We start from the raw sequence: 139,816 nt of genomic DNA, 5'->3' as shown, positions 1-139,816 counted from the left end.
AGATGAGTTTTAAACATGTTTGGTATCCACTGACAATTTAAACCAGTAGCATGATAAAGACCTCTTGGGAACCTCACAATTGCTCTCTGTTGTTTTAGGCCCCAAGTCCCAGAAAAAGTTCAAGAGGCTGATGATGCACAGAATCAAATGGGTGGAACACAACTCAAAAAGAGATGGTAAGAGGCTTGACTCAGGTGTTTTGTGAGGCTCATCAGGGCTTTGCACCTATTTTGGGAATACTTGACTAACTCACTGTTGATTTTCCTTCAGATCCAGATGGTGATGATGATACCAAAAGGAACAACAAGTGCTGGTTGATTTGGGACGTAAGTGTCTGCGTGCCTCGCATTAAATGAAGCATTCATTATCTTGTTGTTATTCAAGGCTGACTCTTATTTTCCTGTTTGTTCAGGGCACAGCTAAAGAGCGTAGTTTTGGGGAGATGAAGTTTAAGCAGTGCCCCACTGAGAACATGGCCAGAGAACACTTCAAGAAGCACGGAACAGAACACTACTGGGATCTGGCACTCAGCCAGAGTGTGTTGGAGACTTCAGATGACTGAAACCGGGCTGGAGAGTGCTTAGTTTGAGTGACCGCCCGCTCCCAGAATCCCCAGACCCTCCTCACAGCCAGCTGACCTACGACGCCGACTCGCTGCCTGCAAACGGGGACGCGCAGATTTAAATAAGAGACTTGAACGCGGGAAAAGGAGGAACAATAAACCGTTTTCAGAAAGAGGGACTGATAAGCTTGTATGTAGAGGAGTGTGTGCATGTGGGTGCCCCCCATCAGCGTTCCTCTCCTTGTTGGGAGAGAGTGTCAGGTGTATTGTGTCTGTTATTGAATACTCAAATCTGACAGATTACACGGTGTGATGAATGTCACTATATGTAGGTTTTATATGATGGGAAATTATGAAACGATGTCGGATTATGGCTTAAATTCTGTCCCTGAACTCCCCCATGTACACTGATAATCCATGCTTAAATCAACACTTCTCTGTATTAAAACCCTAAGTGGCTGAGTCTCCGCTAGCAACCGTTACACACATTGTCAGTTAACCAGGTGGCGAGACGGGAGTGACAGGATTGTTGTAAACTTTTTCTTGCATCCATCACGTTCACAGATTTGATAGTTGAATCTTATGTGAACGGCTTTTTCTTTTGAGAATTTTTCAATTCAACAATAGCAGTGTTTATCTGTCACCTGTCTATAATAAATAGATCACGATTTAACTGAGTTTTGTTTTGAATTTGTGAATTTTTGTGCAATCAGCAGTGAGGCTCTATTAATTGCTTACTTTCTAATGTTGTTTTCGTGTTTCGCTGACTCTATTTATAAAGTCAGTCAGGGGGCGTGGCTTCCTCTGACGCGCGCGCTCGTCACATTAGCATGTTCGTCGCTAGCAAGCAAGCAAACCGCCAGACAACTGCGAGTAGCAGAGAGCGAGCTGGAAAGATGGCGGCTGCTTCTGGCGCTGCAAGCGGCCATGGGGCCCGCAGCTCCTCCGCAGCTTTGGAAGCGTCTCTGGACCGCCGGTTTCAAGGAGTATCCAACACTATGGAGTCGATACAAGGACTTTCCGCCTGGTGCATTGAGAACAAGAAGCACCACGGCCTCGTCGTTCGGCACTGGATGAAGTGGCTCAAGAAATGTGAGTCGCTCGCAGCAGATGCTAAACCGTTAGCTCGCTAATGCATATCAGCCTTGTCCTTATCCACAAAAAACGCCATGCTGAGTTACTTGACTTAAGTGTGAGGGAACATAGTTAACACCGCAATAATGTCGATTCATACCTTAAATGATTTCTTAGTCATAACCGGCAGCTTCTATGCATGTTAACGCCGAGGTTGATATTTGGTGTTAGCCGCTAATGCTTACGCCGCTTGCAACTACGTACACTCGTAGTTTGACACTTGACGGTTTAAATCGGGCCTCTGTGTCCGTGATGCAGACCGATTAAACTGGTTCAGGGTTAATCTATCTATAGTAGTGATCTAGGCCGGTAATCTGACGGAATTGGTTAAAGTTGTTTAAAACGGGCTTTTGTTTGAGGTTGTTAACTTTAACTTGGGTTCATATGTTAACCGGTGTAGTGGTCTGATATGAATTGTTGTTGTTTTTTGCATATAAAAAAGAAGTATTAGCTTCACAATGATATGAATTGAAATTGATGCGGAAAAAACTGGGCCCCGAGCCAATGCCAATCATTGTGGATTAATCGATTATTGATGCTTATCGATACATGTCCAGACGTGATCTTACACCGAGGTTCACGCTAAGGTTTCTATCTGCTTGCAGTGTTGAAAACGTCTGATTCATTACTGCTTTGACTGAGTTTTGCATATACAAGTAATTTGGTTTAGTGGCTCATCGCCAGGAGGCAGGTGACCTCTGACCCCGAGCTGCCTCGTTCCGATTTAACTGAACGAGCAAATGTGTCCAGGCCACTGATCTACTAACGCATATTCCAGCTGGTATAAACTGAGATACCAGCCATCACGCCATCTTTAACAGGGCACAAGTGTATTAAGCCTGTGAGACATGAAGAGTAGGAGTGTTGTGATGATGGGGAAGACTTGAATAACACATCACATGGCATCTAAACATCCATTAGATAAGAAGAAAACATGACCCAGTCCAGACTAATTAATTTTATAGATTCTTCTGTTTTGTGTTGGAACACGAGAGAGCTTTGGCACTGATGTCACTAATGTTCTCCCTCTCAGTCTTATTCAGAGTATAGGACAGTTGAGAACAACACAGTAGGCCTTTGTGATGTAATGAACTATATTTGTTATATATCATGTTGTTTGGTTATTTTCACATGTGCCCATGAGCACGATGATAGTGGTAAGTGTGTGTGCATTATTCATTTATTGTATGCGTAGTTTAGGTTGATTAGTACCCATGTGAGTTATTGGCTCAGTACGTCTGAGTGGCATGGCCAGGATGAGACGGGCTTGTTGTGTGTAGCAGGTGGTTCAAAAGCTGTCATTCTGCAAGAGTTTGATTCAAAGTGGTTAATCTGACATACCTAGTGATATTGATTAACAATGACCACAGTTGCATGCAATCTATGTACTGCACGTGCTGCCCTTAGAGGTGGGGGTATAGATGTGTTGTGCTTCCAGATGTGGTAGCTGCCTTCTTTGTGTGTACGTAACAAAAGGCCTTGGTTTGGTCTGAATCTGTTAAACCCCAACCATCTCCATTTCACAGTGTATGCCTTTATCTCAGATACTATGTCTAATCTTTCTTGCTGCATCAGTCTCATGTGCCATCCACACTAAAATTGATAAATTTCTTTGCAAAACCTTGAAAATAGACCATCTGCACTAAAACGGCTTTTAGGAAGCGCTGACGTCACCCCGCCACAGGAAACAAGCTCTGGCTGTCACACTATGGTGGAGGATGATTGTGTCTGTGCTTCTCTTTACTCTTTATATTGATCACTTATTTGGTGTTAAATGTAGCTTTATGTAACACACGAGCACAAAAGACAAAATGCTTCACCATCACAGCTGCTGTGGTGTGGATTGTGACAAGCTCAGTGGCACACAGAGCGATGAGTTTAGACGTCAGTGTGGACGGCCCAGTGCCCATCAGTAGCCGACTGCGTGTGAGACAGGAGATGGAGAGGCAAATGATGTGTTTTCAGGGTCGCGTGGGCAGGCGGCTCCTTTTTAATATGCTGTTTAAACAAGACTGCTGGGAGATCATTTACACACCTAAACAGTAGTTATTTGATATTCCACAGACACTTGTTAAAGGTGGTAGTTGCTTTAACATCAGCAAGTCTTGATTCGTAACTTCTCTTGCACCTGCATGAGTGTCAGGTAGGCCTCAACAATAGTTTGAAGTTTTCTGCCGTATTTTAGTTTCAATTGAAAAAACACATCCCTGCACCCACTGTAGAAACATGCTGTTGTTGACCTCACAATGACATTTTGTTAATAAGTTATTAGGCACTTATGAATGAGATTATAATTTGCAGTGTTTTGATGTTCTTGTGCCAAGTACAACATTTGAGTGTGTGAGGTGAACAGACCATTTTCAGCACTGTGAAACCCCCTTGTGTCGGGTTACACCTCTCCCTCCTTGTACCTCTTGGCTTAATGAATCTCCTGCAAATTGTAATGGAACCTACTTGACCTTTTAGTAACCTGATTTATCCCCACTTTGGGCAGTAATCGGGTGTCTAAAATGCCATGGAAACCCGGTTTCAGTAGCCGGGTTTGGACTGTATATGTCATCAGACATTGGAGCACTTTATTGACATTGAGGTCTGTGATATTTCACCAAAACCTGAGTTCACAATAGGCTTTGAGTCGATATACAAAGTTTTTGTGTTGTATGTTTAAAATCCACACAAACCCCAGTGGCTGTTTGAGTTGACTGAGACTCATGATAAACATCTGTACAGCAAGGACACTTTAAGTTAAACTACACATGGTTGTTAAATACTTGAGAAGAAATATTAAAATTAAGTGTTTGAGTTAATAATGTTAAAGCCACTGATCTACTAAGCCATATTCCAGCTGGTGGTTCTGTGTTATACATCAGCACATCTGTTGTTTTGGTCCCTGCCTTCTGATCTCACATGTGAACTGTATTTCTGAAGTTGGTTCTCTGTATTTAAAACGATTTTTATCCATATTATTACAAAACTACAGGTGAACACGCATTAGGCCGTTTGTAACCCCTCAGAATGACTAATTGGTCGCAGTCTGTCTTGGTTGAGTGGCGGTAAAATGCCATCAGCTGCAAGCAAATGTGTTTGTGAGGATTATTTGCCAGTAAGCATTCACACTGACAGAGGAGTCAGTCACATGCTTATCTTAGCTGCTTCTTATCTTCTGTCTGCTCAGTTAGTCTGTGCAGGGTGGTTAACTTATTTTGTAACGTGCCTTTTTTTTTTAAATACAAGTTAATGTGTGACACAGAGGTTTGTGGATTTAATAGCTTAACTCAACTATATGTCACAAATTAAAATGGATAAAGTGACATTTTTCTCTGCTTGAAAAAAAGATTTAGACATCCTTCTTAGATTTCATCATAAAGACAATATACCAATAAGCAAAGTTGGCAAATTGATAAATCGTTGAAGCTGGAGGACCTTGATCGTTCCTGGATGGAGGTCTGAGGAACTGAAATATGTGCTGCTGCTGTTAACCTTCTTTTTATTCCTATCATAGCTCTTTGTTGTTTTTGAGGCACCTCATCCTCTGTTATGTGCCAGCAAAGTCACATTTTCCTCTCCTGGCTGCATCACCATCTACAGAGAGACACGTGATGAGCGCTCATGTTGACAGAGCAGCGCTGTGTGTGGAACAACCTGCCACCTAACCTCAACATACCAAATATTTTCTTGATTTTTGCACAAGGACTTTATGTGTGAAGATAAGTCATAAAATGTACCGATACTATCTGTAGCCTCAGTATCAGAATTTGACATATTAACTTGGAAAATTTCATGAATACATGAATATTACATAAAGAAGCTGAGGAAGAATGTAGAATGGAGCTTACTGAGCTAAAGCCTTTAACAAGAACGCTGTGTAGACAATCACTGTTTACACACACCCTAAAGTGCTAAGAATGGTGTTGGTTATTGGCATTGTCATTTTACTGAAGCAAGCTTCTTGATGATGCAGTACCTGCTGTTTTACTTTTAATATAAGTTACATCACAGATGTTTACCTCTATCCCGCTATCATGTATTGATCTGAGATGTGGGAGTATTACTTGGTCAAGTATGTTTCCATTATGGTTTACATCACCACCAACAATGCTGCACAGACATTGTCCATAAAAAGCTTGAGTTCAGCCTTTTGCAAATGGGTTTGATAATCTTTATAGTGTTGATTAAAGCAGCTCAGTGTAAATCTTAGGATGTTTGCAGGATGGTGAGTTGTAATTTGTTGTCTTTCTTAAATAGTTGGTTGTTAATTTACTTAATACAGAATCAATAGTAGATACCCACTGTGGTGAACATTTGAATCGTTGGTGAGAGCTGTGTGTTGTTGGTGTGTGACCTCAGGCTGTGCAAACAACTTGTCACTCTGTTTTATTCTAAGCCTGCTATGATTCCCCTCTGCTGTCACACTTACCTCAGAGAGAGAGAGAGAGAGAGAGAGAGAAACTGCATTTGTCTGGAATAGGTTGTTATTTGTATCTGTCCATATTCAGGCTGCAAAGATTTTATTTATATTTATTTATGAAACAATATCAAATATATTTTACAATAAACTCTCTCACACACACACACAGTGGAATTAGTTGACTAGATCATCAGGTCATTAGTACTGTTTCTAAAGCACATCTTGTTTTCTTTTTTGTACATTTGCTTGAATCTAATTAATTCTTCTTTTAGGTTATCATATTATATTATCCTATGGTTTGATACTGAGTATTTAAGTCAAACCAAAAATGCGGGGAGCAGAATATTACAAACACCTTTCAATATAATGTATTCTTACATATGATACAATATCAACACAAACTGGACATTAGCATCTTCACAAAGGTAGTATTGATAGCACTGGTGGTCCATTGGCGTGTATAAGTGTATCTAATGCCTTCAGGTGTGATGTATCTAATAGGGCTGGTGTTAATACTGCGCTGGCTGATAAGTACAGCTACAGTCTGCTGAGAAAACCTGTTGATCAAGTAAAAGATAATAATCAGGAAGACTCTGTATCACAGTGTTCTGCTGGGCAGGAGGAGCCGTCTGCAAAGAATGAAATGTTATTTGTGAAGTTGCTTCCATCATCATAACCAAAGCTTCTGTAGGGATTTCTGTTTGGCCCAGCATGACTTTTGACTCTTGATCTTATTGTTCTTCTCTTCTTATTTTGCTTCATTTCAGCTGATAACGCTCACCGCTTGAACCTGTTCTACCTTGCCAATGATGTCATACAAAACTGCAAAAGAAAAAATGCCATTGTCTATCGGGCTAGCTTTGCAGAGGTCCTCCCCAACGCTGCCCTGCTGATCAAGTAAGTGCTCACTGTTTGGATCCACCTGTGTTATTAGGCACCATAAAGCCAGTGTGAGGCTTTTTATAAACATTTTGATGTATCAAGTATCCAAATTAAAAGCAAAAATCTAGATCTACTTTGTCTTCATGCTGTGTTAAATATATGGTGTGTCTTTTCATTGTGTGTGATCAGAGATGCAAAGGTCCGTCGGTCAGTGGAGAGGATCTTTACCATCTGGGAGGAGAGGAGTGTGTACTCCGAGGAGCTCATTACCCAATTCAAAGCCGGCCTGAACAAAAAGGACAAGGACCGAGAGAGACAGAAGGAAAAAGAGAAGGAGAAGGAGAGGGAGAAAGAGAGGGAGAAAGAGAAGGAAAAAGAAAAGGAGACTCCACCTGTAGCAGGTTAGTTAATGTTCAGACGGCTTCTCAATCAAATCCTAGAGTACAAAAGCTTTACTTCTTTTCCATATATGTGTGATCTCTGATATTAAGTTGCCGATTGTTTTCTAGCCCCGTCTAAGACCAAAGCTGCTCTCAAGTCCAAGATCGTGGCCGAGTTCACAGTAAGTTTTGCTTATTGGTGTCTGCCCACTTGCAATGATTTCACATCTTTATTTTTACTCACGCTTGCTAATTTCTCCCTCCACTCCAAGCCCCATTCACTGATCGAACAGCTGTCGGCACATAAGCGAGCGGTTGCAGAAGAGGAGCTCAGGGAGAAGCAGCTGGCGGCTCTTCGGGTGGACGTCTGCAGCACAGAGGCCCTGAAGAGGCTGAAAGGTCAGATGTCACGGAGCACATTACACATAGTCGTTGTCTTATCTCAACCTACCACATACACGTGCCGTTTCGATGGCCATGTCAGTCCATGTTTATAAAGACTTATCTACTATCTGGACTCTGTTTGTCAGGGGTGCAAATTTTGATGCCCACACATCTTAGGCTTCATTTCATCAACCTTGCAGAAAGATTGTTCTTATCTGAGGGCTTCTCTGGTCTTTTCATCCTATTCCAGACAAGGCCGGGGGGAACAAATTTGCCAAGGACTTCGAGGACGGCAGTCTGAAGCTGCAGGAGTTCGTAGGCTTCCTGGAGAAAGAGTTGAAAACGGGGCCTCCTCTGCTGGAAGCTTTAGGAAATGCAGATATTTTCTACGAGATGCAGTACAAGGAGGTCAAGATTGTGGCCAATGTGAGTTTTCCTCTCCTGATCATGCGTTTAAATATATTAATTTGTTGACAATTGGTACATTTTTGTTTCTAGATCATCAAAAAATGTTCAATTTCAATATTTAAAAGCATATTCAAAAATGATAGCAATAACCAGACTGTTCCCATGTGGCTTTGTAAACAGTGAATTGGTGAATTGATAAAGGGGAATAAATGGACAAGCAGTAGATGTCTCACTATAATCTTGTCTTTCTTCTCCTCAATCTCTCCAGGCATACAGTGCTTTCGCCAACCGCGTGGCCGGTCTGAAAAGGAAATTGGATTCCCTCAAGTCATCTCTTCCTGGACCTGATGACTCGCCCATCCCATCGCCCTCTGAAGACGCGCCTTCCCCCACCGGCTCTGAGTCGCCCTTCCTTGACCTGGGGGCTAGCAGGGCCCAGGTTGACCCAGAGCTGGACGGAAAGGCCATGGATGAGGGCGACATAGTTAGTGATAACAAAGACCCAGAAGACATGGACATGTCTGATGAGGAGGCCGATGCCGGCAAAGTTGTGGGTAAGTGGCGTGTATTTGAGATGAGCTGAAGCCAAGATTGCGTTGCAGTGAAAAATGTTCCAGCTGTCATGTTGTGAATACGTTACATTTTATGAGCTTGTGTTCATTTCCAGACAGTAAGAAAGACAAGGCCACCCCTGCTGTTTCCAAGTCTGCAAAGTTGGGTGCCGGGTCAAAGCTGACCCTTCCAACCACACCTTCCAGATCATCTAAGACCAATCCCACTGCGGCTGCCACGGCCCCCCCACTTACTCCCATCTCCTCTGCAGCTCAAAGCACTTCCACCCCTCTGGGAGTCAATCTGGCTAAGGTGGACCTAGGAAAGATCAGCTCCATTCTCAGCTCACTCACATCTGCCATGAAGAATACAGGTATTTACAGGAACGGGAGGAGTTTTTGAAGGAGAATATTGTGAAACAAGGAAACCTCTGCCAAGGCCAAACGCGTCTCTCTGACTTGCCTTTACACCCAAAACGGACATGTCTGTGTACATTTACTTTATATTTAGACTGAGAAATAGAACTGTTTGTGAGATGATGGTGGGAGATTCACATTTGTGTTCCAACAAGGCAGCTGGATTGGCCTGGATGAATCTTGTTCCTGTCTGAGGATGCTTTTCTGACCACAAGATCCAGATTGTTATCCAGATCCAAACCCGATGTCATCAATAGATATTCTATCATGGGACACACACGTCTGAGTAATGATGATGTCTTGTTTAATATACAAAATACAATGGCATTAAGTATTGTGGTTTGCAGACATCTTTAGTCTCTGCTACTACATAGTGGTAAACTAGTGTTAACACATGACAAACAGTGTGAATGGTTGTGTATAGACTAAAAATGTAACTTTTTAATGCAAGGTCCAGATCCACCTCAAATGATGATGTCCCTTGGCCTCTGACCTACTGTTCCACAAACTTCTACCAAAATCATTTGATTATTTATCCTATCAAAACACATGAGCACACATTTAGTCGTCAGTCAGTTTCTACTGACGTGTGTTGTTTATATAACAGACATTAAATACACGGGTACATTATTTTATATGAGACAGAATTGTTTACGAGCAGATAAATGTAATAGACATTGTTATTGGGCTTGGAGCGATTGAGATGAGGGCTCTGGATGAAAAAAGGTTTGATTCATGGTAATGGAAAATGATATCAAGCAGCTGAATCTAATGGTAGTGGGAGGTGAGTTCTGATTAATGCACAAATCACGTGTAACGACATGCTTCCTCTCATTTCTGTGCTTTGGCTTTGATCTCTCCGATCTCTCTGTGCTTGGTCTCCCTCTCAGCAGCTAGCCCGACTCATCGGCCATCTCCAGGAACACCCACCACCCCCTCTGGCCAAGCAGCAGCCCCCAAAGGGACCCCTCCAAGCCCGGCCCTGGCCAGCATCCTGTCTCGGGTGGACATCACACCTGAAGGCATACTTAATGCTCTCTCTAAAACAAACACACCCGGTGAGACGCACAGACACATCTTGGCTGATGTTATGAAAATGGATTTGAATAAATTACACATCAGTGTTAGAAGTGTTTCTTATGTCATCATTACCATTATTTTTCGCTTTCCCTAGGTTTGTCCTCACTCCTGCAAAGTGTGACAAACACCTCCTCTGCTCCTCTGACTCGAGCGTCCGCAGAGTCGTCTGCAGTTAAAGCCCCGCTCACACCGACTACCCCCAAAATAAAACTCAATCTGGGCAACAGCCTTAAACGAGACACGCCTTCCAAAACCAGAGATTGGGAGAAAGAGAGAGAGCGTTCCCCTCCTCCTCCCCCACCTCCCCGTCCTTCAGTCTCTCTGCCCAGTCTAGAATCCAAGATCAACAGTTTCTTGCAGGGTAATCCAGGTTTTAGTCTAGCTTTAGATGATTCTAGTCCCATTGCGGGAGACGGGGTGGATGGGACGCCAGTGAGAGATGAAGCTGCCTCCACCCCCACCCAGGATGAGATCATGGACACACCCGGGAGTGTGCCAGACTCACTAGGGTCATCTGGAGGTCATAACCTGTCCCCCACAGCCTACCGTAGCGAACCCTGGGATGCTGTGATCACCCCAACGGGAAGCAACAACGACTCCTCCCGCTATGGATCGGGCAAAAAGAACGGTGCGAAACTGAAAGATAACGAAACGATGAACATGAGAAAGCTGGGCCCTGTCACCTCCTCCCAGAGCACTGAGATGATGAAGGGTAAGAAAGACTGTCTCCACAGCCAGCTGATGTCCATGGGAAACAACAGGGCGGTGGGAGAAAGGAGACACTCTGCAGGCACCCGTAAGGCCAGCACAGGCTCAGATGAGGGCAAAAGAGAGGACAGAGGGAAAGGTCACGAGTTGGAGTCCTTGTTTGGGGACAGGAAGGAGGGACAGTACCATCGTATTGAGACACTAGTGTCCCCGTGCACTGAGGGAGCACCCATCCAAACCTTAGGCTACTCCAACAGGCCACTTGGCGAGCGCATTCAGACAGTAGAGAGCATCCGGGTGATTGGCCGTGGCTCCCGCAGAGGCGGAGGGCCGAGCAGCCGGCCGGGGGGCGCGATGTGGTACGAAGAGGAGGAATACATGGAGCCGCCGCCTCCCTCCCCCCACGACCGCCCCCCACCTCTTAACAACGAGGAAATGACTCCCCCGATGTCGCTGCCCCCTCCTCCTCCGCCACACCTTATGCTCCCACACCTTCACCCTCCTCCCTCCCACCCTCATTCACATCCTCCCCCTCCCCACTCTCCCTACCAGATTCCCTACCACCCTGAGAACATGCATGGCCACGGCCCGCCACCGCCGCACCTCCACCAACACCCTCCTCCTTCCAATTTCTTCAACGCTCCTCCGCCGATCCCTCGACCCCCTCCCCCTCCCATGCCCCAGCGCCTCTCCCCTCCCGCTAACCTCTCCAGCATGCCCTCTGCGGTCATGGTGGGGGGCGTATTGATCCCCATCGACCATCCCCTGGCACATCCTCACCCGGGCAGACCCGATGGTGGTGAACGAGGGGGACATGGAATGGGTCCCAGAGGAAACAAAGGGCCCCCTCCTCCCCTCATGTCATCGCTGCTCGGTGATTCCCCACGTTCTGGCCCTGTTAAAGATCCTTTCATCCCCCGCCACGCACCCCCGCTGCACCGCCCCGGTACCCCCGGTGTTCCCCCACCCTTACTAGGCAGAGTGAAGGAACCTCTGAGCCTCTCTCTCCCACCACCGCCGCCGTCTCCCACCCCCTCATCCTCTGCAGCCTCTCCCTCCACTCCCAATTCCCCCGCTGTTGATGGCCCCCCTCCCCGCCTGCCTGCTCACTCGCCTGCCCCTCCTCACCAAAACCCCCCGGCCAGTCCTCCAGCTCAGCCCCACAACCAAAACCCTCACCCTCACGGGCCCGTTCCCCTCCTCAACCTGCCTACGAGTCGGCCCCCTATGCTCTCCGCCCCCATCCCGCAGAGACCCATGCTGCGAGGCCTAAACCACAATCCGCACCATAACCAAGACCACAGAAAAGGAGGGTTTCGCGGGGGCAAGCGCCCTGGTCCTCCATTCAGAGGGGGTCCCTTCCACGCGCCCAAGAGACCCTTCCTACCCCCACGCTACTGAAGTGGTCATCTATGACATGCTGAATAAGAAGCGCAAGCCGACACGTCTTGCTAAACCCAGCGATCAGTGTGTTAGCCCTGCTGGTATGAGCCTAGATATCTTCACTATGTTAATCGTGCTTGAATTAAACCTACCTTGAGTTAATTTAGTTGTGTAAATAAGTAGCTGGTTAAACCTTCATGCTTCAGCTAGGTAGCCAGCCAGTGATCGTACACTGTTCAGTGGAGCAACTGGTCGTGGTTTAAATAGTGCAGAGTGAGCTGTAACCTTGATCTACCACTTTCTTCATCCCTCCAGACAAAGGGGATAAAGGTTTCACTGGCATAAACCTAAGAGGAAAACAATTAGAAACAAGTAGTTGACATTCAGTTTTCCTCCCTGTGTGAGTGATTTTTGTGACACATTTCCTAAAAGAGAGAGAGAGAGAGAGAGAGGAGGCGGGTGGGCGGGCGGGCGGGCGGGCGGGCGGGCAGGGGGAGACAGTATGGGTCAGATGGGATACAGGTGGAAGAATTGTGAACATGTGATGAAAGTGATCTAGTTACAAACTAATCTCTTCTTCCTTGAGTGTCTGAGTGTGTGTGCTGTGTCTCAATATGGTGTTTCCAGATTTTTTAATGCGTTTTCTGTTGCAGCAGAGCTCAAGGTTTAACCCCCCCGACTATCTCCTGACTCTTATTGTAAATATTATCCCTCCCCCTCCTAATTTTCCTCCCTCCCCTCCCTCCCTCCCTCCCTCCCTCCCTCCCTCCCTCCCTCCCGCTGTACATTTCTACGCTTGTACATGTAAAGACTGAAGGAGTTGATAAATCTATTTCTCTTCAAGCTTTTTGTTTCTGTAAAACTGAGGACAATGATCATCGCACACTCACCTTGTCTTTACTCGTCATTGAGGCCTTGGATAAGCTTTAGTCCCCCCTACCCCTTCCCCCTCAGAAGGATCTCTGCAGTATCTATCGCACCGCTCTGTCGTCCTCTTGAAACACAAGACAGAAGAGGAGAGAGAGTGAAGATATTTATGTTTTGTCGTCTTCAACACAAATGTCTGCCATGTGCGCGCTACACGTTAGACTGAGTGACGAAGATGCTCAGTAGAGGAGGGCGGGGGGGGGGTCTGGGGGGCGGTCTGGGGGGCGGGGGGGTCGGGAGCATTTCAGCTTGAACCACAGGTTTCAACATGTACTGACTTGAATAAAATCAAGAGTGTCAATTCTACTTGGGGGGAGGTATTTTATTTGGTCACGACCACCCGTTGACTTGCGCTGGTCAGTTTATTTGCGCTGCTCAGTTTTGTTTTTAGTTCTTAAGAAGTTGTTTGCTTCTGCCATTTTCATTCATTTTAAATATATTTTTGTTGCGCTGTATATGCCTGATAGGGGACCTTTTCCATATGCAGTGCCGCCCACAGACGCTATCCGAAGGATGAGGACATGGGAGCAAATTAGTCTTGTTTTGAAAATGGCTCCTTTTTATTTTTTTCTCCAGTTGTTTTTGGCCCTTTCCCTTTCCTTTTTTTGTACATTATGCCTTTGCTCATTTCACGCTTTTGCCCCAGAGCCATGTGCTCACATACCGTTGTCCAGAACCACTTTCAACCCTCGTATATTATGAAGAAAAAGCAATAGGCGCAATGGCAATACTCCATCCCACTTCTCATTGCTTTATTGCCTCTGTGTCCCCAAGCAGTGGTGAGAGGTGCAGGCTGGGTGTTGCTGGTCAAAAGCCTTCTATTTGTCTGTCTCATGTCTGATCAAGTGTGTTGTCTTCTGTGACTATCCGGTATTGACAATTACAGTTGAAAAATACAATTGAAGACATACTGAGTATCTGGTAACATTCCTATAAAAGTCTGTACAGATGCTTAGTTTGTGTAAAGTCAACAAAGCCGTTTTAAGCACAGCATCATAGTTTTTTTCTGAATGTTATACAAGTCTGCTACCACCTTCTGTAAACATCTGTATCCTAACAACGGTGCAGCTAATGATCATCAGTTTACTGTGTTTATTTTGCAGAGCGTCATCTGCAGTAAGTGTAGTAGTGGTTAGACTTCTCCATGCACGTGTATCAGCTTACCCAGTCACAGATTTGAGGTGTCACTGTAAAATCTCCCGTTTTCACTTTCACATTGAGCACAAGGTAACTTTGTTTTGAAAATGTCAGAAAGCAAATGGTGTGTGTGTGTGTGTGTAAATTTCCTAGAATTCCCTGCTGTTATTGTCATGAATGATGCTATATTACTGGTCTTTGAGTGTCCAATCCTTTCAAGTGTGATGAGCATGCACACATTCAGCAACGATGATGGTGAATACATACGTCAAGGGCGGATGCATCAGTGATTAGGAAGCCTTCACCATGATATCTCTTTTGTTTACATGAAGCATATGTCACAGTATCGCAAGAAAGACTAAAACCCTTTTTAGCTCCAGTGCCTTCATGCTTCCATGACATCATATGTCCACACATTTATATGGCTGATTATTGTGACATCATGTTTGTGGCTGCACCATTGTAAGCAGTTGGTGCTCTCGCTCTGAATTCAATCAAGAAGGTAATCAGTTTTCTATTGCATCTAGAAAGTAGGTAGTTAACCTTTTTAGGAAATAGAAAGACCCCGACTCATCTTTGTTCCTTGTATTACACACTGTTCTCTGGATATCACAATAGAGATGTAACTTAACATTTAGCACTACTGATTTTGTTTTCACATATTGGGGTATTTTGCAGAGTTCACGTTACACACCAACATATGCTTATTTAATTGACACAGTAGCACTGGAACAGTTTGAATAATGTTTAGAAAGCAGTGTACAGTTAATGCTTTATTCTTAATTTTACGTAATTCATATTTTAATTGCTGAATGACAGGAGGAAAATATTTCACTGGATTTATTTATTTGTCTCCAGTGTCTTTCAGCTACACTTGACACTCATTGATTCATTATTGTCCTTGTCAGCATTCTACAGTAAACTGTGAAAAGCCATGTTAGGCAGCTAAGGTCTTTAAAGCTAAATAGACACACTGTCATACTATGCTGACCTTACACTGAGTTGGCACGCATCTTTATTTGAAGAGGACAGCACAACCTCTCACTCACAAAGGTGCACGTTCTCTATCGACCAGCCTTTACACCAGTAAATGCCAGCTATGTGTTCTCCATGACATTTCACTTTGACTTAAGCAAAGTTTGGAGAGGCATGTGAACCGATAGACAGTTCCATTTTTTAAAATGTGTATATAGAATGACATTTAGCCAGGTGACACTTCAAGGCTTGGAAGAGTGAGATGATTTGATGAGAGCAATATCACAGCGTGACCACAGAAGTGAAGACATCTTCAAGTGTATGTGCTATTACAGGCTTAAATGTATTTAAAATTTGACCGCCTCTTGTTTTACTGTGGCGACGGGCCCTGCTGTATCTGAAAGTACTGCAGTGACCCCAAGTGGTCATTCAGTGGTACTTCAGCTCTTAAACTAGCATCCTTTGGAACAGGCACTTCAATCAACACGCTTACTGCTTTTCAGGCTCCTGTACGGGTGAAAGATGATCAACCAGGCTCTTAGTTGTAAATAATTGGGTTTCTATTGGGGTTTTGACTCGAGCAACCTACTCTATTTTTATTACTAATATGTCAATTCAGTGTTAATAGTATTCGGTAGTGACTTCAGTCAGGTGTTGAAGTTGAACTTTACGCAACGTGTCTTTGTTTCTTTCATGGGAGAAATTTATATTTCCTAATTGCCTAACATTAGTTACTTGGTTTGAAGTTATAGTTGAAGTCGTCTTTTTTAGTGCATACTCAAGAGTTGAGTCAGACATTTGATCTCTGATATTAATACATGTTCTGTGGCATTAAAGCAGTAGTCGGGGAGCTATAGTTGTATTAGTTGGCTGTTGCCGTAATGGCGCACACCGCCTCTGTATTCTGCTGCTGAGCCTCGGTGCGTGTGGTGGTGCTGCAGGTTGGTTGCTGTGTCTAAATCGTTTGTGCTGCTAGGACGCAGTTTCTGTGATTTGTGTTTGTGAATGCGCGTGGTTTGTGTTTTAGCTCGGAAACCTAGAAGCAGTTGAGGTTAAAAATTCAGGAATTATTTGGACTCATTTTGAAGTGTCCGGCTTGTTTGTTATATGGAGGTTTTTACTTTGAAAGCTGCCGTCGATGTTTGTCTATGCCCGCTTACGCGTCTCCACTGTGGCGCGGACTCTAGTGGAGCCGCTCGGGAGTGCGCACGCCGTTTCGTAGCTGCGTCACACGTTTCCTTCTCCGGCTCCTCCTCTCTTCCCTTTTTCGCCAACCGACGTCACCCTCCGTAGCTTCCGGTGTTGTTCGCCCTCACGCGCAGAGGGCTAGTAGCGGGTAGCGCCGGTCACGATGGAGGCGTGTGTGTGCGTGTGAGCGGCTGAGTGTTTGGAGAATGGCGGTCACGTTGCTGTTTCGCCTGCTCTCCCGTCGGTCCGCTGCTCGCGTGACACACGGCTCGCGCGGATGCTACAGCAAGGTGCGCGAGCGTGTTGTTACCTTACAGCTAACTGCTAGCCACCAGCTGCTACCAATGTTTTTGGCTGCAGCAGCTTTCAGCTAGTGAAGGTTCTTGACGTGTAATGTGTTCTTCTCCAGCTCTTCTAATTAAACCACCTTCTCTGGGTTTACTGTCCGTATTCCCCTTTCATACTTAATATGTGCTCTTTGTTTGGGGTACTGTGTGTGTGTGTGTGTAGTGTCTTAATATGTCTTAAATTGACCCAATCCAGATCCTCTCATTAGGTCATAAAACATCAGGAAATTCTAATTGGGCTTCGAGCTACGGATGGATTTGGATATCTTAATGCTTTACAAAACAGAGCTCAGTGTTAACAATGTTGCTGCATAATGAATGTGACCACTGTTGCCTCATACACGGATTCATGTAACATAGGATAGGGTGATGCCAGGTAAAGTGGGTATGATGACCAAAGTGGTGGATTTATTGCTCATTTCACTCAACTAGAACATTGAAACATTATCACTTTACTGTAATACGGCCTGTATTACTTGAACTAGAATCCTTAAAGACACATGATCTTAGTCTTTTACAACATTTAATTGAATATGTAAGCTGCACAATAGTTATTTAAAAAAGAGTGTGTCCACCACATGCTCTTCAAGTGGATTGCCTGCTGCTAATGTGCCCTTCTCTCTCTCTTTTCTCTCATCTCTCCTCTTCATCCCTTACCTACATGTTTCCTATCCAGCTGCAGGCATCTCCCGTTCTGTCTGAGCGGTTGCGGGTGTTCGAGTCTCTGAGGGAGAGACGAGGCCAGAGGAGGGCGGCTGAAGCTCCAGGAAAGCCCCTCAGCGTCCGGCTGGCTGATGGCAGGACGGTACAGGGAACGGCTGGGGTCACAACGCCGCTTTCTATCGTTCAGAGTTCACGGTAAATCCATCACACACACACACTGAACGTGATCCTTAATTCTTCCTAACTTTAGTGATATAACTCTGTTAATGCATCTGTCACTGCAGCATGAAAGGAGCGTTGGTGGGTAAGGTGAACGACGAGCTGTGGGAGCTGAGACGGCCTCTGGAGGCAGATTGTGAACTCGAGCTGCTGGGATTTGATACTGTTGAGGGAAAACAGGTAGTTATCCTCTTCTGTCAACTTCTTTGGGTTCCCTCAGGTCGTCTGAAAGGTACCATGGCAACAAAGAATGACAGGCAGACTCCAGTGATACCATGATATTTATTGTTTGGCTTTGTTTCTTAGACTAAAGTAAGGACTCAAACACCTTTCCTCCACATTCACAAAACCTGTCCAGCTCTTATCATGACTGCCACTTGAACACTTATGGGTCCCTTAAACTCATTAAACATTAAACCTGGTACTGCTCCTTTTCATAGGCAGCATGGAGAACGGGCGCGTGTGTCCTGGGTGCTGTACTGGAGGGGGCCTTTGGTGCCGAGGCGTGCAGAGAAGGAGCATCCGACTTCGGGCTTTACTGTGACCATCTCCTGGAGAACAGGTGAGACATTTCAGTTTTGGTAATGGAGCCTGACTTAATGCGTTTCTGTTCTTTCTCTCGTTTCATCCCCCAGTCCCAATCTTCCCCATCACAAGGCTTGTACGTCATTGTTTAAGCCCTGCAACGCAGCGGCACACATACATGCGTACATACGACCGACCGACCGGCATTTAAAAGCAACAATAATGCAAGTTACAAGGTGTTCATAAGTTTCTTTTATATGGTATTTGCTCTTGCTGTATAGACGCACTTCCCCCTGCGGTGATCAGAGTTTCAGCAAACATAATTACAGGGCTCCTGAACTCCTGTTCCTGCCTCGTAATCACCTTAAACTTGGCAGCGACGTCGTCTCCCCCGGGCTCTGTTCCTCACATTGAACACCTTGGATGAGATAATGAGATGAGACGATTAATGTAAATGTGTCCCGGCCTGCAGTACTCTGTCTCTGAGCGACGTGGAGGAGAGATGCAAGGAGGCCGCAGCCCTCAGACTTCCTCTGTCCAGACTGGAGCTGAACACAGAAGAGGTCCGGGAGCTTTTCCAGGTCAGTGACGAAGACTGTTACAGCGACAACGTGGACGGTTTCGATCAATCTTGTTTTGTTTTTTACCGTTTTGGAATTTCTTGATTTATTTTCTTGCATCTACTCCAAAATATGTAAGAAGCAGGACAAAAGTCGCTTCTTCAATATTCCTTTTGGTTTGCTGCCAAAGTTGAGTAGATGTGGCCCATCCTACTCACAGGTGTTGCATCTCAGAAATGAATTGCTCTCACTCCTCTTGCAACCTGATGGTGGTGCTATAACATCACTTAACTTTTTCCAATAGTCTCTGACCCGCAGCAATACACTCTGTAGCACTCGAGACGTGGTTAAAGCATTAATCCTTGTGTTCTTCACCCCTCTGCTGCCGCTCCAGTCTGTACGTTTGATCTTTACACATCTAACCCTTCCTTTAAGCACCTCCCCGTGCTATTGTCATTTTTGAGAATTTAATATAACGTCTAAAGAGTGTGTCGGTGTTCTGGTGAAGCTCGCCGTATGATTACAGGCTGTTGTGAGGCCTGTTTGCTTGCACTCTACCTGTAGCGGCTTGTGTAATTGAGTGTTTATGTATGTTAGATAATGTGACGGTACAGATGTTACTCACTGCGTAGGAATGCTTCCTGTTAAAGGTGTGCCAACGCCCCTGTGTTTGCTTATTAAGGTCAGCCGCCCCACCCTGCCCTCCGCTGTTGTGCTGTTGCCCATATTGAACTGTGATCTGTATGAGTTTTCTGTGTTTTTACAGAACAGTAAGCTGAGGCTGCAGCTCGTTGAAGAACAGATGAATGGACCTACTGTCACAGTGTACAGGCATGAATAAATACACTACACCACACACACACACACACACAAACACACACAATGTTGATCAAACTCCCACTAATGGACTGAACCTGTTCCATCCTTTGTGTAACTCAGGTGTGGGGACAGCGTAGGGGTTTGTAACGGCCCCCTCCTACCACACACTGGCCTGCTCAAGGTCTTCAGGATGCTCCAGGTGTGTATGTGTGTCTGTGTGTGTGTGTAATTGTCCCCTTTGCGTCCCTCTTTGTGGTTGTAAGTATTGTTTGCGTTCCCTCCTCATGCTGCTTTCAGTTTTCGTTGCACAGCTGCTCCTAAATGACATTAATCTGCCAAGCTGGAGCTGCAGCCGTCTTATTAACATGCAGATGATGGATCGTCTGCTGCTCCCTTGAAAGCCAGACACCGCTTAATATATACTTTGGATCTATTTTTTTCTATTATTCAGCAAAAATTAGTTTGAGGCACAACAATTAAGAATTAATGTCAGATCGTCCATACATCAAAGTGTACAGTGGGATATTAAAGCCTGTTTGCCCTCAGAGCTCTTTGTCACAGTCTCTGCTAATGGACGTGATGCCGGGTAAATGGAATTTTCCCCCATCCTGATTGATCCAGGGAGACAGGAGCGGTTTCCATACTGGACTGTGTCGTTGGGTGGCCTGGGGTTTTATGGCAGCCAGGCTGGAAATGTGGGCTGCAGGATGTTGTGTCAGAGCTCAGTTTCCTGTTTTAGGCTCTTAGAAACACACTGCCATCCGTCAGGCACAATGTCACTGTCGTCCTTCCTCTTTTGTCCGGTGTTCACTCCTTTCTCTTTTTTTGCCTCCTCCTTTGTTCACTCTTTTGCCGCGTCCCTCCCCTCACTCTGACCTCTTCCTCTCCTCCTGACTCCCTCTCCGTCCGGCCTTTCCCGTCCCAGGTGTCTCCTGTCACACTGGCCGGTCAGCCCGAGTCGTCGGGTGTGATGCGTTTGTTCGGCGTGGCCTTTCCGGGAGAGCGGGACAAGGATGAGTGGGAGAGGGAGCAGGAGGAGGCACGGAAGAGAGACCACAGGCGCATCGGTAAGGTAAGATCAAGTCAAAGTCAGACCAGTCACTTACAAGGATCACGTACAAGAGGAGAAGTGAGGAAAAGAGTCTTTGTTTCGCTCTTCCACAGGACCAGGAGCTCTTCTTCTTCAATGACGTCAGTCCAGGCAGCTGCTTCTTCCTGCCGAAAGGAGCCCACATCTACAACACACTCACCGACTTCATCAAGGTGAACACACTGATGAGCAAAGAAGATGGAGTCATGTAAAGCTGAAGGACTATGGTACTCAGAAAATCCTGGTTGGAGGGCAAATTCCTGTTTAGACTCACACACACACACACACACACACACACACACACACACACACACACACATTGACATGAGGTTCACTGTACCGTGCTGAGTCAGGATATTACTCCCATTAGCTTTCAATTATAACTGTGTTGTGACAGTCTGACCTTCATCCCTGCACTCGGTGTCACACACGCTCCATAATCTTTCCTTCCTCGTCCTTTCTTAGAGTGAATACCGAAGGCGAGGCTTCACCGAGGTCGTGACCCCGACTTTGTATAGCACTGCGTTATGGGAGCGCTCGGGCCACTGGGAGCACTACAGCGACAACATGTTCACTGTGACATCGGAGGGCTCGCAGACTTACGCACTCAAACCCATGAACTGCCCCGCACACTGGTGAGCACACACACACACACACACACACGCACGTACTGTAGCGTCCGCATGCTTACAGGTCGACGTGTGTCCGACCCTCCTGTCCTGTGTTCAGTCTCATGTTTGAGCAGCGCGTGCGGTCTTGGCGGGAGCTTCCTCTGCGGTGGGCCGACTTCGGCGCGCTGCATCGCAACGAGCTCTCCGGCGCTCTGGGGGGGCTCACGCGCGTCCGCAGGTTCTGCCAGGACGACGCCCACATCTTCTGCACACCCGAGCAGGTACACACACAAAAAAAAACCCACTGCAAACACACCGCGTCAGATTATCTGGAGCAGGCGGCACGCTTCTCAAAGTGTGGTGAAGTTAAAATGTAACACACATGGAGCCACACTGGACCGATTAGACGGGGCTGCACCAATGAGAGAGACATTCCGTGAGGCCTCAGGCTCCACTCAATGAAGGTCTTTGTGCTGATCTAACGTTACACCTCCGTACGTGTGTGTGTGTGTGTCAGTGTGTGTGTGTGTAATCCTGGACCTCTTCATACTGCCCTGGAAAGTCCCCATGATAAGAAGTGTGTGCTCCTCCATCCTTTTCATTTAGCCTCTTGTTGATCCAAAGAGCTTCCTCATGTTTTGCACGTCGCCATCTTTCCCCCTGAAAATCCTAATAACATTTCTGCTGCTCACAGGAATGTGCAGACGGGCTTCATTGTTTTGTTTCACTCACTTAAGCAGGAATTTACTCTCCACTCTTGAATTTCACTCTCCCTGCCGCTCTCCCTTTGTGTAATTACGTCCTCTTGTTGTCGCCCTCGTCGTGAATTCTTTTTCCTTTTTTGTTCTTTTCCTTCCAGCTGGAGAAAGAGATTGTGGCTTGTTTGGACTTTGTGAGGTGTGTGTATCAGGTGTTTGGCTTCTCCTTCCACTGCCTCCTCTCCACCCGGCCTGCACAGTACCTGGGCGAGCCTGAGCAGTGGGACAGCGCCGAGCAGGTAAACACAGGGACTCACACACACACACACACAGTTGGGTATGTGGAATATTCCCCAACAGGACAATAGCTTACATGTTTACTCAGTGCTTCCAGTTTACAAACCTGAGCCTGGAGATCACACAGAGAGAGTCTGCTCTAAATATAATGACACGGCGTAATAAAACCAAGGCACTTATGCAATCACTCACATGTGTGTTTATACCCTAAGAGTGATCTGCTTTGTGTAGCTGCTGCTTTAATGCAGATCTCTAAACCCCTGAGGCCTCTGCTCAGATAAGCACAGCAGCAATAGAACCTGATTGAAGTGAGTGGAATTGAGCATTATGGTTGCAAACACGCGCACACACACGGAGGATGATTTAAAGTGATTGTCATAATGTTAAACCATTTACTTTCTTTCCCACTCACTCACTCACTGTATCTGTCTTGTGTGTGTGTGTTTGTGTGTCTTTGTTTGTTTCTCTGTGTGAGTAGCAGTTGGAGAGGAGTCTGCAGCAGTTTGGTGAACGTTGGGAGCTGAACGCAGGAGACGGAGCTTTCTACGGACCAAAGGTCAGCAGGGAGGGGCGATCGAAATCTGTCCTCACACACACACACACACACACACACACACACACACACAGACACAGACACACACACACTGAATATATTTGACCCAAGAATCGGGGCCAAGGACACAAACTGTCTTGAGTATTGTTCAGCTGTGCTCAGTTTATTCCACTTTGTCACTTCTGAAACATTTAATATTGAGACCAGCTGCCGCCCTGCAGCCTGTTCCTCATGCTGAAAGCTGGTTCGGTGGTCGACGCATGCACTTAAACTCTTCCTTCTGATCCTATCTAACTGGTTATTGTAGGATGTGTAAATTGCTTTTACATCACAGGTCACAGGTTGAAACTAACATCTTTGTTTGGTTTGCTTCTGGCTGTGGAGGGGAGTCGTGTCGTTAGCTGCCACAGTCTGCAGGGAAGCGGGAATAAAAAGCTGAAATTTGGCGGTTGTGACATTTCCAGGCAGAACATTCCAAGCGGTGTAACATGGGACTCGTATCGGTTTGCTTTGAGTCAACTTTCACGTGGACTCGCGAAGCAAACAAACACTCCTCACAGCTGTGCCGCTCGGGTACATTGGCTGTAATTAGCCACATCAATTTCTCTCAGAAAACCGTCTGTAACCATTTCTGTCCCACGGTTTTGCACTTTGTCTTCAGCGGCGTCTCGGGCCTCGGCGCTCTTTTACGTGTGAACTCGGGACGTCCGTGTGAATTCTAACCCTAACACACTTCTGCATGTTGTGTTAGATTGACATCCAGATCAAAGACGCCATTGGAAGACAACACCAGTGTGCCACAATCCAGTTGGACTTCCAGCTGCCAATCAGATTTGATCTTCAGTATGTCGGGTGAGTCGGTCAGAATCACTCTGGATGTCTTTATTATCTTTATAGTGATTTAAACACACGCCGACACTGCAGAATGAACGCTGCCGGTTGACTTGTTTTGAGTTGTGTGTGATGCTTGTTGACTGCACAGGGAATTACTTGAAATGGCACAAATCCAACTAAGTATTGGCTTCATTTAATTGTGAGAGATTAGTCTGTTATTGAATCGATGCGCTCAGGTCAGTGCGCTCCTTGTTTCTGTCTTAAGCCTCTTGTTGCCTCTGGCTGCTCTGCCCTTCTCCCCTGCCAACAACGTCATTGATAAAGAAACTTTTCTGACCTTTGACTCAGGCCAGACGGACGAGCTCGCCGGCCAGTGATGATCCACAGAGCCGTGCTGGGATCGCTGGAGAGGATGATCGCTATACTGGCTGAGAACTTTGGAGGGAAATGGTGAGAAGGCAGATGGGTGATAAACATGAATATGAGTCGGATGCGTTTTGTGAGGTTGTAATTGTCCCTCTCTACTTCAACCAGGCCTCTGTGGTTGTCACCGGCGCAGGTCATGGTGATTCCTCTGGGGGGCGACAGTGAGGCGTATGCCAAGCAGGTCAGTCTGGAATGGAATGGAAGGAGCGTTCTTGTGTGCATTAGCAGACGGAGAGAAGTTTTCCTCCCCGTCTTTCTGACATGATTAATGGACCCGGCACATCACAGATACCATCTGAAGTCAAATGCCTCTCTTGTTTTCATAAGGTGGTCCAGCAGTTCCGCGAAGCTGCTTTCCTGGTTGATTTAAACGAAGACCAGGGAGCAACCTTAAATAAGAAGATCCGCTCTGCTCAGCTGGCTCAGTACAACTACATATTTGGTAAAAACTGAAGAAAAGCACGACCTCACATTAAAGCCAATCACCAACGTATCAATCAGTTACACCAAACTGTGTGTGCATGTGTGTGTGTGTGTGTGTCTGTCTGTCTGTCTGTCTGTCTGTGTCTCTCTCTCTCTCTCTCGTCCAGTCGTGGGGGAGAAGGAGCGTGTGAGCGGTACAGTGAACGTGAGGAGCAGAGGGGGAAAGCAGCTGGGCGGGCGGCCCACAGACGAGGTCCTGTCGTCCCTCACGCTGCTGCGAGACACCAGGAGCAACCGGGACCAGTTTTGAGGAAAAGTCCTGGAAACGAGTCGCTGAGTAAATATTTGTTGTACGTGTTTAGGCTCTCTGGTGCTTTGGCTTTGTTGACTGCATCTGAAGAATGTGGAGCTAATATTTATAATAAAAGAACGTAAGGAATGACGGCTGTCTTCAATCACTGGGTCCTTTCATATTCCACTGTGTGCTGGCAAATGGGTGAATTTATCCTTTAATGGCATTTACTGTTGATTCTGTCCTAAAAAGTACAGAAAAGGGATTTATGCCTATTTTCAGATGGTTATCAGTCTTGTATCAGCATTGCTCCTTACTGTTAGTTTAACTCTAAACCGCCTCAATGTATCAGGATATGAGAATAGAAAAGGAGGAATACTCTTTATAAAGACTGGAAGAGAAGGCGGATGTGGAGGCAGATTTGACCAAAATAGGAGAGAGAGCAGCAGTGTCAGGGTTGTGTGTGTTTTTGTGTGTGTAGTGGAAACAGCCGTGTCAAGGTAAAGGTCAAAGAGATTGGAAGGTTTCCTCTTTAATTGAGAGAGAGGGGCAACAGGACGGAAAAGACATCAGTCAAACGCCTGACACAGAAGGCAAGAAAGGGAGAGAGGGAGGCGTCGGCTCCAGGAGAGTCGACAAGAATGGACAAAAGCGCCGCTTCAACAAAGCCGGGTGTCAAAACGTGGAGTGGACTGTGTGTTTAGCTCAAGCGGAACTTTCCTACTTGCCTACCAGGCAGGAAGAGTCAAGCTGGTTCACTGTGTGACCTGCACACACACAAGGTGAAGTACCATCGCTGGTGTGTTTCAACCCCTCAGGTCTGACCAATACAAAGAGAGATGTAGTAGACAGAGTGTGCTTAGCGTGTTCTGGATTGGTACGTGGAATAGATAAGCAGGTACTGTACTCCACTGACATGTTTAAGATAAGATAACATTCTATTCCTCATTAAGGAAGTTGTTTTGGCATGAAGTGCAGATGCAAGAGAGAAGAAATATGCATCCAGCCATTATACTCTCACTACAAGCTAATGCACAAAAGGTAATTGCATTGATCTGCATATATATTTACCTTTAAGTCCATGTTCTCCCTACAGAAAGGGGATGAGTTATACAAGGCGCCCCTTCAAAGTCTCCGTGTGAAGCCGAGGGCGAGTCTGGGAGCGACACCATCTCCTGGCCCTCCTCTCCTGCCTGCCTGTGCCGAGCCTGTGCGCTCATCCTGCTGCCGTTTCCCACACCAGCTGGCCAGGCAGCATTGCACAGTAGTTGCGTAGCGATGACATAGCCCATTAGCTCCAGCAAACACTTGGAAGATAACAATATCAGGCTCCCTTCACCCTGCTCACATCCCCATTAGCTCCACATCTACCCCGACTTCCCTATCTGCTCTGCTCTGCATACACACACCCTCACAAAGCAATCCTTCATCCCGCTGCTGGAGTCGCACAGAGTTCATAGGGAATTATTTTTAGCCGAAGGGCCAAAAAAGAAATGCCACTAAGGGAGAGGTGGGGGGGCTGGCAGAAAAAAAAGTGTTTTACGATAGAGTGAGTCAACAACAAAGAGGATTTCAGGGAGGCAGAGATTCATATCTGTGAGTGTAATATAAGAACAAGGACAAATTCCTGGTGGGAAAAACCACAAAGGCCTGTTCTTCTTTTGAAAGTTATGCGTGTGCTGCAGCAACAAAGGCTACATAAAGGAAAGAGCAGAGGATCTGTCAGGGAAAGTATTTAATAATGGGGAAAAGTCTTTGAGAGCTGCTGAGCGTTTATGAAGAGACTGATTTTGAGATCCCTGCTGCCTTGGAAGTCCCGTTTTCCTGGAGGCAGCGGGGTGACGCTGACCCAGGCAGGGAGGCAGAAGCCAGCAGGCCGGCCAGAGGAAGATAAACACACGGCGCTGTATTGTTCTCCTGCTATCACTGCAAACCTGTCAAGCCTGACTGATTGAAGGCTGCACCTCCTAAAATAGGCCGGGCCGCCTTCCCCTTCCACCCTGTTATATATACCCACCCTGTGTGGTTGTGTGTGTGTGTGTGTGTGCGTGCGCCAGCTCGGGGGTAAAAGAGAAAGAATGTGATTGAAAGAGAATGCAATCACGCCCTTAGAAAGCTCAAACGACTGAAAACAATAACGGGAGGTGTGTGTCTGTGTGTGTTAGTGTGTGAAGGACTGAGGGCCCAAACAGTGACGGTGACCCAGCAGTGAAGACCCTCCACTGACCTCAGCACACACACACACAGTTTGATGCTTTGAAACACTTGCAGTAACAGGACTCTGTCTCTCCCTCTGTCTGAGCTGTGTGATTCAACACTGTGGAGTGTGTGCGAGTGTGCGCGCGGCGTGTTTAATTCACATCAGACATGTTTGGATAGTGGCTTGTAAATGACCACCTGAGGGAATATCACCGGATCATTTAGACTGTTTGCTTTATACAGCAGGTGTGCCTGGAGTAAATGTTTTTCATGCAAATATATGTAGGCCGCGCAGCACGTGCACACACGCACACACACACACGCAGGCGCACACACTGGTTTCGTCTGCTGCTCAACAATCACACAAAAAACATTCTTATTCCAAATGTAGGAAAGTTGTCTTAGAGCTCTCAGCATCGAATGGATCCCCCAAAACCTCAGCCCACCCGCACTGCCGGGAACTAGAAGGCTCCGCTCTCATTCCCCCCTCGCCAACTCCCACTCATTTTGACTCTCTCTCTCTCTTTCTCTCTTCTGGGTCCAGAAACTGCTCGAGCTCCCTCAGTTCAGTCCCAACTCTCAGCTTGTACAAAACGTTTTTTTCTGCCCACACGGCGTCTGATTCAATCTGGCTGCTCTCTGGCCCAGTCAGACAGACTCCACACTAATCCGCGGGCGTGCATCTCACACCTTTGATACCAATTTAAAAGTACTAGATGCCCCTGTGCGCACAGACATAGGTGATGATTGTGCCGTCCCTGGGGAAAGTGCACACTCGCGAAAAGGCCTCATAACTCATAACTCAACACTCACAGTGCTGTACAGTCTCAGGCTGGCCTCGCTTCGCTCCCAAGTATGTCTGCTATGCTCAACACGTCGGTGACCTTATTTCCCATCCTACTCTCATCTCAGCAGAGTAGGAACATCCAGGGAGAGGGGGAGAGAGAGGGAGGGGGAGAGAGAGGGAGAGAGGGGGGGAGAGAGAGGGAGAGAGCAGATGGCAGAGAAAGAAAGAAGGTCTCCATTCAAGAGCCTCTGTGTAAAAAAAAAAGGCATTTGGTTTATTGTTCGAGCCAACCTGCTGAAACGTGCTGGGGAGGGAGGAGTTTGAGGGTTCAGAGGAAGGTCATAGGTCATGTTTGCTCTTAGGCCAGTTTAGGAGGCAAGAAGAATAAACTTGCCCTCAATCAGTCCATAAATATTTACTTTTGCTTCTCTCCTCCCCCGGCAACGCACTGTAAATTCCTCCATTTTTAAGAGGAACGAGTGAAAACGGAGAGAGAAGCTCAGGCGAAAAAAGAGGAGCATCAGTTTTGAATTTGCTTGCGTGACTTCGTGCCAACGCATGTGGAAGACGCCCGAGCAACTGACATTCAATATAGCTCCAATCTTTTAAGTATTCCAGAGAAATAAAGCAGACAAATGGAGGGAGAGGAAGGAAACCTGACAGAACAGCTGAGGGTCAGACACAAATCTCACGCTGACCAGAGGCCACGTTGCAAAACCAACAGGCCAAAGGATTGCGCAAGATCATCCGAGTGAAATATGTCTTGATGGGAGGAAATGAAAATAATTAAGGTATTAAAACACTCATCTGTCATTGCACAAGTAATAAATAATTTACAAACCCATCAAAGCTCTGACAACAGATTTGTACCAACATTAGGAAATACAGAATATCACCGATCTGCTGTGTGTGTGATCTGCTGTGTGTGTGATCTGCTGTGTGTGTGTGTGGGTGTGGGTGCATGTTGAATAAACTCTCGGCTTGCAGGAATCGGTGAAGCCTAAGGGGAGTAAGAGGAGGAGATGCTGACCTCAGAATCTGACCTCAGCTTGTTGAAGGATTCCTGCTTTGTGGAGAGCTAAAGACCTAAACCAGGCAGAGAGGGAGAGAGAGAGAGAGAGAGGAGGGGGGCGAGATAGAGAGAGATGGACCGGTTCATACCAGAGGCGAGGAAGCTGCAGGGAGCCAGCGGGCCAAATCCTTAATGACGTCGTGGCTTAGGACAGCGGTGATGTACGGCAGTGTTTCATTACAAACTGTTTCTGCTGTTTAATGGAGGAACAATCATTTATCCTTCATCATCCGTCCATAAATTTGCCCTCTGCTGTCTCTCTGGAGCACTAAATGCTTTCAGATTTCTTGGTGGCTGCAGAGCGACGTATTGACCCGGTCGATCGTTAGATTACACCTCAGCTACCACTGCATACACAGCATGGGATGTGAGGGGGAGAGTTGGTTTGCAAACTGCTGTAAGAGAAAGAGCTCCGAGTCAAGCTGTGGTTTCCTTTTAAAGCTGCTCAACATGAAGCTCTGTGCCACCATCAATCACACCAGCCGACACGTTTCATTCACTTCAATCCAACCTGAAGAAAACAAACTGCCTGCATGAATATTTTTTATTTTTGTACTGCTTATAGGATCTATCTACTAAATTATGATTGGTTTTAAATTGTTTATTTTTATCAGCGTATTATTAGTGTAGCCCCTTATTGATGTATGTTATCATATAGTGTTTGCTCATTTGTCAGCTTCTATTTAATATACTTTTGTGTCATAAGTTGCAATGTTTCGTCTTTCAGGTTTCTTCTTAAACATCTGGCAGGTGCAGAGGCTAAATCTGACGCTTTCACACACATTGTTGTCAATGTTGATTAGTGTCTCGCTCTCGCTCTCTCTCTCTAAAATTCCCTGAGTATTGAAGAAATGTCTGCATACACACACAAAAAAAATCCCTAAATTGTCCAGTTTCCCTCATCCACAGCCTGCAGTCCAAAGCCCTGTAGTGCTCAGATCTTAGATAACAACACTCAGGGAAAGCCGGTTGTATCAAGGTCGGATTACCATCCAAGCAAAACGGATCACCGCCCCAGATCCCGGCGTCTGCGGGGGCCCGGTCGGCCCCGGCTTCACCTTGTAACGCTTTGCTTTGTGGTCATTTGGTTAGATGCAAATTTGTGTGTAGACTTGCCACATTCAAGCACAATATCCACTGAAATAACAGAGGCCTCACGAGGGGCCCAGCACTTTTTCTCTTCTTCTGTAGCCCTAAAGCTCTGCTGTGTGCTGATCTGGGCCCCTGCACACAACAGTCGGTATGAGTCGGTTGCATATTTTTAGTCTGTGTGTGCCTCAGTGGGTTATTATAGCAAAGGTAGATACAAAGAAAAGACTTTGAGTCCTAGAAAAGCTGAAATTCACTGAGAAAAGTGTTTCAACCAATCAAAACCCTGATATTTGTTATATATCAGTGGTTGTGGTAATAGTTCTGTATTCTGGTTCTGAGTTTAGCAGTGATATTGTGCTTCAAATGTAAGATCTTTCCCAACATGGCTGCGTTTGATTGATCAATTCCATTTTCATTGCGATTGTTAATCGAAAGCACTTTTGTTAATAGTAACCTGCAGTGGTGGTGCTTGTGTGGCGCTGCACACGATCTGAATGAACACAGACTCCACAGCAGAAGTACATGTGTGACAACATAATAGTCCGTAACCACTCCAGCACAAACACACCAAAGCTCTGACGCAGATGTGTGTGGGTCGTGTCAAACCATACCATACAATCCCGGTCTCACACACACACACACACACACACACACACACACACACACACACACACACACACACACACACACACACACACACACACACACACACACACACTTAAATCCTGTTTGTTGTTGTGTGTGTGCGTGCAGTATAAGGTTCACTGGCCTCTGAACACTGAATCACTCTTTGTGGGAATAATTAGAACAAGGTCCATTCAGCAGCTTTGTCAGCCAATTAGGATCCATCTGAGCCGCTGACCCCTCGCTCTGGTCCCTGTCTAGCCGGCGACCACAGCGACCCCTCATTAAGAAGGCTCCTCCCCCTTTTCTTCCTCTTATCTCCTCTTTGACCCTCCGTGAACCTTCAGCTCTCCTGCCTTCCTCGTTCTTCGCCACAGAAATCTTCCCATGTGACGTTCATCAATAGCTCGTGTTTGTCTCCAAACATGCAACGTGTTCAGAGGCTCATTTCAAAGAACGCTTCTAGGCGCAAAAGACACACGGGCGCCATTCTCTGTCCCTCTGAGTCACCATCCAACCAGGCTGCAATGAAGTCAGCTGCTCTCTGCTCCGGATTTCTGTGGCGTTTCTCAGAACACACACACACACACACACACACACACACACACACTCCTCGCTTTGATCCAAACCCAGCCATAAGATTTAGAGGAATGGAGCAAATATTGACTCCATCTGAGCCGGACGAATCACTCTCCCCCCTCTGCCTTCGTTCTCTTGTGCTCTTCTTTGCTCAGTTGCCTTCAGTTGCCTTCAAATGCGCCATTACCTCTTTCTCTCACGTTCCCTTTCATCCCATTTTCTGCCGCTGCCATTCCTTTGTGTCCCTGTCAGCTCTCCCTCTCTCTCTCTCTCTCTCTCTCTCTCTCTCTCTCTCTTTTCTTGGCCTCTCAGGCTGTGAGACGTCTGCAGGGTGTGAGGGTCAAGTCTCTCATTCTCTTCTCGGGCTGATTGAGGCTTTATGTAAGATGTAAATGCCTTCATAGGGTTGAACGGGGGATTTTGCACTGTCTGGAAAAGTTTAAACTTTACATGCAAACTGCACTTGTGAGACTATAAACATGTTCTGGTGAGTGTTGGAGTTTGATACACTGTAGATTTAGCTCTATTATACTCCCTCGTCTCTGCCGAGTCCTTTTTGTTTACGTTTGTCTTTGTTACGCCGTGCTTCGGCCTCATCCGTCTGTGTGTGTGTGTGCCGGGGTGAAGCGGCTCTGCTGTCATCATTACTGGAACCGTGTTACATGAACAGGGATTACTGGGGCCTAGTGTATCCCTGTGGTATGAAAATGGGCCGGTGATAAGCATCAGAGAGGTCTTCATACTGGCCGCCTCTGTTTGACCTATTTAAGCCGCTCTGCCTGCTTCACGGGGAGGCAGGACCCGGCTAGAGGCACGGACCTTCTGCTGCTCTGGAGAAGCCTGGAGGCCTCATTAACTTTAACAGTGGTAGGGTCCAGGGCCTGCTGTGTCCAGGCCAGGGTGTGTGTGTGTGTGTGTGTGTGTGTGTGTGTGTGTGTGTTGTGTGTGTGTGTGTGTGTGTGTGTGTGTGTGTGTGTGTGTGTGTGTGTGTGTGTGTGTGTGTGTGTGTCCCCTCCAGATTGTACATGTGCGCAAGAAGTTTTTCAAGTGATTTATCTCTCCCACAGGGCCCAGTTTCTCTGATCTGCGGCGCTATTACTCAGATCGGCCATCCGTGACAAATAACAGATCGGCTGCTCTGTGCCGACCTCCGCTGACACGCAAACACAAACACACCGTGAGTCTGAGCCTCGTGGTGACTCGTCGATGCAGACATTGTGCTAATCAGAGTTGTGCGCTCGGCGGTGCGTGTCCACTGCCCCCGACACGTAAGTTATTGCTCGTCGGGGGATCCAGAGTGTGTGGAGGAAGGGAGAGGGAGCGCTGGGCTACAACTGGTCACGGACCACCGGTGGCCATGGCAATGACCTCTAGCTAATTGTAGGTACTGATAGACACGCTGCTTAGAAGTACAGATAGACATTCCTCTAATCATACATAGCGTTTGAACTCACACACACACACACTGAGCTATAGTGCATGTGTGTGTGTGTGTGTGCATTTAGCCTCTGGAATCTCCCCTCATCACTGTCGCTATGCCGATAACGTTTCTTTCTATTTTGGTAGATTAAATCATAATCCCGCTCCATAAATTGGTTAAATATTCAATGGTCCGTCTTTGAAGTGGTCAAATCTCCGTCACCGTCCTCTGCGTCCACATTGTAAGAAGCCCGTCCAAGAAAAGCAGCCCTGTGCTGGGACGTCTCAAAGCCCCCGGGGTGTGTTAATATGTGTTAAACCGTCAATCGCCCACAGACACACCCCTCCTACTCCCCTCATCCGTCTTCTCTCTCTCTCTCTCTCTCTCTCTCTCTCTCTCTCTCTCTCTCTCTCTCTCTCTCTCTCTCTTTCTCACTGTTTCCAGCAGTGGCAGCAGGGCGGTGCAGTGAATAATGAGGCGTGACCTGCCGGGTTCACCAATGGGGTCTGGGAGGGATTCATCTTACTGAAGTGTCCTTGAGCAAGACGCCCAGTCCCCTAAGCTGAACCATGCAGTCTCGGTTCATGTATGGAGTCTCGCAACTCTTCCTCTTCATTCTCTCTCTTTCTGGTCAAGACACATTGCCTTCTGCCTCTTCAAGTCTTTCACCTTCATCTTCCTCATTTTCGTTGCTACTGTTAACTTTCCTTATTGATTATGTCTGTTTCACTTTCCAAATTCTGATAGACATGATGGAAGTCTCTTCATCCTGTGGCCTCTGTTTGTCTCGTCTTCCTCTCCTGTCACTTTATCCCTCAACCACAACCACATCAATATCAAAACAACACAAACAAGATGGCATCGGGCAGTTGTCCCACATCTGCTTCAGAGTTAAACCACGGTTCCCCCTCACACACACAAACACACATATACACACGTACAGTCTCAGAAGTGGTGTGTGTCTCCCGGGTGCACTTATTGCCTCTCCAAATTGGTTGAGCGTGTCTGGTTTCTTGCGATTAAACAGTTATGAGAAAACACAGCAATGTTTATATCCCACCCATCGTTTAGTCACTAGCAGTGACACACTTCCTCCTCGCCATGGTTACATATGTGTGTTGGAGCGATGATACGCCTCGTGCTGTTTTATGGAGGTTTTGGTGGATCCACTGCTGCAGATGAGCCCAACAACCAAACAACACACCAACACGGGTCACTTTCCAGTAATAAGCAGATAGATCACTGATCAGTGTAAACAAGTACAAAGGAGCAGCCTTATGTTGGATTGTGCAACACAGCTCAGTGAGTTATTACAGCTCAACCAGGGCCTATAGCGTGTGTGTGTGTGTGTGTGTGTGCGTGTGTGTGTGTGTGCGTGCGCGCGCGCTCACGCGTCAGTTGGACTATAGAGAGAGAGAGTTGTGTAATCTGTCTGTAATTTTGTGTCTCCCCTTCTCTCTCTCTCACACACACACCTCCTGGCTGAGTCAGACTAGATTATGAGAGAGAGAGAGAGAGAGAGAGAGAGAGAGAGAGAGAGAGAGACTCACACTCACTCCCAACTTCCCACTCTCCAATATCACGGGGAGTGACTGTGACAGGAGGAGAGTGTGTGTGTGTGTGAGAGAGAGAGAGAGAGAGAGAGAGCGCAGGGAAAGTTCTCTCAGGGTTTTTCATCATATTTGTTTGGAGGACTGCACGGAGCGGAACGGAGCGGACTTGCTCACCAATCACTAAACTGGACGGCAATCAATCAATACCGACGAGCGACAGCGGAGACCTGCTGAATCCCGTGTAGGAGCATGAGACTCAGTTTAATAATCAGGTAAAAGAAAACACAACAACCTGCTGCTTCCCTCCTGAATGACTCTACATCCTCTTCACTCTTTATCATATGGGAGTAAAAAGTTGTTCTGTGGCGAAGTTTGGCTCTTTTTACGCGCGGCAGCTTGACTTGTTGCCTTGCGGGACATATGATCGGAATTCGGCCGAAGGCATCTGGTTCTCACACAGAACCCTCCATGTCTCTGCTCGGGGCGGCTTTTTGTCCCTTTTACCCCCAGTTTCTCTCTCTCTCTCTCTCTCTCTCTCTCTCTCTCTCTCTCTCTCTCTCTCTCTCTCTCTCTCTCTCCCCCCCTCCTCTCCCTCTCCCTCTCTCCCGTCTGTATGTCTGTCCTGGTTGATCTTGCAGTAATGTGCCACAGTAGCGGCCCAGGGAAACGTGCTGGAGCCGGGTAGGGGGTCGTTACTTCGGCCTGAGCGGCTCTGTTGTGTCGGACTGTGCGGGACCTCAGTCTCTGTGTGTGTGTGTGTGTGTGTGTGTGTGTGTGTGTGTGTGTGTTTGTGTGTGTGTGTGTGTGTGTTTTGGGGGGGGTAATTGTGTAGTCTGGTGTGTGGGGTTGAAGCTTCCAGAGACCACGGCGGTGCACCACAGTGGGAAGAGGGGACCAATTACACGGACTGCATGTGGGCTGCGGGCTGGTGGCTGCGGTGATGGTTTGGTACTCGTGGTGAGCGAAGGATTGACCATCTAAGAAACTCACTCAGGCTCAGATTTAAGATGTTTTCCTGGCAGACGTAATATTCCACTTGTTTCTAATCCACTTGTCCCGCAGATGTTGTTGTGATCATCTACAAGTTGATGAAACATGTGTGTGTTGTGTGACGTGATTCCATTTCTCACATCTGCAAGGGAAAGTTAGATTTGAAGCCTTGGTATCACTTTATTAATAAATGAAAAGGTTTGTTGAGATGGATGGATGGATGGATGGATGGATGGCGGGTCAACATGACTGTTTCCTCCCATGTCAGATTGAAGTGCACACACTCATAATTAAAGGGGAACTTCAACACCATCCAAGGCCTTAAACCACATCTTCCTTCAAATCAAAATAGGACCTTTAGATGATTTTGGATGTTGTGAGTGATTGCGAGTGCGGTTGTTGTTGTGTGTGTGTGTTAAAACCACATCCTCAGGGTGTGTGCAGGCCCAGAGAGGCATGCCGGGAGGGAAAACACTCTTGCCTTTTGAGCCTATTAGTTTGTTAACGCCTCCCCAGGCTTCCCCCAGATTGATTGAGATGTTTGCCTGTGGATTCCGGAGGAGAAAGAAGCTGTTGTTCAGAGTTTAAGCCCACACGCCACCTTGAGTAGTAAAGGAAAGTGTTATAATGGTTTGCTTAAATGCGGTTAGGTCACTGGAACATTTGATAGTGTTCAGCCCGGATTGTTTTGATAGAAAATGTACATCAGGGAAAAGGTTTGAGTGTGACTCTGTGTGAGTTCACACACCGTAAACTTATTTCACGTTGAGGTCATGGAACCGCTGGAACCTTCTCGTGAGAACATAAGCAACATAAACGCTGCAGTGTCTCACTCTCGCTGTCCTCTCTTCTCCTTTCTAGGCTCTATGTGCTGTGGGGCTTCGTGGTGGACACATCCTCCGTGACCAGAAGTGGGAAGAGAAAGGTGAGTCAGTAGCTCCTAACTGAGGTCAGCGCCGCCGCCCCAGGGGTGAAAGGTGACAACGAATCCCAGGGGCCCACAGCTGGGGAGGAAGTAATTCCAGGAGGATTATTTGATTTAAACATGGGACGGGGAAGAATATGCTCACAGGGGGCATGGAGTTATTAGTCCCCCCCTACTGCCCACACGGCTGGACTGCTCCTGGTCCTGGTAGTATAGAATACAGCAGCTCCACCACCAGAAGCTCCAGAGGTCAGAGCCGCCTGCTGCAGGGTCACTGCACGGCCCTCATTAATGGTCCTAGTTATGTGGCAGCTGTGTGTTTGATGTCACTCATTACAGCACTTGGACTCTACACACACACACACACACACACACACAACACACAGAGTCATTAGCTCTGTCCACCACGACCCCCTCCATCTCTCTCACTCCTTTCTCTTTCCTTTTCTACCATCTTCCTGCCAGACAGGAACTCAATTAATCTGGTGGACAGAGACAAGGAGACAACAGCCAGGACACACACACACACACACACACAACTATGTGCATATGTCTTTAACACCTGTCCTCTCTCTCCCACCCACAAACAGTCCATACAACCACAAATGTGTTTACTTGCACATTTTTACCACACGTACACATACATTACACACCAATCAGCACACACACGCGCACACACACAGAGAGGGAAAGAAGTGGAGCAGAGATTTATGTTTTGGTCTTTCTGAATGGAAACTTTTGTTCAGCCCTCCGTGTTTGCTGGTGTGCCAACCAGGCCAGTGCATGTGTTATGAAATGCGAGGAGAAACATTTATCTACAACCACAGTGGAGGACATGAAAGCGTGACACTGGCACTCACACGCAAGCTCTTACACACGTATGTACACAAACAGGAATGTGTTGATGTAAAGGCTGATGTGCCCAGATGAGCCTCTGGCAGGTGAGCGAGTCTCTCCTCAGCCTGCCGGGAGCTCAGGAGTTATAATTTGGCCACTCAGGAAGGAAACTCACAAGACTGCAGCTCATCCGTGGATGTGGTTTCTCTCTCTGGAGAAAAAAAGCCCCGACCAGGCATTTTTGATTTTGCAATTGTTAAGTTTTTGCCAGTTTCAGGAATTCTTGAAACCGTTGCTGAAGGTTTGCGGTTTTCACCCTTTACAGTTGATTAGTCACTTTGCAAACAGGAGGTTACGTTACAGTCACAAGTGAAACGTTCCATGGAAGTGATTGTTAACAGGCATCGTGTAGAAGAAATTTAAAGTTGAGAAACTGAGCCCATTAATGAAACTAATGATAAAGTATAATAATAATATAATGAATAATAATGAAGTTATAGACATAATAGATTCAGTGTGTCATGTTGTCTCCACCCTCTCTCTCTCTCTCTCTCTCTCTCTCTCTCTCTCTGTTAACTCTCTCTCTCTGTCTCTGTCTCTGTCTCTCTCTCTGTTAACTCTCTCTCTCTCTCTCTCTCTCTCTCTCTGTCTCTGTTTCTCTCTCTGTCTCTCTCTCTGTTAACTCTCTCTCTCTCTCTCTCTCTCTGTCTCTCTGTCTCTGTCTCTGTCTCTGTCTCTCTCTCTCTCTCTCTCTCTGTCTCTCTCTCTGTCTCTGTCTCTGTCTCTGTCTCTCTCTCTCTCTCTGTCTCTCTCTCTGTTAACTCTCTCTCTCTCTCTCTCTCTCTGTCTCTCTCTCTGTTAACTCTCTCTCTCTCTCTCTCTCTCTGTCTCTCTCGCTCTTGCTCTTTCGCTCTCTCTCTCTCTCTCTCTCTCTCTCTCTGTCTCTGTCTCTGTCTCTGTCTCTCTCTCTCTCTCTGTCTCTCTCTCTGTTAACTCTCTCTCTCTCTCTCTCTGTGTGTGTGTGTGTGTCAGGTGGCAGGCAGAAGGTCCAGACAGGTGTTTGAAGCAGATGCAGTGGAGGGGGTGTGGTCTTCTTGGGGGGAGTGGACAGAATGCTCTCAGACCTGTGGAGTGGGCGTGTCACAGAGAAGCAGGAAGTGTTTACCACCTCCCCCTCCCCAGACTCCTCCCCTCTCACACTCTCCTCCCAACTGGGGGGGCTACCTGCCCGGGGGGATCGGAGGTCCTGTCATCTCAGCAATGCGGCCTCATTACCCTCATCATTACCCCGAGCAACACCCTCCCTATCACTCCCCGCCACACTCCACCAATCACAACCCGGGGTTGTCTCTGTATCGGAATAACCCTGCCGGTGGCGGAGGAGGAGGAGGAGGGGGAGGAGGTGGAGGAGGAGGAGGAGGAGGAGGAGGAGGAGGTACTGTATCCGGACAGGTGAATCCTTCTGCTCCTTTCTATCGGCCGCAATTCTCTCCAACAAATCAGGACCCGGTGTCCGTTTACCGCTCGCCATACCACACTCCCTCACGCGGGTACAACCAGGCGCCGCGGACCGTTCGTAGGCCAACCAATCCCGGAGAAGCGAGGGCGGGAGGAAGTGGGAGCAGAAGGTCGACCTCCACCAGCAGGGAGGCAGGGCCTGCCAGGAGGTGAGTGAGAAGGCCAGACCGGCAATAATCAAAGAAAACAACTCAGGTGTTTGGATGTTGGCTTTGGCTTTAGAGTTGAAGAGTTTAAATCCAGCCTGTGTCCGGCTCATGAGTTTGTATTTTCTCAAGAAATTACTCCAGTACACAGGAAGTGAAATTTGCTGTGCTGGCAGTGGCAACAGCGGTTTGTTTAGGATCAACAGAAGAAGTCGTTATGTGGTCGGCACTCAGAAATCTGAAAGAAACAGTTTGTATCTATAGAAACACAAAGTGCAGGAAGGAAGGAAAAACTGAAGCACTTGTTGCTGACTTTGGTGATTTTAGCTGAACTATGTTCCCTCTCTGTGACCGTGACCATGATCTGACCTTTCTTCTTCCTCTCTCTTCTTGGTGCTCTTTCTCAGGTCCTCTGCCATCCGTCCAGGCCAGTTTGGTTACGGGAGGGTCCCCTTCTCCCTGCCACTGCACAGACCCAATCGGCAGGCTCGTCACACGGCTAACGGTACCGAAGCAACAGCGACCGCGTCGGTGCCGGGCCAGGATCGGGCCCTCAATGAAGACGCAGCAGAGAACTACAGGAAAGAGCAAGAAGAGAGGGGAACTGATGAAGAAGACAGCAAAGCAGGGAGGAAAGAGGAGATCGCTGAGTCTCCTGCCGCTGAGGAGCTGCCAGCGACGACCCCGACGGCTGGCAGCTCACAGCGCCACGTGGACAGACCGTCACACACACGTACAGGCCACGTGAGGGGCACAGAGCGGGAGCGCCACTCGCCCTCACACACCTTCTCACGTCCCTCCTCCTCCGCCTCCGTCCTGACTAATCGCCGGCAGTTCCACTGGCGCTCTGTCACCGCGCCTCCTCCCCCCATCTCCCCTCTGTCTCAGCCCCGCTCCCCTTCCATGTCCTCGCCCTTCTCCTCCCCTCTGCACCGCCCCGGCCCGGCTCACAGAGACAGGGAGCTCCACGCTGGCTTCAGCCCTCACGCTCCGCCCCCTGTGCCCGGACCCCACCAGGGTAACGTGTACCCGCTGCAGCACACCCACATGCCACACCTGGGCGTGGAGGCGGGCGAGGGCGGGGGCAGAGGTTCTCCTCAGGTCTACAGATGCCCTGGGCCGGAGGTGGAGTACCGCCGGTGCTTCTCACAGGTAGGAAATCGGAGTCTTTTACCTTTTAATGCCCTTTTAACAATTTAACTCACATCCTCTCCAGCTTCCCAGTCTGCATTTCCTGCTCACCTCTGCTGCTTTATTCAGCGAGCACTTATGCGTGTAATGTATGCAGGCCACGTGTTGTCAGGAGCAGTAAGGTGAAGCTAAACGCAGGAGCTGAAGGTCACCTGTGTGAATTTGAGAGGTAGATCTTCTCCAGATCCAACACTAGCTGCTTGTCTGTGGGCATTGGGACGGAAACTGCCTTCCAGTACCTCCTCTCCCTCAAAGGCTTTAACTCTGTGTGTGTGTGTGTGTGTGTGTGTGTGTGTGTGTGTGTGTGTGTGGATTCTGGGTCACAACCAGAATACACACAGTTTCACGTATGTTTGTGTACATTTGTCTGTATGAAGTATCCCTGAAAGTGATTGGGCATATGTGAGTATAAATGTGTGCCAGGCCCCCAAGCTCCTGTGTGTGTGTCTGGATGTAATGTTCGGTCTGGCAGGAGTGCTGATTAGGGTTGAGTCCAGCATGAGCATTATCAGTAGCAAGTGTGTGTTCATGCTGCCAAGTTAAGCAGCCAGAGACTGAGAGGCTGTGATTGGGCCAAATCACCCTCGGCACACACACACACACACAGGTGAGGGTCTGAGGTCGGCCTCAGGGTCACTCGCATTTTAATTTTCCACGCTCAACTGCTTCAAATTGTAAAATCAACATTAATCAGCGACTTCACTCTGGACTCTGCAGGTGATGAATGTGTGAGCCGATCACATCTCTGATGTTTAATCTCAAGGGACAGAAATACACAGAGACCAGGGAGAGAGAGACCTGGGATCAGGCTATTTATGCCTGCACGCCGCTCGCCTGTTCTAAGTGAGATGATAAGAATGGCTCCAAATAAGACACACACACACACATACATACCCACACACACACACACGTCGGCTCAAGCAGATCTATAAGCTGTACAAGTAGCTCTCTCAAAGTGGAAGTAGACACTTGAGTTCGGGGGCCAACTCCCCACTCATCAGTGCTTCATTTCTTTCCTTTTATCCGGAGATAATTTGTCCTCCCTCCCCCCCCCCCCTCTCTCTCCCCCCCCCCCCCCCCCCCTCTCAGCTACGTGTGATCGTCCCCATGCTGAAACAGATTTAGTCGCTGGCAGAGGGCACAGGCTCTCTGTGCCAGCAGTGCTAATAGCAGTCCTGTGACGGCTGAGCCTGACTCTTTGGCTGACATATTTACCCAGCATTAGCCAATGCATTAAATATGTGTGTGTGTGTGTGTGTGTGTGTGTTTGTGTGTGTGTATCGTGGAATTTTGGCATCAAGTTGGCAGCTTAAGTAGTTTTGTATTTGTCATGTTGGTGTTGATTTCTGCTGATGAATGAAGAATTATGTCCAGGCTTGTATGAACTGTATCATACTGTATATATATATGTGTGTGTGTGTGTGTGAGAGAGAGAGAGAGAGAGGGAGAGTGGTTGAGGGAGTGAGGCAGAGTGAGTGTGACATATCCTATTATCTGTTAGGTGTGTTTGTCATAACAATGTGTGCCTGAGGCCCGACACAAGTGTATGTGTGTATGTGTGTTTTCACCGTTGCGCAGAAGCGAGTGGGGAACCAAGAGAGGGACAGAGGAAATGAGAAGGGCAAAGGGGAAGAGTGTGTGTGATATGTTGTGTTTGTGTGTGTGAGTTGAAGCGGAGGTATAGTGTGGGGGGGGGGGGTGAGGGAAGTGACGCAGTTAGGCAGCAGTGAAAGAGAGCAGTGTGTTTAGCAAATCTGCAAACAGTGGAGGGAGGGGGGAGGGGAGGGGGTGAGCCAAAGGCCGAGGGAGGGAGGGAGGGAGGGAGGGAGGGAGGTTGGGCGTGGAAGAAACGAGAGGAGGTGAATGACAGCTAGAGTGAGAGCCGTAGGTGTGCATGTGTAAGGAAGTTGGGAGAGAGTGTAGTTAGAGGAGAGGAGGGAAGGGAGGGAGTGGCTGGGATTAGCAGCCGATACATCAACAGGTCAGAGCGCGATAGAGGGAGAGACGAGAAGACAGGACGGTGCCAGAGGAGGAGAGAAGAAGTGTGTGTGTGTGTGTGTGTGTGTGTGTGTGTGTGTGTGTGTGTGTGTGTGTGTGTGTGTGTGTGTGTGTGTGTGTGTGTGTGTGTGTGTGTGTGTGTGTGTGTGTGTGTGTGTGTGTGTGTGTGTGTGTGTGTGTGTGTGTGTGTGTGAGAGAGCAAGGAGAGTGTAACAAGAGCAGGAGTTGTTCTGTCTGAGGGAGGAAAAGATGGAATTTGAGAAGGAATAAGAGACACCGGCGTGATCCCTCTTTCATTCTGTCTGCGTCTCAGCATCCAGCACTCTCCTGGCTCTCAGCACTTCCTGTTTCCTCCCTCTCAGTGCAAATATTTACCAAATACTCACAAACATAGAGCGAGGCGATCACTAATCAACAAATCTGGATTTACGATGCGATCAGGTAGCAGATGAACACATGACACTGCCACACACACAGTTAGACACACACACACACACACACTACTACCATTACCTCCCCTGTGTAGACATAACATGCCTATGAATGGCCGGCGCGGTTGCCAAATGGCACGCGTCACACTTTTGTAGTCGCTGGCTGAATCTGCCATTGATCTTCCCTCCCGCGCCTGAAACACGAGACGTTTACGTAACCGACTGGACGAGCTCGCGTAGCTCCAGGGCGCCGGGACAAAAAGTTGCTGTAATGGCCGCCTCACCGTCTGAACACACCAGGTTTTCCGCGCTTTTCTGAGCAGAAGGTGGAACAGAAGCACACACACACATTTACACTCCTCTGTACTTACTTATTCCTTACTGAAGTACTTTAACAAGCAGAGGTACCTGTTTTACTGCCACAACACAGGCACTTGTTAAAATCAGCCTGGCTCTTTCTTGCTTTCATGTTCCTTTTTTTATCGTTTCCTGTCTTTCTTCCCGCTTTCTTTGTGCTGTTTTCCATTATTTCTTACTCAGGTTTGGAGCAGAAACTGGAACTAAATCGATAAGCGAAAGCCGTTCCTTGAATACAAATCAGTGCGAAAGTAAAAGCAAAAGCGCTGAGCAAGACACAGACTTTAACAGGCAAGTGGATGGAAAATGTCACTGATGACACAGAGGGCCAGACGCTGAAAACGCAAAACTCTAAGGACTCTAAAGATTATAAACTGAACAGTGTGTCAGCTGTGAGAAGGAAACAAAAAAATGTGAAAATGGTTTGAATCCCAGTGTCAGTGTGCACGAGAACGAGCTGCGGTCTGTAGAAATATGTGTGTCGTGTAAAGTGGAGCGAGGAAGACTCCCGGTGAAGGTTTCACTTTCCTTCATTTGTTTGGTGGTTAACATTGTTTTCATTTTCTCTCCCAATTCTCTTCAGCTGTCATTCTTTCTTTTCTTTTCTTTTTCCTTTTAAATTGAACAATTAAGCCCTGGTGGGACTTCATCCTTCCATTCGTCGCCGCCCTCCTCTGTTCAGTGTGTGTGTGTGTGTGTGTTGTTGATGGATGAGCTGTGCTTCCTCCTTAAGGCCTCCTGACTTCCCCCCGGGTCAAGGCTGAGTCCCGGGTGGCGCCCTTGCAAAGCACCGGCACACGGCCGCGGTCACAAGATTAGCCGGAGAATGTTAATCGCAGACGACAAACATGTACACAAGCGTGCGACCTCCGCTTATCTCCAGCTGTCATATGTCACAGAGTTGTGCGTGAGCGATTGGGGCCCTCCGTGCGGGCTTGCAGGGTCGCTGAGGAGGGGGAGCGGCGGTCAGTTGTTGTCTATGTAGCGCTGTGGTCATGCTTGAGGAATGACCGTCCAACGTCTGTGTGTGTGTGTGTGTGAGAGTTACCGGGGTGATGTGGCCAGCTGTGCAGGCAGGAGTATACTTGCACAGCGATGACGCTGGGTCACCTGGGGGTCTTCCCTGCGGATACACAGCTGTGGTGCAATGTCCCCCTCCCCATTCCCTCGCATTATCTGTGCCTGCTTTAAAACGTGTCTGTGTGTGTTTGTGTGTGTGGCATTTATATGTGTGTGTGTTTGTGCCCGTACAGAACAAAGCCTTTAGCTCTCAGGCACACCCACACACTTTATCCTCTCCTCCCTGCTAGTAAAACACACCTGTAACTTTCCCTGCTCCTGTACAAAAACACCTCTTTCTTTCTCTCTCTCTCTCTCTCTCTCTCTCTCTCTCTCTCTCTCTCTCTCTCTCTCTCTCTCTCCTCTCTCTCTCTCTTCTCTCTCTCTCTCCTCTCACCAGCTGTGTTCACTTTTCTTTCACCTGCTGTCTGCTGCTGTCACTCCTTCACCCCGTCAGGTTGTTTCCATATTGATTGAATTGTTGTACTACTAAGTATCCATTAATGTGTGTGTGTGTGTACGGTCCAGACCCATCCTGCCCCCCCCTCTCTGCGTATTTCATTCCTTTGTCAAAGCCGCCGCCCTCTCCTTTCTCTTCGTCCTCGTCTACGCTCAATCACTGTCTTTCTGTCCTCTCTGTCCCTCTGTCCCTCTGTCCCTCTGTCCCTCTGTCTCTCTGTCCTCACTGTCCTCTCTGTCCTCCCCCCGTCACTCCGCCCCTCCCGTCTCCCTCTGTTCATGCTCAGACACACTCCCACTCCAGGGGCCATTATGGGGAGACCCCCTAACCCCACTCGCCTAGTAAATGGGCGAACACGGCACTCACCAGTCCTAACAATAACACACACACTTCTCCCCAGACCATGAAACACACGCACACACAAACATTCACCCCCACACACACACACACACACACACACACACACACACACACACACACACACACACACACACACACACACACACACACACACACACACACTTCACCTCCTCTCTCCTTTTCTGCATTCAGTCCATTAGCATGCCTGTGTGTGTGTGTTTACACACCCTGGGTTCCTTTGGGAGGAGGACACACACACTCCCTCTCCTTAGTCCCCCTCAGGCAATCACCAACGCATGATTGCTCGCCCCCTTTACCTTTCCCCCTCTCTCACTCCTCTCCTCATTCCTCTTCTCTGTCCTTTTCTTCCACTTTACTGTCCCTCTCTCTCTTTTATCAGCAGAAGCTCTTCATTCTTTCTTACTGTAGCGCCCCACTGCTGCACAGACACACCTTTTGTGCCTGCGTGTGTGTGTGTTTGTGTGTGATGGAGGGGGGTTGTCATTCATTATATATGTCTTAACAGCCTCACACACACACATTGTACACACTCTGTCCAATTTAAAATGCCGCCCAATGTGTTTATGTCCGGCAGAAATATTTACAACCATTACCAACCGCATTTCTCACACACACACACACACACACACATCCGCAGAGATTTACACAGTTGCTTGGAAACACAGGGTCACATTCGTACATCCACACACACACACACACACACACACACACACACACACACATAGACACACACTATATAAAATATAGCCTGTAAATAACACAATAGTCCCGTTTTTATCAGTGGAAAATGTGGCGGAATGTATCGCATAAATTTTCACAAGCTGGTTTCACACTTTAGCCCCGAGCAGAAACTACAGATGATCCTTGTGTGTGTGTGTCTGTGTACCCTGTGACATGCCACATGCATTCCTTCACACACACACAGCGCATTGAAAGTGTGAAATTCACCAAAGCTCACTGACAGCGTCGGTGCGTGTGAGCGACGACAGTTTATCAGCAAGATGCTTTTAGTTACACTTTGTTTCTGAGGCTGGTTCACATGGGAACTGTCAAACTGTATGTGTGTGTGTGTATGTGTGTGTAAAGTTCGACTACTCCCATGTTTCAACCTCCCCGAACGAGTGACTCTGTAGTTTCCAGCTGCTTGTGACAGCTGTGTGACCGGGTGGAATCCAGAGCAAAAAACAGAGAGAAGAGAGGAAGAAATGAAAGACAAGAAGATTGTGGTATTGACAGAGATTAGAGCTGCAAGGAAACCTGAGAACCTTGTGTGAGTGTGTGTGTGTATGTGTGTGTGTGTGTCTGAATGTGTGTGTGTGTGTTCAGCTCTATATCAGGGGGGCTCAGTGGGTATTTGTCCAAGAGAGCTGTGTTTTCCCAGCGTAAGAGTGATACCCGATGAATCTGTGTGTTTGTGTGTGAGTGTGTGTGTGTGTGTGTTCTCAGCCTCCTAAGTGTGAAACAGCACAGGCACCAGGTAAACTCTGATAAGGGAATCTGGGGCCAATTTGCACTTTTTCTTATGAGTTATTTCTATTTGGTGTCTCACGGTGTGTGTGTGTGTGTGTGCGATCATTGAGTTATAGCCTGCACTGAGTTCCAGCCGCCTGATGTCGTAGCCGTTATTTAAGTTGAAGCATGCTAAAACTCTTTCCATTCTTCTACTCCTCAAGGACTTTTGCTTTAATGTGCATACGTTGGACACTGCCACACACACACACACACACACTACACGCGCACACACACACACACACACACACACACACACACACACACACACACACACACACACACACGGTCATTCTGTGGTAACGCACTGTAAGTCAGGGTGGATTTATGTGCACTCCCAGTTCCAGAGAATCTATTATTTCCATATGCTCCTTATTCACTCGCCGTCTGCCAAAAGCAGCATGGAGAACGTGCATGTGTGTGTGTCAGAGTGTGTGTCAGTGTGTTTGTGTATACATGTTTACACATACCTCTATGATCTCTATGAAGTTAACCCTCCTCTTTATTAGCTGGTTTTCCTTCCTCTCCACCCTTCCTTCTCCAGGGAGGGGAGGAGCAACAATCACTTTAATGGTCCTCCTGATTTTCATATTGGATCAACGTGTGGTACTGAATTCTCTCTCTCTCTCTCTCGCTCCCTCTCTCTCTCTCTCTCTCTCTCTGTGATCCAGGTGTGTGCAGGAGGTGTGTTGGACTCCAGAGCAGAACAGTGTGCAGCTTTTAACACCCAGGAGTTCATGGGTCGCCTCTACAATTGGGAACCTTTTACTGAGGGTAAGGACTGAGTTAACACACACATGCACACACACACACACACACGCACACACACACAGAAGTTTTGGCGACCCCTTCAATCCGATAATAGGCTTATGGCGGGAATCGAAAGGCTCAGTGAGGGGGGGGGGGTGAAAAATGTGTTAGTAATTTTTAGTGTTGGGTGAGTCAAATTTTGGGTCCTTTATTAGTGTGTGTGTGTGTGTGTGTAATTTAAAGGATTTGGGCAGGCCTCCACAGCATGCCCTACCCACCACAAACTCAGGTCTTATTGGAGCAGCGCTACATGTGCAGCACTGAGGTTGCTATAGCAGAGAGAGGGAGAGAGAGGGAGAGAGAGCGAGAGAGGGGGGGGGGGGGGGAGAGAGAGAGAGAATGCCTGGAACTCAATCTGCCTTTATTCTTTGCACAAAACACTCTCTCCCTCCTCTCTTTTTCCTCTCATTTGTCCAACATCTCCCTTTCTCCCTGCGCTCCTGCCAAGCTTCTCCTCCCAGCCTTGACTAAGCACACAGATTCCTACTGAGTGAGATAAAGACGGAGAGACAGAGAGCGAGCTAAAGAGAGAGAGAAAGAGAGAGAGAGAGAGAGAGAGGTGAGGAGAGGAGTGATGAGATGCAAATGTTTTGTCACACGACTACAGGGAGCAAAGGAGACAACGTGGCGCACGTGTTTATGTGTGTGTCTTTGTTTTCCGCACGTGTGTGTGTGTGTGGTGTGTGGTCATGTGTATTTCTTTGATGTGTTGTCAGGTTTACAACAGTTCAGTGCAGCGGGGAACGTGTCTTGTTTGGTGTTTTCCGGCGCTGAAGGGAATGAACAGAGAGAGGAATTTGAGAGAGGAAGAGAGAGATGGAGAGAATATTACAAACAGGGGGGAGTGAGGAAAGAAGGAGGCAGAGAGGGAAGAGAGGATGGAGGGAGGAAGGAGAGATGCAGCTGTGGGAGACTATCAGTGGAATTTGTCGCTGGACACAGAAAGTTGTATGTACGGTCGCTCATGTGAAAGTGGCGGATCTGAGATAACGTGTGTGTGTGTGTGTGTGTGTGTGTGTGTGTGTATGTGTGTGTGTGTGTGTGTGTGAGTGACTGGTACTGTTAGGTCTTGTTGAAACCTCTGGACAGTGGATCTATGTGATGGATGTTGTGTGTCTATACCAGAAGTCAGGACCGGAGACGAGCTGTCTGCACATGCACACACACACACACACACAAACACACACTCTCGGGGGCTTTCCTCTCACCCAGCGCCTCCATCTGTGTGTGTTTGAAGAGGGAAGAGAGAGAGATTAGCCGTGTATTTATTCTGAAGTAAGATCCTCTCCTCTCCAATCGGGCTTGTTTCAAACCGACTTGTCCTTGAGAGAGAGAGAGAGGGGGAGAGAGAGAGAGAGAGAGAGAGAGAGGGGGAGAAAAGCAGAGACAGACTTTGACAGGGCGTTACAGCGGTGAAGCGTGGAGTCGGCCTTTGAATCCCACTCAAGCGAAGCAGAGGTCAAAGATGTGTAGAGATATTTATGAGCGATAAATTGCTGCTTCTAGTTTGTGATCATTTCCGAGTTCATAAATTCACAGCCTCCATATTCTGCACTGCACTAAACTTTGACAGGCGATGCTGATCAGTCCAGGCTGTGAGAGTGAGACGTTTGTGACGGGAGACGTCTCCTCCTGGATGACTAGAGGTCACCAGGGGTCACCAAGTGGTTTAATGCGTATGGAAAGTACTTCAATCAAGCTACGAGGGTCACAGTCACTAGATCTCAATACAATACATCACTAATGGTAGAATTTGGACTTACATGTTCTACCACCATCATCACAACACCAAATGAGTCAATGTCCAGACTCTTCTATCCAAGACAAGATGGACTGGACTGATTGTGGTGGTCCAACATCTCTTTATAGAAGTCCTCCCTTTAATTTCTCACCCATTTGTATACCAAGGATACTTATGAGTACACTTGAGTATGATTCTCAAGTGTACCGTCTTTATCAGGGCGTGAATCAGATCAGACATTAATCAGACAACCGCCAAGAATTACATTTTGTAGTTTGGTCAGTTGACTGAATCAACATTGAGCAAGAGAGATGATTTAATCGAGAACTACCCTCTTAAATGTTGGCCTCTTATAGCTGAAGACATCACTGTTGATAACGTTGCAACTCTTGAACGCAGCCACCTAACAGCAGATGTTACATTTACTGGAGTGTTGTGGAGGTTGAGACGAGTTGGCCGTTGACGTCAGCTGGTTCCAAACACTGGAGAAGATCCTTTTTCACTCTGCTAAGTAAACAGTGTCACGATATTTACCTCAGTCCTGTCTCACTGGCAACCACCCAAATCTTCACATCTACCTTCCCATCAACTCACTGCAGGCTGCATGCAATCGTGTTTCGATATGGAAGGCGTAGTCGTCATACCGCTCCAGCTGCACTCATTTGTTTAGCACTTCACTCGCTGTTGCATACATTGGCCATTTGCGGAGTATTTATGTTGAACTTTGGAGTCGGTCCTTGCTGCTTAGCATGCTGCGATGTGTCTGCTTTTATTGCCTCCGAGGTGACAGCCGTGTTATGGATGTATTGTAAGTGTTGTGGCCTATGGTGGGGAACTGGAAGCCTTAAACAGTAAAGCTGCCACCAGCCGCTTATAAATCACAGCACACCTGATTCATTTCAGTGAATTCCCGGCTGAAATCTGTCACGCCGTCTATTCTTTTTCTGAAATAGAATTACCTCTGTAGTTCTGAAAGTTGAGAGTTTGCAGGTGTTGTTTTACTTGAATATTCTCTTTTTCAGGCCTCATCCCCTCTATGCTCACCAAGCCTCCCCTCTTCCTGTCCCACTGCCTCTCTCTTTCTCTCTCTCTGTTGGAGTTTGTTTAGACGGAGAGATAGTGAGGAAGTATATTTAGACAACATATATTCCACTGTCTGAACACTGAGCTCAGTGAGAGAGAGAGAGAGAGAGAGAGAGAGAGAGAGAGAGAGAGAGAGAGAGAGAGAGAGAGAGAGAGAGAGAGAGAGAAGAGAGAGAGAGAGAGAGAGAGAGAGAGAGAGAGAGAGAGAGAGAGAGAGAGAGAGAGAAGAGAGAGAGAGAGAGAGAGAGAGAGAGAGAGAGAGAGAGAGAGAGAGAGAGAGACAGAACGAGCTGGAGAGAGAGAAAGAAGCCCAGAGATCCAAGCAATAGAGAGAAACAGAGCCAGAGGGATGTGGATAGTTGATGCAGACGGAGACAAATGAAACTCTACCAAAATAGAGAGGAAGATTATGGGTGATTAGGAGTTGGACAGTGCTAGAGGATGACTTCAGGGCAGGAGACTACAAAAGGGAGCTGGAGAATGGTGGAGATTAGGGGGAAGGATACAGAGAAATGTAGAGGAGAGAGCATGTGAGTAGCAACCTTTCCCCCTCGTAGCCTCTCCTCTAACTCTGTCTCTGTCTAATCTCTTAAAGATACGTTGCTATAATGGACAGAGCGAGAAGACGAGGGCGGCAAGGGAGAGGAGGGGGGAGATTGGCCCCCTTTCTTTCTATTTCCATCGGTGTGTCTCTGTCTTTAACTCTATCAGGTAGTGATCGAATGACAGCAAACAAGTGAAGGAGGCACCACTGAAGAAGACGGCCTTGTTTGCGTAATACTTGTGGACAGTGACTCATAGTTTCTTGGCGTACAGGACAAGACTGATGCTCACCTGTTCTTTTGGTCCAGTCCCAATCAGTTTTGCCTCATTTCAGACAATCGGGCAATGCTTATTAAGTAGATATCCCAATATGCTGATGACAACATATTGTTTCTTACTTCCAACAAGGGCGTTGTGTTTTGTTTGTGTTCGCGGGATTACTTGGAGTTATGAACCAATTTTTCTTCAACTCAGTTGGCCTGTAGTTTTTTCCGTGGAAGAACCCATTAAGTTCTCCTTCCAGTATGTGTGATCTGATGCCGATCCGGATCTAGTCGACTGAAATATGCTTTCAGACATTGGTCACAAGAAGTTACAGTAAAGTGGATAAAAACATTCAACTAACACCATTATGAAGCCAAGATAATGGCAGCTGTTTGGGTTGCTGAGATGGAACCCGACCTTGGCACAGGTATGCACTGTAATGAGGCGCCTGTTTAGCTGATCTAGCAACTGCTGCCAGTAGGTGTAATGTGAGTTTGATTGGACAGATTGGCAGCTTGTACACGTTGTACCTTCCCCGCTCAGTAAATGGGATGCTGGGAGAGACTCCAGCCACCCGAGACTCTGCTTGGATGCCCAGGATAAGCAGGTATAAGGAGAGGATGGAGGGATGGAGGGATGGAGAATGAATCACAATATTTCATCTGTGTTAACTGTGAAACTTAATCTCCTCTCCGGACCACTGTGAAATGATTTAAATGTCACGCTGCAAACCACTGCTGATGTTTTTTTATGCCGTTCTTGTTTTTGCGGTTGGCTCATTCCTGGAGGTCATATATCTGGGAAAGCTACAAAACAAAGCTATTAGGATTAAGCTTTTATTTTTCAGAATTCTGCGTATTTAACTCACGCTGTTCTCCCTTTCAAATGCTTCAATCTCCCTCTGGCGCCCATCTTTGTTTTCGGGTGTTGTCCTGCTGAAATGGAAACTAGCACAACACTGTAATGGCATCTCAACTGTCCGATGTTACTAATCATTCTCGTCTGTCTGGAGTTATTTTCACTTCATTTGTAGGCTTACTTAAGTAATGACGGATGCACGCAAATCTTTTGTTCTTCTACTTCAGATCGATGTCCCCTGTGGAAGTATACAGAGTGAATTTCAACACAAACTGCACACGTTCTGCATTCTGTCTTGGACACACAAGGTGGAATGAGGAGTCTGGAATGTGACCTTTAGTCTTTGTTCTCAGTTATCTCCACCAGCGTCTTGACTTTGAAGGTGCCAGGCATCGTGGCTGCCTGTCATTGATGGTTTATTGCAGTTAGAAATGAAATCTTCTAAGTTGACACATGATCTTCTCTTCACATACATTATGATTTGCCAGTAGGTTTGTTTTTGGAGGGATCGCAAATGATAGCACAGTGTGAAGTCGGCATTTCAGAAGCGCGCAGAATTTGTCCTTTTAACCCCTGAACCCCCAATGTCAGAAACTCCTCCTTCCCATCTGCAGCAGAACCCATGGCCCCTTACTTATGCGATGAGCTCATCCCTTCAACCACATTTCGCACACAAACACGGTCCTGTGCACGCAAAATCACCACACACACACTTTTTGCTCACATCAAAGACGGTAGTGAACAGTGGAGCATTTCTCTCTGTGTTAGAACCTTTTCATCGTCTTTCACTGCACAGACGTCCCCTATGTTCTCGTCTCTCTTCCTTGTACCCTTGTATCCTTATTCTGCATTCTCTGCTCGTCTGTCCGCCTGCCCGTCTGCCTGTCCTGCACTGAAGGACATTCACTTCGTCTCTTACCTTGAAGCAGCCGTCTCTTTTCCCTTCCCCTGTTTCCTTGTACTTTTCTCCCTGCAGCGTGTGCCCGTTGGGTTCCTCCTCATAAATCTGACCGTCTTCTAGTCCGTGTTTACACCTCGACTCGTGAATGCATCTCTTGGGACGGTGCATCAGAGCAGTCATTCAAGTTAGCAGAAGGGGAAATGGGTAATCACTCTCTCTGGCTGACAGTCAGGGGGTTATACAGTCTGGCCTCAGTTTCCTGAACACATGGAAAGATGTTCATCGGCCAGCTGCATCTTCTCTGTACCATGCACACACACACACACACACACACACACACACACACACAAAGACGTTACACACCCAGCATGCAAACATAGACATGGCGGTGACCCTCTCCTTCACTTTGTTGCAGTGGGCGCCGGCAAGCAGTGCGAGCTGACCTGCAGACCATCCGGCTATCGTTTCTACGTAAGTCAGGCAGAGCGAGTCCGAGACGGAACCCCCTGCTTCAACGTCAGCACAAACGACGTGTGTGTAGAAGGAAGGTGTCTGGTGAGTGGATGGGTTTGGTTTGTACTTTGGGGTCTCTGTGTACCGTAGGTGCCTCTCGTCTGGGTCCGTCCTGTCTGGCTGCAGATGACACGATCCAGATCCTGCCTCTCTCAGTCTCTGTCTGGAGGCTGATTTAAGCCTGGCATTAGAATGCAGAGTGTCTCCAGTCTTCTCCTTTTTCCCCTCTCTGGGCCTCTTTACTCTGTTTTCCCTCTTTGTCTCACTTTCTCTCTGACCGTCTCTTATTCCTCCCTTCTGTTTCTACTGTGTAACTTGAACGGTTTTACACAAACAGCAGTGAAATAAACCGATTGTGATGAATGAGAAATAAACATAAATGCTGGAGTCGCTGTTCTCCCCATCTTCCTCCGAACCCCTCTGCCCACATTTCTCTTGCTCCTCAGCCATTGTCTCATCCATCACTCACAGCATCTCACCTTTTCTCCTGCCAGACGGAGGGTTGCGACGGGGTCCTGGGCTCTGGCTCTGTGATTGACAAATGCGGAGTGTGTGGAGGGAGGGAGAGCTCCTGCCGAAAGGTGACGGGAAGCTTCCAAAATGTCACCGTTCCCCTTGGTTACCACAAGATCTTGGACATCCCACCCGGAGCTACATTCATTAACATCACAGAGAGGCAAGCCAGCCCTAACTATTTGGGTAAGAGGAACACACAGGGCCACACACACACACACACACACACACACACACGCACACACCCACCCCCACACACACACACGTACCTGCAGGTTGACATTTCTTAGATATTATTGGATGCAGCTTCTGTAAAAGTGCAGCGTTGGCGAGAGAGTTGCAGTTTTGAATGAGATTTGGCCGGTGATTGTGTGTGTGCTGGCTTTGACTGTAATTTCCGTGGCCTCCCCGAGACAGGGCAGATAAAGCTAGTATTGTTAGAGCCCATAAGGAACCAGTGAAGTGTGTACATGTGCAAGTGTGCGAGCAGGAGTGTGTGTTTGCCTTCCCTTACCCCCTGTTTGGTAATGAGACGGCACTCCAGAGTCTGTGTTTGTCTGTCTGGGAGTGTGTCTGAGCTTATGGGGGTTTGCTAAGAATTAACCACAGCGTAGACTAAACACAGTCAAAATGTCCCTCTTCCCCCCCTCTCACCCTGTCACACACACTCATCCAGCGATGAGGAGCGGCACAGGAGCGTCAGTGGTGAACGGCCGCTGGGCTGTGGACCGTCCGGGGGATTACAAGGCAGGGGGGACGACCTTCGCCTACGCCCGGCCCAGAGCGCAGACGGAGGGTGAGGAGGAGAGAGGAGAGACCCTCACTGCCCCGGGACCCACCACCACACAGCTGCAGCTCTATGTAAGTGCACAAACACGGGGGGAGACATTTATCTGTAACCATGTAAGCAAACACAAACCCTGGGATGGCTGTGTGAGCTTCATGATAACAATCACACACAAGCATTGACACAGTTACGATTCTATTTATTTGACATCTCCATAACATTTTCATAAGCTTGAGGCTGTGCTCTCCTGCTCTGTGTCTAGATCCTGGTGATAGGCGGCATTATTGGAGCATTACAGTGGGATAAACCCAGCTACGCTCCAGCTTAGCCTGAGCCACATCAGGCTACAACAACGCTTACCTCAGGCTAAGATCTTATTAGAGAACAAGAATCATCTGGAAACCCATCCAATCACTTCAGGGGTTAAGATAGCAGCCCCCCCACCTCCACACCCACCAAAGCCAGGGCTTTATCTCCCATGGAATCACCTGGAATTTGTTAAGACTTAATGGGAATAATAGAAAGAAGGCATTAGAATAGCAGGTCAAAGTGTTGTGGAAACACACGGCTGGTTTAAGTTTAGATTATCTTGGCGGTGTCGAGTCTTGCGAGATTAGAAGCAGGGCGGTGCAGCGTGAGGGAGACCCGAACATCTGACCTGCATATTTGTCTGACTGTTTGCGGGGTGTTCCTCAATCACATTCCATGTTTTCATTTTTTGGCGTCTCTCTCTCCAGATCATCTTCCACCAGAAGAACCCAGGCATCGACTACGAGTTCTATATCCCCGTGGAAAAGAAGGAGGCCGAGAGGGAGAAGCCCCAGGAGGTGGCGAGGGAGGCGCTGAGGCCCAGGCTCAGGGAGAGAGAGAGGGAGGTGGCGGCGAGGGAGCGAGCGAGAGAGCGAGAAGCAGCAAGGTCGCCCCTTCGCAGTGAGTCCATCTTCGCTCGGGCTATCGTGTTGATAGTTGTGTTCCCTGGAACAGTAGCATGCGGACAGGCCGGGTGCTTTATAGTCATTATAGATACAAACACACTACATGTTGGGTTGTTCTCAGCGGCCAAATTAAACACTAAATCAACACGCAACTTCTCCAGATTTATCATTTACCATGTACGCAGGCAGCACTAATCTAACCCAGATCCCCGGGAGGGTGATTGACGTGTTTACGGGTAACGCAGGGCGTGGCTGTGGCTCCAGTGTGAGGGGTCACAGCCAGGCGTGTTTGTGTGATTGTGTATTGCTGTATGACCTACATGGGAGGGTGATTGTCAGAGGGTATCTGCTCCATACAGTACGTCTCCTGTCATAAGACCCTGACCTCATCATGACATCATTGGCCACGAGCTCGCTGCCTTCCTCCTATTTTATGTCTTTCAGTATTTCAACATTAATATCTGTTTCCCCACCCCCACCCTTCTGTATTTCCCAAATCCCTCTCAAACTTTGTTGTCCCACCTGTTTTGTCTCCTCGTCCGTTCTCCCGTCTTTCTTTCCTCCCTCTCAGACCCTCTCACGGTGTCAGTGGAGGACCCTGTCCCCCCTCCTCCAGTTTCAGCCCCCTCTTACCCCTCTTCCACCTCCATCTTTTCCCCTCCCTCCTCCTCCTCAGGCCGGTGGACACCCGAGAGGTCCCGTCCTCGCAACTCCGCGCCCAATAGGAACGCTCGGATCCCCCCGCGCACCGACCTGCCACCTGACACCCAGTCACCATTTGTGTGGAGGAGAGGCGGGCTGACCGAGTGTTCTGCCACCTGCGGAAAAGGTCAGATTTCTTATTTTTCCTTTTTAATTTCCCTACGCCGCAATATCAGGCCGCATTTTCTCACTTTGGATGATGTGATGTCTCCCTCCTCTGGTTGCTGGGTGCCAGTACACCAGCATGGACTTGCTCTAAGCTGATGTGTCTTTGTGTGTGTCCCTCTGTGTCTGTAGGGTCTCAGTACAGAGTGATCCTGTGTATCAATCGCCACATAGAGGAGGAGGTCTCAGAGAGCAGTTGTGACTCTGCATCTAAACCCTTTCCAGACGAGGAGCCTTGTAACACACACGCCTGCCCACCATTGTGAGAAAACATGAACTCAAATATACTCTGGGATTGTTTCTATTTTCATCTCTAAAACATCAGCGATCTGGGAGCTGACAAACACGTAGAAGAGTGATGCACAAATTACAGCTGAGCTCACTGTGTTTATTTTGTGCCACGCTTGACTAAAATAGAACTCTGAGTGATGCTGAGTGTGATGAATCATCAGTCCGGAGCGAGCGTTTCAATACTTTGTAACTCAGTTTCTACAAAACTTTATAATGAATAGACACCGGTGTCTATTCAAGGAACCAAAACATGCAAACACAAATATGACAAACTATTACTAGACACAGCTGGAGGAAGAAATTTAAACACCAGTGACATTTTATGCAGATAATAAAAGCAGGTGACATTACATAAAGCTTCTTTGTCTCTCTCTCTCTGCTTCTCTCTCTCTCTCTCTCTCTCTCTCTCTCTCTCTCCATCAGCTGGGAGGCCAGTGCGTGGTCCGAGTGCAGTGTGTCTTGTGGTCCCGGCTTGCAGCAGAGGCAGCTCCAGTGCAGACAGAGCTTTGGGAATCGCTCCACCATGGTTCACCCTCAGCGCTGCTCCAGCCTCCCTGCACTGGAGTCCACACAGGCCTGCCAGCTCCGCCTCTGCTCACACTGGGAGGTCAGCTCAGACTGGAGCACGGTGAGTCAGATAACACCCCTGTGTGAGTGTGAGATGAATTTTCTCATCTGTCTGTGTAGACAGTAGCACCGTGTCTCAGTATCTCAGTGTCTCCAAAGCTCACAGGGGGAAGGAAACAGTACAGAGTGTGTATAAGCATGAATGTATTCCCTTTTATGTTCAGGATGGTTCTCTTTTATTCCTTTTCAAACGAAAATGACCGAAGACGCTGCCACAGATTTGGTTCCAACAAATGATCGTATACTTACTTTACATTAATGGCAGTAGGAATTACGTTAATGAACATTAAAATGTATTTTATGCCGTGTATTAATTATATTTAACAAAAACATCCAATATTTAAAATGTATGAATATTGAAACAGCTATTATAACTGTTTCTACACAATTTATGAGTCAAATAATAAATCAGTCAACTTAATTAGGAGTAGGATCATTCAGATAGTGATGTCCTTGTGTCTGTGCCTGTGTGTGTTGTGCTTCAGTGCTCTGTGGACTGTGGAGTGGGGAAGAGGACGCGGAACGTGGGGTGCGTCAGCGACCAAGGAAGTGTAGTGACCGACCAAGAGTGCAACTCCAGACTCCGCCCAGAAGGAAGTGAAGAGTGCAACATGGGACCCTGTGTGACCAACTGGTACTTTACTGACTGGTCTAAATCTGTAAGTAGCACACACACACGTACTCACACATTCACACACAGTTTCAACAGAACGCACAGTTTACAAATCGTAACTTCTCCCACATGTTGTGCCCTTCAGTGTTCAGCACAGTGTGGCCCCGGGGTGCAGAAGAGGGAGGTGATGTGTCTGACCAGAGGAGGGGTCAGAGAGGGAGGAGGAGGGGGAGACTGTGTCGGGGACAAACCGGCAGAGATGAAGGCCTGCAACGGGGGCCCCTGTGTGCCGACAACCATGTGGTACAGCAGCCCCTGGACGCAGGTAGGGACGGAGAGAAGAGAGGACAGGCCGAGGTTTCAACCAGCTTCACTCGGCTCAGTAAACACTAGGATTCGTTCTGCTCTGTCTTCCAGTGTAATGTGCTGTGTGGGAACGGGACTCAGCGGAGAGACATCATCTGTGTCCAGAAGACAGGGAATGATTTCTCTGTGGTGCCGTTGAGCGAGTGCGCTCATTTGGACAAACCTCCTGCCGTCCAGGAGTGTGAGATGGGAACGTGTCAGCCGCAGTGGTTCACGACCGAGTGGAGCGCGGTGAGGAATCCAGGAATAAAGTATTTAAAATAGATAAGAGCGGAAAGAACAGACGTAATGTCAGTATGTGTGCTGTAAATGTGTAACATGAATATTGGAGTATTACTCAGTAAGTTGGGGTTTCATATCCATGTTGTGAACTCTTTCCCTCTCTTCCTTTGCCATCAGTGCTCTCGCTCCTGCGGTAAAGGTTTGCAGATGAGGGAGGTCCGGTGCCTCACACCGGCCAAAACGCACAGCCCCGAGTGTGATCCCACCTCCAAACCTGAACAGGAGCAATTCTGCAACACAATACCCTGCAGCCCACAAGTCCCAGGTCGGTGTGTGAGCTGATGTATCTGTGTGTGTACAGGTGTGTGAATGTCCCACTCATCACCAACCTCTATCCTCTCTCCACGTACCGTAGATGAAAACTGCCGGGACAGACGTCATAATTGTGCGACGGTGGCCCAGGCCAGGCTGTGTGTGTACTCCTACTACCAGACCGCCTGCTGCGCCTCGTGCACCCAGAGCGCTCAGCGGGCCAAGAGGCACTGACCGACCAAACACAGGCAGGCCCAGGTGCCATTCGGTGCTGAAACAACAAATCTATAGAAATGGACAGCCAGAGTGGACATAATATGCTAATCAGACTTAATTAACATTTAACTCTATACACCTAATTCTCCAGGTGAAACACTGTGAAAGCAGCGGAACCTTCATCTAGTTCCTTGCATACACTTACTTATATTTTCTCTGACGCTACGTCCATTAACTTTCTTTTTTTAGGATGGTAACACATCACACGGTGCTGAATGATGCATTCACTGCATATCCACTCTAGGAGGCCCATTTCTATGGCTGAGAGACTCTTATGGAAAATGCTCACCGAGGACACAGCTGCCTTTCAACAACCAATCTAGCTTTTTTTTTAAAGATTCCTCCCAATCCAGAGGGTCTTAAAACAGCTACAGTGAGACATGCATACCACTAATTATCATAAAATGAGCTGAGAAATGCTGGATCAACTGTATATTGTAGTAATAATGCTGTGACAGAGAGTTCCAGTGCTCCACAGATGTCCCCCACTGAGTTACAGTGGCTAAAACTAAGCAAGAAGGATTTGATTTATGTGTTGTGTGTATGTTATGTTTGCCAAAAGTGTTTGTTTTTATTGTTCAGGTGTAATATTTTGACAGATGAACCAAAGGAGTGTGGTGACCGTGACAGGAAGTGACCAAATATGCCTGGGCAGGTAAAAAAAAAAAAAAATCACGTATGCATATTCACAGGGTTCATATAGAGTTCTCACAAAACAACAATCCTGACTGACCTGAAGTAGAACCATAACAAGAAGAATAAAAGCCTCCCTGCTTCTTCACCTCTTCATCTTCCATCACGTCTTTTGTCTTTTTCTAGCTTCTATCAATAAAGCCATACTGAGTGAAGTCGTTGAGAGAAACCTTTGGTCGTTCACGTCCATCAGTCGACACTTTCTAAACTCGGATGAAAATGTCTTTCTTAAGTAGGCGTTTATTTCAGATTATGATGATCTGGAGTTCTCATTTGACCTGAGAGTGAACTTTGAGTTGACAGACCGCTGTATATGTTTATAAGTTATCTCTTCACATATCCTGCGACAGATGCAGCTTTTGCATTTGTTAGAATAGACAGAAATTGTGTTTGTAAGTCTACCACCCTTCCACACGCTCGTCTCAGTTTCAATCTCTGTTTCATGAAACACACACACATGCTTCAACTTTTGTGCATGCCCACTCAAAGGTGAACAATCTGTATATATGTCAGATATGTTTTAATGTCTATAATTTGAGTATATTAGGACCCATACGTTTTGTAACAGAGTAGAGTTATCAGATGTGTTGTTGTAGACTGTTAACTGCATTTAATCACATCTAACTGTCATATAACTGTATTTTGCCTTTGACAAGAGAATCAGTGAATGTATTGTACTCTTGAATATTGTATGTTTGTGGCTGTGTGTGTGTGTGTGTGTGTGTGTGTGTGTGTGTGTGTGTGTGTGTGTGTGTGTGTGTGTGTGTGTGTGTGTGTGTGTGTGTGTGTGTGTGTGTGTGTGTGTGCGTGTTGCGATTGCAGCTTTGAATGTAATTCTCATGTCTTTAATTGCTTTTAGTATAAATTACATTTTATATAAAAAATAAATAAAGTGGATAGTAATTTATCTATTATCTGAAGAACATGTAATTTATTTTCTGTTTTAAGAAGCTGTAGCAAATTTCCTTGGTAACTACCAGAGTTTATAAGATTGTTCATATTGATACATTAATGATTTTTTTTATGTCACTTGCAAAAAATACAAAACAGTGCCAGAAGATGCCTTCAACACATACTTTTGAATAAAATTGATTCAAGAGCGAATTGGTGTGAGGTTTTTGTTTTTATCAGTGTTTAAACGTGTAAACGGTGACATAGAAGAAAATAATGTTTGATGTAGTAAATCTTAATGATTGATCCGTGTTTTTTTTTTGTATTTTCATCACCGGTAAGGTATTTGTGTAGTGCAATCAGTCCCTCCTGCTCTGTAAGTGACATAGCCAGTGTACTCCATGTGAGGGCGCTGTTGAATCTTATATGACTGACAAGACCAGTTGAGTCTTTCATTTTGACCTGCCAATGTTTTATTGATAAAATAGTAGAAGATAGGAGTTGTTTCTAGGAAAATAGGTTTGAGTTTTATTTTTGATGGCATTTTACACAGCCAATCTGGAAAGTGTTTTTTTTAGACATAATGTTAAGATGTGTAACATGTGTAAGTGAATGTTCATTGATCAGAGAACATGCCAGTGATTGCTGAGAGGAGTCTGATGGTTCTGTGGTTCAGTGATGAATCATTCACTGGTGACTGCAATGAATCTGTCTTTGATGGGGAGCATGAGGTTGCATGTACTCTCCTTACTGTTCTATCTATTATAAATGTAAAAGAACATTGGAAGCAATTTATGGTGTTTCCCTGTTACCCTTTGGCAAGTGAGAGTTGTGTGGATCTCTCTCTCTCTCTCTCTCTCTCTCTCTCTCTCTCTCTCTCTCTCTCTCTCTCTCTCTCTCTCTCTCTCTCTCTCTCTCTCTCCCCCCCATCACCCCAGAGCTGAGTGGTGACGAGCAGCAGCTTGTGCTGATGTGCTTCCTGTCCTCTGATTGGCTCCTTTGTGCTCAGACGTTAAAGTGGGTGGGAATCCCTGTGTCTTTGGATGTTTTCTCCTGTCTTAGAGTCCTTGTATTTTTGTTTCTTTCATCTATCAGGGTAAGAACAGTTTAGTCCTGCTGCGTTTATTATTTTGGTCATTCCCAACCTGAAGTCTTAACCTCCCTTTTTGATATAGAATAAATTGTGGGCTATGCTCTTATTACACCAGTCACGACCTCTCTAAAAGGCAGAGCCCTGATAATAATGTAGGCAACCATCCTCTGCTTCATTCATTCTCATTCCCAACAAATTGGCCGTTAATCAAAACCAGAAACCCGAGACTAATTTCTGGGGCCTCTGGCTGTCTGGGGCCACAGGACACCTGGTCATTCTGTCTGCTAAATAAGGAATCCTGCCTTGTTTCCCATTGTTAGAGATTATCACAACATAAGATATCAGTACAACTTTCAGGAACCAGTCTTGCTTGTGACAGCCTTCATCGTGCAGGAAGGCTTAACGGTGCCACACTTACCGTTCGCATGCTCAGGATCATCTCGGGTCGCGTGTTTCTTGTCCCTGTGATTGGACAGTAAGAAGCCCCTGGTGTGGTTCTATCCATGCGAGTGTGTGGGTGGAGTGTGTGTGTGGATGCGTGCAGGAAGGCTTAAGAGTGGCATGCTGCTGTTATACTTTCTATGCCTGCGTACCGTTTGCATGCTGGGGATCAGCTGGTGCGTGTTTCCCCTCCCTGTGATAGAGGCTGTAAGAAGCCCCTGGTGTGGAGCTATACATGCGAGTGTGTGGAGGAGAGTGGAGGGCTGTGTGGGTGGAGTGTGTGTGTGTGTGTGTGGTAGATGGATATGATGGGGGTGCTGGCTCAGAGGGCACGAGGCAAGGCCAGCAGATGGTGACCTTTCAGAGTGAATTACCATGAACCCTGTGACTCCCTCTATCTCTCTCTCTCTTCCTCTTGCTCTCTCTCTCTTGCTCTTGCTCTCTCTCTCTCTCTCTCTCTCTCTCTCTCTCTCTCTCTCTCTCTCTCTCTCTCTCTCTCTCTCTCTCTCTCTCTCTCTCTCTCTCCTTATATCTCTATATCTATCTCTCTCTCTTTCTTTCACTTCTCCCGCTCTTCATTCAACTTTGTCTGCTCTCTCTGTCTCACTGACAAACACACACACACACACACTGAGCTCAAAGATAGATAGATTGTGATTTGTTTTGGAAAAACAACATCACAGCCCTCAGTGTTAGTGCTTCCTGTCTCACCCCTTGTTAGGCCTAAATTCGTCTGGTAATCCAAAGAACAGACCGTAAAGTAGGCCAACTCCAAACCCTGAGCCATCTCTCTCTCTCTCTCTCTCTCTCTCTCTCTCTGGTCCCTTTTTCTTGTTCTCTGTGTCTCTGCTCTCTCTCTCCTTCTCTCTCTCTGTCGCCCTCTCTCTAAATGGTGTGTGTGTGTGTGTGGTTGGGGGCGGGGGACGGCGGCTGTGATTTCGGGCTCGTGCGTGGACAAGTGTAGTAGTCGTGACCGCGTGCGCGTCATCGGTCGCGCGCCTGGGCTTCTTGTCAAGAAGCATCGTTTCAGCACCAAGGCCAGGGCTCGCGGCTAGAACAATAGGCGGCTCCTCTCTCAGCGGCAGTTGGGCACCGTCTAAAAAGTGTCACCCATTAAATAAACGCAAACCGATCAAATACACTTCCGTAATTAGTCTTATTTGACATAAACGCAGTGTTTTGCTCTCTGTGTGTTTGAGTCAAACGTCTTAACGTGTTTGGAGGTGGGGCCGATGTTTTTTTTTCATTTTCTTTCGTGTCATTCGGACGAACGCAGTTGTCGACGGTGCCCGGAATTCACGTCACGCGCTGGCAACCGGTTTGGAGCGAGGAGGTGGAGAGAGAGAGAGAGAGAGAGCGACAGAGAGAGGGAGGGAGAGATAATACCGGCATCAGACGTGAAAAGCCATCCAGCCGGCTGAGACGTAGGAGAGTATTTAATAGCGGAAAAAGTAGGAAAAGACGCAAGTAACTGTAAGAACAAGACCCGGCAAGTTTAAATGGGTTTTTAGCTCCGCTGAATAAAGTCGCTGCTTAGACTACAGACACTTTATAATTAAACAGGAGTTAGCTCGGAGTGCGCTTCGGTGGAGGAGGTAGCTAATTCTGGATAGTGGAAGTCGTGAGGAGCGATAGAAGCTGGTTACATTTCACTGGAGCCGGTGACAAGCCGTCATTTGGAGAGCGACTTGAACTCACCTGCCACCGCCGCCGCCTTACACTGGAACACGGGGATTTGTAAAAACAGCCGAGTCTAGGAGGGGAGGAGGAGAAGAAAGAAGAAGAAGGAGGAGAGGGAGAGTAAATACCACAGGCACAAAGAGCGGAGAGCATCCAAGCAGGGGGAGGAAGGAAGGAAGGAAGGAAGGAAGGAGGACGGGACGGAGAGCGGCGAGGACAACAAACGGAGCATCTGGGACCCAAAGCTTCACAACAAGCTTTACTTTACTACAAACGGTAAAGAGTTACAAAGTAGGATCACTCTATACGTTTGGCTGTGTTGTTTTGTTCTTGCGTGCGTGTGTGTGTGCGCGCGTGAATGCGTGAGTTCGTGTGTGCGTGTGTGTGTGTGTGTGTGTGTGTGTGTGTACATTGAGGGGGGATCGGACAAAGAGCAAGGGAGCCCCATGACATCCAGTGTGTGTACGCTGTAACCTACAGCTGGCTAAACAAAGAAACCGCTCTATTGCAATGATTTACCCCCAATCACACTCTTTCTCTCCTTTTTCATGTGCAGGGATCCCGAACGCCCTTTGTCCATCACAAGGTAAAGCACGTTTACATACATTTTCGATTAATATCTATTTAATTGAGGAAATGGTACTGTTATTGTTTTTTGATTGGCTAATTAACATTTGCATAATTGTTTTGCCGGTAACGCCAGAGCCTGAGCCCTTTGTCATCCAGGCTGGGCAGTAAACAGACTCAATATTCACACTCATCTTTTATTTTCATTTTTGGAGCTAGAGTTTCTGTAACCTAGTAGTTGGCTTGTTCAAATAAGAGCTTTATTTAAGAAATTATATTTTAATATAGCTTGTTTCTTAATTTTCTCCTCCTTGAATGAATATGAATTTAATAAATACCAACAAAAAAGACTTTGTTTGAATATTGTTGGCGAGTGGTTGATCACCATAGACTCACTTTGAGCCCCTGAAATATTTTTGAGTATTATTCAGAATTTGTGACCATGGTCTGTCACTATTTTGTCTCCGTCTTTCCAGCTCTGACCTCAAGTCACATCTCCAGCAATACCTGCTCCCGATCTCGTTTCTCCTCAAACCTGCACTACCCTGTAGTTCTCCAAACGGTCCCGATGAAGGAGGCCGATGCCATCAAGCTGTTCGTGGGGCAGATTCCCCGAAATCTGGAGGAGAAGGATCTCAAGCCGATCTTTGAGCAGTTTGGCAAGATCTATGAGTTAACTGTGATAAAGGACAAATACACCGGCATGCACAAAGGTTGGTGTCATTATAATAACACTTACAACTTACAAGCATAGATAGATAGATAGATAGATAGATAGATGTACTTGTGTTGAGTGTCACATGTCACCATGGAAACTGTCACACCGCATCTCATCTCCTGTTCACACTGTAATGGGAGAGCACCAACACAGACATACTCAGTCGCTACACGTACACTTTGTGTCACGAAAGCTTGTACATATGAGCGCTTGTGTCAGAAAATATCAGATGATGAACAGTCCACCATAGAGTAGAACAGAACAGACACGCTCGATCCCACACAGGCATGCACTCACAGCGGGGCCGTGGTGTTCTGTGTGTTGTGAAGGAGGTTAGGCTGTTTACTTCAATCAGTGTAATGGGCCAGTAAGCAGGAGTGACACAAGGGAGAGACTCTCAAACCCAAGTAAGTCCACCTTAAAAGCAACGAGTTGGAGACGCATGTACTCTGTGTGTGTGTGTGTGTGTGTGTGTGTGTGCGCGCGTGCGTGTGCGTGTTTGTCCGTGGTCTTATATGTGGAGTCATTTTTTAAAAAACATTTGAGCTGTGACTGTGTGAACCTTTCTTTCCTAATCCTCACACATTCTCCTGCAAGCCGTCTGCACTATGACCGAATGCTAACCTGCTGCTAATCTTGTTGTCTTAGTGCTGGTGACAGGTGTAGTAAACAGCTCTGGCCAGCCAGCTCTACTACCTACCCCCCCTACACACACACAGACTCAGGTACAGCACACAGGAACACAGAGGGAGTGTATCTGGAGTGATGGTGCGTGAGGCATGCATAGTGGTTGGTATAGGAAGGAACCTGACTGTGCCAAGCCTGTTATCCTCCGGGGGCTTATTAGCCCCACGCGTACGTCTGTCACTGTGGTGCTGTCCTGTGTGCTGACTCGTGCCGTGCCGTGGAGTGTCCTTCTCTGCTCTAGAATGCATCATCATCATGTTGTCAAGTACAGTTAACGTGCATGAGTATATATATTTCCTTATCCTCTCGCACAATATACTGTAGGCCTTTAGTGCTAATCCAGAACTGGTGACGAGCAAATCAGGGGTTAAACATTTAAACAGGAGACAAATCATTTGAAGGGTCTATCTATCTATCTTTGAGCTCAGCGTGTGTGTGCGTGTGTAAGTGTGTGAGTGTGTTTGTGTGTGACAGAATGAGGGAGGGAGAGAGAGAGGTAAAGCTAGAGTGACATTTCTCACTGAATCTTGTACCGTTCCTCCTTCCATCTCTCTCTCTCTCTCTCTCTCTCTCTCTCTCTCTTCCTCTCTCTCTCTCTCTCTCTCTCCGCTAACAGGATGTGCTTTTCTAACGTACTGTGCGAGAGAGTCGGCACTGAAAGCCCAGAGCGCCCTACATGAGCAGAAAACACTACCAGGGGTAAGAGCACATCAAATATACACACACACACACACACACACACACACACACACACACACACACACACACACACACATACATACAAAAAAAGCATAAACTCCTATCACAAGAGGTCCCTTCCCCCACCCACACACACACACACACACACATACACACACACACACACACACACACACACACACACACACACACACACACACACACACACACACAGCTGCCCTCACATGTGTAGCAGTGTATGTCTGTGCTGCTTGAGGTTCAACTCCCATTAGTAACACAGTGACATAACTCAGCAGCCAGCAGGCATCTTGCAGCAGAGGACAAACACTCCCTCTCTCACAGGAGACACACACACACAGGGAACTCCACCGGCCTTCATCTTCATTTCTCCCTCACTGTCTCTTCATCGCTGCCTCCTCCCTCTCGTTGGTCTCCGGTGATAGCTCGCACCTAGAGAGCGTGTGTAATTAATGTGGCCATTCCCCTTTGTCTCATCCTCATCTCCCTCGGTCTCTCTGGTGAGGGATCGCGTGCTGTGGCTGTGGTCTGGGCCCCGGATAGGACACAGTTTATTATGGACAGGACGACGTGTGTGTGTGAGAGGGAGAGAGAGAGAGAGAGAGAGAGGCGTCTGTCTCACAGGCTGTACCTCCGTGTCACTCCCCCCCACTCTCCCTGTCCGCTCTCGCCTTTTTCTCCCTGACCTGGTTTTCCTACTGCAGATAAAAAATGAATATTACAGTAACTGTTTTGGAACATTTTGTATTTTTAACCTATTTTTACACGGAGGAGGCCTGTGAGACGTTTTGGGGTGGGGGGAGAGGGGAGGGGGGGAGGGAAAAATACGACACATTTTCCTCCGGTTATCTTTTAAATGCTGATTTGCAACAGTTAAGACAGGATGGTAAATGTCGCCTCAGCACCCCCCCACCCCCCTTCCCTCTGTGTCGCCCTGTTCCTGATCCGAGTTGCAGTTTCTGCACCTTCTCCACACACAGGCCCGGGGTGCCGATAAGATCTGTGTGAGAAAATGGTTGGAAGGAAAGCGTGAAGAGAAGCCTTTGGGGGGAGGGGAGATGTTCTGACACACGCGAGCACGATTCCATGCATACATACATATTTTAATGGTGCTTTTCTTTCCCGTGTATTCCTCTGCATTTGTACCAACACACACACACACACGCTGACACAAACACAGCATGCTAATAATGACTTTAATCCAATTACAACCTACAGGGAAGTCTGACCTTTCTCTGAAATCACTTTCCTACTCTTTCATCCTGCCCTTTGTCCCCTTTACTCATCCCTCTAACGCTCCGGCTCGCTCTCCGTTTGCTGTATCCTTCATTAAAACATCAATAACATCAAAAGAAAATTATCAATACGTCGGCTTGACAGGAGGATAGTTCATTTCCGAATAAATATTCCAGACACGCCGGTGGAGGCACAATGGCAGAAAGGAGACTCATTAACGGTACAGATTTACTAAAGAGCCCGCGTACAACAATTCCGAGCGCCACTCCCCTGAGGAAGACAAGTGCCCAAATGAGGGTGTGGCCGTTGTGTGCAGGGTTTTCAATAAGCCCGGACTGTTAATGAGCCACATTACTTTCCCTGCGTGCCTTCCTCACTTCGGAACGTCTGTTTATCTAGATATCAGAGTAGGTGTGCAGACTCGTATCCCAAACGTCTCTGACTCATTCTCACGAGCAGTCGACCTAGCTCGTCTTCTCTTCGGGATGATACATTTGTCTGAGTTTGAGAGACAGAGAGAGAGAGAGACAGAGAGACAGAGAGAGAGAGATTTGTTGTTGTTGATACACTGTTGAAACAAAATAATGAATCATATCTGCGTCGGCCAATGAAACATTGTCTCTGTGGCTGTGTTTTGGTTCGGAGGTCACCTCATATAGAAGCACAGTCCATTCCATTAGTTGTGTTTTTGTACCTTTTCCGTCTATTCCTTTCTCTCTCTGTCGGTCTCTCTCTCTCTGTCTCCTTGCTTCCATCCTTCTTCTCTCCCCCCCTCCTCCCCCCTCCCTGCCTACTCGCCTCTAACGGGATTTGGAAATGACTTCAGATCTCTTTCATGAGTCCTCCCAGTATGCCATTCTTTTCTCTCTGCCGAAGAATTGCTTTTTCATATCTTCCCCTACTTCTCCCTTTCTTCTCTCCAACGCTCCCCCTCCCCACCCCCACCCCCTCACCCCACCCCACCCCTTCCCTCATTCCATTTATCTCCTCTTCCTCAAATCCCTTCTGTCCTCCGTTCAACTCCTCCTCTTGTCTCCCAGTTTCTCTGCCCCAGTAGAATACCGCAGAATGTTCTTCTTCACTATTCATCGCTTATTTCTCTCCTCTCTCTCAAATCTCTTTATGGGCGCACCTCCCTCGCTTCCTTTCCCCTTCCTCCTATCTTTTCCTCTTTTTTTTCTCTCTCTCTCTCTCGCTGCACATTTGCACTCGCGCTTCCTCCTTGGATTCTCATTTCACAGTCATTTACGATAACCCTTCTCCTAAGTCCTCCTCTTAACTTCGCTCTTTCTCTCCCTGCCTCCCCCCACCTCCACCTCTGCCCACCCCCAACCTCTCCCTCCCAGTTCCTCTACCCCTCGTCTCATTTCTCCTCCTCTTGATTAGTTGACCCTTTTGACCGTTTCACACCCCCACCTACTTCCTCGCTCCCCCTTCCCCCCTCTTCACTGGTTCTACTTGTTAAGCGGCATGATTAGTTTCTCACAAACTCATTTTCGTAGTCAGATCCAGGGCTCACGGTGACGCAGGAGGGCTGAGGTAGACGCGCGCGTATGTTTATGTGTGTGTGTGTGTGTGTGTGTGTGTGTGTGTGTGTGTGTGCATAAAAGCCTGCCGTTGGTTGGGACTTGAATCTTGGTATTGCTCTTAATTAGTGGCAGTAGTGGAATGCCAATCACGCCATACAATTTAAATAGAACTGTGGCATCACACACATACACACACACATACACAAACACAGTGGTTCTTTTACACCCGTGGCCAAGCAATTAAACGTTTGGTGACAAGTCAGATGCTGCAGAGTGTTCAGGCTGCTCCTGTCTGTCACTCAGTGATGGGATTTAACGCTGATTTAACAGGGGAATGATGGGCGAGAGACAGACACACACAGAGAGCGACGCACAGAAACTATACCTTAAATAGTTTCAGCAGGGGCAGCAGAGTGTCAGATTGGAAAATGAGGAAAAAAAAGGACAGACGGATTGAGTGAGAGGCAGGGAGAGAGAGAGAGAGAGAGAGATAGATGAACAGATGGCCTTATCCGAGCCCTGCGCCTTGTGTTTAATTTGGATGCAGAGAGAGAAAGTGAGGCAAAGATGGAATAGAGAGAGAGAGAGAGAGAGACATTGTATTAGTCACAGTGGCAGAAACTTAACAGTAGAATCACAAGCGCGTCACTCTGCGTGTCAGAGATGTTTGTGGTGTGTTAGCTGGGCGGCTGAGCTCCTCTGCTCCTCTGCCAGCATGAAGCTCTCTGCTCAGCTGTTGCTTATTGGGTCTTACTGTATTTACACAGGAGTTTGTTTCATTCACATTTGCATACTTTGCATAAAATGGACACTACATGTGATCTAAAGACTGCGTGACCTTTCTTCCAGCCTTCTCATTAAATATATTTTCATTTAAAAAAAAAAGAAATACTTCATGTCTGATGGACCATGGGATGTTAATTTAAAGTTCACCTCATTAGCATATGCAATGTAAACAGTGTGTGATTCACTCTGATTCAGGCTAAGCGTAGCTGATTATAGCTGTCAGAGGGCTGGAGGTTTTATGACCATTGTGTGTCTTGTTAGTTCAGATGGTGGCATTCAAGCAGGAGGGGACTGCGTGTGCCTGAGGTCAGAGGTCAGGGGTCAGAGCTCAGAGCTCAGGCTCCAGTCAACAGTTTCAGGAGGGTTGGTCTCAGTTATGTTAGCAAAGTATAACAAGGAAATGACATCGCCAGTATGTGCCGTTTGAATACGATGATAGAAACCACAGAATGAGAAAATAAAGAATACACGGACCACATAACTTGATTAAAGCTCCCTTGAGAAATTGCTTTTGTTGATAATTTGCGTATAATAGAGGTTCAGGAGTTAATACTATTATAAAGTATTTTATTAGTAGAAATTAGCTTAAAGTTCCTGTTTCCACATTTGAAGACTGCTTTGTCCTCTCAGGGACACAGGACGTCTTTGCAGGTGCTCACATCCACCTGTCACACACACACACACTGACTGGACACACAGATTTGCATTCATTCTACATCTCTTTTCCGTCTAATCTTTTCTTTCTTTGGGACCTCAACCCTCCTCAAACAAACCTGCCATGGTCCATACTTCCCCCACAGTTTGTTTAGATTTCATCCCCCTATCTTTTGCCACTCTATATCTGTCCCTCTATCTCTCCCAAGCCTGCTGCTGCCGTATTTCCTCTCTTATCTCTTCCCTTATCATTTTCTTTTGTTGTCCGACCGTTGATATCTCTCTCTCCAATTTAATCTCCACTCGATGCTCCCTCCGTTTATCACTCCCTTCATCTTAGTTCTGCTTCAGAGACATATACACTAGCCGGAGCACGTTCACACACACGTGCACACATCTGTTTGCTCGTGCTGGTATCCACAGATCGTAGTGTATGTGAAATTAAAGTGTGATAAGCAGCTTACCAGGTGTGTGTTGTCATGCTTCACCGCTCTCCAGGCAGCACTCTTCTCCCTGCACTTTGATTAGAGCCAAACTGAAGCCTCCCACACACACACACACACACACACACACACACACACACACACACACACACACACACACAAACTCCTATGACACACACAGAATGCCCACTGAATTATTAAACGAGACAAAAGTAGCACTACAGGACAAGTCAACGATGACTGACACAGCAGAAGATCGATGCGCTTATGAAAAATATAATAAACTTATAAGTTTGTATAGCAGTGGTATTGATTGAATGAATATAGTATGAGCCCAGCTTTCTTTAGCTCATATATTAAAATCCATTTTTTGCTTGGTCATGCTAACACGACAGGAGTCTTAATCCAGTAGAGAAAGGAAGTATTTATTACTTTTCCCGGCAGAGAACTCTGTAATTCACATTCACGTCACCACTTTGTCTTGACAGTTTGCATTGAAACACTTAATACTTAAATAGGTATTAGTTTGCTGATCTGTATGTCTTTAGTACGGCTATAAGTTAGGCTAACCCATTACGTTAAATCATGTCCAGTGCTGTTCAACAGAGTCACTCAGGAAATATGATGTGTGTATGTTGTGTATGTTCTGTTTGTGTTTCCATGTGGAATCTAAGATGCCTGGCAGGCAGCCTCCCTATGGGGCAAAGCTATGATGAGCAATTATCCACTAGGGCGACTTTGTAGGCTAATTTAGCATATTTATGTGGTCAGCAACACTGTTTACTATTCCCCTTCACTGCTTACTGCTGCACTTTCAATTTAGAATAGACTCCATCTCCCTCTCTTTCTCTCTCTCTCTCTCTCTCTTTCTCTCTCTCATTTTCTCCCTATCTCTTCCTCCTTTTCCATCCCTCTGCCTCTATCTCTCTGAGCTTGATGGGGTTTGTGATGTGTATCGCTTCCCCCTCCCTCGTTCCATTTCTCTATTTTTATCCTCTCTGTGTGTGGCATGGTAAGGGAGTGGAGGGACAGGTGTAGAATCAAGTGTTTGTGTGTGTTTGTGTGTGAGAGAGGAACAGACAAAGGGAGAGCAGCCAGAGTGATGCAGAGGGGGTACGCCGAGCAAAGGGGTATTTGTGTCGAATTGTCTACAGCTAAAGCTGAGGGGGATTTAGGTTGTTTGTTTCAAACAAAAGCCTTTACTGTGTGTGCGCATGTGTGTCCATGTGCGTCCATGTATGCATGCATGTGAGCATGCATTTGCGCATGTAAGAAAGAGAGAGATAGAGAGCTTGCGTCATATTTCACCACAAAATTGAAGCAAAATCTAATCATAACCTCATAAAAGCCTGACCCTGGAGAGGCCTGCCTCTTTAATGCCTCACACACACACACACACACACACACACACACACACACACACACACACGCGGCGGAACATTTGTATCTCGGCCAGTTTGAAAATCATGTTTGGACACATGATTACCAGGGTATGTGATTGTTCACTGCCAAATCTGTGCCTCTCAGATGCTGAGCTCTAAAGTAGCCCAAAGTTGAGCTGAGTCCATATCAGGCACCATCTGTTTTGTAAATCCAGCCAGCCAGCAGGGCCCCGAGTCCAGATTCACAGAATGAGAAGGACTGTTTATTGTTGCAATAACAGTCATTATTATTACATCTGACGCTGGAGCGATATGCAGCTTGTTCTAGTAAGGCTTCACTGGCTTTAGACTTTGACTCACAGCATTTGCACACATTGGCAGACTGCAAGCTGCACACATAAGGTGATGAATATGGAAATATACAATTCATGGATTCACTTTTGGACTTTGTTTATTTACTCACCAAAACCATAGCACTGTTTCCAGTTCTTTCAATTCTATCAATAAAACACATTTTATACTAATAAATAGAAAAACAGGAACAGGAACATTTGAAAGATGCAAATTGTTTTGTCACCAAACTGAAATGACGTGAGTGCTTTTTTGACTGATGATTATAAGCAAGGTCTTCCATTTATGTATTTGGGTTTTTAGGAATTTATCAAGTAAGAAAGGTTTAGCCACGATGCAAACATAAACTGTGCCAAAACATTACTTCAACATCCTGAGCTTAACAGATGCCCAGTGCTCCAGCAGCTTTGCATAAAGGTCCACAGGCGCTGGGATGGAGATTTTCAGTGCCAGATCATTGAGCAAAAATTCCTCCCTTCAGGAAATTTCTGAAAAACTTTTACTCTCCCATTCCAATTACCAGCACAAATTCAGTGTCATAGCTATCCAAATATTTTTGGCTTTAAGAGAACAAATTAAGAGCAACACGCAGGAAACTTTGAGATTTCATGGACATTCAGAGAGGGGATGGCAGCCAGAACAGTGTTTGAGCAAAATGTTCATGTAATATGTTGAGGGTAATGCACCTGTCAGTAAGAATTAAACATTTGTAATTGTGTTTGCACTCAATGTTTTATTAATATCTTGTGTAGTGTGTAAAATGGGCTTTATTGAGTTTAATTTTGCACAAGCTGTACATGATCCCAAATTTGATTCAGTCAGTTCAAGTCAAAAAGTAAATACTCTGCTAGGCTTTATCTGCCAAATACTGTGCTAGGTATTATCATGGGTTTACATGAGGTGACATGTGGTTGTGTTGGACTGAAACATACAGGCTCTGATCCAGACACCATGTTTAAACATGTGATATTTATGTGTCTGAGGTAGACAGATTAGGGCCCATACGAGGGGGCTGAATGAGCGGGTGAGAAGCGGCTGAATGAAAGGGGGGTTGAGAGCAGAGAGGGAAGGCCATGAAGTGGTTTGTCATGAATAGCAGTATATAGACAGGGAGGGGGGAGGGGAGACATGGGAGGAGCAGAGGAGGCTGTGGGGGGAGAGAAGGAGGAAACAAGACAAAAGTTTGCCATAATGAGCGTGGAGGAAGAGAAGGGGGGTGGAGTGTGTAAGAAAGGGGGTTTTCTGGGTGGCAGAGGCATGGGAGGGAGACAGAGTGCACTTCTGTCAGTTTAAACAGAGACATCTGTCATAGGGGGCCACTGTGTGTGGGTGTGTGTGTGTGCGTGGGTGAGTGTGTATGTATGTGTGTGTGTGTGATTAGGCGGGTGAGGGGATGACAGCACTCTAGTGGCACCTGGGGTGTGACCTCCACTCTGAGGTCTCCGCTCTAACCACACTTCAACCTGCTGTCTACATAATGGCCTTTTCACACGGACCACAGGGAAAATGTGTAGCTTTATAACACCAAACTACACTGACGTACATCACTACACTTCACAAAGCTCTGACGAGCAGGAGAAGAAAAGAGAAAGGGACAACGGAGCTTATATTCCTCTGTACTCTGGTTAATGTGTAACAGGAGGCCGCTCAGCACAGCGCTCATGCTGCACCTCTGAGCACTGAATATAGTAGAGTGCCTGAGTGTGTGAGGTTTAGGTTGTTTAAGGCTTATAGTTTAGGTTTTGTGTAATTCTGAGCTTCTTCTATATAGATATTAACATGAAAATAACCTTATCAGAATTTAAGGATATAAATAGGCATAAATGTATTGCAGAACAACAATAATGTCAAAGAAACCCATTTTCAATATGGCAGAAAACTGTTTCTCTTTTCTTTTAATCATTTTACAGGATCCTTTCCTCATTGAAATACACAAATAATAATGTCAATGTTCCCACTATGGCAGAAAGATGGAAAAGCTTTGTGAGTGTAGAACATTGCCGAAATAGCTGAAATGCTTATTTAAAATGAATATAAAATACAGATAGAAGTGTTAAAGCATCCAAAAATAGCTTGCCGTCCCTACACTGTTGTCTCTCCATTGGAAGTAATCAGGGTGAATATGACATTGTTACATTGGGATATTTATATTGATTTGAGCCGCTCTTTAAATTCACCAACTCATTTCCCAAAGGACTGACTGAACCTTCTCAAAGATAGAGAGGAGGAGAAAGAATTGCATTGGCCTAACAGTTATCTGCTATAGTGCTGTTGGATTATGTTGGAGTAAATCCAGAGGATCAAATTTCAGTGAGTGCTCCGCTCCCGCATACAAAAATGTTCTCACTGAGGTTTGACAAAAACAGCAGAATGTTATACGGATCAACAGGGTAGTTAGTTATGCTTTATGCATGGTTAGATACCATTACTATGGAGACTGATAAAAGGACAAAGAAGGAGGGAGAGAGTGTGGTAGTGAGAGAGAGAGAGAGAGAGAGAGAGAGAGAGGGAGAGAGAAGTGGTGAATGTGTTGGTTTTCCATGCCCCAGTGCAGAGGCTGATGAAGGGTTAACTGCCAGATAAAGGATTGAGTGGAGAAGAAGGAGGGCAGACTTCTCAGGTGTGAAGAATGGAATGAGAGAAACAGAGGGAGGAGGGAGGATGGCAGGGGGATGGGGCACTCAGGAGGTTGTATTATGGTTGCAGGCTGCCGTTCCTAGGCAACGGAGCCGAGCGAGATGCTAGGTTGCTAGGTAACCTGGGGGATGCAAAGACTAACGTGGTGTGATAGAGGAGGGGTGGAGCTCTGCTGCCGGGCTGCTCCACCTTCCTGCTCGCCTGCTTCTCTCTCTGTTCGTCACGTCTCGAGTCTTCATCCAGCTGTGAAGAAGAGGCATAAAATAGTAAATATTTATCAGACACACAAACACACAGAGGAGTGTGCAAATGCTTTCTCTATATAGGCAAAACATTGATAATGTGATGAGACAAGGTATCTCTACAAATTGTGGTTATGGGGACATTGTGATAAACTGTAAGTGAAATGTTTATATAAGACCCGTCCAGTGTGTTCCTTCTCTCCCAAAGTGCATGCTGGGAAAGGCACAAATAGCGATCCATGAAATAAGGACACATTGTTAAAATCAAGATACACAGGACGAATTTTTGCAATGCAACTTGTTTTTGTGGCTTTTGTGGGAACAGTGTGAAAACAATATTTTATGCTGCCCCAAGGTGTGTGTTTAGAAATTCCGGTCAATGTTTATGTGTTTCTCTCTCTCGTTTGTTAGGGGAGACGTTATTATAGAATCAAAAATTCTGCTTTGTTAGGATCGCCCTGTTTGTTCTCTAAAAACAGTATGAGGCCTGACTCCACTGATTGCGATGAGTTGTGGGCCCCAGGAAGCCATATTATAGCAACGACAGAGAGAGAGTAACAGCAAGACGAGAGACTTAAGCACGTGTAAAAACAAGGGAAAGAGAGGGAAAGCGTGAAAAAAGATTTGAGGAAAAAAATGGCAGAGATGTCAGTGTCATCAGGCTGGATATGGGGGGATTATGGCGTTAAGAAGACGGGGAGGGGAACTGAGGAGAGTGGAGAGGAAAAAGGGAGAAATAATGCCAGATCATGGAGAAGAGATAAAAATAGTTTTCCTTTCTTGTGCACTCTGGAAAATGGACATCTGAAATTGTATGGATGAGAGTGTTCCAGAGGGAGATTGAAGGGGGGGGGGAAGGGGGATGTGAGTTTGTTTGTGTGCCTGTGTGCCTGTGTGTGTGTGTGTGTGTGTGTGTGTGTGTGTGTGTATGAAAGAGACGTGAAAAGAGTGTGAGTGCTTATGTATCCGTACACACACACCACTGTCTGTTATCATGCTGCGCACTCTAATCAGTTTTATATTTCCATTTGTGGGAGCATTTCATTCTCTTTGTGGAATGTTGCCTTCCACAACAAACAGCCAAAATGTTAACACGGAGTCACCTCTGTAGTAAAACCTTGTGTTCCTGTTAGTGCTTATATGCCCACGCTAATATCAACCGACTACCCCCTGCCCTCATGATGTGGTTTAGTCCAGTGATTTTGCGGCGATGGGGGAGGGGGTAGAATGCGATTTGATTGGATAATCCAAGGATTTAATATCCCATAATCCAGGCACAATCCTCTCTGCATTACTGAAGGGAGTGAGATTAACTGTTTGTGTGGAGAACATGTTTGCCTCCGTGTGCACACAAGGGCGGCTGCTTTCACGTGCACATTGTGGTGAACAGTGTGTGTGTGTGTGTGTCTGTGTGTGTGTGTGTGCGTGTGTGTGTGACATATACCGTGTGCGTTATTTGTGTTCACACTGCCGCATGCAAATGGAGAACGTGTTTGCATGCGGGGTTTGGTAAAGCGTGTGCAGCCGAACGTGCTTTTCTTCTGAGTGCCGGTGGTCATGCAAACTCACACATGGTCGTATATCACATATCTGCACCTCCCGCGTCAACACGCCGCTGTATACATGCAAATCCGCCCTCACAGTCACAGAAAGTCTCTCTCACTGAGGGCGTCTCACTCCTCTGCTTTACGCCTCACACCACCCCGCAGTAGAAAGTGGGCTCACGTCTGCAGATGGTTATTGTTAATTAAGTCTTAATTGGAACGTGAGTAATTAGAGGATAATTTGACTTGAAAGGAGTGTGCGCTTATTCATGTGTGTTGGGGTAAAAGGAGAGAGAGGGACACAGAAGAGTACAGTTTGAGTAAAACAGAGACTCTTCTTTATTTGCATTTTTCTCTCAAGCTCAAGGGAATTTTAATTACTCTACTACAATATAGATTCACTTCTCCCACCTCCCCCTCCCTCTCTCATCTGCCTAACACTTACTTCCTCCTGTAGATGCCGCCCCTCGTCTCTCCATTATTATCACACATCCCCTTGATCTCAATATTGATTCCGCTCCCTCGTTTGCTTTCTCGTAGAAGTTTAAAAAACAAAGAGAGCAAACTCGTTGAGGGAGGATAGTAAAGGAGCGCAGCCGAGCAATTCTTTGTTTACCCCAAGAGCACAGCAGTCGCCCTTGGCAACCAGCATCCTTGTTTACCTACCCAGTGTGCCGTCATATGATTGCCATGACAACAAGCTGGATGCCATGCCAATTTTCCGATGCCATTGTGTTGTTTTCGTTGCAGCCGTGTGGCTCTCACCTGCTGACTGCCTCCTCTTCCTCTGCATCTCTCCGTCTCCTCTCCTTCTTCCTCCAATCTTTCTTCACGTGTTATTGGGACAGAACGTTTTGTGGTTATTTTAAAATATAACAGGGTCCCTAGAGTGTGCGCACACACACACATACACAGATTGATAAGCCTTGGTTTGAAATCATTAGGTTTTCTGTTCAATCTGTTTCACTGTCAGAGGGATGAGCTTGAATACGCCTAATGAAGGAAGAAATGGAAGACCTGATGGATGGAGGCATAGGGAAAGGGTTAGTGCACACAAATCCTGCTACAATCAGCCCGCTGTACAACACAGCCCCAAATCAATGAACAAGACAGGACTGATCAATGAGTTGATAGCGCAAGATGGATGGCAGCGTGGATGGACAGCAGTAACACCACGCAGGGCTGAGATATGACGGATGGATGGGTGGAGGGATGGACAGATGGACAGATGGGTGGGTGGACTGACAGGCGGTGTGAAGTCAAGGTCACAGCAAAGTGTCCGGGTGGACTGCGTGTGTATTTTCTACACGTGTGTGTTGATGCTGACAGCTCAAGTCAATGAAGGTGCGAGGTTAAAAACGTATATCATCCCGTCCTCCCCTGCAGACCTCGCCTGTGTTTACGTGAATGTGCATGATATGTGTTTTGGTGTCTTTGTGGATCTCTGTGTTTGACGGCCTCGCCTTGGATCAATAGCTTTGTGGTGACAGCTAAGAGCTGATTAATCAAATGTATGGATCAGTCTCTCTCTGCTCTGCCCTCTCCTCAATTACCAGCTTCATTACATTGCCTTAACACCCCACTGGGACCTTTCTCCATCCTTCCCCTCCCTTCCCTTTACTCTCTTCTCTCCCCTTCCTCCTCCTCCTCCTCTCTGTCACTACCCATCCCTTTTCTCACATCCTTTTCTCTCATCCTCCGTTCCTCCCTCGCACTTTTTCTTCCGCCGTCGTGGTTTCACTCCATAAAGCGTACATGCAGGGTTCATCTCATCCAACCACCATTTCTACTTGTGACTCCTCTGACTGGCAGTGTATCAAAGGCATTCATTAGTGCAATTTTACACTCTGTTGGCTGCCGAGTGAGGAACTTTGAAGATGGCCTGAAATGTTGATATTCATGAAATGCCTTTTAGATTTGGTGTTGCAAAATTTAAAAGCCACACATTTGGACGACAATAAAGGAGCCGGCTGCTTTTTAGTTATTTTGCTCCGCTCTGCTTTGAGGATCAACATCATTCCCTTCTTCAATCTGCCCCTCTTGTCTCCTTTACCATCCTCCCATCCTCGCTCTGGGACTCTCCCATCCCTCTTGTAAGTCTATCCATCTTTCTTCTCTTTCGACCTTCTTCCCTCTTTTCATCGCCGTCATTCTGCAGCCCTCCTCCTCCTCCTCCTTCGTGCCATCCCTCCGGCATTAACACTGTCTCATCGCCTCATTGCCATGACTAAGCACTCTGTGTGAGCGTCCGTGCATGCGTGCAGATCTGCATACATGTATGTTTTGTGTGTGTCGGTACTGTGTGTAGTGTAAGGCTTTCAGAATATGTTTGGATGCGTGCATCGTCTCTCTAAGGGTTTGGATCTCAGCAGTCGTGGCGTTTTTAGACAGCGAGTCACGACTGAATCACGCCCCGTGCCTTCTTCTCCTCCATTCTCCCCCTCTGCCTCTTTCTATTTGTTGTGAATTATCATCGAAGGGATGGCTTCTCTTTCATCCCCTCTCCCTCTCTCCTTCTCTTTCTCCCTCTCAGTCTCCCTCTGTGTCTTTCTCTTTCTCTTTCTCCATCTCTATCTTGTTATGGTTCTCCTCCATCATTCTCGTTCACTCGTCTTTTATTCCTCTTGGCCTTCCACCTGCCCTTTCAGTCGGTCGAAGTCAGTCAGGGTCCCCCAGGCCTCCGTCTGTCTCTTGTTCTCCATCCCTTTATTTTTAGCTGACTGCTCCTGTTCCCTTCACTCACTTATATTCTCGTACCACTACAATCTCTCTCTCTCTCTCTCTCTCTCTCTCTCTCTCTCTCTCTCTCTCTCTCTCTCTCTCTCTCCCCCCCCTCCCTCTCCCCTCCTCCCTCCCTCTGTGCTCTCTCCATCTGAGCCCTCTCTTGTCCCTCTTCTAATCCCTTGTGCTTCTGTAATCCAGATCAAGCCGCCAGCATTCTTAATCTCGTCACTTCTCTCAATGCTCACTACGACTCCACTCTGTGCATTTGTGCGTGTGTGAGTGAGTGAGTGTGTGTAATCAGTGATGGGAAGGTTGTGTGTGTTTTGTCAGAAAGAAAGCAGCTTGGGACAGAGTTCACACACACCTGTCACCTGCTAACCTCGATTTATCAGCGACTTAAAAACACATACACACCCAAATGCACAGACGCAGGCACGTACACACACACACACACAAACCCCGGCCTCAGTTTGTTAATGTGACAGATCATATCTTACTGTTTTGTTCTCAGCCCAGATACTCCTCCTGTCTTTCCCTCTTATATCCTACCGTGTGTGACATCATGTGACTATATAACTGATATGACAAATGGAAAATGATTGAAGAGCATCTGTGATAACGTTCCTCTGTATTTGTCTTTCAGATGAATCGACCGATCCAGGTCAAACCTGCCGACAGTGAGGGCAGAGGAGGTGAGACACGCCTTCACACATCCATACACACACGCACCCGAGTTCTAAAATAAACACACACACACACACACACACACACACACATGACAGAGCGAGAGAGAAAAGGCAGGCGTTCGATCAGAGACACAAAGTAATCAACAGGGTGCAAAATCAAATCACAATGTTTCCCTTCAACTTTAGCGTCTGTTTAGAGAATACTACCCCCTGGTGGATAAACATGGTAACTCCATACAAAAACATCTAGCGACATACATGCATACATACATACATTCATAGTTACATACATACATACAAAACAATACAATACAGTATTGTACAATCCTACCAGCAGAAACAGAGCAGCAGAACTGATCTTGTTCCTTTCCGTCTTCCTCCCTTGTTTGCTCCCTCAGAGGACAGAAAGCTGTTTGTGGGCATGCTGGGAAAGCAACAGAGCGACGAGGATGTGAGAAGGCTGTTTGAGCCCTTTGGCAGCATAGATGAGTGCACTGTGTTGAGAGGACCTGATGGAACTAGTAAAGGTAATACACACTTATACACAAAGTAAACGCCAGCATGTATTAGCCGAATTGATTTACATTCCTCCTAATGGCACTGTTGTGATTTAATATAGTCCAAATGCCGTTATTGACTTTGTGCTTTTGCAGGATGCGCGTTTGTTAAATTCCAGGGACACGCTGAAGCCCAGGCTGCCATCAACAGCTTGCACGGAAGCCGCACAATGCCTGTAAGTTATATCCAGAACCTCAATTATACAGAAATAAACCACACATCTGATTTATTTCAAGCATTTCAGAGCTGCGGAGCTTCATTCCCGGGGGGTTCAAGCCACAGCGCATTTGCATTTCTCTCCCCGTGTTTGTAGAGCTCACCTGTTGGTGCTCCGCTTTCCTCCTGCAAAGACACGCACATAAATCTGATTTATGGAGAGGTTTCAATTTTCTGTCGTTACGAATTTAAGAGTCTGTGTGGACCTCTTCTGTAATTGTTCTATAATTGTAGTAAAGTTGAATCCGCCTCCCTCTCTCTCTCTCTCTCTCTCTCTCTCTCTCTCTCTCTCTCTCTCTCTCTCTCTTCTCAGGGAGCGTCATCCAGTCTGGTGGTGAAGTTTGCAGACACAGAGAAGGAGCGGGGGCTGAGGAGGATGCAGCAGGTGGCCTCCCAGCTCGGCATCTTCAGCCCCATGACCCTCAACTTCCCCGCCTACAACGCCTACACGCAAGCCGTTAACGCACAGGCAGGCAGCGCACACGCACACATACTATACATACACACAACTATACACACAAAGTTGCGAGGGGAGTACTGTGCTTATGAAAGGATGTAATAAGTTTGAAGAGGCTATCAGTAGTCTAATTGGGGCTAATGTTATTACCCAGACAACAGAACATACGTCATTTGGCATTAGCTTTCCCGCAACACACAACCATTAACCCACTGACTCAGGACATAATGGCCTTGTAATTAGATCTCTATTCATCTGTTCGTCCATCACTCCTTCTCCTTGTCCCTTCCTTCCTTTTCTCTCTCTCTCTCTCTCTCTCTCTCTCTCTCTCTCTCTCTCTGTCTCTTATTCATTCATATAACTCTTCTTTCTCCCCCTCTCTTTTTCCTCCGTCCTTCCTTTCCCTTTCCTCTCTCTTTTCTTTCCTGTCTACAGCTTGTCCAACAGCAGGCCCTGGTTGCCCAGTCAGCATACTTGTCTCCTGTGGCAACAGTTGCCGCCGTGCAGATGCAGCAGATGGCGGCACTCAACGCCAACGGAATCATTGCCACACCCATTACACCCATCACACCGTCCTCGGGTAGGCACACACACACACATGTGCACGCACGCACACACACGCACACACACACACACACACACACACACACACACACACACACACACACACACACACACAGAGACACAGAGACACTGTGCAATTTAGACTCGTGATCATTATTCATTAAGTTTTCCATTAAAGATAGATTATAAGAAGTTGATTTCTCGATCTATAGATGAGAAAACAATAATAACAGATTTTGATAGACTTCAAGCAGGCATCTCCATATGCAATGTATATATTCATCACCAGGTACAAACACCCCACCAACTATTGCAGCGACGCCTGTTTCAGCTCTCCCTCCAATAGGAGTCAACGGTTACAGCACTGTGCAAGCCCCCACCAATGGACAGCAAGCTCCCGAAACGCTATACACCAATGGTGTTCATCCGTATCAAGGTATACATATTTAATATGCAAGAAAGTGATTATGGCCTTTTGAAAATTGGTCTGAAGATAAATCTAAGCCTCAGTGTAACAATGCTTTTCCTTTTTTTCTTCTTCTTTGTTTCTTCGATTGTTTGTCTTCTTTCTCTCTCTGTAGCCCAGAGTCCAGCAGCCCTGGACCCTCTGCAGCAGGCCTATGCTGGCATGCAACACTACACAGGTCAGAGGACAGTTTGTTAGACGGTTATATGAGCAGATATCTGTCACTCATAGTGTACATACCAACTGTAACTGTAATTTGCATGCTGCACCCAAAAAGCAAACTCACTGAAGATAGCAGGGAGGATTAGAGACACTGTGCTCTGTCATTAAGCAGACATACAGTCAGCATCAACCAGACACACAATAGTCTGTTAAATCAACAGGCAGGCAACATTGGCAGTCTGAGCGCAATATTACAGGAATGGTAAGACAGCTGCTGAGCGACATGAGTGTATGCTTAAGGCCTAATGAGCAAACAGCACCTGTCACAAAACTGTGACAGGTGAGGTGGACAGGTTGGTGAGCTGCAGTTAGTTTCACAGATATGCCTCTAAGGGTAGAAATGGTTCAAGACAAAGAGACACATGTTGCATGATTGATTTTGCAAATGAATCTAAGGTGATGTGGAGACAAAGACAAATGGTTCCACACTGATTGGACGTCGTGTCATCCAGCTAAATCATACATGACAGCATCTGTATTCATGATTCATATTCATAGAGCAAAGGGGGCTGTAATCTACAAGTACCACTCTCACTTCAATAATGTCATTGTGTTTTTCAGAGTACTAACACTTAATAGTTTTCACCTTCAGTGGGACACAGATCCAGCAAACCGACACTATTGGCTATTGCTATGTTGCCACCTGTTGTTTTTATCCAATCACACTATGTTGCTGTCTGTCTCTCCCAATAGCGGCGTACCCTGCTGCCTACGGATTGGTCGGGCAGCCGTTCCCCCAGCAGCCAACACTGGTTGCCCAGCAACACCAGCAGCCCCAGCAACAGCAGCAGAGAGAAGGTGATGTGACTTCCTGTCTGGGTTTGGACCACACCCTCCTCTCCAATGAGCTCATTTTAAGTTGTTGTTTGTCACTAGGTATTCACAGCCTGAGATTGCTTATCTCTGCCTAATGCACGTGTGTATGTGTGTGTGTATGTGTGTGTCCCAGGTCCAGAGGGCTGTAACATCTTTATCTACCACCTGCCTCAGGAGTTCAGTGACTCCGAGATGCTGCAGATGTTCCTGCCCTTCGGCAATGTCATCTCGGCTAAGGTGTTTGTTGACCGCGCCACCAACCAGAGCAAATGTTTTGGTGAGTCGCAGAGAGAGGACGAGAATAGAAAAGCGGGGGAGAGATGAAAGAACCGGTGAAGTGAATGCAAAATGAAAACGAATTGGGTGGTGAGAAAAAGAAGGGGGGTTGTCAATTAAAATAACATCTCTGTTTCATTCTTCCTCTTTCTGTCTCCATTTTTGCTCTCTTCCAGGATTTGTGAGTTTTGACAACCCAGCCAGTGCACAGGCCGCCATCCAGGCAATGAACGGCTTCCAGATCGGCATGAAGAGACTGAAAGTGCAGCTGAAAAGGCCAAAAGATGCCAACCGCCCGTATTGAGTGGCCACTAAGAGGAGAACAAAGATAATGACAGGTGAGGTTTGTGGCGAGGACACGGTGGCCAGTATCAGGACATGAGAGAAATGAACTGGTGTTTGTTTGGAAAGGAATGAGAAAGAGAAATACAAAATGGGGAAGCAGGAGAATGACTGGATGATTAGATGAGCGTAAAAGTGGACCATGTAGCTTTTAGCTTTGACACTCAAATCTGAAATGATATCAAGTTAGAAAGAAATAATTAACCACAAATCAATGACGATGAAATGTTTTTAATCATATGAAAGCAGCTTCATCAGCTCAGGAAATCTGAAAATAATAAAATAATGTTATGCTTTTTTATTTTCTTTGACATTCATTTATTTTCCTTTTCTGCTGTTGTGATCTTTTCCTGAAACGGGAACTTACCTCTCTCAAGATCCCTCCGTCCAATCATAATTCACCAGGACCCCATCGCTATGGCAATGGTTGCCTAGTGACTGATAAAGCCCTGACCCCCCCTTCCTCTCGCATTGTTGTAAGTTGATTGGTTGGCCTGTGTTTGGGTTGCTGTGGCGATTGATTGCCTGTGTTGGTTGCCCTTGGCAATTTTTGTTCTGTCACCTCGAGCAACCGGCCATGCGTAGACCTGCATGTCCTGTTGCTGTAGTGACCACAGACTGTGTTTGGTGCATTGTGACTTTATTTTGTATTGACCTGTGCACATACTGATCAATAACTGTTAATAGCCAGGACTGTACTCAATTGATTCGATTGGATATCTGATATAATTAATCACTGCATCGGAATTGGATAAATTCTGTACCAGCGCTCGTTATTTTTTTTGCAGATTTGTTTTTGATCAGTTTCTGTAGTGTTCTGTTTGGTGTCATTATTATTTAAGCCAGTTGTTTGGGTAAAGTAGTGAGCGTGGGTTCTGTGTGTACATATGTGTCTGTGTTACACTATTAGTGTGTAATGCGGCAGTGCATAATACCTGGTATATGTGTGTCTGTTAAGAGACGTTTCCATAGTGACCTGGTGGAGGAAAGTAGACTTTACTGCAAAATATAAATGAAAATTTTTGTATGGAAGTAACTGTCACGCTTTTAAACAAACTCTGATTAGGCAGTATAACAGGTTAATAGAGCAAATCAGAGAATGGCTCCAATCTTTGGTTTAAAACATGGGCCTCATAGTAACACAACAGAGCAGTTTACTGACTGAAACACAACATCCAGTATATTTAGAGGCTCATGCACGTTGTGGAGCTGCTCACCTGTAGGCTGAATTTGTATCTCTGGATTCTGATGGTTCTTTTGTTTTGATGTGGCACATTAGTACTTTGCTCCTTTCTCTCTCGGTCCCTTTGACCTCCTCGATCACTGCTTTTGCCCCCCCCCCCCCCCTACTTCTCTCCTTCCCTCTCAATCCCCCCTCCTCCCTCCTCCGCTTGCTGTCACTTCTTCCTCTCTCCATCCCAACCTCCTCTCTCTATCCACCTAGCTCGTGTTTTGAGGTAAAGGGTATGTGGTTGTCATGGTGAAAAAAAACACAATTGCCTCTTGCTTATTGGAGAGCAGCCTTTAAATATAGGAATTCTGGGAGAAAATACGACACAGAGACAATTCAGAGGTAAACTGAATCCCATTAGGTCAGTGCACCTGCCAGCATGCATTATAAATAAAGCATCCGCGTTTCCAGAAAGACCTGTACATAACAAATTTGGAATGATACCTAAAACTATATTTTGATGGGGCTATCAAATATCCAGCTTTACTTGAAACCCTTAACATTTTGCTGCCACTGCATTAGTGTCAAACTGTCACCCAGAATTTCTATAATGCAAATGCCACAGAGTGATGCATGTCGGTATAGTCTGTTTGCTTGCCATGATCCAAGGCACATGATAGCAACACACGCTCAGAAGCCCACACACACACACACACACACACACACGCGCGCGCGCGCGCGAATCTCCCCCGCACACACACACATACACACACAAACACACACACACGCGCGCGAATCTCCCCCGCACACACACACATACACACACAAACACACACACGCACACACACACACACACACACACACACACACACACACACACACACACACACACACACACACACACATTTTCAAGCACTGACTCACACACAAGGAAATGACTAATGGATTTCACTGTAATGAACTGCATGATCCAGACACTGTGTGTGTATGTGTTAAGCACCATGATTTATTGCTGTTGAACTACAGAGCTTTACAACTGTGAATGATGCTTTATTGTTTGAAGTCTTGCGCCACCGAGATCAAAGTGAAACCAAAACATGCTAGGAGCATCCCGAGGTGCCTTTTGCTGCAATAACCTGTGATAGTTAATTCCAGAAGTGCTTACAGGAGATGTCTGTCCTTTGGGGCGGGCGGGATGTGGAGAGGGGGGGGGCATGTTTGACAAGATGTAAAGACCAGACAGAGACGTGGAGGTCTAACATATTTATAGCCGTGCACTAACATACCCCTCCTTCTTCTCTGTCCCTCTCTCCTTGTTTATGTCTCACTCCCTCCACCCCGCCTCTCCTTCCTTTCACAGGTGACCTTTCAGACTCCAGTCGAGGTGGAATCCCAGGGTTCATTGTGCTTTCAGACTGTCTTCTACCCTTGAACGTCCGGGGAGTGCAGCCATATTCACACACTAACAAAAACGCACGCACACACACACACACACACACACACACACGCACACACACACACACGCACACACGGACCAATACACATGCACTCTCCAAATTGAACCTGAAACAGTACGGGGCTGATATACAAATGTATATAAAGTGCACAGACACACACACACACACACACACCTGCTGACAACATTCACACATATAGACACGTTCACACACACGTTCAAACACACGTTCACACACACGTTCACACACACACACACACACACACACACACACACACACACACACACACACACACACACACACACACACACATCAGTAATCTCACCCATACAGCTAGCAGCTTGGTTTGAGCACTGTGTTGATTTTTCCAGCAGGGCGTTTTGTGCAGTTAAGATAACTCAGACCAAGTGTGTATGGAAGGTACTGATGAATACTGCTGATATATCACTTCAATAGACTATAACATGTCTATACTATGTCTAATACGTGACAAATATAGAGGGACCGATGTTTCATAATAAAAAAAGAAGGAAAATACACACAAAAAAAAGAATAAATGAGTAGGTTAGAGAGACTTTTGAGAAGATCCTAATGACCTGTAAATAATTTAGTTTACAAAGAGCAGCATTTAAAAAACAAGAAAAAAATGAAAAATACTACTTTAGATAAACACTGAACAGGACACAGCAACATTATTATTATGATCATTATTATTATTATTATTATTATTATTATTATTATTATATTACTAGTAACATCATCGTCCTCATAAAGGGATAATACATTCCAAATTGTACAATGGGAAATCACTAACCTATTTTAAATTTCTACTTAGATTAGGTGAAACACGGGGGAGGGGGGGATTGCACTTTTATTGGGAGGTTTTAATATTTGAGCTATTTTTTATTTATTTACTAATTTAATTATTTTGTTTATTGGGAGAAGGGTTTAAGTGGGTTGCAATATTTTGATTTTAGAATTTTCTAGAGAAAAAAACATTTGCGAGTCTGTTTCTGTCAGACTCTTGCAATCGAGTTATTATGTATTAATACAACGATTATATTTATTTCTAATTTATTGAATCCTGGTTTTGATCCACTCTCTTTTTAAGTTAAAATAAAAAGTATCATACTGAATGTGCTATTGAGGTTTATTGTGTCTGTGTGTGTTTGTGTGTAATTTAAAGAGTTGGGATTTTTCTCTGAGTACAAACATCTTCTCACCAGAAGGGGGCGTACTTGGATGACATGAAACCAGAGAGTTTTCACCCAAATGGAATGCCATTTGCCAGGCCTGTTATCAGCACAGGGGGTTATCGCCTGTATTCGTTGATAGGTGTGCACTGCTCACACTATTATCTGTGGCTTTTATTGCCTACAACTGCTCCTGAGTTTGTGTGTTTTAAGCCTTTAAGCCAACAAGTTGTTTTTCCTGATGAGATTTCCTCAGTTCATGTCACTAAAAGAGGAGTGATTTGTGCAAGTGCCACATGATGTCATCCTCCGACCTCAGATATTTTATGATTGTACTTTGGTGCAGCAGATGCCATTACATGTCCAGTTTCTCTCACGATAAACTTGAGCATTAGGAATTAGTAAAGACTCTCTTTAAAACTAACTCTTTAAATCTGAGAGCAGCAGAGTGGATTGTGGGGAAGTTGTATCTGGTAGCAGTATCCTCACTGACCTTGTCCATTTGAACCTGCATGGCATGGACAAAGTGCTACTATCAGGAAGAGGTATTAAGGTCTTTGCTTAGTCAGGTTGGAAGTTAGTCATCCCTGAAGTCATAAGTCAGCCTGTAACTCTGCACTCTGAATCTGCCATAATAACCTTTGAGTTTCCCCTCTGGAAAGTAGCTGACTGCACTAATATCTGCTACACAAATATATCAGAATGCCCCAAACACCTGAAACTGTCCAATGTCAAAAGTTTTGATTAGATTTAATTACAAGAATACTCATGTGGGCACTGAACCATTTCCATGTTTCCTCATGCATGCAATTGCTGTTTTATATGTTTTGCAGGAACATCAAGTAGTGGGTAAGTGTTAAATACAAATAAACAAGGTGGGACAAAGCCATTGTTTGTTTGCAAATCACGAGTACATCTCAGGTTGGCTTGTGACTATACTTGTGACTTGAACAACAATGAGCTGGACCTGCTGTGATGTTCCTCAAAACCACTGTAAGGTCCAGTAGGAAATGTTTGATTTCTAACTAATTTTACATTATCGTGTGAAGGGAAAGATGACGCAACGAGGAGGTAAAGGTCACATGAAGAAACCAGATAAGTGTGTTAAAGGCTGGTGGCTGCCATGAAAACGTGAAACACGCTTGTAAATTATTAAAAAGGAGCCGATGGACGTAGAGAAGAGGTTTAAAAAAACATTTCACATAGCGGAAACACAACGTGTGTGTGTGTGTGTGTGTGTTTGTTTGTGTGCGCGCGCGCGCGCGCGCGCGCGCTCCCTCATGTGCTTGTACGTCACCCGCGTCCCTCCCTCCCCGTTATCCGCGCACTCCTCCCTCTCTCCGCTGGGCTCACTCCGCTCTCCTGCCGGCCCGACCTCCGCCTCTTCCCGGCCGCACACCCAGCCAGACCCCGCCGACTCCCCGGGACACCAAGCAGGGACTAAATAGGTGGGACACGACGAGCAAAAAAGAAAAAGCTCAAACCGCCCGGCTGAACATCTGTACGGGACACACACGCAGATACATCTGACCGGACAGCAGCGTCTCTAAAGGCTTCACACCGTCTTTGTTTTTCATAATTTTAGCCCTTTAATGGAAACAAACTTTGGTCTGTATGGAATGATGTAAAAACCAGACCGGACCCTAAAGTTGGACACATTACTGCGTCCCCCAGAGCACCGTCAAGCCGCCTGAGTGCGTTCAACAGGACCGTTAGCTTAGAGGTGGAAGCCGGAGGACTTTCCGGAGAAAATACTCAACCACCATCTCTGTTTTTAGGACACATTTAACCGAAAAAGGCTCCAATTAAGTAAGTACCTTTCCCTTTCACTTTCATGTCGGCGGCCAGACCTTTTTCGTGTGTGTGTGTGTGTGTGTGTGTGTTTCTGTGTTTCGTTTAGACGTCATTACGCATTCTTGTAAGACTTGATTGATAAAAAACGTGCCTGCTCCATTAATAACTCTTTAACGGTACACTTGGTAAACACGCAACTGGGATAAAGTTTTGAACTTGAGTCTGCGTTTGTGTGTGTTTGTGTGTGTATGTCTCAGGCCTGGACTCGTTCTGTTGTGTAACGGAAACATGAGTGTATCCTGGCGCATGGCTCATCGGTGTTCTCCTAAAGTCACTCGTGTGTTTCACAATCAGGATCATCCCGAGCTTGAGTCACGCGTGGATGGAACACCGTGACCAAAGGTTCAGCGTTCATACGGAATAGTTTCACTTAAAAAAACAACAACAACCCTCCATCTGTGATCTGTCTGCATTGTCGTCTCTTTTCCGCTAGTTCTCTCAACCAAAAAATTGCTCACAAACTGTCATTGAACGCACCACGACCACATCCAGAGATACAGTATGTGTGGGAACGTGTGTCTGTGCGTGTGAGCTTGTAAAACAGTCACCTACACTTAAGATTATACATTTTTAGAAAGAGCTGGATTAGATTGTAGATATGTTTCACTCTTTGCTGCACAAAATAATAAATAAAGACAAAGACACATTCACAACTTCCCCCGCTCATCATCATGATGAGGTCTGAGCTTGGAGCCTTCTGTTGCCACTGTGTTTCCAGTGTTTGATCATTTCCCTCTACAGCCTGAAGGACAGGCTCACACACACTCGGGGGCTCATCTAAACGCCCTCAGCAAGGTAATAGTTCTCATTCAAAGAGCCGCCTTGGCCTCCGTCCAGTTAGGAGAAGAGAATCAGCATGACAATAATGCCCTCACACCTCCAGCAGCAGGCCTATTTAAGACAGTCTGTCTGCTGATTGAATCTTCTCTTCAATAATGCATTAGGGCCCATGGATCAATGTAAACGCTACTGAAGCTCTGATCGCTATCTGGAATGCAAAAACCAAGATAACATTGATGAATTACATGACAAAAGAACTGACTATCCATCCAGGACAGTGTGAAGTTTTCTGTAACCCCCCCCCCGGCTTATTGATTCATTCAAAACAAGCTCTTTTCCATCAAACCCAAGAACACAGAGGAGGAGGAGGATGTTCTGCGGGTGAAAATGTGAAGGAGGTGAGTGAGTCAGAATGCCGTGGCTCCAAATGTCCAATGCATGACCCGAGTTACAGCTAACGAACCATGTGCACAGAGCATGCCAGCCTTCTGAGCTGCCACTTCATCCCACCACAATGTGTGCATTCAGCACTTCACGCGTCAGCCGGCCTGCTGCTAGGTAAACCATGGCTGCACCCAGCAAAGGATGTCACCACACAACTGGGTGACATACTTTAACACAGACGGTCTACTGCAGGCAAAAGTTCACACCTGGTTCTTTTTAAGGATGATGGATGATTATCTTTATCTTTAAGGGTGGCATGTCATCAGCCTTTGTCCCAAATGTTTTGCCTTTTGTCAATGATCAACCTTTTAGGCAGAGGTGGTAAAGCTTTGAAATAACTTCTGTTTCCACTTTTGCTGGTGTTGCTTCTTGCACAGCTGCAATCCCATCCTGAGTTGTTTTCATTCAATCTCGGATAGCTACCAAATCATGTGCTAGTTAATTCTCTTGCTCTTGGTTAGCCAGCTTGTCTCGGTGAATCTGACCTCCGTGGTTTCGCCGTAATTTGCGAGCACCTGGTCTCCTCCGCTCAAGTTTAAATGTTTACTTAGAAAACAAAACATTACAAACAGACTCTAAAGCCTCTTTATTAAACAATAGTGATGTTGTGACATCAAACTAGTAAAGCTGCAACAGTGATGTCATCCGAACCAACAAACAGACAACATTAGAACATGACCTTATCATCAGTTCTTCTTTTTTCCCTTAGTCAAATGCCTTATGACATCATGAGAAGATCATAACCCTAACATAACAATATTGGCTCAGTAACTATAAATGGTAATAACAATGGGTGCTGCTCCTTTTGATTGCACCTAGCAAAGCTGTTTGAAACGAAGGTCATCCATATTTGAGTTCTGTCCGAGATCCACTAATGGCCTGGAAGCAACAGGCCAGTGTGTGTGTGTGTCTGATCCTCAGCCATTCAGAGGCTCATCAGTGAGTATATGTGCGCCTGTACAACTGCCCATACATCCTATTAAAATGGTTATAGAATACAGTAGGAGTTTAATTCATATTTAATTAAGGTCTGCTGACTTCTCTCTCTCTCTGCTCAATTTCAAACGCAGTCTGTGACCTTTTATGTTATCAGTATTCAGTCCGTGTGCCACTCTGTCTCTGACTTATCAAACCTGCTGTACCGAATACTCGGCTTCGACCTCTCATGTCAAGTAGTCTGTCTGATTCCTCTCTCTCTCTCTCTCTCTCTCTCTTTCTCTCTCTCTCTCTCTCTCTCTCTCTCTCTCTCTCTCTCTCTCCCTCCCAGTCATTTTTCAAGGCTGTTGTTTGTGTGATTCAACCCTCAGCTAGCAACATGAGCATGGATGGATATGAGTAAAGGGATATGTGTAAACACATGGGTAGTGTGTGATTGGTGACTCACAGTCAGAGCACATTGTTCAAGACTGATGTTCCTCCGGTTGACTCAGGCACCAATCTGGGAAAGCCACTGATAAATAAAGGATTAGGTGACTCCAAAAGATCTTATCCATCCACGGAGCTTGAATAGGAGGAATGATGTGTGTGTTTACATTCTCTAAATATTCCCTGCCGCTATACCAGGTTCCAGTCTGGACGGCTTACATTTCCCCCCACTGTTAAAACCCAAACTGGGAGGCTTTCGTAAGGAATTGCTTTATGGACATGTGACCCTAAGTTTCAGGTGAAGCCACAGAAACACATCAGTAACAGCTGGATCTCTGTTTACACTCACCACATTCTTATAATGTATATTTAGAGAAACAGATAACTGGACACACAGAGAGACAACTTCCTTTCTACCTCCCCTGCCAGAGGCATCCTGTATTTTGACTGGACGCCTGAAATGGCCAGAGTCTAGTCACATGATCACGTGGGCCAATCAGATGTGATGTGGATGAAGCTGTGGGGGGAAAGTGCTTTAAGTCAGCGGGGCCCTGGAAATATTCTGTTGGATCCCAAACTGCCTCCAGATAAACACCAGTAGATTTGCATATCATGAAGCAACACAAATATAAAGAATCCCAGCGGTGTAGCTTCTGGTCTTATTTGTTCATGAGTGTGTGTGTGTGGGTTAAAGAAGTGTGCCAGCTGACTGAGACATTAGTTTATGACAAATGACTTGTTCCACAGGGAAGTTACCACAGTCGGATATCTATCTTCATTCTTTTGCCCTTTGAGCCTACATGAAGATACAGCACTCTGCGGTTAGATTACACAGTTTGTACCCATTTAGACATGCAAATCATCAGCTCATGCTCATGACCGGGCCGTCAGCAGCACAGTGGAGGAGGACAGGAAGTGAGACACACAGTAGTGCTTCTGAGGTGGGGAAAAACATGTCACCCATCTCTTCTACCACCTGTGCAGAGGGGAGAGAGAGAGGGGGGGGAAAGCCCGAAGCTCGCCCAGCCGTGCTGCTGCAACAGGAAACAGGCGCCATGACTAATATGACATGAGGTGGAAAATAACCCGCAGACTCAGCCGCGATTACAAAGCATCAAAGACTGTCAGAGGCCTGCAAGTACAACAATTTAGCTCTTGCGTAAGCGTGTGCGGAGCAAAACATGGGCGCATCCGAACACACATTTCCCAGTTGTGTGTGAGTAAATTCAGCAGCATATTTGAGAGAAAGTAAGGCATGTTGAGGGAGGATATTACACAGCCTCCTCCCCCTCTTAGCCAAAGAGGGAATCCTGCTTGATTTGGGAAGGGGAGCAGCAGGGCGGAGAGCGGACGTGGGAGTGAAGTGGTTGCAGTAATTTGGCATTTATAGCTGCAGCGAGGCGCATGGGGACTCCAGAGTGTGTAGCATGTGGCGGCACACCCGCTGCTCTGCACATATGGATGAATCATGACTCATATCCCTCAGATGCTACTTCTGCTGCCACTCCCTGAGCCGAGCAGCAGAAACACTCATCTACATCCTCCCCCCTCCCCCCTCCCCCCCTCCTTCCCTCTCCCCCTCTCCCCCCTGAGTCAAACCCACAGCTGCTGTCAACTGTTGAGCAAAGCATGAAGGAAAGATTTGCTCAGATGTTAGTCTTGATTTTGCCCCTGTGTGGGCCTCCTCACTTCCCTACACACGCTCTGTTATATGCATCAGGAAAAAGCTTAGAGCCAGACCTCCGATGAGAGGGATTCTTTGGCAAATAATAAAGTGCCATCATCTAATTCTCTTTAATTACATGCCTCCGAGCATTCCTGAGTCACAGATCTCTTGCAGTTCCAGCCAGGCCTGCACAGCAGATGTGTGCAGGCCCAGAGCCTTCAGGGCCTTCTGGAGGGGCGTCTGTAATGTAGAATGTGTCCGTCAGTGTTTTGCGAGGCTTGTTGCTGAGGCTTGTGTGCCGTGTCTCTCGTTTCAGGATGCTGTCAGGGCTCAGCGAGTGGTTCTGGCAGGAGCGGCTGTGGTTTCCAGAGGGCTTGGGCTGGGCCGACCTGGAGGACCGAGATGGCCGCGTCTACGCGAAAGGCCGGGACCTGTGGGTGGCGCTGCCCATCGCCTTTGTATTCCTCATCGTACGTCAGATCTTCGAAAGGTCAGTCCACTCCGCACTGTCATGCTCGGTGTGTGTTCATCCCTCATCTATGTCTGTGTTTATTTATCTACACATTCACTTTCTTGCTATTTCGGTAGAGTAAGTCTTGATTTTCTCATCTTGTGACACGATTGATCAGAAGTCAACACAGAGCAGGATTCCCCCCGTCGGGCGTGCCCGAGGGAATAAATCCTCAGTATGTGCTCAACCGGCTATAATGCTATAATGATCATTTATACAGGGACATTATTGTGTGTACAGAATACATTCCTCTCTGATTAAATCCCTGTAGATCTCCTCTTTGGCCCTCACACAGAAACGCCCCAGGCTTCCTTAAACACCCAAAGTCCCCAGTTTTGCCAATTACTTCTCTATCAACCGGCCTCCAACACAAACACGACGGTGTCCTTTGTTAATCTCCTCTGATCTCCAATTATATTATTTCACTTAAGCATGCAGTTTTTATCTTTTTACTCTAAGTAATTATTTAATCTCCCTTCTCCTGAGCCGTACACTAAGATAAGCAAAGGTCTGTTCTCTTAAGTGACTCATTGTTTCTCAAATACACTCTTCCAGCTTCATTACGCAATCACGTCATTGTTACCTTTGCTAATGCCAAGAAGCTCCCTTCCTTTTTGTTGTTTTCCATCCTCACCTCTCATCCATCACGGTGAGCGCAGACACACAGTATGTACTCCTACTCTGTCCTACTACTGTATGATCAAAGAAAGTGTGTGTGTACTCTTCACTGCTTCTCCCTGTTTCTCATTTCTCTTCACCGCTTGGTCTGCGTTTGGTCTCGTGTCTGACTCGGGGGGTCGTTGTGTCTTTGCAGGACGGTGGCGACGCCTCTGGCCTCTCTGTTCGGGGTCAAAGAAACCGTGCGGCTCAAAGCCCCGCACAACCCCACACTGGAGTCGCACTACTGCGCCGTCACCAAAAACCCCTCACAGGTACATTCACACTCACACGGAAGGGAAAACGCATTAACAACACACACCGATCAGTATTGTGCGTCGCAGAGAGCCGCATAATAAACACATACGAGTGACGCTCACAGTACATGACAGTAATTGTGGTGTGTTTGTGTTTGTGCTGTTCTCAGAGTTCCATCTTGAGTCTTTGTAAGCAGACGGGACACTCAGAAAGACAAGTACAGCGATGGTTCAGGAGACGGAGGAACCAGGACAGGCCCAGTTTGCTGAAAAAGTTCCGGGAGGCCAGGTAACTCAAACGCTCAGGCGGATTTAAACGTATATACCGTATGTGGTCGCTGCTGGCCGTGCTGCAGGTTGAAGCAGCTGCCATCCTCACGCTCTTATGGCTATAGGAGCACATGTCTGAGGGCTAAAGTATCCCTCTATTTATATCACACATTCATTACAATACCACTCCTCGTCTATCACTCCTGTACCCTCCGCGACACACACACACACACAAATCCAACCACCCACACACTCAGTAGCAAAGGGCACCAGGGTCTCTGTCAGCACCTTTGGTTATTTTTGCATGTGAGCGTTTGCCGTAGCAGGAGCGCTGTTAAACCAACATCACAATCACCTGATAAGACCACAGGCACTCGCCGCGGCAACAGATGACACCGGACCCCATATATGTATCCGCAACCGAGCACGCGCCAGCATGACTGATACCTCGTAAAATATGCAGCGATGTGCATGAATGTGTTGGGTATTTAGTAGATAATGTGTTAACCCCGTGTGTGGCGTTGTGTGTTTAATTCCCCCTGTAGCGACTCTCATTCCCATTAGCTTCATCGCTGCGGTCATGATCCATGTCATAGACGTGTGTGTGCGTCCTTTCTGCTACATGTGTGTGTTGATACCTGACACCTAAGCTGCCTTTTCAGCGGCCCGGCGCTCTCTCTATATGCAGATGTGCATGTGACTGCATGTGTGTGGCTCCCTGGTTATGGGGTCGCCTTGCATCGCGTGTGATTTCCACATTTCTCTGCTCAATCAATCTTTTGTGTCTCGGCACACAACAGGCTTTCTGTTTCTCTTTCCTTATTTGCCCCTCCGGTGGATCTGTCCCACTCGCCGTGTCTCCTCTTTCTTTCCGTCCCTTTCTGTGCTCTCCTCTTTCTTACTGTTTGCATCTATGTCGCTGACTGTGTTCTTTCTGAGGCTGCAGTGGGTTTGACCCCTGTTGGTGTGTGTAGCAGGACACTAACAGGCAGGATACTGTCTGACGGCTATAGCTGTCTGTGCGGGGACGCCAGCACGTGCTGGGCAATGTGTGTATTTCTGTGTGCCTCGCTGTGTGTGTGTGTGTGTCTCAGTGTGAGTGCGTATCCTGATTTGACATTCTCCTGTTTTTCAAGGCCACCCAATCAGCAGACATTTCTCCTGTGCACCCTTCTGTGAGGGAGACGTTGTGTGTCTGCATGATGTGTTTATGTGTATGCTGAGTAGAAAATGCTTCTCATGTCTTTTCCCCAGTGACTGAGTAGAAAGTGTGATTGTGTGTGTGTTTGTGTGCGGGTGTGTGTGCGTGTGTTCTCTTGCAGTTGGAGATTTACCTTTTACCTTCTTGCTTTCATTGCTGGCCTGGCCGCCCTCATCGATGTGAGTAGTGCCACGCTAACCTGAACCCCCCTTCTCTCCCCGACACACACACACACACACACACACACACACACACACACACACACACACACAAACACACACACACACACACAGACACACACACACACACACACACACACACACACACACACACACACACACAAACTTACTGTCTCCTGTTCCCATGTTCCCATCCTCATCCATCACCCGTCCTGCCATCATAACTCAAGCGTATCCATGGTAGTCTTGTGTCTTTGCTGTGATGATCTCGCCTCTCACAGGGCAGATGTGTTGACGCATTGCTATGCTGACTCAGCTGATATAAATACACCTGTCTACCTCTGCTGTCCCGCTCACACTCCATCTCTCCTTCCAGAAACCCTGGCTGTATGACCTAAAGGAGATGTGGGAAGGCTTCCCTGTGCTGGTACGTCTCTGGAATGTACACTGAATGTACAAAACACAAAGACACCTTCCCAATATAGCGCTCCTAATATAGCCTCAGTGGCGTATGGATCTGAAACTAAAGACCTGTTCCCTTTTGCTCCAGACGTTGCTGTCCTCTCAGTATTGGTACTACATGATCGAGCTGGGTTTCTACGCCGCCCTGCTCTTCAGCGTGGCTTCTGATGTCAAACGTAAAGTGAGTGGAAATACAGTCCATCAAACGGAATGGATGAGAATTCACACTGACATCATGATCAGCTGTGCATAATAGCCAAGAAAACCGTGTGTTTATCTGTATCTGATCAGTTTGACATTTGACATGGATTGTGTGAACATTAGACAGCTGTTACACGTGTGTTCGTGTGTGGCTGGACTTTGTTCAACCTGAATCAGCCGAGCGTAAGACGGGCAAATCTCACCAAAGAGGCACAGCGTGTTCCTCCAACACCTGACCTAAGCAATCACAACACACGCCATAAACACACACACACACACACACACACACACACACACACACACACACACACACACACACACACACACACACACACACACACACACACACACATAAACGTATATTCTTAACATTTGTCTTTTTCTGTCTCCCACTCTCTCCCACTCTCTCCCACTCTCTCTCCCTCTCTCTCTCTCTCGCTCTCTCCCTCTCAGGACTTCAAGGAGCAGATTGTCCACCATGTAGCCACAATCCTCCTCATCAGCTTCTCCTGGTGCGTCAACTATATCCGTGCTGGAACTCTCATCATGCTGGTGCACGACTCATCTGACTTCTTTCTTGAGGTACGCCTCCGTGTCCGCCACCTCGTCCTGGCAAGACATCAGACCAGCTGGCGGTCTGTCCAGTCCACACGTGTGACTGCTTGACATGACATGACCCTGTGTACTATTCACAATCAGGTCATGCAGTCAGGAAGAAAGGGTCCATGCACTAATACCACACAAAGAACTATATATAACTATACATCCATGACATTTATACACAATAAGGAACAAGACACGTGTTTGGAATGGAGTTAATGTTTTCATTCTTACTGAATATTCCCTTTCATATGCGAGTGGAGTAAAGTGATTATATACTGCCACCTGGTGGATGTTACTTCAGCTCGATTGAACTTCTGTGTGTCCCACTTACAGTCTGCAAAGATGTTCAACTATGCTGGGTGGCGAAATGCCTGCAATTACATCTTCATTGTGTTTGCTGCAATCTTCATCATTACACGACTCGTCATCTTTCCCTTCAGGTAAGGTGATCACATCAACACACACACACACGCACACATGTATAAGCTCTATTAATGTACATACAACTAAAGTTCCCTGCTCCTCCACCTTGTCTCCGTTGCAGGATTATCTACTGTACATGGATCTACCCTGTGACCATCTATAAGCCGTTCTTTGGATACTATTTCTTCAACGGCCTTCTGATGGTGCTGCAGTGTCTACACATCTTCTGGGCTGTTCTCATTATTCGTATCGCAGTCCGCTTCCTCACCAACAATGTGAGCAAACATATGTTAATTTAATGTTAATCTGAGCTGCAGGCATCCTTGATTTCTGAAGTGTTCCTAAGCACCTTCCTCCTTTCTCTTCTCTCTCAGGAAAAAGTGGACGACGAGCGGAGTGACAAAGACGAGACGGACGAATCTGAAGAGGAGGAGGAGGAGGAGAAGGGGGAGGATAAAAAGACGAAGAAGAAAAATGGACCCGTGCAGAACGGTCACGCGGTCCACAACAACAACCACAGCAAGACAGAGTGAAAGCAAACAAGTGTCAGGACAAAAGAGTGTGAGAAGGACTCATATCCCTCAGTGGGGGAGCAGGAGAGACGGATAAAAGAGAGAGAGTAATGTGACACTGTTGCTCTTGCACAACACGCAAACACACACACAGTCGTACACTTTGTCGTTTTTTTTACGGAGATCCAGCAGATGGTACACAATCCAGTCACTCATTCGGTGGCGTGGCTTTTTGCTTTGTCGTCAGAGAAAATGCACCATTGCCAATGTGATGCGAGTCACTTCAGCAGGTCATCCAGAATTTCAGACAGGGAAGAACATGAAGAACGAGGTGTGGAAGTGCAGAGTGAACACAGGGGGGAGTAGCGTCGCTTCTACTATAGCTTTCCTTGTTCTAACCACGTGCCTTACAGCTAATGGCCCTTATGACATTTTCTTTAAAATGCCATTGTAAAACTTTCTGCCTTAAGCATGTTTTGCCTGTTGCCACTTTGCCTTTTGTGTTTACCACTGAAAGAACAAATGAAAGTGACAGTTGGTGTGAGTGTTATTGAACGTGAGACAACGGGGCATTTATTTCCTCAATTTTTTTGTTTCTATGCAATAATATGTTTGCTCAGTTCCTGCAATGTCTTTGCACAAACTCACAGTGTCTCAAGTATTATGTGACATCTTGTCTGCAGTCGCACTGTGTCTCTGCTCACCGTTTGCAGCTCATGGACCAGTAATGATGTATTCAGTTGTGTAAAAAATTATCTCTGATTAAGGGAATTTGGTTTTAGATCTGTAGGTGACTAGATTACAAAAAGGGGGTTGTTATCATTATTTTCCATTTTTTATTTCCGTTAAATACATTAACTGTTAATTGTTTCTCTTAAGCATTCTGTTTGAATATCTCGTGGAAAAAACATTTTGATCCTGAACCATGCTAATGATGAAAACCTTTACAGAGCTGCTCTGCTCTGTCAAAAATCCAAGAGTTGGGACAGAGCAGATAAACCTTGTCCAGTTTTTAAAGTTGTGGTCCAGATTTCTTGATATCATTACCCAGCCGTGCAGCTTGTGTCAGCCTGGGTAGAAAGTCAAGAGTTGGTTGATTTTAGGTGTGATTCCTATGTCTGAAACGGGTTTACAGGTGTGTTTTATTACAGATATTGAAACAATGAATGTTTTGTTATGCTTTAAGAATTGATGTTACGTCAAGTGCCTTATGTGTATCTATGAGATGCTTCCTCTCTGCTGGCTTTTTGTCCTCTTTTCTTTCCTGTCTCCTATGTCGTCCTCCTCCACATCTCCTCTGCTCTCTGCAAAGCTTCCTTCTTCTCAAACTCTCCCTCATTCCACGGCCACGTTCCCCTTTACTAACCCAGATCAATCGGCAAAATCTCTCCCAGGCATAAGCAAACAACGGTGTCCAAATGACAGTGTTAATTTTTATTTTTTATTTACGAATTCTGTTTTTAATGATGCCTAAGTATTGTTATTAATAATAAAAGCCAAAATGATGAATCACAACTACAGCAGCTTGTCCAGTGCTGTTTTCATTTGTCTCTATGTGTGCAGAGACATCAAGCAGATGCACTGAATCTGATAGGCTTCACTGTCACAGATCTAATAACATAAGACAATCAAAACACAGCGTATTTTGAAAGGATATGTGAAACAGCAGATCATATTAAATACCATGTGGAGTGGATTTTATTGTGGGGTAGAGGGCAGCAGTAGAGGGCAGCAGAGACGCCCTACAAACGTCTTAACATGTTTGTTCTCATTCATGTAGATAAAAGAATCCATAAGTTATTTTATTTTGCAGCTAAAACTAACCAACTAAAACTCCCTTCCTATACTGTACGTACTATACAGAGTTTCCAGTTTTCGTGAGAGGGGAGGCACCCTACAGCAACAAGTAACCACCTAACGAAAAAAAGTGAATTAAGCAGCAGACATGACACGCCAACAAGTACCAACTGAGTGAAATCAAAGCACGGCCCGAGCCTTTAAGGTGATTTTACATATGTTCCCAAACAACACAATTTGAGCCTAAATGTCAGCACGACTTTTTTGCACGAATTTCGCTCTAGAGCCATATTCATTTGCCTGGCTGGTACACAGAGGAAACAAACAAAAGGCTCTTATAGCACCATATGCAGCCGGAGAAGCAAATGCACGCAGTCTTACAACAATTGATGAGTCAAACATTGAGGAAAAATAAGCTTTCTAAACTTTTTCCAAAGCAACAACATGTAGGAGTTCAAAAACTTACATTTTTTACATTTGATTTGAATTGGCGGCTGTAAGTGCATCAGTTGATTGTGTGAGTGTGTGAGTGTGCGAGTGTGTGAGCGTGTACGTGCGTTGGTGTGTTTGGGTGTTTGGGTGTGTATGCCTGTGTATACATACAGTACATGTATCAAAAACATCAAACAGCCAGATAATGTCAACAGCAGTAAGTAAGGAAATAACATGCAAACACCTTAAAAGGCAGAAGAAGAAGCAAAATCAGGTCAGGGAAAATGTTCTTGTGTTCAGGAGTGTGTGATAAGAGACCACTATTAATCGAAAATACATATCATACTTTATAAATTATAGAAAATGTTTTGTTGACTACATTTTGTGCATGTTTAGACTCAAACACACAGCTCAGTCCATAGGGAACTCAGCTTGGGGACCAGAGGGTCACTGGACGAGTCCCTGTATGGACCAAGGAAGTGGACTGGAGAGTTGCCAGTTTGCCTCCAGGCCACTGCCGACGTGCCCTCGAGCAAGGAGCACCGAACACCCAAACTGTTGGGGGGGGGTCAGCAGTCAGCAGTCTTCAGCCAGGGGGTTCAGTTTTGGGGGGGTCTGCCCTGAGCTCCCTCTGTAAAAAGCATGTGTGTCCTGCATTTAAAATCTGTGTGATTGTATATGATTTCAAGGAATTTGACGAAAAAAAGTATCATGTCTTATTGTACGAGAATTTGTATAGCAGTGGGGGGGGAAAACTAGCCAGGTATGAGTGTGCCGCTCTGGAAGGCTACCTCTCCTGCTTGTTTCTTTAGTTGAATGTTCTCACAGCCCAGAACAGCGGTGATCTGGACCTGAGTGTGGTCAAAACAAGTCATGGATACGTGTTTGGCAAACTTTGACCAGCCTGTCAGAATAAAGGCATCATCTGCTTCACGTCCAGCTGTCATCCCAAAGTCAGACCGGGGGGGTTTAACCGCCAGCCGGGCGGAGCAAAAGCTGGATTTCCCAACTTGTCACGTCAGTTGTATCTGGCTACGTGATGTCCAATAGAAGGAGCAGAAACAAAGGTACTGACGACAGATTGAACTCAACTAGCGTGAACGCCATCTTGAATACAGAGGGGGTTTAAACCGGGAGAACGGAGGGATAAAGGACACCGAAGGAGCAGTGGCGTTATTTTGTCTTTTTTTCCCACTCTGCTAGTTCGTGTGGATGGTTTTAATCATGGCGCTGGGCGTTTATAGCCGGATTTAAAGGCGTAAACATCAGTAAACCGTCAGGGAAGTAGTTAGCCTCGAGCTAGCTAACTAGCAAGGGGGAGGGGCGTGGGTTGAGGATTTTTTTTTCCTCCCGCAGCTGAAGTTGTTTGTTTATGTTATTCCACACGGACATGTCCTCTTCAAACCCAGGTAAAGTGACGCAAACGCGAAACCATTCATGTAAACATTTCGACTCATGCAGTTGTCAGGCACCGGGGCGTGTTTGTGTAGCATAGCCACGTCGCCCAGTTCCCTAAAGATAGATAGCGTGACAGCACCAGCTACATTAGCATAGCCACACAAGGCTAGCCGCTACAGCGCAAAAGGCTACTCGGCTAACTGTTGCTAACTTCGGACTGGCTAGCGTTTGCGACGAGCCGCTTGTGATTTTGCTCTCGTGGCCACAGAGAATCCAAACCTAGATTAAATGGAGATTGGACACTGGACTGTTGTTGGTTCGCTACATGAAGGTAACAAATGTCTCAACTTGTAGTCTTTGCTTGAAGCGACTCAATCTCAGTGTCGTGATTGTCGACAGTAATCCGTTTTAACAATGAAATGTTGCCGATGCGTTGGAAATGTAGCAAATTTATTAAAAAGAGGACTGTAAACAAACTGAATCATATTTAATACTTAATGTTAACTTGCAAACCGATGTTTGAAACTAGTTCTCGTCAGTTTGTCTGCACTGTGTGAGTGTGTGTGAGTCTCCGTAGGAAGTCACCTGTCACCCATGTATGTCGCCTATGCTACAGTCTGTGTGTGTCTGTGTTTGTTATTAATAGAATTGCCCGATCCAAGTCTGGGGCTGGGGGCAAGTGGGATTCAAGGAAATGGTGGAGCTGTTGTACCTAAAGGGGCAAACAAGAGACGAGCAGCGTAAGTTTCCATCAGGATGTTGTGTTCTGTGATTCATATTTGGCTGTCACACTGTGACTAAAGTGTGAGAGGAATGTGAAGTGAAGCAACGTCTTCATCAGCTCTCTCGTTCATATTGCAGGCCAGACTTTGATGATGATGACGACGATGATGATGAAGGAAACAAGCTGTTCAGGTATATATTTATATACAAAATGTTAAAGGTCTTTTATATATTAAGTTAGTTAGTTGATGTATCATGTCAGTGTGTTATTTATATTTATTGTCTGTATTTCCACAGGTGTGATGATGAATCAGGAGGTGGCGGCAATGACAAAGAGCGTTTCGCTAGGTAGGATGGTGAATGTCAAGAAGTGTGTGCGAGTGCGGGTGTGTGTGTGTGTGTGTGTGTGTGTGTGAAGGGGGGAGGGGGTGTATTGTTATATGAAAATACCAATTACCCCGAAGCTGCTTTCTTTTTCCTTTCCCTGGTTGTTTTCTGTGACACCTCTTTTCAGTGTCGGTCGCACGTTTTGGACCAATGTTTAAGTGGGGTTGGTTTCATTTCCAGGGTTTTGGATGAAGATCAGAGTTTTGCAGATATGGAAAAACTAGCCAGGTATGAGTGTGCCGCTCTGGAAGGCTACCTCTCCTGCTTGTATTCATATCAATACTGAATGCACTGAGGCAGCACTGTCCTGTCCTGTCCTGCTGGGACTGCGGACTGTTTTCATTTTGACAGCACAAAATCCAGATATTTCCCAGCTTGATTGGTCTGTTCTCATGCCTGTCAGAATGGTATGCTTCTTTGCTCAAGGCAGCTGGTAATCTGTCTCAACCCACCACTGTGTTATGTTACTAACTGCTGTATGCTGTGTGTGTGTGTCGGGGATTTCGGTTCACATTGGTAATCCCTTCCTCTTTAGCAACCCGCCTGTCTTTCTCCTCTTTGTCTCCCTTTCTCTTCTCTCTCTCTCAGGTCATCTGAAGATTGTTTTTCTTTCAGCACTTGCTCTCTCTTGTCACACCAACTGGCCCTGAAAGACCAGGCCACCTTGCTTTCTCACGATCATTTTTATAGATCATTGACTACACGTTATTGTTTTATGTATTCATTATTTTTCCCCTCTATCCTCTCAATCCCACCGCTTCCCGATTGACATACTTACATTGCAACATTAACTCTAAACTCTCTCCATGTTCTCCACCTGCCTGTTTGTTTCCCCCATCTCTGTCCCACCTGCCTCCTTCACTTCTGCCTCCCTCCCTCCCTCGTTCCCTCGCACCAGGGAAAACCACAGTGAGATCGAGAGGCGGAGGCGGAACAAGATGACCGCCTACATCACAGAATTGTCCGACATGGTGCCCACATGCAGTGCGCTGGCACGGAAGCCAGACAAACTCACCATCCTGAGAATGGCAGTGTCCCATATGAAGTCTCTGAGAGGAAGTGGCAATACCAATGCAGATGGTTCTTACAAACCATCCTTTCTCACTGATCAGGTAGGAACAATGGAAGGGCGTGTATGTGTGGAAGAAGCTTGAGATGTTAAACTACACTGCTTTCACCCCTGGTTGTCATTGTCTGTGATTTATTTGCATCAATTCCACAACGGGAAAAGCTTGAAGCAGGTTTAGGGCGAGGAAACAAATATCTCCCACACATAGATAAGTGTGTACCTATGTGAGTTGCCACGGATTCTGGTCTTAGAGCTGCACTATCACCAACACTATACAATTTAAAACCTTAACCATTATCTGATTTTGAACTCATTCCGCCACACAATGGCTTCCTGCTGGTGTCATGTTACCTCTACTTATCGAAAAGAAAATTAAATCAAACCAAAAGAAATCAGATCAAAAGCGATTGCAGAGTATTCAATTCTGCACATCTTCCTCGCTGACTGGGTCCACATGATATTGTATCCCCATGCTTCATTTGAAAACTACAGGATCTGGTCATCAACAAGTTCAACAACTTCTGTACCAGCCTTAAGGCAGCATGACGAAGGCGATAAAGGCTGTAATACGCACAATTCTTTCAGGATTTATGAGATGCAGATGCCATGATAAAGTGCTCATCCTCACTGCTTTCCTTCCCTTTAATACTCCCTGATTATAGGAGCTGAAGCACCTCATCCTGGAAGCAGCCGATGGCTTCCTGTTCGTTGTTTCATGTGAGACTGGCCGTGTTGTTTACGTCTCCGACTCTCTGACACCCGTCCTCAATCAACCGCAATCTGAATGGCTCGGCTCCTCCCTGTACGATCAGCTCCACCCCGATGACACAGAAAAGCTCAGGGAGCAGCTCTCTACTGCTGAGAATAATAATACAGGTACAAAGCGCGCATACGTGGAATTGTAGATGAGCCACTGTCTAAACTGTAATTATAAAAGGAATGTGCTTGACATTCAGGGACATATGTATGTGTATAAACTATACACAACTGTATGCTCTATGGTGTGTCTCCCTTGTGATTATGAGACCTCAGCAGCCCCCTCATTAACTCTCCTTTGTCTCTTTCTGCATTGTAAGGGAGGATGTTGGACTTGAAGACAGGAACAGTGAAGAAGGAAGGTCAGCAGTCTTCAGCCAGAATGACTATGGGAGCTCGTCGGTCGTTCATCTGCAGAATGAGGTTTGACTCTATGTATAACCAATTTGTTTGTATTGGCAGAAAGTCTAGATAAATAAATGATTCATCTGCTGTGCTGTGTTTGCAGGTGTGGATCATGTCCGGTGGAGCCTCTGTCTATGAACAGACTGAACTTCCTTAGGAATAGAAACAGGTGAACCAAGCTGTTACAACCAGATGTGCAGATTCTGAGCACAAACTAATGTTTGTCCTGATGTTTGTCCTGATGAAAATGAGTTGCTGTGTATTTTACTTTTACTTTTATTTTTACTTTCTTGTACCAAAGGAATGGTTTGGGTGTAGCTAAGGAAGGGGAGCCCCAGTATGTAGTTGTCCACTGTACTGGATACATCAAGTCCTGGCCACCTGCAGGTAAAATAGTTTTTCTGTGGATGTTGGAATAGCATGTCAATAACCCTTCACCCTGTGGCCAGGAGCTGCTTAGGATTACAAAAGCCAAAGTCAACAGGTGTGATAAGTCACGAGTTACACAGTGTGGCATGTGTTGACACAGTTTGTCCATGTTCCTCTCTTTTAGGGGTGTCATTAACAGACGATGAAGCAGACAACACTCAGGGGAGTCGATACTGTCTAGTTGCCATTGGGAGACTACAGGTATGATTCATTCAATTCATTCAAAGAGTCATACCAAAGAAAGGATTAGAGTTGTTCTCTCCCCATCTGGGTAGAATTTCCTTTACCTGACACGACATTTTGATTCTAACATAACAATTTCTTGAAAATGTATTGTATTGTAAATTTCCTAAAAAGGGAGATTTTACGATCCCAATCCTAACTCTTACATTATATGTTTTATGGCTGACTTGCCCTGATAAAAAAAAAAGATAAAATCAAAATCCTGATATATGAGACTTGCACATATTTGTGATTGTTACACAATTGATTGTTACCTTTGCTTTTTTGTTTCTTTAGGTGACCTGTTGCCCAGGTGACACGGACATGAACAGTATCAGTGTTCCAGTGGAGTTTATCTCACGCCACAACTGCCAGGGAACATTCACCTTTGTAGACCACCGCTGTTTTGCCACCGTGGGCTACCAGCCCCAGGTAAAGCTCACATCTATCTGACGGAGAGAGTCCCTTAACAACCCCTGTGCCATGAACGTCAATGTCTTATGGGCCAATTGTAGTTGTAATACTGTAATCCTTCTCTTTTCAATACACACCAACTCAGTTGGCAAATGAGCCAATCACATGGCTTCTCGTACTATTCCTATGCTGACGACACCCAGCTCTTTTAGTCCTGTACAGTCTCTGAACCGATATGTGCATGCCTCACAGATATCTCGGCTGATTGAGGAACGGCACCTTCAGCTTAACTTATTAAAGACTGAGCTCTCGTCATTCCCGCCAATCCCTCTTTACAACCACCAATCAACTTCCAGCTTGACTCCTTATAAGTCTTTCCCACATTGTCTGCTTGGAATTTGAATGCCATGATCGATAGGAAAACTCACCTTCAAAGAATTCCCCCTGTACAATATGTGGAAAATCACAACATACTTGTGAAGCACAGCTCCTGGTTCAGTCTGTTGTCATCTCACCCCTTGACTTCCTCCATAGATGGTAGAATGAGTTTCTAAACTCCATTTGATCTGCCTAGTCCTTCTCAGTCGTTAAATAATGTCACTCTGGATTAACTGCCAACTGAGTAAATGTAAATGTGTGTTACAGGAATTGCTTGGGAAAAGTATCCTAGAGCTAGCCCACCATGAGGACCAGGGCTTACTGAGAGACAGCTTCCAGCAGGTAGGGTCCCTTGACTACATGTGCAGCTTTTGGAGGAGCCACTTTCACTACACGTGAAAATATGAAAACTGGCGTTACATTTTTGTGGCATGTTGAAATCCTTGGTTACAGGTGGTGAAGCTAAAGGGTCAGGTTCTGTCGGTGATGTTTCGGTTCCGCTCTAAATCCAGAGAATGGATATGGATGAGAACAAGCTCCTTCACATTCCAGAATCCATTTTCAGAGGAGATTGAGTACATCATCTGTACCAACGCCAATGTCAAGTGAGTCGCTCATTCGTTACACCTATTCTGCAAGTACCATTGCTAATGCAACGTGATTGCGCAATCAATAGCTGCACAAAAATATTTTATTGATCTCTTGAAATGTGACTGTTGTGTTGTGAAAGATCCCTGTTTGTGTGCTTACCCATCGCCCTCCAACCCCCCAGTTCCTCTCACCCACACCACAGTCTTATTAATAAGCCACTCTCTCATCGTGCTCTCCCTACACCTCTCCCCTGCACCCGACTGTGTTTGTGGGGCAGTAGAAATTCTACTCAGGACTCCCTCACCCCCATCTCCTCCCCGGGGGGTTCGCTGCCCCCCTCCTTGGGTCAGAGCAGCCCAAATGGCCTTTCTGTGGTGCTCAGCCCGGGGCAGGTAGCCACCAGGTGAGAATAGGCCTGACCTGACTGACCTCCCCCCCTGCATGGGAGAACAGGGGCTTCTTCATGGGAGACTACTGCTTCTTCTAGCAAGCAATAGCCCTTTTCTCTTTTTACATTTCCCTGTACTGGGTGATTCTTCTTCCCCTCATTTTCATCTGTGTTTTCCTGTAGTGTTGGAATATTAGTGCTGTTGCCTTTTACAAAGCATGCCTAGGTGTACATGTTTGGTAGTAAATGTGCTTTAAATTTGGACAACTGACGGCGACATTTAATACAACACGGTGTGTATATGAGTAACATTTTTCTCTGTTGAAGTGTGTGACTCCTTTCCCTCTCTGCCCTGACTTCTCTTTTGTGTTGTTATGGTGACCGGTGGCAGGTTGAGTGCTATTTTGTCAGCAGGTGTTTGGGATTTCTTGCTCAGTGGTGAAGGACATGGCACTGAAGCCCTTCATTCAACTTCAAATCAACTTTCAACATTTCTCTCTCTCTCTCAGGCAACTACAGCAGCAGCAGGCCGAGCTGGAGGGAGGTGGAACGAGAGACGGTCTATATGAGCCAGGACCAATCAGTCTCTCACAGGTTAGGACATGCATGCGTATGGGCACATACGTGTCCAGTTTGACTGAATGATAGATTACCACACCCCCTCTCTTGGGATTGTTCTGTGTCCCCCGCTGTATTAGTGAACAATACGCTTGTTGATCACTCTCTGTTCAGCAGTCAATCGGTGGGAGCTATTGGGGAAACTTTAATTTCTTGTTAACAGTCTCACAGCTTGCCATTGTTTACGTTAGAATCAACAGGAAGGATGTACACATGCGTCAGTCAGTTAAAGAGATTTTAAGGCCAGCACCATGCCAAACAACTTTTTTTTGTCTGTACTGCAATTCTTTTGAAAAACACAGAAGAAGACTTCTGTGAGTCAGGCCTCTTCCCAACAACAATAGCAAGTTCCTCTTTGTGTTTTGAATTTTCTATTTTGAATAGATCCCATATGAGTAGACTGCCATTTGCTTGCAGTTTTGTATTTGACAGGAATTCCACTGCCTTGGTAAATACAAAATTTTGTAGTGAATTAAATCTTCAAGTAATTGTTGTACACCAGATGTTAGTTATCGGTTGAGCTGTTCGATTACAGTTGGACAGTTGGATTCAGGTCAATTATTTCACAACCTAGGCACTTGAGAACTAGTGGTGACCTCTATCATAATTGTGATGGTCCTCAGATGCCAATTCAGGCAGTGACAGCAGCAGGACCAGACCATAGCAAGAGCATGGAGAAGCCAGAGCTCTACCCCTCCCTTTTCCAACCAACCGACCAACCCAAAGGCCTGCCGTCCACGTCCGCTCCCGCCACACAGATCTACCCGACAGCCAACTACACCAGTGGCCGTTCCAATGATGCGTACAGGTGAGGAACCTTCAGTATTTGCATCCTGAATAATTACTTTCTGGCAGGGAAGTTGAGTCCAAGCTTGAGTTTACCACTGTCAAACATAGTTATGTCGTTACCTCTCTAGCTTTGGTCCCTTCAAAATGTGATGTGTGTATGTTTACACTAACTCCCTTCCTTTTTGCCTCCAGGCCGGTGCCCATGGCCCCACAGATGGCACAGCCAGCTCACTCAGCCACGCAGATTCTGGCTCAGATGTCTCGTCAGAGTGGAGCTCCCCAAACAGTCGCCCCGTCCAGCACTGGCAGTCCCCTCCATGGAGGGCCAACAGGAGGATGGCCCGGGGCCGGACATGGAGCTCGGCCACCATTCAATAACCAGGTCAGCCATTGCAACAGGATCCGTCATACGATGTTCCTTGTCCTTGTTTCTATTTTCAGTCGGACTTTCCCTCACAAATGATTCCAACATGTAATGATCCTTGTTTGCTTATTGTGGAAAATGTATAGAATTAACACAACCCCCGCCTAATTCCAACCAGCAGGTGGCTCCCCAGGCTGCAAAAACCATGTCTCCACCATTTTCAGCCATGGGAGGATTTGGCGGTGGATCGTCAACCTCTTTTGGCCAGATGCCCACAGGTGCTGCTCCCACTGTTACCAACGGTGCAAACTATCCACCCATCAACCCTCGGGCCAATCTAAACAACAACGGTTATGGTAGGTTGTGTTGTACGGGTGTGATCACGCTCTGTTGGGGCTAGCCTGGTACGCAGCAGGTTATGTTATGAGTTTAGAAAGCACCGCCTGAGGACCAATCAGCAAACGAGGCTGAGGTCTGCTAGGCTTCCTGCGTAGTTACACCCCCCTGCTGTCCTCTGTCACAGATGGCTCTCAGTCAAGCGCACACTTTCCATCCCGAGCAGCGGAGGCAGTGTGGCCCCAGTGGCAGGGCCAGCAGCACTCCCAGAGTAACGCAGAGCAGCATCCCCACGCTCAAGGCAACCAGCAAGACATGTTTCCCGTCAGCGATGTGAGTCCATTCTCTTTTAAGTGTGCTGTTCTGTCTCCCCTCTGTCCTCTCTGTCATTTTGAATTAACCTTGACATCTGCGTCTTCCTGTCTGTTTCAGGACGTGCTGTCTATGCTGGATCAGCCTCCCAACTTCAACAACGATGACTTTGAGATTCCTATGTACCCTTCATTCAACGAGTGAACTGGCCGTTACTTGTGTGCTCATCCAACACTTTGTCTTCTATTAGTCGTTGTAGTTTCTCCTTTCTTCTTCCCTTTCTTCTATTTAACTCCTCAGCTCTTTTTCTTCATTTACCCTTTCTGCTCCTGAGAGTAAAACTCTTCCCCTTTGCTTTGCATGGCTTAAATTGCACTGCCACAAGCCAGTCAAAGATGGCAGGGGTAAATCTGATTACAGATATATAGGGGAGGAAAATCAAGGAATTGCTACTGACAGAAAGAGGATTGTTTTCATGATATTCAGGCCATTTGAAGAGAATTCTCTTCCTAGCACTGCCCAAAGCTCAACAACCATTTCATGTTGTAGATATGCCATGTATATAAATATATGAAAGCACACATCCATCTCACAAGCACAGCAGCCCAGACAGACTCTACAACATCTTCTTACACTTCTGACACACACACACACACACACACACACACACACACAAAGGCCTTTTATTACTGGAATTCTAATGCTCTTGGTTTTTCTCAGGCTTTTACGAAGAGTGTATTATGCTGTTTTTGCCCTATAGCATGTTGACTAATCACGCCTATCGTTGATTTAATCTCTCAGGAATTTGCTGGAATGAACAACTTTCGTGATTTTCTTTTTTTTTTTTCTTCTTTTTTTTTAAACTTCCTGGCTATTGCACGCAAACCACTACAGTCTGTGCTAACCTTACCGTCTTTAGACCCACAGCATGTGCCTGCATGTCAGCACTTGACCAACTGCTTTCTCTGAGCGCTCCTGCATTGAGTTTATTTGCTAAATCGGTAGTTTCCCACGTACGTCAATGGAATCACCCGTACACGTCATCGTTTTGTTTTCCCTCTATTGAATGATCTACTTTAGTAACACAGGCACACAGTGTTGTAATAGCTGTGTACTGTTTGTCCTAGTGCCCTTTGGAGATGTATACGTTTAGCTTTCCTTTGCCTACATATACAGGACAGTATATTACATGCATGTGTATGTATGTCAAACGGATACATAGGCATTCATGGGGTTTCGTACTTGCTTGATTTGCTCCTCTTCCTGTCACTCTGTTACCCTGTACCAAGTATGGACTTTTGTACTCCTTTTATAAAAGATATATAAGAATGAAATCACACAGCAATAATTAACAAGCAGGAATTATGTACTTAAAAGCCATTCTTTATTGTTGTCGTAAATGATTTTCTTGATTAATGTTGTTTTAAAATGGAGACACAATAGTGATGTTTGAATTAACTGAAATGTTTCCCAAGTATTGTCGTGTTGTTATTTCAAGGTTTTGAACTGTTGACCTCTTCATTGCCCTTTTTCTCTGATTGGTGTTTTAGTAATGGTTTAATCAGGGTTCTATTCAGGAAAAAATGGAATAAACGGAGCTAAAGCAATTATGTTGGACAGAAACTGCGAAAGAAAAATCTTTGTTATGGATGTTTGGACTCCCGACAAATTGCATTTTACAATCAGTTTTTGTTATGTCTGTGGTATGGAAGAGTATTAGAGTTGTAGAATGAAAGGTAATTCTTTGACAAGTTAAAAGCATTGTTGTGTAGATAGTCGAAATTTGGCCCCTTTATTAGTTTTCCCACTGTCTGTGTGTAACACTCACATTCACACACATTCTTGCTGACAAATTGTATGCAAACCCATGTAAAGAAGTGTCCCATTTTCCTCTTTGAATGGATGTTCCATTGGTAACTGCTCTCTTTGGTTGCTCTGTATCCAAGGGTTTTTTCGATGATGTGAACTGCAGTTTTTATCACATAGAAACACAAATATATAAATATACTGTATGTATATGAAATGTTGAATGAGAAAGAAAAGTTTTGTTTTTGTATTAAATTGTTATATTGTCAGATCACTTAAGTCAGCTGTGTTGTTTGTCGTGACATCACAGGAGACACTTTGTCCTAACTCACAGAATCTTTACGCACAAGCAGTCTTAGTTATAAAAGGTGTGTCAGAGGCCGTGTGTGGGAGCGATGCACTGTCACACTCATGCAAGAGTCATGACTGCTTTTAGTTACCTTCGTCCGTGTCTGTCCATGTGTTGCTACAGTTTTATGTTCTTATCTGCTAAAGCAACACAAACCCAAGATTGTATTGACTGTCGTGTATCTTGTTTTCGTTCCCCTCTCTTTCTCTTAGTGAAGAAGCAGATATCCGTCAGTTTCTCCAGGGGATCAGTTTCCTCCCTCGTCTTCGCTCCTCGATTTCACAGCCTGGGGGTGAACACGGATGGAACTAACGGTATTAACAGTCAAAGATAGTTTTACTGAGGTAAGCTTTGTTTGGGTTGGGTCTTAAGTGAGCCATTAGATTTCAAAGTAAATCTTGTGCTTATTCTGTCCTTATTCTTTCTGCTTTATTCCAGCTTTTGATTCGGATCCAATCTCATCAGCAAAGAGTCACTTTGAACTCGTGTCTCTGTAGTGGCATCAGAATACAAGCAATCTGCATTTTTTTTGGTCAGGATCAGTTTCCAACCACTCTCAAATGAATTGCTACTCGAGCGTCATATCCTCTTTCTCTCCATCACCCTTTCCTTTTTCCTGTCTGGATTTGAAAAGATACCTTGTGTACATGGGTGCATGTGGTAAATCTGGTAACACAGTATCTTATTTTGCAGTGGTACATAGTCCATTTGAAAGATATCTTACATGTGTAACAATGTGTCCCTTGTCTGTTATATTGCAGTGTGCTGATGATTTTTACTGACCAGGAAACCACAAGCACAGGTGTCATCTCCTGTAATGCGTTTGTCCACCATAGAGGGCAAGGAGTTGTGTGGGTGTAATCTCAGGAATGACCCCATCGTTACCAAACTCCTTATTAAATATTCATCGTGGACACAGGTGCCAAATGGGGTTGTGTGTGTCCACCAATACATCTCAGCTTTGGGTGGAGGACAGCAGGTGTCAATGCGGATAACAAAAATGAGGCCATGGGTAGTTAACTGTTAGAGTGAAGTGTTGGCGTCTCAGAAACAGCAACAGCCCAGTGGACTGGAGCATCAACAGAGGGACCTGTGCAGCTAAGGACAGACAGTCAAGTACTATTTATGGAATAATTTACAAGCCTTTGTAGAACTTCCGTGATTTTTTTTTTAACAATTAAAGGGGAGGGAGATGTTTTTCCTTTGAAATTTGTGGTTTTGTTGACATGGACCCACCGGCCGGCCCTGCTGGCGGCTTCAATTTGCATGTGGACCTTGGTTTTGCCCTGTTTTTCTTTTTCCTCCTCTGCTTCTTTTTGTTGGTGACCATAGTGCGCTGCGCTCAGATGGTGCTGGACCCTTACAGTGCCATCACCGTTACCATATACGAGGAGGCGCATGCGGATGACTGATGACCACTGATGACTGATGACCACTGATGACTGATGACCACTCTCAGACCGACACATTGTGATAGACAAGGACCAGAGAGCATCTCATCCTCCACAGGACGCATGGGAACAACTGGGTACCACAAGTCACAAACTATTCAAAATGTTTAGCATATCAGCGTTACTTCTAAACCTCTTTATTCTTTTATATAGTTCGGGTACATTTTAGATGACATTTTGCATTGACTAACAGGCAAATCCAAATTATATATCAAAGTCATCTATTCATAATGACTAATGCATTTCAACACATGATTTGAGATCGCCATGTGTCAAAGTTTATTTTGTCTAATCAAGAAAGTAAGACCTTAATGTTTGCACCTCGATACGCCTTGTGGTTCAGATAAACATAACAAACGTATAACATATAAATGTAGTGAACAAAGAGCCTATTCACTGTTTGGAAATACAAGGCAAGCAGTAGTTTATATGAACAATGGCTGGTGTGATCCATTCCATTGTAATCTTTCCACACACACCACACTTTGGATTGATGTCGGATAGATGAGGAGGAGACGTGAGCACTGCACGATATCTGGAGAACAGGACAGAGCCACAAACCAAAGAAAACACACATACAGCACCAACTACAATAGAAGTAATGTTTGATCTGTTCGCCATTTCAGAGCTGCTGACCAGCTTGACGCAGGAAGGCAGATATTCTCCCATTCAAATAAGCAGTGATAGGACACAGATGTTTCCAAATTCTCAATGATGGAAGTATAACACTAAACAGATGCTTGTTTTTCTCTGCTCTGCCACGCAATGTTTGGGGGATTTTCAGAGGATTTTCATTCAAGATGGTTGTCATTATTATCCTGAGTCTTTGCCATGTTTCACTGTTATCCATTCCCTCAAAGAATCATCTAAAAAAGTCCAGTAGTATTGGAAATGAGTTGCACAAAACTGTGCTGTTAGATTAAAAGAAATTAATCTATGTATAATAACACAGAAAGGGCCGGAACACAGTTTCATCCCCCACAACCAGGATAGATATAATTTCACACAAGATAAAATAGATTAATAAAAATACAAGATCGATTTGCAGACCGCAATCAAACTAAATCTTAACTAAAATCGTATTTCTTTTCTGTGTGAAACTTGTAAAGATATCCCGACAACAAATATTTATGCATCTACTGACAGCTGGCAGCTTTTGTTTACTTAATTCCATATCTTATTATCCATGATTAAACAATCTATAATAAATCATCTGGAATCTTAGTAATGTGTTCCTTCGTGTGACTGCAGAACGTCCACAGCATGATGAGGCTTGGGTGTACACGCTATAAAACCTGAATAACCCGGGCGGGCGGAGTTTATCCCGATACTGCTGCGCGAAGGTACCGCCCACGTCGCATACGCTGGTAATCAAAACATATTCCCCGAACTCGCTAGGCGGTTTCATATGTTAGCTATTGTTTTATTTGCCAACATACAGGATGGAAAGCAGCGATGGGTGAGTTTGCTCGCTGTCTTTGAGTGGGAATGAAGTTAAAGCGCCCGGTGCATTTAACAGAGGACACACGGTTCCTTGTTTTATGGCCCCCTGCCTTCACATAAGTCATTCCTCCAGGTGATGCCAGGCTAACTAGCTAGCCCGCTCTCATCTGCATCAAGCCTAGTCTCTTAGCTTTTAGCTCACCCTCTCATTTGGGGATTTGTAAGAGTAAAGTCCCAATGTAGACGGACAGGTTCAAGTTGACCAAATCACTTTACCCGCCATTAGGCGATGTAAAGTCTCTAGTTTGCACAGCTCTTGTTGTGCTAACCAGCTGCAGCTACTCTCCGGCTCACCTGCAGGCTGCTGCATTACAGTCACTGAGTGGATCGTAAACAAAGCCAATGGCAACGAACGGGCAGGCAAAAATAGGTTAAAGTGTCTGTAAGTAATTTTTAGAGTCGCATTATAATGGATATATGTTGCCTCTTTGTTTATATTTTTGCCATTCTGCAGTTAAACAACAGGTCCGAAGCGGTTTCACGTGTCTGCACTGCTCCGTGTTGTCATCAGGTGGATGCAGTGACATCAGTAAACAAGAAAGACTGTTATTTTCTGTGTGTCGATTATTAAGCATCACAGACGGCAATGACAAATGACACCACAGGGAGGTTCAGTTGTTTCCTTGTATTCGTTTGATATTTATTTTGCTACACGTTTCATTCTCTCCCATCAGGATGGAGGTGGAGGGCTGGGACTCCAGTCTGGAGGAGGAATTGGGTGTTTCTCTGGATGATTTGAGACAGTGGATTGAAGAAGCTGTGGAGAAAAGTGAGGTGGTGCAGAAGAGGCGGGCTCAGCTGACGGAACTGAAGGAATGGGTGGAGAAGAAGGAGAACGAAGAGGCAGAAACGGAGAAACTCTTCACCAACGCCAACCAGTGAGTAGATGAGACGCCGCCATAGAACATTGTTTTTCTTCTCAGTTTGATTATTATGTTTCTTGTCAACATATCTATGTCCCCCCAGGAAGTCACGATTTGTTTTGTGATTTTTGCTATGAAAATCAGTGCCTTTTTTTCTTCTAAAAAACACAAACTTTTACACTCTTTATTTTTATATTCACAAACTTGAAATAGTACCGCTGTTGCTTTAAGAGTGCTCAAATAATGACATCACCGACTTCCATATAGTGAACTGAAACTAGACGATGTCACCGATTTTGTCACCACTCACGTCATTTTCTGCAGCGCGCCCCTGTTCCACTCCTGTCCATTTGGTGGCGGTAATGCGCCGCTGAGCTTGGAGTTGCGCCAACCGCCAAAGAGTTCATTGGCGGTTGGCCAATGAACTCTTTAAGAAGAAGATTTAGACGCATAAGTTAAGTGTCGGTGACGTCAGTTGACTTCATTATGAGCCTATCGCTTCAGGAGCATCACCTGCCCGCCGGTCTGCTCTGGGACTAATGCGAGATTTTGATCATCTTTGCATATTAAATTATTACTATTCATAATAACTTCATTATTTCAGGAAATATGCAATTGGACATTGGGACAGATTTCTTGAATTTGAAGTAGAAGTCCAGTCAGTTTTATTTGTATAGCCCAATATCACAGATAATGTCTCATAGGGCTTTACAGACCCACAACATCAGGAAAATTCCCTACCTCGCCCAAAGCTCTCTAAGAAGACGAGGAACAACTGCCAAGAAAACCTTAATGTATAAGTTTAAAAGGGAAGAAACCTCAGGAGGGGCAATTCCAAAAGAGATTTTCTCTCCACGAATGGCTGGGTGGGCAATAGGAACTTACAGTGGGATAATTCAGAGGTAAGGTACAAAAAAAGACATGCAAGGCGATACACATAGAATAGAGTCCTGATGGTGGAGCACCCCGGCGTCCCCTTGCAGCCGTCTATCGCTGAGACAGCTCAGGAGCTACAGAGCAATACAGACATGGGATGCAAGAGAAAGAGAGAAAGTTTGCCAGAATCTCCTCATATTGAGCATTTATGTTTAAATTCCATTTTGAAAGACAGATTCAGTGATTCAGCAAAAACGTTGTAACAGACAGCATTAATTGTGTGTGAAGTGTGTTTTGTGCTGACGTATTCCCTCCGCTCTGCGCCTCAGATCTGTGCGGGAATGTGAGAAGCTGGTGAAGGCGACCTACCGTAGGAATGGCCTGGTTTACCCCGAGAGCAGCTCAGATGATGAAGGTGGTGGAGGAGGAGTACTGTCGGGTGAAGTCATTGAGATTGAAGATGACGACGACGACGATGTTATTGCCGTTGGCTGTTGTAAGTTGAGTACCTTTCTTGTGACAGTCAATGCCATTCAATGTCGCCATGACAACAGAATGACCAGGTTCTATATCTCGCCCCTCTTCTGTTTCTTTGAATGTTTTAGTGGTTCCTCCTAAGAAGATCCTCAAAGATACAGTGGTGAGGAAAAAAAATACACTCTTATGCCATTTTATAACTTCATTGCTATTGGTGTCATTGGGGTTGAGGGTTGAATGCAAGGTCTACATAAAAGTCTTCAGCCTTTAATCAGATCTCTGTGTCTGGATAACATGTGTGTATGCTTTTTGTTTGGCCATTGGTCAGTTTAAGGAGGTATCCACAGCTCTGCAGAGGACCAACCAGCAGGTGCAAACGTTGGTCCACATAGTAAGCAAGACTCCATCTGGTGCTCCGTTGCTCAGAAGCCCAACACAGCCTCCAGGCCAGTCAGGTGAGAAATCTCCACGTTAACTCTTTTATTCTCAGACAACATACGTGGAAGCGCATTTAATAATAAAAGTGTGTGTGTGTGTGCTGTTTTTTCTTTTTTCTTTTTTCTTTTTTCTTTTTTCTTTTTTCTTTTTTCTTTTTTCTTTTTAGGTGTTCAGGGTTCAATGCCAGCAGTGTTTGTAACCCCAGCAACATCCCAGTCCATGACCCAACCTAACCCCGCTCTGAAAGAAGAGGAGCTCACATTAGGGATGAGCATCCTGGGGAAGAAGCGCACCAAGACCTGGCACAAAGGCACACTTGTTGCGGTCAACCCTGTTGGTATGTTTGCTGGTTCTACATTCTCTGGGATAGCAGACAAAGAGGTGCTGATTGTTTGAACTTTAGTTTGGAATCACTGTCATTTTATTTGTCTTTTATTAATTGTCTCACTCCCTTTTGATGCTGAGAACACATGTAATCCCCATATAATTACAAATTCAAAATGTGTCTATTCTGCTCCTTTATTCATACTGATTTCTCTGTGCCCGTATTTAGGAAATTTTACATGCAAGTATAAAGTGAAGTTTGACAAAGGGAAGAGTCTTCTCTCCGGAAATCACGTGGCCTTCGACTTTAACCCCACCCTGGAAAGCCTGTATGTGGGGGCCCGTGTGGTTGCAAAGTACAAGGATGGCAACCTGGTGTGGCTCTATGCTGGCATAGTAGCGGAAATGCCCAACAACAAGAATCGCATGAGGTGAGTGGACAAAGATGAGGGTGGTGGTGGCGCACAAAGGTGGCAGCTTCTTCATCAACACCACCTAATACGAACAACACTTAGAATTCTTATGTCTATCAGTGACTTTTAATAAGAGCTTGAGTAACGGCTCACACAGAATCCTGGGGCACTTACACTAACAAAGGGATGGCATCGTATTATGCAATGATGTCAGACGAATTAAACACAATGTCAACGTGACCTTATCAAACCGACATGGTGTTGCGCAATGCACAAAAGTGATGTCAGACAAACAACACCTTACCTTAAAATGACATCATAGCATGAATTATGTCATTCACAAATTAGAGCAGGAAACAAATAATTTAACCCTTGTAATGCCCTTGGGGTTAAATTGACCCCAAGGACATTACAATACATAAAAAGATGATAAAATGTGTTTTCTTACATCAAATGGTCTGAAATTTAGAGGGGTTGTTTGATACCATGCTCTACATGATTAGAAGAAATTTGAAGTCATTTGATTGAAATTTGGGTGTTTTATTGAATTTTACAACTCCTTTGCTCCTGGGGTCAAAATGGTCCCAAAGCACAAAGTGGTGTAATGGGGCAAAAAGTCACACCAGACTGCTCTCCAACACATCTATTATCTTGGATGTTTGATGTGTGTGGTCAAGCAATGGTTATTTAATAATGGGACAACAACAGGAGGTATGTACAGCATGCAATGCCAGGTTCATTTTACATGCATATTTTGGGCCTGCAGAAGCCCAAATCCCTGCCTTACTTTCCCTACTTTTATGTAAACAAACGCTTTTGGCCCTAAATTCTAAATTGAAGGAAAGTTTTTGTGGTAATGGGTTGGACTGGAGTTAGACTAAAGGTGTAACACAAAAATAATTGAAAATGTATACTTTATGCTTCAAATAACAGTCAAACCATTTTGGGGTCAATGTGACCCCAGAGGGCCTTAGGTGTTAGTATTTGCTGCCATTCAAAAAATTCAAAAACAGCACCCTCACTAAACTTTGACCTATTCCACTCTGGTTCATGTCAAATAGTCAAGATCATATCAAATATTTAAAAAAAAAATGTATTTCATTTTTTAAACTCAAAAATAGGGTATCTTTTATGTGAGCAAGGCCTTTTGGCCCTAAATTCCAAAATAAATGGAAAAATTTGTGGTGATGTGTTGGACTGGAGTCAGACTGAAGGTGTGACACAAAAATAATTGAGAATTTACACTTTATGGTTAAGATAACAGTCAAACAATTTGGGGTCAACTTGACCCCAGGGGGCCTTAGGTTTATGTAAGACGGGAGCGCATTACGAGGGTTAAGCAACAATATAGTCTCACATGCACCGTACATAGCCCATGTTTCTTGGTTGACATCCTGGTTATATGTTTCAGGTTCCTGATCTTCTTTGACGATGGCTATGCCTCTTACGTGACGCTACCTGAGCTCTACCCTGTTTGCCGACCATGTAAGTGGCCTTTTTTCCCCTTTCTTATAGATTTAGCAATATGACATTGGCAGGGTAAAAAGATATAAGTAAAAGCGGGGACTCTCTTCTCATTTCAACAGTGAAGCGTACTTGGGAAGACATAGAGGATGCCTCATGTCGAGACTTCATTGAGGAGTACATCACAGCCTATCCCAGCAGGCCGATGGTACTCCTCAAGGTCGGCCAAATCATCAAGACTGAATGGGAGGGCACCTGGTGGAAGAGCAAAGTAGAGGAGGTGGACGGAAGCTTGGTCAAAATCCTCTTCCTGGTATGTCTGCCACATCATAATCAACAAAGTCATTGAGACACGCCACCTTGAGAATCATGAATGGTGTCGCAGCACGTCATGTTACGGGAGGGAAAAGAAAAGGTAGACATGCCCCAAAGGGTGCCTTAAGGGGTGGGGCAGAAGGGTCAGGGGAGGCTGGGGTCATGGGGCCGAAACCAGGGGAAAGTTCTCTACGGGCCCGAAGTTGATTTGCTTTAGTTACAATAACTTCTTGTGGGTCTTGTGTGGTGTTGATCAGGATGATAAGAGGAGTGAGTGGATCTATAGAGGCTCAACCAGGTTGGAGCCAATGTTCAACCTAAAGATGACCACTGCCAACACCCAGGAAAAGAAGCTGGCTGGCCAGTTGAGGACGCGACCTAACATGGGTGTGTGAATGACAACAATGCTACTTTTAGTATTATCAGTCCGTCATCAAAATGTGTTTATTTCAGATTCATTTGACCTCTGTCTGTTTAATCCACAGGGGCATTGAGGACAAAGGGCCCAGTGGTTCAGTACACCAGTGACGGCCATGTTGGAACTTCTCCCATCAAATCACCGCCGACGTCACCCAGCCAGTCCTTACCACAACCCCAACCCCAACCTCAACCCCAACCCCAACCCCAACCCCAACCCCAACAGCCCCCACAGCTTCCACAACCCCCACAGCTTCCACAACCCCTACAGCTTCCACAACCCCCACAGCCTCCACAGCCTCCACAGCCCCCACGTGCAGAGTGAGTGATGCCTTCTCATGAACTAAAAGTAGTAAAATCATTTCGATTTGTGCCGTTTTCTTTTCACCCCTACCTGAGATTTGGGTGTGGATTTACTGATCAGCTGATTGTTGGTGTATTGTCCTGCTTGTCTTCTAGCCCTAAACTTCAGATGGCAAGAAAGAGCACTTCTCCATTTGTCCCTGGGCTGGGAGGCACTTCCTCCAAAGTCCTGCAGTCGCTTTCTCCAAGTCCCAGCAGTCTCTCGAGGTGAGGTCACCTATATTTAAGAGCCAGTTGGTAGCTTCATTGTTCATTGTTTGGCACAGTCAGACTGAAAAAGGGACAAAGGCTCGACTGAAGACACCCAGTTTGATTTGAGATGTTTCCATTTTTGTGAATGGCCTCTCACTCTACCTCTCTTTGTCTTTTGTCCATCAATCCACAGTGGAAGACCGATGACTGTTCTGTCTCCCACAAGCCCCGCCCTCCCCACTTTCCTAGCATCTTATCCCAAACAGCTGCCAGTTATCGCTCCTGCCCCGCCTGTCATCCCCCACGCGGTAGCCTCCGTCCCACATCACCTCTCATACCGCGCCCCTACTGACCGCATCTTTTACCTGACGCACAACTGCCAGCCTGCCTGTCTGAATCGCGTTCGACCCGTGAAATGGGACATTCACAGAGGAAAGAACCCCCTCCTCACACCCTTACTGTACGATTTCAGACGAATGACAGCGAGACGCAAAATCAACCGCAAGGTAAATCCAGCATTTGTTGTGTGGATATTCAATTTGTATCCTCATGATTTCAGCCATTTTAAAATAAACATTATACATGTTTGCATTGCTTTAATTTCCTCCTCCCTGCAGGTAAACTAAACTGAACATCCTCTCTCTATTTCTACCTTTCAGATGTCTTTCCACGTCATCTACAAGGCTCCGTGTGGGCTTTGCCTTCGGAACATGGGAGAGATCCAGCAGTACTTATTCCAGACACGCTGTCTTATCTTCTTAGAGATGTTCTGTCTGGACCCCTACGTGCTGGTGGACCGGACCTTCCAGCCACAGAAGCCATTTTATTACATTCCAGACATCACTGGGGGAAAAGAAGACATCCCACTTTCCTGCGTCAATGAGATCGATTCCACTCCGCCCCCAAAAGTAGATTACAGTAAGTTTGCAACAGGACTGTTACAGTAATAGTTACAGTCAAGATAATACAAATATCTATCCACCTTATCCTTTCCAAAATGAACTTGTAGAAACTGTCGGCTGAGAGACTCATTCATTAATGTCTCCTCTTCTCAAGGTAAAGAGCGCATCCCAGATGTTGGAGTATACATCAATACCAGCCCAGACTTCCTGGTTGGGTGTGAATGCACTGACGGCTGTCGAGACAAGTACGTCCACTTCCTCCTCACGCCCAATGTCTGTCATCTTCCTCCTGTTACTTTTCTGAGTATGTGTCTGTGTCGCAGGTCCAAATGTTCCTGCCACCAGCTGACTCTCCAGGCTACAGGTTGTGTACCGGGTGGTCAGATCAACTCAAATGCCGGATATCTGCACAAACGACTAGAGGAGTGCCTTCCCACAGGGTCAGACATTTGTGCAAACGCATGCACTAGCACACACACACACTCACCAAAATGGTTCCCTCTTATTCACCCTCATTCCAGCAGGAGAGGATAATAACAGTTGAACATAACGGCTCATTTTCTTGATGTCGCGCCCCAGAGGCAGTGATCTTTCTCCCTCTTCCCGTTTCTTTCTGCTGCTCTCTCTCGTTCAGGATCTATGAGTGTAATAAGCGGTGCAAATGCTGCTCTCAGATGTGCACCAACCGGCTAGTGCAGCACGGCCTGCAGGTGCGCCTCCAGCTTTTCAAGACCCAGAACAAAGGCTGGGGCATCCGCTGCCTGGACGATGTGGCAAAGGGCTCGTTTGTCTGTATCTACGCCGGTGAGTGAAGGGTTCCATTTAAAATATTAGACGATGCACAGCAGTTGGACATATTTATAAGCCGGGGTTGATAGGAGGATGACTTGTTACTTTGTTTGATTCGTGACATTTTTATTTTTACTAGGCAAGATCTTGACAGACGACTTTGCAGACAAGGAGGGTCTAGAGATGGGAGATGAGTACTTTGCTAACCTGGACCATATAGAGAGTGTGGAGAACTTCAAAGAGGGTTATGAGAGTGAGGCACACTGTTCAGACAGCGACGGGAGTGGCGTAGACGTGTCCAGGATGAAAGTTCAACCCTCCGCTTTGGTGTCAACTAATACTGGTGGACGTCCATCCAAGAAAGGTGATTAAAGGCAGAGCAGATCAAGACGGATCAAGCAAATCTTTTTAGACCTTGATAGAAACTCTTAATACCCTTTCATCTCATTCCTGACGCACAGCCCCAAGCCCGGAATCATCCATCGACAGCAATGACGACGATGACAAGGACTCAAAGAGTGATGATGAAAGTGACAGTTCCGACGACACGTTTGTGAAGGACAGTTACCTCAGCTCCAGCTCTGTGTGGAGGAGTTACACCACACGAGGCCAGGCCAAGGGAAACAAGGAAGGTCAGCTGGGTCAACATTCATTTTGATTCAATGGACTTATGTTGCTCAGCAATTTATGGAAACCTGTCATGACTTGACACCGAAAAACAATAATTTCAACATGGTGATTCAAAGATTGAATTGTAGTTTAAATGGTGTTGTTAAAGTGTAAATAGTCTTTCAGACGGCTACAGTGTCTTTGTTTGGACATGTTTGTCCCATGACACGTCTCCACTCTCTTCCTCCAGGGAGTCAAGACAGTAAGGATGGAATGACTTCTTCAGGCAAGGGAGCAGATGATGAGAAGCCGCCCACCATGCCAGAGGAGTCGGGGAAAAGCAAAGTGGCCTCCTGGCTTACAAACCACGGGCTGAAGAAGGTGAGGAAAGAGGAAATCTAATCCTACCAGAAAAGATTTGCTCTATTGAAGTTGTCTGCTCACATGCACATCATTGGACGGTAGCTTGTTTTATAGATTTCATATTGGGTTGAATGTTTGCTGAAAATGTACTTTTTCTCGTTTTCCTCCATAGGAATCTGTAGACAACAAGAGGTACGAGTCTAAACTGTGTTCATTCATTAGATTGACATTAGAACAGCAATTCTTCAACACGGTGCTGAATCTTATCCTCAGCTGATAGATTGTGGTAGAGCTGAATTTTGTGGTTCTTACAGTCAAGTTAAGATGGACACGGGGAAGAAGCAGGATGTGTTGACGCTTTCAGACAGCGACGATGTCCAGACCATCAGCTCAGGTTCTGAGGACAACAAGGAGAAAGAGAAAGTCATCCCAGGTAAGGAGAGGAGAAAGGAGGAAGGTTCAAATGTGAAAACTCCTCGGGGTTTGACACCGACGGTTGTTTGTTCTTTTCTCTTTCTCTTTCTGTTCTTGCTCAGGTGTGCCCAAAAAGCAGGTAGCTGTGAAATCAACACGTGGCTTCGCCCTTAAATCCAGCCACAGCATGATGGTAAAAACAGGTCCATCGGGATCCGGCGGGGGCCAGGCAGCAAAATCGGGGCCACAGGGACAGCCTGGAGGAACGGGCGACGTCATCACCCCCAAAAATACTCGACAGTTCTTTGATGGTGAAGAGTCGTGCTACATCATCGATGCCAAGCTTGAAGGCAATCTGGGGCGTTACCTCAACGTAAGTGTGTGTGTGTGTGTATGTGTGTGTGTGTGTGTGCTCAGATCCCATTTCTCTATGCGTGTCCCTGACGTCATCACTCTCCTTTCTGTATTACAGCATAGTTGTAGTCCAAACCTTTTTGTCCAGAATGTGTTTGTGGACACACATGACCTGCGCTTCCCCTGGGTGGCTTTCTTTGCCAGCAAGTGAGTTGAAGTGTGCTAAAGTCGAGTATGTCCTCTGTGACATAGTTTTAGGTCATTTTAGGTCTGGTATATGTACTGTATAGTATTCTGGTTTCATGTATAGTATATTGGATATATTACAGTGTTAACCTTGACCTGCCTGCTTGGGTCCTTGTTTAGACGGATCCGTGCCGGCACCGAACTGACCTGGGACTACAACTATGAGGTGGGCAGTGTGGAGGGCAAAGTGCTGCTGTGCTGCTGTGGATCCACAGAGTGCAGAGGAAGACTGCTGTGATCAGAGCATCTGTAGTAACGCTGAAGGAGCCATCTCATACTTTTACTGTTTTTGTTTTGTTTTTAAGTTGAAATGTGAATTTTATTGCCACTTGTGTCTTGCCTTTATTTTTTATGAAAGTGTTTCCTGGTTGATTTGAATTTCATCTGCATATTTTGTGTACCGTCTAAATAAAATTAAAATGTTTTCAGTGAACTGTGCGCTCCGAATGTCCTCCTGAAGAAAACGTGCCGTTAAGGACAATGACAGATCATTTAATTTTGCAGTCATGTGTCTGGTGATTGTTATTTGAAACGATGAAAGCTCAGAACACTTTCTAATGCAATGTGCAAACTTCTGAGGAAACCAAATCAAGTCCAACCTCACCAACAAGCTGTTTACAGAATGGTGAACTTTGAAAACCATTTCTTTTGAAAAACCCATCGTGTGTGTAAATGCTAGCCACAGTCGTAGAATTTCCATGTCTTTCAGTTTTAATTCTTTGCAGAAACTTCAAGAACCAGCTGGCATTCCACCAGGGGGCGCTTCAAGTACCACCAGTGGTACAAGTACTAGAATTTGTGAACCTGTTCCCAGGAAACCTCAACTTAACATGAATACAGTGAGTTAAAAGTCATATGTCTTTGAGTAATTACCACAACCAAGTTTTCAGCTCTTAAATGGCCTAAATCTTTTTTTCTTTTTTTTTTGGCTGAACTCTCCTCTCAGAATCGCACACTATTTACAAATGCTTTGCATTTGGGCCAATCAGCTTGTGTCAACAAAGAGCTTTAATGCATCTCACATCCCTCTGCCCCAGTGCGCACTAATCCGCTTTGATCTGCACAGAAACGTGCACATCTGCCATTTATTGTCTTGTATTATCAATCGTTTAAGATGTTTTACTACCCCACCGTGTTGAAGCGTAATTCCGGATGCTTTTCTACCATCTGGTGAGTAGAATGACTCAAATATACTACACACCATCCTGACTCTTGGCATGGTTATAATATATAAATATACTGTATATGAGCGTCGCGGGTTTATGAAGGATATTGGATGTTTTCTATCACATATCTGTAACACCGTACTGATCCACACTATTTCTGAAAGTTAACGAGCACATTTCATTAATAGAGAGCCTAGAGAGAGATGAGAGCGGGTAGTTTGGGGATGTTTTTGTTTCCATGAATAATTGTAAGACATTCCAACTCCAAACGCCTGTTTCAAAGGAGTGTGTGAGTGTAAGATAGAATTGTAATACATTTGGGGCATATTTCCATCACTTTTGCTAAAGTTAACACAGCGTCTTCCCCATTTGATCACGTCCACGCACAGTGTGCAGAGGGAAGCGGGTCTCTGTCTCCAGGTGCTTCTGTGAAAAGTAAACAAGCGAAGGCTGAAGTGTTTGAAGCCCCGCCGATACAAAGGCAATTTTGTAAATTAAGAGATGATCAAACAGGTATGGAGAGTGATCAAATAAAGCTGTATATTTAACTTGAGCGGTCGCCAGGAAGTCACCATGAAAAAGCTGTAAGAGCAGAGACAACAATGTTCTCTCATGGTGTTTCACAGAGATCGTCTGAAAAGTAAGCACCTTTAATTTCTGGGTCATGTAAATCTGAGCTTAATAAGTCTTAATGAGGAAGATCGTCATAGTCATTTTTAAAAATGATTTCATCAACATATACATGATCACAATATTACAAAAAGTGGTATTGTTCTTCTGTTGACATGAGATAAACACCCTGTTTGCATTATTTCTCCCTTCACATTTTCATCTGCTCACGAATGTAATGCTATGGGCTCTGATCGGCACCTCAGGGTGTTTCCAAAAGCTCATTTTGATGGGCCTGCCTGTGCTTTTCTTTTAAGGCTTGTTGCCACAAGAGGCATCAGAATCCCTCGCCGGGATTTTTTAAGAGTCAATGTTATAAAAACCTGGTAAGAAATTTTTTTATTTTCCTACATATTTTTAATCTGATATAACTGCAAGCAACCCAGTAATGTCACACTGATGCCCGTGCAGTGATGACATCATGAACTATGTGCTGGAGAGGGTCCCTCCACCACAGCCGGGTCTGCCACGGCCTCGTTTCTCCCTCTACCTCTCCTCACAGCTCCAATATGGCGTCATTGTTGTCTATCACCGTCAGTGTGTCATTCTCCTGGGTAAGTTGAGCGATTATTAACACAATATAAAGAGACAAGTGCGCTCGTCCTCTTGTGTGTGGCTGTGTGAGGCTGATCTCGTGTGCTTCCAGAGGAGGCTCTGACCATTAGGGGCCAGCTGGCGAAAAAGATGAAAAGCCAGAAAATTGATATGGATGACCACAGCAAGTGAGCCCAGATGCTCCAAACTTTCATCCATCCGACTGCATTTACAAGCTGTGAATAACAACTATCCACTGTGTGTGTGTGTGTGTGTGTGTGTGTGTGTGTGTGTGTGTGTGTGTGTGTGTGTGTGTGTGTGTGTGTGTGTGTTCTGTTTCTCCCCCAGACAAACACTGCTCAATGTGGACACTCTCGCTGTCCAAGAGGAGACACATGGGGCCCTGGCACCCTTTTTTGGAGTGATGCACTTACAGGAAACCATGCCCAGTCCCACTTCACTGATCCAGGTATCCAAACACTCCAATCAGCAATGAAATAACAACCATTTGTAAGTGGGGGGGAAAGAAAGCTTGAAATTGTAGTTGATGTAAAAATGCACATTGCTGTTTGTGCTTTGTTCACCCAGATGAGCCAGCAGCACCTGAGTGAAGCCTCACCTAGGCAGCCTGTTGTGAGCAGAGCTGCTGCTCCACCAGAAAGAGGTAAAACACTGCACAATTACATTTTAGTTTATTCCAGCTGGGCACCACCACCACATCCTGTTACCCTCTGCTGCTCACTGTGAAATTCACGGTGAAATGCTCTAAAAATAGTTTCAAGTGATGTAATCTGAGGTAATGGGACGTGAGAACATGACACTAATGATTCCTGCAGGGTTTGTGTTCAATGTAGCTCAACAATAGCGTTTGCTGTCAGCGCAGGAGAGGAATGGAATATACAGTAATAGCAGCAGACATTTTGACAAGATTATTACAGAGAATGAATCATATCCTGAACAGATGACACAATAGTATAGTAACATGACATTGAAATGCAAATAAGGAGCTATTGTGAGATAAATCAGCAGAATTATGAGCTGTAACCAAAGTGAGCTGTAACCAAAGAGCAAACAAATCTGTCTCCACTCAAATGTCAGTTATCAGAATAAAGTGGTGTTACATTATCGGGCAAAGCATTTTATTATCCCTGTGTCCTCATATCTGGACATCACGTTTTTGCTTCTCTCCACCTTATACATCATTGTGCTTAACTTAAACCTGTTGTCCTCATGTCTGGACATTTTTCGCCTAGTTTTATAAATACCACTTTGGATTACTTGAAAACCTAGCAGACAGGAAGATGTTGTTTGCTTTATTCTGCTCTTGGGGCCTCTCTCAGCAGAGAAGAGCTCCTAAACATCAGGAGAACTACTCCAGCGGATCTGTTTCCCACTTTTCTCGTTACATCTGTGGAATTACCGGACGATCTGATCAAGGGTTCGCTAGCTCTTGTCCACGCAGTGAAACGGCGGAGGAGAGGTAGCGAGCCGGCGCGCTTCTTCGTCTCCGACGGCGCCGATCGCGCACACCGCTTCTCTCTAACGTGCGTTCACTGTGCAACAAACTTGACGAACTCCAATCACCGGTGGGGAGAAACAGAGACTTCTCTACAGCTTTAGTTCTGTGCTTCACGGAGACCAGGCGGTTTAACACCTGACCCCGCGCTACAGCTGACGGGGTTCCTGCAGCACTGCTCTCCTACTCTTAAATGCTCATCATTAACTGCAAACCCTTTTAATTCCCCCGTGAGTTCGCTTCATTCATTCTGATCGTTGTTCTTATACAAGTAGGTCCCACTAATCCTAAATAGCAAAGAGAAATGCACATAAAATAAGAGTTCATGCGTCAGGAGGTTAATTTATCTGTTGACAACGTATTATTTGTCTACATTATGATCATACAAAGGTTGCAAATGTAGGATCCAGTCCATGGTCGTGTCTACAGTACCTACCTGCATGGATAAAGTAATGAGCACAGACAGAGGCACGCCAGGCTCAGGTTAGCTCGTAAAGAGAGTCGGCTTTCAGCAGCATCCTCTTAATTGGCTGAGGCCGATGTTGGCCTGAGATGTGGTGTCAGCAGGTGTCGTCTGACCAGATCGCATTGGCAAAAAAAAGGGGACACTTTGATTTCTGCTCGATAAGCTGTGGACTCAGGCTTGTTTACGTTGTTTTCTCGTGTCCCTTTTCCCCCCAGGCATCACTGCCTCTCCAGACGCCATCACTCTGAGGGAGAGGCCGCCTGTCACCTTCCCCGCTGCAGAGGTACACCTGTCACAAATGCAGCCACCTTACATCTTTTACCTGGAATATTGATAATGTGTGTTTTTGGAAAAGGCTGAAAAATGACACACAGATCTCCACCAAACATCTGCCACCGACTCATCCATCCTTTTTTTCCCATTATTCTTTTTCTTCAATATTAGTTTGGGGGTTCAGAGCTCACTCAAGATGAGCTAGACACTCTGGACTTGCTAATGGCTGAAAGAGATTTCTTTCTAGAAGGTGAGTGGTCCAATGAAGCTCTTCCTTTCTTCTATTAGACAAAGATGACAGTAAGGGGTTTTAGACAGTTTCCCTCTCTGTCAACAGGAGACATTGGGGCAGCAACAGAAGGAGAAGAGGAGATAAAGACGGAGCAGGAGATAAAGAGGGAGCAGGAGATAAAGAGGGAGCAGGAGATAAAGAGGGAGCAGGAGATAAAGACGGAGCAGGAGATAAAGAGGGAGCAGGAGAGAAGAGAGGGAGACGATGAGAGCGAGAAAACAAAGGAGCCGACAGGATCCACTCTTGAGTATATGATCCATTCAAGCATTTCATTAAAAACACATTTCCATACTTTGATAACAGGGAATGGAGCGACCTAATTTGCATTTTCTTTTTGCAATATACATATATACACTAAACCAGGCTGCAGCCCACGATGATGACCAGTGAAGATGCCTTGGTGCCACCCGAGGAGATGCCAGACCTGGAGGGGCCGGAGAGGCCCAGACCCCGAGCGGACCCGGTCACTCCTGTGTCTCCATCCATGCCCCTCTCTCCACCGGCTGGGCCTGAGAGACCCAGAAGACAGCGGGCACGGACTCCCAAAGTAAAGGTGCCTGTTTTTTAAATGTGTGTGTTTTTAAGATGGACAACTCAGCAGCGAGAGAAATTCTGCTAGATTCTTAAAGCTGTGAAAACCGTTAGAATCCATCGTAAGTGACCATAAACTTCAAAGTGTTTCATACTCCAAACTCGACCAACACTCCCTTATCACCAGGCTGCCGCTCCTCGAAAGGAGAAGCAGAGGAAGAGGCAGCTGATGTTCTTCGACCGAGTCACCCAGCTCTCTCAGGAGGAGCTACAGGAGCAGATTGACGACCCTCACATCCAAATTGAGGGTCCTCTTCTCCCCACGCCTCCTTGTCACAGGATGCTGTCTGCCGCTCACCTCCTGAGCAACCCCTGCACCCGTCAGTGCACAGACACACACACACATACACAGTCACTGCCCTTCAAACACATCACAACAGCCCCACACATTTTTTTGAAGTCTAATGTTACACTTATAACCTTTAATTCTTAATTAAATCTTCTGCACTCAGCTGATCCTGTTGCTGCTTTGTGATTCACGTGACCTTTTAAAAAATAAACCTTGAATGTAATCCCCCCCCCCTCCGCCTCTGCAGTCCTGCCAGAAGAGATTCAGTTACTATGGCGACAAGCTGCAATTGTCACGCCGCTGTCTGGCTCGGACCTGCAGGTCGGAGAGAGAGGGCCCGACTCCACCGACTCTGAGAAGAGCAGAGAGAGCGAGACGGCAAAGGGACAGGAAGACGAGCCGAGCACCACAGAGGTATGGAGGGGTTAGTTTGTTTGGGTCGCTCTGGAGGGGATGGAGTCGGTTTGTTTACAGGAAATAGACAGAAATGTGTGTGTGTGTGTGTGTGTGTGTGTGTAGGTCCCAAGAGAGTTAGAATCCAGTGTGTTGGCTGAGGATATTTCAGGTGAGTCTTGTGTAAAATGCAACTTTTCGTCCCCCAATACACAAACAAACATTACAGAAATTGACAACACACACTGATAGGAAACAGTGTGAGTGTGTGTGTGTGTGTGTGTTTGCACTGTACACATTAAGAAGCCTGGGCACACATTTTGGATTGAAGCAAGCAGACTGGGATCAGTCTAGTGTAACTGGGGGGTCAAACTGGTTTCTCTTGTTGTCTGCTCTGGGGCAGCATTCACCTGGTTCACTGGGGTTAAGTTAAGGTTAAAGGTCAAGTTTAGGTATGTGCCACTTATGGTTAAGGGTTAAAGAGAACCTCTAGGGAATCAATGCAATGTCCTCAGCCATTTCAACTGTGTGTGTGTGTGTGTGTGTGTGTGTGTGTGTGTGTGTGTAGGCCCACTGCAGCTGGAGGGCTCTGACTCAAGAGAGGCAACTCAAGACATCTCCCCCCTGAACATATCAGACAGAGAGAGGTATGCGATGATGAAGTGTGTGTTTGTCAGAGAGTGTGTGTGTGAATGTGATTATCTTTACACATGTGTGTGTGCGTGTGTGTCTGTAGGTCCCCCGTCTCAAGACTGCAGGACATCCCAGAAGAGGTGGAGGAAGGGCTGGCGAGAGTTTCAACGCCGTCTCCTGGGTAATGACGGCGAACGCCACATCAAGAGAAATTGTGAGGTGTGAAGACACGGTGACAAAACACCTGTGTGTGTGTGTGTGTGAAGGATGCCGCCTGAGTTTGCAGGGCCTGATGAAGCTCCTGTGAGTTTCCTCTCCCTCCTGCCACCAGAGGCCGGACGCAGATGTGTGAGCAACGTGTTCTGGAGGCTCTTGGGTAAGCTATAACTTGTAGTATCTCATAGTACCAAGGCAGTACATGGGTAACATCAGGGTAGTAATGGGTCAATACTGTGCTATTTACAAAGGAGATGAATATGAATCAGGGCTAGAGAAGTGTAAATCCAGCTTTCTTCCTCCCTTCTTTAATTCATATTAGGGTTCCCATCATTTCCGTCACCTTTGTAGTCATATCATGATTACCTCATTATTCCCAAAATGTGACCCAGTTGTGTGTACGGTGCTGTAGTGTAACGTGAGCTCAGCGAGTAATAAAATGTCTTTGCTGTCACCAGTTAGTTTAGCCCAGTTTGACCTCAGAGTGACTGAGTGATGTCGGCGCTTTACAAATACCAAACCGTGTGTGTGTGTGTGTGTGTGTGTGTGTGTGTGTGTGTGTGTGTGTGTGTGTGTGTGTGTGTGTGTGTGTGTGTGTGTGTGTGTGTGTGTGTGTGTGTGTGTGTGTGTGTGTGTGTGTGTGTGTGTGTGTGTGTGTGTGTGTGTGTGTGTGTGTGTGTGTGTGTGTGTGTGTGTGTGTATATAGAGCATGTATCAAGCAGGATGCTGAGCGTGGAGCAGGTTGAGCCTTACGCTGACATCTGGATCTCACCCGGTCCGGAACACGGAGTGCCGGTTTGGATTGTGTGACTTGCACGTGTGTGTGTGCAACAGAAGGTCATGCATTTGTTTCTCTTATTTCTCAGGTTTACATCGTCATAGTTCAAAAGATTCTTTCAATTTGGTGGTTTCATATTTGTATGAAATCGTGTTGTTGAGTGTATTTTAATGAATTTCCTCGCATTTCTGTGACATCAAACATCCACGAGGTTTGATCCTGATCCGCTCTGTTTACTTCTACGGCCGCCAAGTTCTTGTCAAAGTCAAAGTTCATCTGTTTTTAATTGTTGTTGATGATGTTTTGGTGACCTCACCTGACAGAATGCTGGCCTCACCGTTTGCGTGCCAAATAAATTGTTTACTGGAGCCGTGTTGGTTATTTCTGTTAAGCTAGCACACGGCGAATGACGAGGGGGAATTTGCAGCATGCCGAGCAGGACAGGTGTGCCAAAACATACTGCAGGGGTTTAGGAGGTGTAAGGTGGAGAGTAAGTAAGTTGAGTGAAACTGGATCTCTCCTCCTTCTCCTTCTCTTCCTCCTCTGCCGCTTCACTCTCCACATCTTGATTCAACTCTGAAGACTTTCTGAGTGGGGGCTGTGACCAAAGTTTATTATTAGCATCTGTCTCAGTTCTCTCTTTCTCCTCCTCCTCCTCTCTGTTCCTCACATTTCTGTCTGTCACTTTCTGTCGCCGTGTCTGTTGCTCCATTTTCACTTTTCTCTCACCTGCCTTAACTTTTTCCTCTGCCTGTTTCTTCTTTTGGACTCGTCTGGCGTCTGTGTCTCTCGTCTGCTCGCGACTCCACGTTGTCATCGTTCACTCACAAGTCCTCATCATGTGATTTGTCTCTGCCGTTGCTTTAACACCGTCTTGTCCCTTCCCCCCGCTTCCCGCTCTCTGCTGTTCTGCTTCTCGTTCCTCTTCGTCCTCTCCCTCATTTGACTTTAAACGTCCCTCCATCCTCTTTTCCTGTCCTCACCTCCCTGAGTTCTGCGCCATGGGAAAGACTGAACTCTATGCTCTATATAAGGGCTTTCTGGACTGTATTTGCCTCTGCTTGTCTGTGAGTATCTTCATCTCCGTGCACTTGATTGTGTTTATGTTCCTGGTTCTGATGTCTTCTGGCGTCTTTGTACTGGCCTAAAAACAGGATCAGTGTGAGACGTTGTTGATTCAGGCATTCAGGACTTTGTCGTGTCCCTTTATTACACAAATACAACTGTGGCATGACGGCATAATTCTGGCAAAACCTTTATCTTGCTAATAAAAACAACAACAGCTGTTTTGTCACTAATGGTGTAGGTATGTACACACACTAGTGTTGTACATGTTGTGTGTTGGGGGAGTGAGTCCCTGTCCTGCAGTCCTCAGCACATGCTGGGCTTCTGATATTAATAACAGCCTCAGAATGTGGATGGAAATAGAGCCTCAGTACCTCCATGGAGGCCAGAAGTCATTTGACATTTCTAATTAACCTCTTTTCATCAGGAGCTGCGTCGATGTTTGAGCTCTTCAAGGATTGTTAATGTGCTCGCAGTGAAACAGTTTGCGTGAAAACAAACTTTATTCAACCACTGTCACAACATAGCAGATTTCTCATCAAGTATTCAATCAGGATTTGGCACATTGGAGTGCAGCACGTTGTGTTCTGATCCCCACTGGTGGCCTGACAACAAGTGAGAGGTCAAAGTCATACTCAAAGTTGATCAATGTTTTGGGACCTGAGCGCTCGATGTGGCGACGCCTACTGATTCAATCTGATTAAGGAGAAATGTTGGAGTTGTGTGGCAGGTATGAGGGACGAAGAGGAGGAGGAGGAGCTCTGTGATTACCACAGACTGCTGCTTTAAGGACGCTGTAACAACGCAAAAATTACAATTAAATAATCACAATTAGAATTGCACAACAAGAAAAAAGGCTACTAGTCGCAAAATATAATAAAAGTCGGAAAAGGAACGACTACAAACACATTTTTGCAGCAGCAGCTGATTGGAAATGTAGCAATTCTGATCAAGTTATTCCTTATTTATGATAATTATACTGAAGACTGGACTTTTGTTTTGAAGGACTTGTATTTGTGAGTGTGGTTTTATATGTATGTATTTTTAAAAGCCACAGGGTTAAGTCCAGCTGGTGAACTTTGCCCTTTAACACAGGCAGCTTGACCCTTAAGTCTTTAGCTCCGCCCGACATGTGAACGTGTTGATTGATGATTCCAGCACAGCAGCGATGACGGGCCGGACAGCAAGGGGAGAGACGCCGCCAACGGACACCTGATTTACAAAAGCGGAGACGTCCTCCAGGACAGATGTAGGTCTGAGTGTAGAAGGAAGTGTTGGGATGACGCGGTAAGAATGCATCTGGGACACTAAACTCCTCTCCTTCTCTTTACAGATGAGATAATCAACACTTTAGGTGAAGGAACATTTGGGAAGGTGGTGCAGTGTTTGGACCATGAAAGGTAAATCTCTCCACCCAGTAACTGAGCCGTGCATGTTTTTCTCTATTACCCATCGTAAGATTGCGTTGAGCCTCTGTTGTCCACAAATCAAACACACACAGAGGCGGCACTCAAGTAGCTCTGAAGATCATAAAGAACCTGGAAAAATACAGAGAGGCGGCCAAACTGGAGATCAGTGTGCTGGAGAAGATCCGTGAGAAAGACCCCAACAACAAACAGTGAGCGCCTTCAGCTTTACCTCAGGCCAGTCTCATTGTGTAGAGACGTGTCCTTTCCTGCATCTCTGCCTTCCGTCATCACTCGTTTCCTCTCTGCTCTTCATCTCTCCTCTTCCTCCTTTTCAGCCTGTGTGTACAGATGCTGGACTGGTTTAACTGTTACGGCCACATTTGCATCTCTTTTGAGCTGCTCTCTCTCAGCACCTTTGACTTCCTGAAAGCAAACAACTTCCTGCCTTATCCCCTTAACCAGATCCGACACATGGCTTACCAAATCTGCCTCGCTGTCAACTGTGAGTCCAGCATGCATCACACTAATTAAGCCGCCTTGTATTTTTTTCGCTTGAGTCTGAATGTCCATGATGACACTAAGCAGATTAGGCAGCTGCTGTTTGGTACCGTATCTAGAGCAAAGCAGGGACCTGGAGATGATCGGTGCTGGTGTGTTGGGTCCACATGTGTTGGGTGTACGTATATCTGAGTGTGTGTAAAGTGATATTTGATGTGTGTGCACTGTTCTCCTTCAGATACTTAATCAGGGCCTATTCTAGTCGGGTCTATTCATCCCGTCTTTGACTTCCTTTGTGGTGTGTGGTTTTGTTCCTGGGACAAACCACAATGTCTTTGTTCTGTCTGTTGTTGTGCGAGTGTGTCGGTTATTGTGCGGATGATGTAAGACGCACCAGTCCAGGCAGGACAAACAGCCTCTCACTGTCGCCATACAGTCACAGTCACCTGAGCTGCGGTTTGCATATAAACAAACCTTCCTGCTTTTAAGGTCATTGAAATCCGGTCAAGGTCACTGACATTGATTTTTGCAAGTTGCAGCCTTCTGGAGATCCTTGGTGTTCACTTACCAGGCCCTTAGGCTGCAGAAAGACAAACACATCTCAGGGATTTCCAAATAGAACTGTGAAATGCTATAATGATGGTAACACCTTGTAAAATCTATTTTATCACCACATTCTCTCAGCTGCTTTATGTTATGGGGCGACATCGCACAAGCTGCAAACGAGCCAGAGAGCCATGAGAAAAATCCAATCATTTCAGGGTCAAATGTGAATGTATTTGTATCTTATTTAACTGTCCATTTAGTTTGACAAACCTGGACTAAACAAGGGCGTCGCCTCGCTCCTCTTACCTCTGTGTCTTCACACTTCTCCCCCCTCCCCTGCAGTTCTCCATGACAACAAGCTGACTCACACAGACCTGAAGCCGGAAAACATCCTTTTCGTCAACTCGGACTTCTCCCTCGTACACAACACTGCCAAGGTAAGAATGAATGGCAGGAGAGAAATGCATGATGGGAGGAATCCTCACCGGTTCATTCAGTGAATGAAGTGAGGAGGAATTTGTTTAAGGATTTGTTTCGTCTCACTTTTTACTTCTATTATTTTTATTTATGTGATCAGTGTAATTACTAGAATTTCAGAAAGCAAGAACGGCAACAGTGTGTATAGAAGAAGGGACTGATTGACTCATGAAAGCCTGGAAAATTATTTCACCACAAATACATTTCATTTTGATGCTAGAGTAAATTGTACTTTTAATTTTGAATGTTACGTTAAACATTCAGCTTTCTGCTCGTCTCCTCCAGAAATGCAACGAGAAGAGAATCAATGACACGGCCGTGCGGCTTGTTGACTTTGGCAGCGCCACCTTTGACTATGAATATCACTCTGTCATCATCTCCACTCGTCACTACCGGGCCCCAGAGGTCATACTGGGTAAGAGATGTTGGAGTAATGGTTTCTTCATACACAAGATTTGTTCGGCTGTAATTGGTCCATATATCTCTATATTGTTTTATATTCTGACCAGACTAACAATTAAAGCGCAACACTGATGATGTCATGTTGTCACAGGGTCGTTAGGGTTAGGGTCATAATATTGAAACCTCCCAAAAAGCTGAGTGGGTGAAACTAAGGTCATGACAGCATCAAACTCAAACTGGCGGTGACAAGTTTTGCATCCTTTGCTCCGTTCTTTCCTGTCCTGCAGAGTTGGGTTGGAGTCACGCCTGTGATGTCTGGAGCATCGGCTGCATCTTGTTTGAATACTACGAAGGCTTCACGCTGTACCAGGTCACATCTGCGTTTGCGCTCGCACAATTCCACGCATTTAAAAACAGGTTAAGCTCTAGATTGTGATTTATGTGTCAGGTCCTTTGTCCACTTAGACCCACGACAACAAGGAGCATCTAGCTATGATGGAGAGAATACACGGACCAATTCCCCAAAGAATGATCCAAAGGAGCAGGTAACCGCAGCCTGAACACACGCACGCACACACACACACACACACACACACACACACACACACACACACACACACACACACACACACACAGACACACGCCACCCAACAAACCTTCTCCTTTCAGAAAGCAGAAGTATTTCTACCGTGGGCGTCTGGACTGGAACGACTGCTCCAAGGCCGGACGCTACGTGACGACCAAGTGCAAGCGTCTGAGGGTGAGCTGAGGCGGGGGAGGGGAAGGGGGTGGGTCAACTTTAAACCTGGAGCGGCGTGTGAATCGGTGTTTTTGAACCTGGCTGTTGTGTGTTTCAGGAATACTTGCTGTCTCACGCAACAGAGCACCATCTGTTTTTCGATCTGCTGGAGAAAATGCTGGAGTACGAGCCCTCCAAACGCATCGCTCTCTCCTCTGCCCTGTCCCATCCCTTCTTCCTGCCCCTCATTCAACCGCGCAGGAGTCAAGTGTGGAGAAACAGCTGCGACATGAGCAGATGACTGTGAATAACCTCTGCGACCTTTAAAGCTTCACCCCCACACGCCTGTAGATCTGTAGAGTCTGACCCAAAACCTTTCACACATTTTGTACATTTATACCACATCCACCTATTGTATCTCTAAAATTTAGAGGATCCATTCTACAAATACAAGGAAATGCTCAAAAGTAGCATACGTTTTATTCCTCTTGATGACTTCTCATCAAAAGTATATTTTTGTGTTTTTTTTTCTATTGTTTTCTATGTAATAATTTCTTTAATTTCTTATTAAATTCTGTTTTTGCGTTTCAGTTGAGGACTCTAGCCGAATGAACTGCTCCTAACTGTCTGTATCTGTCTCTCTCTCTCTCTCTCTCACACACACACACACACACACACACACACAGCCCTCCCTTGGCATTGAGGAGTGTGACGTCGATTGAGTGCAACTTCACACTGGACTGTGCGAGTGTGTGTGCTGGCCCGTCTCCTTT

At 46.0% G+C, this 139,816-nt stretch overlaps 10 protein-coding genes across 23 annotated transcripts in view; all 10 read left to right on the top strand.

The window, feature by feature from the left end:
* Nucleotides 1-1,227, top strand: part of prpf3 (PRP3 pre-mRNA processing factor 3 homolog (yeast)) — a 5,616-nt gene extending 4,389 nt beyond the window's left edge. Inside the window, exons 15-17 of the mRNA XM_076154823.1 lie at nt 99-176; nt 271-326; nt 413-1,227. Coding sequence (XP_076010938.1) covers nt 99-176; nt 271-326; nt 413-562 — 284 coding nt within the window. The 3' untranslated portion in view covers nt 563-1,227. The remainder of the gene's footprint in view (nt 1-98; nt 177-270; nt 327-412) is intronic.
* Nucleotides 1,228-1,414: 187 nt separating this feature from the next.
* On the top strand, nt 1,415-25,031 carry tars2 (threonyl-tRNA synthetase 2, mitochondrial). Of its 3 annotated transcripts, XM_076154666.1 has the most exons (18): nt 16,618-16,814; nt 17,548-17,729; nt 17,819-17,933; nt 18,194-18,315; nt 18,751-18,859; nt 19,605-19,669; nt 19,778-19,856; nt 20,583-20,729; nt 20,822-20,920; nt 21,213-21,382; nt 21,477-21,639; nt 22,218-22,355; nt 22,832-22,909; nt 23,658-23,758; nt 24,089-24,190; nt 24,275-24,347; nt 24,494-24,608; nt 24,757-25,031. In XM_076154666.1, exons 1-18 carry the CDS (start codon nt 16,731-16,733, stop codon nt 24,897-24,899), a joined length of 2,085 nt encoding a protein of 694 aa, XP_076010781.1. In that variant the 5' UTR covers nt 16,618-16,730; the 3' UTR covers nt 24,900-25,031. The 3 variants fall into 3 exon arrangements, 1 of the variants encoding a protein (XP_076010781.1); XR_012963909.1 differs by lacking the exons at nt 16,618-16,814; nt 17,819-17,933; nt 18,194-18,315; ... (12 more) ...; nt 24,494-24,608; nt 24,757-25,031 and adding exons at nt 1,415-1,654; nt 6,872-7,001; nt 7,176-7,387; ... (5 more) ...; nt 10,020-10,184; nt 10,301-12,398 and having other exon boundaries at nt 17,548-17,680; XR_012963908.1 differs by lacking the exons at nt 16,618-16,814; nt 17,819-17,933; nt 18,194-18,315; ... (12 more) ...; nt 24,494-24,608; nt 24,757-25,031 and adding exons at nt 1,415-1,654; nt 6,872-7,001; nt 7,176-7,387; ... (5 more) ...; nt 10,017-10,184; nt 10,301-12,398 and having other exon boundaries at nt 17,548-17,680.
* A 9,145-nt stretch (nt 25,032-34,176) lies between these two features.
* Nucleotides 34,177-60,328, top strand: adamtsl4 (ADAMTS-like 4). 2 transcript variants are annotated; one of them, XR_012963910.1, is made up of 18 exons: nt 34,177-34,479; nt 36,059-36,122; nt 37,992-38,626; nt 39,031-39,775; nt 46,681-46,783; nt 52,625-52,764; nt 53,217-53,421; nt 53,912-54,096; nt 54,760-54,952; nt 55,529-55,786; nt 55,957-56,086; nt 56,539-56,743; nt 57,228-57,401; nt 57,501-57,680; nt 57,773-57,952; nt 58,121-58,268; nt 58,359-59,186; nt 59,351-60,328. XR_012963910.1 is itself a non-coding variant. In XM_076154704.1 (17 exons), exons 1-17 carry the CDS (start codon nt 34,457-34,459, stop codon nt 58,487-58,489), a joined length of 3,699 nt encoding a protein of 1,232 aa, XP_076010819.1. In that variant the 5' UTR covers nt 34,177-34,456; the 3' UTR covers nt 58,490-60,130. The 2 variants fall into 2 exon arrangements, 1 of the variants encoding a protein (XP_076010819.1); XM_076154704.1 differs by having other exon boundaries at nt 58,359-60,130.
* A 3,093-nt stretch (nt 60,329-63,421) lies between these two features.
* LOC143004006 (CUGBP Elav-like family member 3) lies at nt 63,422-87,903 on the top strand. The gene is made up of 15 exons (XM_076154836.1): nt 63,422-63,605; nt 63,886-63,915; nt 64,373-64,609; nt 65,918-66,000; nt 80,190-80,238; nt 80,631-80,759; nt 80,886-80,965; nt 81,320-81,495; nt 81,895-82,043; nt 82,317-82,463; nt 82,609-82,671; nt 83,409-83,513; nt 83,665-83,808; nt 83,984-84,145; nt 86,681-87,903. Exons 3-14 carry the CDS (start codon nt 64,465-64,467, stop codon nt 84,109-84,111), a joined length of 1,398 nt encoding a protein of 465 aa, XP_076010951.1. The 5' UTR covers nt 63,422-63,605; nt 63,886-63,915; nt 64,373-64,464; the 3' UTR covers nt 84,112-84,145; nt 86,681-87,903.
* Nucleotides 87,904-89,293: 1,390 nt separating this feature from the next.
* Nucleotides 89,294-100,875, top strand: cers2b (ceramide synthase 2b). Its single transcript, XM_076154703.1, has 11 exons — nt 89,294-89,779; nt 94,396-94,569; nt 95,405-95,522; nt 95,675-95,793; nt 97,097-97,154; nt 97,531-97,581; nt 97,705-97,797; nt 98,271-98,399; nt 98,754-98,860; nt 98,965-99,118; nt 99,218-100,875. The coding sequence occupies exons 2-11, from the start codon at nt 94,397-94,399 to the stop codon at nt 99,374-99,376; spliced, it is 1,161 nt and encodes a 386-aa protein (XP_076010818.1). The 5' UTR covers nt 89,294-89,779; nt 94,396; the 3' UTR covers nt 99,377-100,875.
* Nucleotides 100,876-102,641: 1,766 nt separating this feature from the next.
* On the top strand, nt 102,642-113,243 carry arnt (aryl hydrocarbon receptor nuclear translocator). 11 transcript variants are annotated; one of them, XM_076154657.1, is made up of 21 exons: nt 102,642-102,993; nt 103,629-103,722; nt 103,844-103,897; nt 104,003-104,053; nt 104,273-104,320; nt 104,991-105,204; nt 105,824-106,037; nt 106,238-106,340; nt 106,426-106,491; nt 106,624-106,709; nt 106,876-106,952; nt 107,271-107,405; nt 108,033-108,107; nt 108,219-108,370; nt 108,634-108,759; nt 109,254-109,338; nt 109,986-110,170; nt 110,344-110,533; nt 110,694-110,871; nt 111,039-111,184; nt 111,284-113,243. In XM_076154657.1, exons 1-21 carry the CDS (start codon nt 102,957-102,959, stop codon nt 111,365-111,367), a joined length of 2,400 nt encoding a protein of 799 aa, XP_076010772.1. In that variant the 5' UTR covers nt 102,642-102,956; the 3' UTR covers nt 111,368-113,243. The 11 variants fall into 11 exon arrangements, with proteins under 11 accessions (XP_076010772.1, XP_076010775.1, XP_076010779.1 ...); XM_076154656.1 differs by lacking the exon at nt 102,642-102,993 and adding an exon at nt 103,023-103,313 and having other exon boundaries at nt 110,697-110,871; XM_076154654.1 differs by lacking the exon at nt 102,642-102,993 and adding an exon at nt 103,023-103,313.
* Nucleotides 113,244-114,544: 1,301 nt separating this feature from the next.
* On the top strand, nt 114,545-114,730 carry LOC143003880 (cortexin domain-containing 1 protein). The gene has a single exon (XM_076154637.1). It carries the CDS (start codon nt 114,545-114,547, stop codon nt 114,728-114,730), a length of 186 nt encoding a protein of 61 aa, XP_076010752.1.
* Nucleotides 114,731-116,139: 1,409 nt separating this feature from the next.
* setdb1b (SET domain bifurcated histone lysine methyltransferase 1b) lies at nt 116,140-126,524 on the top strand. Its single transcript, XM_076154832.1, has 25 exons — nt 116,140-116,228; nt 116,947-117,150; nt 118,341-118,507; nt 118,617-118,651; nt 118,817-118,943; nt 119,093-119,263; nt 119,480-119,681; nt 121,075-121,148; nt 121,250-121,440; nt 121,700-121,829; nt 121,928-122,180; nt 122,319-122,429; nt 122,608-122,920; nt 123,074-123,332; nt 123,471-123,561; nt 123,640-123,756; nt 123,951-124,120; nt 124,245-124,469; nt 124,567-124,737; nt 124,965-125,095; nt 125,250-125,269; nt 125,392-125,510; nt 125,614-125,864; nt 125,964-126,052; nt 126,212-126,524. The coding sequence occupies exons 1-25, from the start codon at nt 116,212-116,214 to the stop codon at nt 126,327-126,329; spliced, it is 3,756 nt and encodes a 1,251-aa protein (XP_076010947.1). The 5' UTR covers nt 116,140-116,211; the 3' UTR covers nt 126,330-126,524.
* Nucleotides 126,525-127,830: 1,306 nt separating this feature from the next.
* On the top strand, nt 127,831-134,313 carry LOC143003878 (meiotic recombination protein REC8 homolog). Its single transcript, XM_076154636.1, has 17 exons — nt 127,831-127,841; nt 128,184-128,252; nt 128,338-128,480; nt 128,573-128,648; nt 128,809-128,929; nt 129,049-129,124; nt 130,658-130,725; nt 130,887-130,965; nt 131,053-131,254; nt 131,371-131,560; nt 131,726-131,918; nt 132,135-132,301; nt 132,407-132,452; nt 132,849-132,927; nt 133,017-133,094; nt 133,180-133,289; nt 133,836-134,313. Exons 1-17 carry the CDS (start codon nt 127,831-127,833, stop codon nt 133,937-133,939), a joined length of 1,812 nt encoding a protein of 603 aa, XP_076010751.1. The 3' UTR covers nt 133,940-134,313.
* A 243-nt stretch (nt 134,314-134,556) lies between these two features.
* clk2b (CDC-like kinase 2b) lies at nt 134,557-139,558 on the top strand. Its single transcript, XM_076154763.1, has 11 exons — nt 134,557-134,974; nt 136,131-136,221; nt 136,306-136,372; nt 136,474-136,590; nt 136,717-136,883; nt 137,768-137,862; nt 138,188-138,317; nt 138,592-138,674; nt 138,770-138,849; nt 138,974-139,064; nt 139,162-139,558. The coding sequence occupies exons 1-11, from the start codon at nt 134,909-134,911 to the stop codon at nt 139,342-139,344; spliced, it is 1,170 nt and encodes a 389-aa protein (XP_076010878.1). The 5' UTR covers nt 134,557-134,908; the 3' UTR covers nt 139,345-139,558.
* Nucleotides 139,559-139,816: the final 258 nt, after the last annotated feature.

The sequence above is a fragment of the Genypterus blacodes genome, unplaced genomic scaffold, assembly GCF_046128005.1.
Source record: "Genypterus blacodes isolate CSIRO-AG114 ecotype Tasmania unplaced genomic scaffold, CSIRO-AGI_Gbla_v1 ptg000063l_1, whole genome shotgun sequence".
NCBI classification, from domain to species: domain Eukaryota; kingdom Metazoa; phylum Chordata; class Actinopteri; order Ophidiiformes; family Ophidiidae; genus Genypterus; species Genypterus blacodes.
This window is presented reverse-complemented; position numbering and strand designations above follow the sequence as displayed.

Bases quoted from the DNA above. Each gene is read 5' to 3' on its own strand.
- clk2b (XM_076154763.1), top strand. From the start codon at position 134,909: ATGGGAAAGACTGAACTCTATGCTCTATATAAGGGCTTTCTGGACTGT. The intron at 136,373-136,473 runs GTAAATCTCTCC...AAACACACACAG, and splicing joins CAGTGTTTGGACCATGAAAG to AGGCGGCACTCAAGTAGCTC. The intron at 136,591-136,716 runs GTGAGCGCCTTC...CCTCCTTTTCAG, and splicing joins AAAGACCCCAACAACAAACA to CCTGTGTGTACAGATGCTGG.
- LOC143003880 (XM_076154637.1), top strand. From the start codon at position 114,545: ATGGACCCACCGGCCGGCCCTGCTGGCGGCTTCAATTTGCATGTGGAC.
- LOC143004006 (XM_076154836.1), top strand. From the start codon at position 64,465: ATGAAGGAGGCCGATGCCATCAAGCTGTTCGTGGGGCAGATTCCCCGA. The intron at 80,966-81,319 runs GTAAGTTATATC...CTCTCTTCTCAG, and splicing joins ACGGAAGCCGCACAATGCCT to GGAGCGTCATCCAGTCTGGT. The intron at 82,672-83,408 runs GTCAGAGGACAG...CTCTCCCAATAG, and splicing joins TGGCATGCAACACTACACAG to CGGCGTACCCTGCTGCCTAC.
- cers2b (XM_076154703.1), top strand. From the start codon at position 94,397: ATGCTGTCAGGGCTCAGCGAGTGGTTCTGGCAGGAGCGGCTGTGGTTT. The intron at 94,570-95,404 runs GTCAGTCCACTC...GTGTCTTTGCAG, and splicing joins GTACGTCAGATCTTCGAAAG to GACGGTGGCGACGCCTCTGG. The intron at 99,119-99,217 runs GTGAGCAAACAT...CTTCTCTCTCAG, and splicing joins TCCGCTTCCTCACCAACAAT to GAAAAAGTGGACGACGAGCG.
- tars2 (XM_076154666.1), top strand. From the start codon at position 16,731: ATGGCGGTCACGTTGCTGTTTCGCCTGCTCTCCCGTCGGTCCGCTGCT. The intron at 21,640-22,217 runs GTACACACACAA...TTTTCCTTCCAG, and splicing joins TCTTCTGCACACCCGAGCAG to CTGGAGAAAGAGATTGTGGC. The intron at 24,191-24,274 runs GTGAGAAGGCAG...TACTTCAACCAG, and splicing joins GAGAACTTTGGAGGGAAATG to GCCTCTGTGGTTGTCACCGG.
- arnt (XM_076154654.1), top strand. From the start codon at position 103,271: ATGGAGATTGGACACTGGACTGTTGTTGGTTCGCTACATGAAG. The intron at 103,314-103,628 runs GTAACAAATGTC...TGTTATTAATAG, and splicing joins TGTTGGTTCGCTACATGAAG to AATTGCCCGATCCAAGTCTG. The intron at 108,760-109,253 runs GTGAGAATAGGC...TCTCTCTCTCAG, and splicing joins CCGGGGCAGGTAGCCACCAG to GCAACTACAGCAGCAGCAGG.
- adamtsl4 (XM_076154704.1), top strand. From the start codon at position 34,457: ATGAGACTCAGTTTAATAATCAG. The intron at 54,097-54,759 runs GTAAGTGCACAA...CTCTCTCTCCAG, and splicing joins CCACACAGCTGCAGCTCTAT to ATCATCTTCCACCAGAAGAA. The intron at 58,269-58,358 runs GTCGGTGTGTGA...CACGTACCGTAG, and splicing joins CTGCAGCCCACAAGTCCCAG to ATGAAAACTGCCGGGACAGA.
- LOC143003878 (XM_076154636.1), top strand. The intron at 131,561-131,725 runs GTGCCTGTTTTT...CCTTATCACCAG, and splicing joins CACGGACTCCCAAAGTAAAG to GCTGCCGCTCCTCGAAAGGA. The intron at 132,928-133,016 runs GTATGCGATGAT...GTGTGTCTGTAG, and splicing joins AACATATCAGACAGAGAGAG to GTCCCCCGTCTCAAGACTGC.
- setdb1b (XM_076154832.1), top strand. The intron at 124,470-124,566 runs GTGATTAAAGGC...CCTGACGCACAG, and splicing joins TGGACGTCCATCCAAGAAAG to CCCCAAGCCCGGAATCATCC. The intron at 125,865-125,963 runs GTAAGTGTGTGT...TCTGTATTACAG, and splicing joins ATCTGGGGCGTTACCTCAAC to CATAGTTGTAGTCCAAACCT.